The sequence below is a fragment of the Panulirus ornatus genome, chromosome 10 (assembly GCF_036320965.1).
Source record: "Panulirus ornatus isolate Po-2019 chromosome 10, ASM3632096v1, whole genome shotgun sequence".
NCBI classification, from domain to species: Eukaryota; Metazoa; Arthropoda; class Malacostraca; order Decapoda; family Palinuridae; genus Panulirus; species Panulirus ornatus.
The window spans coordinates 21,876,340-22,020,518 of NC_092233.1; the positions used below are offsets into that span (position 1 = coordinate 21,876,340).

The 144,179-nt window shown below is 42.5% G+C and overlaps 5 protein-coding genes across 5 annotated transcripts; 1 reads left to right on the forward strand and 4 right to left on the reverse strand.

Annotated features, from left to right (window-relative positions):
* Positions 1-36,037: 36,037 nt before the first annotated feature.
* Positions 36,038-44,402, reverse strand: LOC139750821 (thiol S-methyltransferase TMT1A-like). Its single transcript, XM_071665589.1, has 5 exons — positions 43,994-44,402; positions 40,340-40,500; positions 39,977-40,111; positions 39,535-39,653; positions 36,038-38,752 (listed from the first exon to the last, which is right to left on the reverse strand). Exons 1-5 carry the CDS (start codon positions 44,197-44,199, stop codon positions 38,492-38,494), a joined length of 882 nt encoding a protein of 293 aa, XP_071521690.1. The 5' UTR covers positions 44,200-44,402; the 3' UTR covers positions 36,038-38,491.
* Positions 44,403-49,164: 4,762 nt separating this feature from the next.
* On the forward strand, positions 49,165-73,095 carry LOC139750618 (thiol S-methyltransferase TMT1A-like). Its single transcript, XM_071665292.1, has 3 exons — positions 49,165-49,235; positions 71,964-72,045; positions 72,835-73,095. The coding sequence occupies exons 1-3, from the start codon at positions 49,165-49,167 to the stop codon at positions 73,093-73,095; spliced, it is 414 nt and encodes a 137-aa protein (XP_071521393.1).
* An 8,140-nt stretch (positions 73,096-81,235) lies between these two features.
* LOC139750663 (GILT-like protein 1) lies at positions 81,236-93,879 on the reverse strand. Its single transcript, XM_071665340.1, has 5 exons — positions 93,740-93,879; positions 85,282-85,425; positions 83,601-83,771; positions 83,128-83,274; positions 81,236-81,898 (listed from the first exon to the last, which is right to left on the reverse strand). The coding sequence occupies exons 1-5, from the start codon at positions 93,809-93,811 to the stop codon at positions 81,806-81,808; spliced, it is 627 nt and encodes a 208-aa protein (XP_071521441.1). The 5' UTR covers positions 93,812-93,879; the 3' UTR covers positions 81,236-81,805.
* Positions 93,880-100,226: 6,347 nt separating this feature from the next.
* On the reverse strand, positions 100,227-113,525 carry LOC139750822 (gamma-interferon-inducible lysosomal thiol reductase-like). The gene is made up of 5 exons (XM_071665590.1): positions 113,418-113,525; positions 107,189-107,335; positions 106,166-106,336; positions 102,779-102,925; positions 100,227-100,758 (listed from the first exon to the last, which is right to left on the reverse strand). The coding sequence occupies exons 1-5, from the start codon at positions 113,499-113,501 to the stop codon at positions 100,615-100,617; spliced, it is 693 nt and encodes a 230-aa protein (XP_071521691.1). The 5' UTR covers positions 113,502-113,525; the 3' UTR covers positions 100,227-100,614.
* An 11,234-nt stretch (positions 113,526-124,759) lies between these two features.
* On the reverse strand, positions 124,760-143,778 carry LOC139750823 (TBC1 domain family member 19). The gene is made up of 14 exons (XM_071665591.1): positions 143,446-143,778; positions 139,602-139,799; positions 138,001-138,139; positions 136,875-136,962; positions 136,544-136,604; positions 134,925-135,045; positions 134,160-134,272; positions 133,638-133,712; positions 133,317-133,379; positions 130,749-130,911; positions 130,388-130,497; positions 130,058-130,149; positions 129,529-129,715; positions 124,760-125,591 (listed from the first exon to the last, which is right to left on the reverse strand). The coding sequence occupies exons 1-14, from the start codon at positions 143,647-143,649 to the stop codon at positions 125,502-125,504; spliced, it is 1,704 nt and encodes a 567-aa protein (XP_071521692.1). The 5' UTR covers positions 143,650-143,778; the 3' UTR covers positions 124,760-125,501.
* Positions 143,779-144,179: the final 401 nt, after the last annotated feature.

Consider the following 144,179-nt stretch of genomic DNA (forward strand, 5'->3'; position numbering starts at 1 on the left):
AACTGAGTTTTCGAAAAGGCACGTTACGGTATCTCATGATCACCCACGATCAAAACATATACAAAAAGGATAAATATTCCCGATCATGGCACATTCTCGAGCTCATATAGCTTTCGAAAAAATACTTTTCAAAATTGATTAACATAGCTTAAACTCTGAAGCTTCTTTAGAAATGATGAATTTTCTTATTAAAGTAGGCTTCGCGAGGGACACGAATCCCGATGAAAAATTTTGAAGGCTCCAGCAGGTCATGGAGTTACGTATGAATAAGAATATAAGTTACAACAGTGTCATTACCAGAATTGTGTTCCTTCAATACCTCAGTTGGTAGAACGGTGGACTGTAGGCGGTGCAATTCAGAAATCTATAGGCTGCTGGTGCGATCCAGCTCGTAGGACTTTTTTTTTTTTTCTAACTCATTCACATCAAGATCTGAATGATTTCCAAGTTTATGTCGTAACTTTAGATTTATAATCTCAATCAATCTTATTGAAAGTTATTTGTTGGGCTAAGGATAGTTTTCAATGTAATGCATGTGTACTCAAGGTGTGGAAAATTCAACTATTTTAAACAATCCCACGCTTTCGACATGTGAGACTCAGATAATTTTCTATGAAATATTTGCTCGCTTAAAATAGTGACTCAGGATTAAAGACCGATGGAGTCTTACAACGAAACAGCGGAAACAAATGTCATGTAGTTTATAGGAGAGTGGCACAACGTGCACGACCACTTTTTATGTAAATGGGTTTATATACCATTCCAAAATACTTAGCTAAGTTTTACTAGGTAGTTAACCTTTAAGAAGTTCCAGAAATACTACTTGTTTAATAAAAGGGGGGCACTAATCCGGTGCCGTTGTTATAACCATACCCCGATAAACCATTTCCCGAGCCTGCGGGAAACGTCGTTTCAATAATATTTCTGTACAACTTGTAAATTAAAGAAATCGTTCGAAACATTAGTTGCTGTTGACACTAAATTATGATCATCGTACTGGAAAAAATATAGGGTAATAAAATGACCTGATATAGAGCCTAATATACTGAAAGTTGTCGAAACCAAGATATTTGTGACAATAGATGTCTCGTTGTGAATTCTGGGTCGCAGCCAGGTGGATCATGGAAGTTGAACTGCAGTTCGCCATAACAGGTAAGTAGCTACGGCAACATATATAAGTATAAATACTTAGAAAAAGAAAGATTTATTAATGTTTTGACATAAGTATGCAATATGATCAGAATATGGATGTACTAATCTAGCTCTAAGGCTAGATTTGTACGATTTCATTCGTAATAATGCATATAAACATGGGCAAACGTTTTGCTTTGAATGAGGCGAAATACATCTTTTTTCAACAGGATTGTTAACATACTAAATGATTGCCTATGTACAGGTGATGAAAGCCACACCATAGATACAATTACTAATAGACGAGTAATCGCTTCAAGTGAATGACTATTTGTGCTTCCTAAATTACATGCAAAGTTTACATCTCTTTAGTGTCGTTTCTCCCTTCTTCCACTATAACAAAGAACCCCAAAAGGGTCTAGTGATCTGTTGCTGCCTCACTTACTTTGTAAAATCAATGACTGCTTTTGACAAGATATGTAAGTGACAGGCCGGCAGGACAAGCATCCCATTAAGTGTCAGCTAAATTATCGAGTACGAGTGTATTATCTTCCTTGGGTAATATTTTCTTTAGTTCTAAGACTATCAGTTTCTTTAGATCTAAGATTAAAGGTTTGTATCTGCATTGCTTCGATGGAACAGTCTATATATATAGCTTCTGAGAACTGAATCTGAAAACTTCTTTGGAAAAAGCGTCCATTGATTTAGTTATTGTTGGGTTTTTATTAGAATACACCAAAAAATAGCAGTCATTCATTTGGAAGTTGTGCTGATATATTCACTGTTTATTTCTGCATTAGCAGTTATATAAAGTAACTGAGGGCGACTGTAACAAGAAAAATCAGGAAACAATGTAATTTCAAGAAGTGTTTTTCATTAAATGGTATTTTCTCCCACTTCAAGATTTATAATGAGAAACTTTGTACTCCCTATCTCAGTTTTAATTAATGGACCATGACTTTTCTTGAAAAATATAGACCATGATAACCATAGTGTGCACATATATCATTAGACTGCTAAGACTGCCAAGTTATTGAGAGGCTTGGCCTGTACAAGTGTATATTATAGGCTTTGCTTTTTAAAAGTACCAAGCATAGATATTTCTATGACCAAAATTAGTTTTAGGATATTTTTTTGTTAATGGTACTAGGTGTATGATAGGCTTTGTTTGAAGTATTTTCTTTGTAATTTTGCAAAGTGAAGTTATATTTTTCTCTCCCTGCCATGGGTAACAGTTTTAGGATATTTTTTGTTTGTTTTCAGCTAATATATTTTGTATGCTTTACTAAGCGAACTATTGTAAGGTAAAAAAAAAAAAAAATTCTTAGACCTGCTTAATTGAATAAATAAATTTTCTAGCCTTTGCTGAAAGTACCAGAGATTTGTCTGAACAAAGATCAAGTTTCAGCATTTAAAGAAAAATAATTCTTCCTGACTTTTTTGAACACTGTGATTTGTCTTCTGAATAAGAACCTCCTTGAATCTAGCTTTGGTTAAAGAAATATGATTGTTAACACATTTTACTGTATGTACATTTATAATAGAACCTGGAAGGAAAAGAAAAATCACTAAATTAAGACCTTTATACTGCATTTAAGAAATACTGAACTTCCAAAGATATACAGAAAGACTGTGGAAGGGTACTTGGTGCAAGTAGATGTTAACTGTAGATAATTTAAAGGCATTTCAGAGCAATGTACTATTGCTTGACAAAGGATGTGCTCTTAATCATTGTTGCTTTGTCTTCGTACAGAATTGATTACAGACATGAAAGAGAAGCACTAACAAGTTTCTTTAAAACTGTATCAACTTACTACGCGTCGCAAATAATGGAAGGAAATATGTGTTCATTATTAAAAATCTTACCATTACATTTGGTATAGGTGCTTTGATCTGTCCCAAAGATTTTTGTGTAGGGCAGTGTTGTAAACCTTCATTCTATCATTCACCATTTTTCAGTCTATTCCTGGAGTTGATGAATCATGATTTCAGTTTATCATTTTGTATAGATGCAATATTTGATAAAGTACTATAGAAAATAAATATTTTGTTTGAATTTTTTGGATTGTAACTACAGTACCAAATACTGGTCTATGCTCTAAATTGCTACAAAACTTTTTTAAACTTCAGATGTACACTTTTTCTAATGTTTTAGGTTAACATTTATAACCTGTCTGACTATTTGTCATTATGCATGTTGTGTCTCAGATGCACAAGCTAAGATCTATTTATTCCAAGGTATATTACAAAACATCATACAATTGTAGATAAAGTAGCTTTAAGAAATAAGGAAGTACTGTATTGCATCATCACCCTTCTCATCATAAAAAAAAGTCAAAGGTCTGTAGACAGAGGCAATATACAGTGTATTGGTGAGAAAACATATATTCAGCTTATACTTGGAAAAGTTACACAAGATGTCTTTATTAATACTATGTGGCAACGTTCATAGAAGCAGGAGTATAAGCACTATCATCAAAAAAGTCAAAAATAGAATACCCTTATTTTTCTTCTTTCAGCCAGTTTAGCTTAACTGTACAGGCTATCAGTGCACTGACCACTGAAAAATAAATAATTGGATAACAAAATGAATGAAAAATAGAGGATATACAGATGGCTTTTTGCATAGCTTCATGACTCCCAAAAGAAATGATAACCCATACTTGGACCGATGGGCTGATAAGAGCAATAACTTCGAGTTTGTCTTTTCAAATTTTTGGCCAATTCATGTGCATAGCATGGAATATGCTTGAAGTATACCTTATTGGAACGAGAGACCCTACAGAATGGCAGGTGTAGTTGCTACAGAGGTTACAATGAAATTTTCATTGCCATGACTTATCTGCAAAATAAAGCATCATAGGCAACAGCGCTGCGAAAGAGAATATAAGAAATAGTAAATCCATGAATCTTGCCTTTAAATGAACACTAGGAGTTGACCGCTAATGATTCAGGCGAAAAGGAAGTGAGCAAGAAGGAATAAGTGGTAGTTAGGTTAAAAGAGACATTGGCTGAACAGAGACGTTGTAGAGATTACATTCCAGAGAGAGGCTGTTCCAGTAATTAACCTTTTTCATTTAATTGTATTTTCAACTGGACTCTCTCTCTCTCTCTCTCTCTCTCTCTCTCTCTCTCTCTCTCTCTCTCTCTCTCTCTCTCTCTCTGTCAATATCTAATTCTCTCATTTTTTTCAAGTAGAAAATTTGGGTTTCTCCTTAATGATAGACCACTTCTTTAGATATGAAATGTTATTTTTTTTCTCCATATCACCAACACTTTCATTTATCACTTTTGTTCACTCAGTCTTCACTAGCAATTAGAGCTTAAGCTTGCTGCCTTACTTGATTCTGGAACTATTTCTTTACTTCATCCAGGCTGCTGACTGATGCTGCTAGACCAAGATGTCTGACAACTGCAGCTGTTGCTCCGCCTGGTGATACTTAGTCCGGTTATCACACATCAATGTAGCTGGGTCAGGTTACATGGCATCTTCAGCATCGTCATTCCCTCCTTTACACTCATCCCAGAACTTTGAATCGTTCCCAGCCATTTTGGTACTGGCTCCTGGTAAGTACTACCCCTTCCAGATATTATGGCAGCATGGCTTCCACTACAGACACCTTTTGTTAACGATATTCTTGCCCACTTTAGGATGTGTTTTTACTCTTAATGTATAATGGCGGATTCACACGGACATTTTTTTTTTTTTTTTCTGGCTGGTACTCGTTTCTGGTGAATCACTATCGACGGAGCAGCAACAAATTCGGTCACAGTAGAAGTCGACAGAACCGCTCACCTGTTGGTTTGCCGCTTTATCAAAACAAAGCAAGCAGTGTGGCTCTAAACGTAGATATTAAGGAGGCAGTTGGTATTCCTGGTATTTTTGCTTAATGAAGCGAAAAAAGAATTAAAACGTGGAGTGGTTCGCTTGGAAAAATTGGCTTGCAAAGTTATTGATGAACTCTTTACCTTCTCATGTCTTTCCCAATAACTATGACGTGGCACATTTCAAGAGACAGGTTTTTCACTTCCTCCAAATTTTATAAGTGCTTTTCCTTTTCTTTTTCTGTTTCATAATTATCTCCATATTTTGATCAAGGTCCGGCCTTGATGTGGGCTTTTTCCATGACTGGAGCCTTCATAAAAACAAAAAAAAATCAAGTAATGTGTCGGTAATACATCTCATGGAAACTCCTAGCATCCTTCAGTTACTTATTATGATTTGTGTTGCTTTTTTCTTCAAACTTCGCAAGAATGGAAGACAAACAGAAGAAATACAGTCTCGTTGAAAATGGGTAGTCACCGGCGATGGATTTTGCACGTATGATCGTCCAACTGTCTAGCCAGCCTTAACTAGGCTTTCTTAGGGTCGCCCACGAGCTGCCCCAACCATAACTAGGCAACCTCGGTAGCCTAACTAACCCCAGCTAGACTTACCTATGGTGCTGCTGAAGGTTTCCAGAAATGATGTCTGGACAAAGATGATCATAAATAAAACATTGCTCCTCTCTCTGCCTTGTGTTGAGGATGTCAGGGTCAAAGCCACCCCATCATACATATATTGTGTGGGTGTGTTTGAATGACATGTGTATGCATTATTATTGGGACGAATGATGTTGCGTTTAGTATGAGGTAAGGGACACAGACCAACCCACACAATACTTTTATCTTACTCGTTATGAGATGTGACGTAAGGAAACAAAAGCAAACCATTACCATTATCTTTCTTATTGTTGGGAGTCACGGACGAAATTCTACATCATGGCCGGGGCTTCAGTGAACTAGAGAGAGGGGTCAGTGAACTAGAGAGAGGGGTCAGTGAAAGAAAAAAAAAAAAAGACAAAGGAAATTATTTAGAATTTTTGGCAACTCAAGGGTGGCCTACTGATATTTCTTACCTTACACCGCTAAGCTTCTTTACCTTCTCTTTACCTAACAGTTACGATCTGCCCATTTTTAACGGGGAGGTTGTTCGCTTCCGTAAAAGCTTACTGTTTCTTTCCCTCTCTTTATTTTCCTGTGTTTTAATCCTTCATGTACCTTATTGTGTGCAATTGTAGTTTACTTGCAACTATCATTATGCAGTATTTTGTATAATTTTCGTGTTTTCTCGCCTTGTATTCTCTCTCTCTCTCTCTCTCTCTCTCTCTCTCTCTCTCTCTCTCTCTCTCTCTCTCTCTCTCTCTCTCCATGTGTTTCTTCTTGTCCTCTTATATGTGTATATCATTTTCTCTCAACTCTCCTCAGCCTCTGACACACTGTGCAAGGCGAGTCACGTGAGTGTCCGCCCAAACTTTTGTGTGTGCAACATATTCTCCAGCAGCGGCCGCATGATGCGCTCCTTTCAGTGGGCTATCGCTCCGCTTGATCAGCCTATTCAGCGTATTGCCTCACTTTCTCTTCTCTCCAGCACCTCACCTGCGCGACATTTTCACAACTCTATAGAAAATCGAGATAGGGAATACTCGCAAAAAAAGACCCTTCATCACATTATAGCGACTGCTTATATGCCAATCATCACCTCACCAGTCCCATACTAACATCAGGAGGCTACAGCGAACGCTAAGATGAAGTTCTGGTAACCTGCAGAGCCGCGGTGTTGAAACCAGAAATGAAGATACAATAATGTACTGAAATTAGGGCGGAAGACCTGTGGACAACACAAGACTAACGGCGGCGAGTGCGTACCCAACAAAGCGCTGCGGGATATGAGGGGAGCATCAGCTAATCTCCCGGTAAATGGATTAGCTGGCGCCCACAAAGAACTCCATCTTGTGTGAAGGGGATTCAGGTCTATCAAGGAGAGGATCTTGTCAGCTGGACAAACCTCAGGAGGGCCGCGCGTGCCCACTGCCGGGTTCTGAGATCTATTGATTTGCTTATGATGCTTGGAGGAGGATAACCTTGTAAAGACTATATTCATTTTGATTCTCTTCGTCCGGTACGTGTGTACAGTGAACATAAACTCCTCTGATGCTGTTGAAACAAGATTTAGATTTTCTCATTTTTTGTTACTTATAATCGAAATATTAACTTGAATATCGGCGAGCGATGTCATGAAACGATGAAAATGTAACAGTCAAGGATATCTTAGATTTACATTCAGCGACAAATATACGAACTGTACAGATGGAGACTCCATAAGTCTCAGAGGAAGAGAATTTAACTCATTCAGTCTCGAAGGGGATAAGGTGTGCAGATAACAGCAGTACATATCTTAACCTCCTCAGCTCGATGGTGCGACCTCGGCTCCTAAGGCTCGGATCATATCCAAGGTGTCGTACCGACACGTGCTCAAAGAGGTTATCAGTCGTTCATATGTGACGTATGCCTCTCTTGTTAGGTAGAGCAGTGGGACGAATGTCTACTATTCTGATCATCTAAGGGTTACGACCAGACAGTAGACAGTGCTTGGCCTAGGCAGATTGGTGTTGTACTGCGGGAACCAAGTGTGATGTTGGGATTCAAATCACTTTGTTAAGTACTGGCACCTGATGAGGTGGATTGCCTCCACGAAACATGTGCCACATGTATAGAAAAACAACATTTTGAGTAAAATTGTATGAACTACTGAAGTGCGGTTTCACCTTCATATATATGAAGGATGTGTGGAGCAGGCGTTTGCTTTGAAGAATATATGTGAGAAATACTGAGAAAAACAGATGGATCTGTATGTAGCATTTATGGATCTGGAGAGGGCATTTGATAGAGTTGATAGAGATGCTTTGTGGAAGGTATTAAAAGTATATGGTGTGAGAAGTAAGTTGCTAGAAGCAGTGAAAAGTTTTTACCAAGGATGTCAGGCATGTGTACGAGTAGGAAGAGGGGAAAGTGACTGGTTCCCACTGAATGTCGGTTTGCGGCATGGGTGCGTGATGTCTCCATGGTCGTTTAATTTGTTTATGGATAGGGGTGGTTAGGGAGGTGAATGCAAAAGTTTTGGAGAGCGGGGAAAGTATGCAGTCTGTTGTGGATGAGAGGGCTTGGGAATTGAGTCAGTTGTTCGCTGATGATACAGCGCTGGTGGCTGATTCGGGTGAGAGACCCAGAAGTTGGTGACTGAGTTTGGTAAAGTGTGTGAAAGAAGAAAGCTGAGAGTAAATGTGAATAAAAGCGAGGTTTTTAGGTTCAGTAGGACTGAGGGTCAAGTCAACTGGGAGGTACGTTTGAATGGAGGAAGTGAAGTGTTTTAGATATCTGGGAGCGGATTTGGCAGCAGATGGAACCATGGAAGTGGAAGTGAGTCACAGGGTGGGGGAGGGAGTGAAAGTTCTGGAAGCGTTGAAGAATGTGTGGAAGGCGGAAACGTTATCTCGGAAAGCAAAAATTGGTATGTTTGAAGGAATAGTGGTTCCAACAGTGTTATATGGTTGCGAGGCGTGGGCTATAGATAGGGTTGTGCGGGGGAGGGTGGATGTGTTGGAAATGAGATGTTTGAGGATATTATGTGGTGTGAGTTGGTTTGATCGAGTAAGAAATGAAAGGGTAAGAGAGATCTGTGGTGATAAAAAGTGTGGTTGAGAGAGCAGAAGAGTGTGTATTGAAATGGTTTGGTCACATGGAGAGAATGAGTGAGGAAAAATTGACAAAGAGGATGTATGTGTCAGAGGTGGAGAGAACGAGGAGAAGTGCGAGACCAGATTGGAGGTGGAAGGATAGAGTGAAAACATGCAGGAGGGTGAAAGGTTTGCAAGGAATAGAGTGAATTGGAACGATGTTGTATACCGGGGCCGACGTGCTGTCAATGAATTGAAGCAGGGCATGTGAAGTGTCTGGGGTAAACCATGGAAAGTTTTGTGGGGCCTGGATGTGGAAAGGGAGCTGTGGTTTCAGTGCATTATACATGACAGCTGGAGACTGAGTGTGGACGAATGTGGCCTTTGTTGTCTTTTCCTAGCGCTAACTCGTGCGCATGCGGGGGGTGAGGGGTGTCATTTCATGTGAGACTGGGTGGCGACGGGAATGAATAAAGGCAGCAAGTATGAATTATGTACATGTGTGTATATGTGTCTGTGTATGTGTATGTATACGTTGAAATGTATAGGTATGTATATGTGCGTGTATGGACGTGTATGTATATGCATGTGTATGTGGGCCATTCTTTCGTCTGTTTCCTTGCGCTACCTCGCCAACGCGGGAGACAGCGACAAAGTATAATAAATAAATGAATATATATATACATATATATATATATATATATATATATATATATATATATATATATATATATATATATATCAGTGATGCTTAAACTATGACACTAATTACTTGAGAATTTACGTAAAACGAATCTTTTGCAGAAGAGCCTTTGAGACAAAACCGTTTCTAGAACATGAGACACATTAGAGAGCTATGCCAGTCTTTTTCAGGAAGAGCCATGAGATGTGATTGCTTCCAGGACTAAGATTTAAGGTCTTGGGAATCTTTTATAGATCAAACTCAGTGTTCGTAACCGGTTCCGGCTCTTAATGTTATGGTACAAGAGGACTGTCATGGATACTACAGTGAATAAGGTTGTGGAAAGAGTGGAACGGCGAGGTGGAGTTAAGAAAAAGAGATAACATAAGTCGATCATAAATTCCTGAATAACAAGGAAAAGAATATTGTACACGAGTAAATGGAAAACTTGAAGAACGGTGGAGAAGGATGAATTAAATCGTAAGAAAGAAGTTGTTTTCCAGGAAAATGAACAGACGCAGACAAGATGTGTGAATGTGTTGAGAGCAAGGCCTCCCTAGACAGTTCTAGGTAACAACGTACTTTGAAGCACGGTATTAAAGCAGCAGAGAGAATATTGTGAGTAAATGATTGTGGACGGTGATGCGTGAGAAACGAATATTAGTGTTGCTCTAGTATTAGAGAGACAGGTGCGTGTAGATCAAATCACAACCCTATATTTGGAGTCCAGTGTCTTTAACTCAAAGTATCGTATCTAGTAGACAGGTCAAGGGTTAGGAGGTTGTATGGGGAATTCTTATTACATGTGTAGTCAGAACAAAATATGAGAGAAAAAGTAACACAGTGCGTAAGTCCGTGTATCATACAGAGTCAACATGCGTATTTCCACTGTGGTGCCCATATGAAAATATCACATCGCAGTAGGTACGGCAAGAAGAAGCGGTGAAAAGATTAGCAACAGTCCTTGGAAAGGTGTAGAGTTAGTGGTAAAAAATACAAGAGTAAAAATAGAAGAAGCTTGTATTTCTCGTTTCTGCATGAGCATCGGTAGGGGTAGAGAGTGTTGGGGGTGGAAGGGCAAGGAAGCTAACAGTTGTAACCCCTGGTTGGTCGATTGTTTGGGCTTTAGGTCATTAAACCGCCAGTCATTAAGGCCGTCAAAGTCAAGCTACATCCACCAACTGAAATATCCTTAACACCCTCTTCATTTGTTAAGGGTAATTTTAAGATCACTCATAGGCCCATTATGTGATCACCGTTTGTGTGTTATGTGGAGATATTTAAACAGGTGCTGCCTCCTCTCAATCGTGTATATTAATCCCTTGTCTTTATATATATATATATATATATATATATATATATATATATATATATATATATATATATATATATTTATTTATTTATTTATTTATTTATCTATTTTGCTTTGTCGCTGTGTCCCGCGTTAGCGAGGTAGCGCAAGGAAACAGACGAAAGCGTGGCCCATCCCACCCGCATACACATGTATATACATACACGTCCACACACGCAAATATACATACCTATACATCTCAACGTATACATATATATATATATATATATATATATATATATATATATATATATATATATATATATATATATATATATACATTTTTTTTTTTTTTTATACCTCGTCGCTGTCTCCCGCGTTTGCGAGGTAGCGCAAGGAAACAGACGAAAGAAATGGCCCAACCCCCCCCCATACACATGTACATACATACGTCCACACACGCAAATATACATACCTACACAGCTTTCCATGGTTTACCCCGGACGCTTCACATGCCTTGATTCAATCCACTGACAGCACGTCAACCCCTGTATACCACATCGCTCCAATTCACTCTATTCCTTGCCCTCCTTTCACCCTCCTGCATGTTCAGGCCCCGATCACACAAAATCCTTTTCACTCCATCTTTCCACCTCCAATTTGGTCTCCCTCTTCTCCTTGTTCCCTCCACCTCCGACACATATATCCTCTTGGTCAATCTTTCCTTACTCATTCTCTCCATGTGCCCAAACCACTTCAAAACACCCTCTTCTGCTCTCTCAACCACGCTCTTTTTATTTCCACACATCTCTCTTACCCTTACGTTACTTACTCGATCAAACCACCTCACACCACACATTGTCCTCAAACATCTCATTTCCAGCACATCCATCCTCCTGCGCACAACTCTATCCATAGCCCACGCCTCGCAACCATACAACATTGTTGGAACCACTATTCCTTCAAACATACCCATTTTTGCTTTCCGGGATAATGTTCTCGACTTCCACACATTTTTCAAGGCTCCCAAAATTTTTGCCACCTCCCCCACCCTATGATCCACTTCCGCTTCCATGGTTCCATCCGCTGACAGATCCACTCCCAGATATCTAAAACACTTCACTTCCTCCAGTTTTTCTCCATTCAAACTCACCTCCCAATTGACTTGACCCTCAACCCTACTGTACCTAATAACCTTGCTCTTATTCACATTTACTCTTAACTTTCTTCTTCCACACACTTTACCAAACTCCGTCACCAGCTTCTGCAGTTTCTCACATGAATCCGCCACCAGCGCTGTATCATCAGCGAACAACAACTGACTCACTTCCCAAGCTCTCTCATCCCCAACAGACTTCATACTTGCCCCTCTTTCCAAGACTCTTGCATTTACCTCCCTAACAACCCCATCCATAAACAAATTAAACAACCATGGAGACATCACACACCCCTGCCGCAAACCTACATTCACTGAGAACCAATCACTTTTATCTCTTCCTACACGTACACATGCCTTACATCCTCGATAAAAACTTTTCACTGCTTCTAACAACTTGCCTCCCACACCATATATTCTTAATACCTTCCACAGAGCATCTCTATCAACTCTATCATATGCCTTCTCCAGATCCATAAATGCTACATACAAATCCATTTGCTTTTCTAAGTATTTCTCACATACATTCTTCAAAGCAAACACCTGATCCACACATCCTCTATGTATATATATATATATATATATATATACACACACACACAGACATATACGTATATACACATATACATAATTCATACTGTCTGCCTTTATTCATTCCCATCGCCATCCAGCCACACATGAAATAACCCTCTCCCCCCGCATGTGCGCGAGGTAGCTCTAGGAAAAGACAACAAAGGCCACATTCGTTCACACCCAGTCTCTAGCTGTCATGTATAATGCACTGAAACCACAGCTCCCTTTCCACATCCAGGCCCCACAGAACTTTCCATGGTTTACCCCAGACGCTTCACATGCCCTGCGTCAATCCATTGACAGCACGTCGACCCCGGTATACCACATCGTTCCAATTCACTATACTCCTTGCACTCCTTTCACCCTCCTGCATGTTCAGGCACCGATCACTCAAAATCTTTTTCACTCCATCTTTCCACCTTCAATTTGGTCTCCCACTTCTCCTCGTTCCCGCCACCTCTGACACATATATCCTCTTGGTCAATCTTTCCTCACTCATTCTCTCCATGTGACCAAACCATTTCAAAACACCCTCTTCTGCTCTCTCTCAACCACACTCATTTTATTACAACACATCTCTCTTACCCTACTATTACTTACTCGATCAAACCACCTCACACCACATATTGTCCTCAGACATCTCATTTCCAGCACATCCACCTTCTCCGCACAACTCTATCTATAGCCCACGCCTCGCAACTATATATCATTGTTGGAACCACTATTCCTTCAAACATACCCATTTTAGCTTTCCGAGATAATGTTGTCGACTTCCAGACATTTTTCAACGCTCCCAGAACTTTCGCCCCTCCCCCACCCTGTGATTCACTTCCGCTTCTATGGTTCCATCCTCTGCCAAATCCACTCCCAGATATCTAAAACACTTCACTTCCTCCAGTTTTTCTCCATTCAAACTTACCTCATAATTGGCTCGTCCCTCAACCCTACTGTATCTAATAGCCTTGCTCTTATTCACATTTACTCTCGGCTTTCTTCTTTCACACACTTTACCAAACTCAGTCACCAGCTTCTGCAGTTTCTCACCCGAATCAGCCACCAGCGCTGTATCATCAGCGAACAACAACTGACTCACTTCCCAAGCTCTCTCATCCACAATATATATATATATATATATATATATATATATATATATATATATATATATATATATATATATATATATATGAAATGTTTGAGGACAGTGTGTGGTGTGAGGTTGTTTGTTTGAGTTATTGATGAAAGGGCAAGAGAGAGGTGTGGTGATAAAATGAGTGTGGTTGAAAGAGCTGAAGAGGGTCTGCTGAAATGGTTTGGATGTTTAGAGAGAATGAGTGAGAAATAGGTTGACAAAGAGGATATATGTGTCAGAAGTGGAGGGAACAGGGAGAGCGAGGAGACAAAATTGGAGATGGAAGGCTAGAGTGAAAAAGATTTTGAGCGATTGGGTCCTGAACATGCAAAGGCGTGCACGTGATAGAGAGCATTGGAACGATAAGGTATACTTGGGTCGACGTGTTGTCAATGGACTGAGCCAGGGTATGTAAAGAGTTCGGATTGGATCATGGAAAGGTCTGTAGGGCCTGGTTGTGGGTAGGGAGCTGTAGTTTCGGTGCATCACGCATGACAGCTAGAGAATGAATGTGAGCGGATGCGGCCTTTCTTCGTATGTTCTTATCGCCGCTTCGCTATTGCGTGAATCCGCCATCAAGTACTCATTAATCGACCAGTTTCGAAGCGAGGATGAACACCTGGGTTGATTTTGGGCCGACAGCCGAGCCTAGGATTCGAACTCTTGCAGGCCTAAGAAATAGTCTCCTTATTTTATTCATTCGGAATATATTCGTATTTGAAGATTTAAATCAAACGCATATTGCTTATCACAATCACTTGTCAGTATTGATAAGATTCGGCAGATTCGTTCTTAGGCTTCTCGTCTGTTCCTCGCTTTTTGAAATGTATCTCGCAGACATCCATGAACGTGTGGATCTGAAACCTCAGTTCTCTAGAATAAGAAAAAAACTAGAGCAGTAAAGATGAGCGGCTCACATACATGGTTGGAATCAGGAAAATTGAACTCGGGAATGACATGTGGTGCGAGGGAACCGTGTGAAAGGCACGCCGTCAGGTTAGAGACAGTCTACCCTCAAGAATAACGTAGAAAACATGAAGGCTCTCCCTAACCGTTCAGGATACACTTCGAAAATTTCAGGAGTATCCACAGAGCGTCAGTTGTCAAGATGAAAACCCCACAAAATGTGACGGAGGTGTAGAAATTAGCAGGCATGGCAAATTATCTTGCTAGATTTTTTCCTAAATTATCTTTTGTAACGCACCCTATCCGTCAACTAGCTAAGGAAGATGAATAACAATGGGGAAGTGTACAGGAGGAAACTTTTGACGGGGTCTAACAGGTGGTGACATACTCTCTAGTGTTAGCTTCTATGACCAGAACAAACCCCCTGTTAATCAATGTGACCCTAGTCAGACAGGTTTAGGCTCTACGTTGATGCACTGACTCTGCAGAGACTAGAGAAATATATATGTCAGCGGTTGTATTTGCATTGACAAAGCTTCATCAGTATACATTTGGGAGACTGACCAAATTAATAAGCGACCACAAAGCTCTTCAGTCAGTCATGAAAAAAAATCTTGACGAGGCACCAAAGCGACTGCGAGGAATGTTGGTCCGAGCTCACCAGTAGGATATGATTGGAATATAAACCGGGTGGGGACAAGCACATTGCATGTTTCTTTTCAAGGACACACCAGAGAATGGGGGAGGACAAATGTTTGAAAATATAATCATGGTATCGTACCTACCCATCTGACCAGAACGTATGGAGAAGATGATAAAGGCAACAGCTAATGATGAGACACTGAATTTGCCCTTGGAAACCATAATCTGTGGATAGCCTAAAACCAAAGATACTCCCTCCCATCCATCTACTGCCTGTTTATGTTCAAGAGACAAGTTCTTTGTACAAAATGGCTTGATGACAATCAAAGGAGTTACGAGAGTCATGTTTCATGAGTTGTGTGCTGAGATCGAGAAGACATTACACTCGACTCGGGTGTAGAAGGTTGTCTGAAGAGTGCAGGGGAACGTGTATGCTGGCCAAGTATTATGCTGACTTCAAAGAACAAAGTGCCTACTGTCAACTATGCAACCGATTCAACAGTGTCCAACATAAGGAGACCCTAATGTCACAGGAGACAGCAGACTGACCATGGAAGAGAGTAGATGCTGTTTTGTTTGAGCTGAGGCATCAGAAGATTTTACTGACTGTGGACTATCTTAGCAACTTTTTGATAGTCGATGTGTTGGAATCGACAAACATCAGCGCATTCATCAAAAAACTTGAAGCTCACTTTGCGAGATATGGGATTCCATCTATGCTTATCACTGACAGAGGACCACAATATGTCGGTGAAGACTTCTGGGCCTCTTCAGAGAAGTAAGCCTTTCAGCGTAAGATAAACAGTCCTGGTTACCCGCAGTCGAATGGAATAGCTGAATCAGCTGTCAAAATTGATCAGGAAGTTGTGACCGGTGGAAACGATCCATATATGGCCATATTGGAATACTAGAAACACCCCTACACAGAATATGGATACGAGTCCAGCTCAACGGAACCTTAAAAGACAGGAACATTTATTATCAGTGTCATCTAAGCTCCTAAAACCACATGGGATGGATGTCTCACTTGAAAAAGAGAAGATTCAAGAATTTGAGTGCATAGTACTACATTGAGCTAAAGATTGTGACCTATCAGAAGACAGAACGGAACAAGGATCCACCCAAGTGCTCTCAGAGACAAGATCTGGCTGGAAAGAACAGTGAAGAAGTTTTATGTTTTGTTGAATGGTTGGTAAGGTTATTTAATGTATGTATGACTCATGGTGAGGTGCCTGAGGATTGGCGAAATGCTTGCATAGTGCCATTGTTCAAAGGCAAAGGGGATAAGAGTGAGTGCTCAAATTACAGAGGTATAAGTTTGTTGAGTATTCCTGGTAAATTACATGGGAGGGTATTGATTGAGAGGGTGAAGGCATGTACAGAGCATCAGACTGGGGAAGAGCAGTGTGGTTTCAGAAGTGGTAGAGGATGTGTGGATCAGGTATTTGCTTTGAAGAATGTATGTGAGAAATACTTAGAAAAGCAAATGGATTTGCATGTAGCATTTATGGATCTGGAGAAGGCATATGATAGAGTTGATAGAGATGCTCTGTGGAAGGTATTAAGAATAAATATATGGTGTGGAGGCAAGTTGTTAGAAGCGGTGAAAAGTTTTTATCGAGGATGTAATGCATGTGTACGTGTAGGAAGAGAGGAGAGTGATTGGTTCTCAGTGATGTAGGTTTGCGGCAGGGGTGTGTGATGTCTCCATGGTTGTTTAATTTGTTTATGGATGTGGTTGTTAGGGAGGTGAATGCAAGAGTTTTCGAGAGAGGGGCAAGTATGCAGTCTGTTGTGGATGAAAGAGCTTGGGAAGTGAGTCCGTTGTTGTTCGCTGATGATACAGTGCTGGTGGCTGATTCATGTGAGAAATTGCAGAAGCTGGTGCATGAGTTTGGTAAAGTGTGTGAAAGAAGAAAGTTGAGAGTAAATGTGAATAAGAGCAAGGTTATTAGGTACAGTAGGGTTGAGGGACAAGTCAACTGGGAAGTAAGTTTGAATGGAGAAAAACTGGAGGAAGTGAAGTGCTTTAGATACCTGGGAGTGGATCTGGCAGCGGATGGAAGCATGGAAGCGGAAGTGAATCATAGGGTGGGGGAGGGGGCGAAAGTTCTGGGAGCGTTGAAGAATGTGTGGAAGTCGAGAACATTATCTCGGAAAGCAAAAATGGGTATGTTTGAAGGAGTAGTGGTTCCAACAATGTTATATGGTTGCGAGGCGTGGGCTGTGGATAGAGTTGTGCGGAGGAGGATGGATGTGCTGGAAATGAGATGTTTGAGGACAATATGTGGTGTGAGGTGGTTTGATCGAGTAAGTAATAATAGGGTTAAGAGAGATGTGTGGCAATAGAAAGAGTGTGGTTGAGAGAGCAGAAGAGGGTGTTTTGAAATGGTTTGGTCACATGGAGAGAATGAGTGAGGAAAGATTGACCAAGAGGATATATGTGTCAGAGGTGGAGGGAACGAGGAGAAGTGGGAGACCAAATTGGAGGTGGAAAGATGGAGTGAAAAAGATTTTGAGTGATTGGGGCCTGAACATGCAGGAGGGTGAAAGGCGTGCAAGGAATAGAGTGAATTGGAACGATGTTGTATACCGGGGTCGACGTGCTGTCAATGGATTGAATCAGGGCATGTGAAGCGTCTGGGGTAAAGCACGGAACGTTCTGTTGGGCCTGGATGTGGAAAGGGAGCTGTGGTTTCAGTGCATTATTACATGACAGCTAGAGACTAAGTGTGAACGAATGTGGCCTTTGTTGTCTTTTGCTAGCGCTACCCAGCGCACATGAGGGGGGAGGGGGTTGTTATTCCATGTGTGGCGGGGTGGCGATGGGAATGAATAAAGGCACACTATGAATTATGTACATGTGTATATATGTATATATATATATATATATATATATATATATATATATATATATATATATATATATATATATATATATATATATATATATATATGTATGTATACGTTGAGATGTATAGGTATCCATATGTGCGTGTGTGGACGTGTTTGTATATACATGTGTATGTGGGTGGGTTGGGCCATTCTTTCGTCTGTTTCCTTGCGCTGCCTTGCTAACGCGAGAGACAGCGAGAAAGCAATTAACAGTATAATGTATATATATATATATATATATATATATATATATATATATATATATATATATATATATATATATATAATACCCTAGCCTGAGCCAGGTACCCATATTATCGGCTGGGTTGACAATGGACCAACTGCCGTAACCGGGATTCGAACCTGTTCGCTCGACCCTGGGCTGCCCGTAAATGCGAAGGAATTTTTTAAGTGAAAAACCTATCTTTTAAAGTGTGCACGGTGGTAATTATTGTGAAAGACATGAGAGGGAAGAGACTTCCAGAGCTTCAAAGTGTAGGGACTGAAGCAGTTATCAAAACTGTCCCACCTTTGAAATGCCAACGGCCACATAGTAATCATTGTGACGCAGCAGCTTGCCGAGTATTGCGGGATCTAGGTGTGGTAGGGGTACACATGCAGCCAGCTCTCGGGAGCAGAAACCAAAGTGATACATATAAGAAGAAGGAAAGTGAACCAGCATTGCGGTGAAGGGTAAGCCCTAAACTTAAGCATTGACATTATTACATTTTTTGAAAGATCCCATCATTATTTGCTCTGTAATTGTACGCACTGGGTGTCTGTCTGCCGCACGAGACATGAGACACTTTCTGTGATCACTTCAGGTGTAGAAACTTTTCGTTGTGTTATTTTCTAATTTGATTTTTTATTTTTTTTTTTTAATTTTTTCTAGATGGGGTTAAAAAGTGCTCTTAATACCTGCAGTTTTTGGTATTTTTCTTAAGGCAATAGATTTCCTTATCAACCTTAGTATGAAGCCTATTGATCATTCTGAATGCGAATCTGGGGTTGAAATATTGTTTGTGGGGCCAGTAGATCCGGTGATTAAGCTTTGGATTGATGATATGTTTGCTTGCTTCGTTTTTATTGGATATATATTGGCCAGAAAAATCAATCAGATATTTTACGTGATGTTTTCCCTTATAGAAGCTTTTCATTATAATTTAATTTTGAATTAAGATTTTTTTCACTAAAAAATACCTATATATAAATATATATTGGAAAGGATCACAATTTTGCGCGTGATCAAGATATTCCTATGAGTCCACGGGGAAAATGAAACACGAAAAGTTCCCAAGTGCACTTTCGTGTAATAATCATATCATCAGGGGAGACACAAGAGAGAAATATAACAGTCAGTTGATATACATCGAAGAGACGAAGCTAGGACAATCACATGTTTACCAAAAGGCGTCCTAGCTACGTCTTTTCGATGTATATCGACTGACTATTATATTTCTCTCTTGTGTCTCCCATGATGATGTGATTATTATACGAAAGTGCACTTAGGAACTTTTCGTGTTTCATTTTCCCCGTGGACTCATAGGAATATATATATATATATATATATATATATATATATATATATATATATATATATATATATATATATATATATATATATATATTTTTTTTTTTTTTTTTTTTTTTTTGCTTTGTCGCTGTCTCCCGCGTTTGCGAGGTAGCGCAAGGAAACAGACGAAAGAAATGGCCCCCATATACATGTATATACATACGTCCACACACGCAAATACATACCTACACAGCTTTCCATGGTTTACCCCAGACGCTTCACATGCCCTGATTCAATCCACTGACAGCACGTCAACCCCGGTATACCACATCGATCCAATTCACTCTATTCCTTGCCCTCCTTTCACCCTCCTGCATGTTCAGGCCCCGATCACACAAAATCTTTTTCACTCCATCTTTCCACCTCCAATTTGGTCTCCCACTTCTCCTCGTTCCCTCCACCTTCGACACATATATCCTCTTGGTCAATTTTTCCTCACTCATTCTCTCCATGTGCCCAAACCATTTCAAAACACCCTCTTCTGCTCTCTCAACCACGCTCTTTTTATTTCCACACATCTCTCTTACCCTTACGATACTTACTAGATCAAACCACCTCACACCACACATTGTCCTCAAACATCTCATTTCCAGCACATACATCCTCCTGCGCACAACTCTATCCATAGCCCACGCCTCGCAACCATACAACATTGTTGGAACGACTATTCCTTCAAACATACCCATTTTTGCTTTCCGAGATAATGTTCTCGACTTCCACACATTCTTCAAGGCTCCCACGATTTTCGCCCCCTCCCCCACCCTATGATCCACTTCCGCTTCCATGGTTCCATCCGCTGCCAGATCCACTCCCAGATATCTAAAGCACTTTACTTCCTCCAGTTTTTCTCCATTCAAACTTACCTCCCAATTAACTTGACCCTCAACCCTACTGTACCTAATTACCTTGCTCTTATTCATATTTACTCTTAACTTTCTTCTTTCACACACTTTACCAAACTCATGCACCAGCTTCTGCAGTTTCTCACATGAATCAGCCACCAGCACTGTATCATCAGCGAACAACAACTGACTCACTTCCCAAGCTCTCTCATCCCCAACAGACTTCATACTTGCCCCTCTTTCCAAAACTCTTGCATTTACCTCCCTAACAACACCATCCATAAACAAATTAAACAACCATGGAGACATCACACACCCCTGCCGCAAACCTACATTCACTGAGAACCAATCACTTTCCTCTCTTCCTACACGTACACATGCCTTACATCCTCGATAAAAACTTTTCACTGCTTCTAACAACTTGCCTCCCACACCATATATTCTTAATACCTTCCACAGAGCATCTCTATCAACTCTATCATATGCCCTCTCCAGATCCATAAATGCTACATACAAATCCATTTGCTTTTCTAAGTATTTCTCACATACATTCTTCAGAGCAAACACCTGATCCACACATCCTCTACCACTTCTGAAACCACACTGCTCTTCCCCAATCTGATGCTCTGTACATGCCTTCACCCTCTCAATCAATACCCTCCCATATAATTTACCAGGAATACTCAACAAACTTATACCTCTGTAATTTGAGCACTCACTCTTATCCCCTTTGCCTTTGTACAATGGCACTATGCACGCATTCCGCCAATCCTCAGGCACCTCACCATGAGTCATACATACATTAAATAACCTTACCAACCAGTCAATAATACAGTCACCTCCTTTTTTAATAAATTCCACTGCACTACCATCCAAACCTGCTGCCTTGCCGGCTTTCATCTTCCGCAAAGCTTTTACTACCTCTTCTCTGTTTACCAAATCATTTTCCCTAACCCTCTGACTTTGCACACCACCTCGACCAAAACACCCTATATCTGCCACTCTATCATCAAACACATTCAACAAACCTTCAAAATACTCACTCCATCTCCTTCTCACATCACCACTACTTGTTATCACCTCCCCATTTGCGCCCTTCACTGAAGTTCCCATTTGCTCCTTTGTCTTACGCACTTTATTTACCTCCTTCCAGAACATCTTTTTATTCTCCCTAAAATCTAATGATACTCTCTCACCCCAACTCTCATTTGCCCTCTTTTTCACCTCTTGCACCTTTCTCTTGACCTCCTGTCTCTTTCTTTTATACATCTCCCACTCAATTGCTTTTTTTCCATGCAAAAATCGTCCAAATGCCTCTCTCTTCTCTTTCACTAATAATCGTACTTCTTCATCCCACCACTCACTACCCTTTCTAATCAACCCACCTCTCACTCTTCTCATGCCACAAGCATCTTTTGCGCAATCCATCACTGCTTCCCTAAATACATCCCATTCCTCCCCCACTCCCCTTACTTCCATTGTTCTCACCTTTTTCCATTCTGTACTCAGTCTCTCCTGGTACTTCTTCACACAAGTCTCCTTCCCAAGCTCACTTACTCTCACCACCCTCTTCACCCCAACATTCACTCTTCTTTTCTGAAAACCCATACAAATCTTCACCTAAGCCTCCACAAGATAATGATCAGACATCCCTCCAGTTGCACCTCTCAGCACATTAACATCCAAAAGTCTCTCTTTCGCGCGCCTGTCAATTAACACGTAATCCAATAACGCTCTCTGGCCATCTCTCCTACTTACATACGTACACTTATGTATATATATATACATATATATATATATATATATATATATATATATATATATATTTATAATTCATTCATTATACCTGATCGCCGTTTCCTGCGTTAGCGAGGTAGATCCATTAACAGTCGAAGAAAGGCCACATCCGCTCACACTCATATATATATATATATATATATATATATATATATATATATATATGTATATATATATATATATATATATATATATATATATATATATATATATATATATATATATATATATATATATATATAATCATACAAACCTCCAACAGCCAGGATCGAACCCGGGGCCCCTGTGCCACAGGCGGGAATGCTACCGTTAGGCTATGGGCCTGGCTAATAGGAAATAACTATATGAATACAATGTACTCGAATACCATTCGTCTCACGTTGGTGAGCAACGGGGTCTACACCGGTTATTTCCCAACAGGCGCACGTAGCCAGCAATAGCATTTTACCGAACCTAACTGTGCAACGCGGAGGTATATGAATACGAATAAAGTGCATATGAACGCGCACCTTCATAGAACAAACAAACCTCCAACAGCCAGGATCGAACACGGGACCCCTGTGCCACAGGCGGGAATGCTACTGCTAGGTTATGGACCTCGCTAATAGGAAATAACTATTAGAATACTGTGTACTCGAATACTCTTCGTCTCACGTTGGTGAGCAACGGGATCTACACCGGATAAGTGTTTTGAAAGCGGGATTGGATTTAGCAGCGGATGGAACCATGGAAACAGAAGTGAGTTACAGGGTGGGGGAGGGAGCGAACGTTCTGGGAACGTTGAAGAATGTGTGGGAGGCGAGAACGTTATCTCGGAGAGCAAAAATGGGTATGTTTGAAGGAATAATGGTACCAACAATGTTATATGGTTGCGCGGCTTGGACTATAGATAGGGTTGTACGGTGGAGGGTGGATGTGTTGGATATGAAATGTTTGAAGACAATATGTGTTGTGAGGTGGTTTGATGGAGTAAGTAATGAAAGGGTAAGAGAGATGTTTGGTAATAAAGAGAGTGTGGTTTAGAGAGCAGAAGATGGTGTGTTGAAATTGTTTGGACACATGGAGAGAATGAGTGAGGAAAGATCGACCAAGAGGATGTATGTGTCAGAGCTGGAGGGAACAAGAACCAATCACTTTCCTCTCTTCCTACACGTACATATGCCTTACATCCTCGATGAAAACTTTTCACTGCTTCTAAAAACTTGCCTCCCACACCATACATTCTTAATACCTTCTACACAGCATCTCAATCAACTCTATCATATGCCTTCTCCAGATCCATAAATGCTACATACAAATCCATTTGCTTTTCTAAGTATTTCTCACATACATTCTTCAAAGCAAACACCTGATCCACACATCCTTTACCACTTCTGATAAAACACTGCTCTTCCCCAATCTGATGCTCTGTGCATGCCTTCACCCTCTCAGTCAATACCCTCCCATATAATTTCCCAGGAATACTTAACAAACTTATACCTTTGTAATTTGAACACTTACTTTCATCCCCTTTGCCTTTGTACAATGGCACTATGCAAGCATTCCGCCAATCCTCAGGCACCTCACCATGAGTCATACATACATTAAATAACCTTACCAACCAGTCAACAATACAGTCACCGCCTTTTTTTAATAAAGTCCACTGCAATACCATCCAAACCTGCTGCTTTGCTGACTTTCATCTGCCGCAAAGCTTTTACTACCTCTTCTCTGTTTACCAAATTATTCTCCCTAACCCTCTCACTTTGCACACCACCTTGACCAAAACATCCTATATCTGCCACTCTATCATCAAACACATTCAACAAACCTTCAAAATACTCACTCCATCTCCTTCTCATATCACCACTACTTGTCATCACCTCCCCATTTACACCCTTCAATTAAGTTCCCATTTGTTCCCTTGTCTTACTCACTTTATTTACCTTCTTCCAAAACATCTTTTTATTCTCCCTAAAATTCAGTGATACTCTCTCACCCCAATTCTCATTTGCCCTCTTTTTCACTTCTTGCACCTTTCTCTTGACCTCCTGTCTCTTTCTTTTATACATCTCACACTCATTTGCATTATTTCCCTGCAAAAATCGTCCAAATGCCTCTCTCTTCTCTTTCACTAATAATCGTACTTCTTCATCCCACCACTCACTACCCTCTCTAATCTGCCCACCTCCAACGCTTCTCATGCCACAAGCATCTTTTGTGCTCTATTGATAGAGTTGTGCGGAGGAGGGTGGATGTGCTGGAAATGAGATGTTTGATCGAGTAAGTAATGAAAGGCTAAGAGAGATGTATGGTAATAAAAAGAGTGTGGTTGAAAGAGAGAATGAGTGAGGAAAGATTGACAAAGAGGATATATTTGTCAGAGGTGGAGGGAACGAGAAGTGGGAGACGAAATTGGAAGTGGAAAGATGGAGTGAAAAAGATTTTGAGTGATCGGGGCCTGAACATGCGGGAGGGTGAAAGGCGTGCAAGGAATAGAGTGAATTGGAACAAAGTGGTATACCGGGGTCGACGTACTTTCAGTGGATTGAACCAGGGCATGTGACGCGTCTGGGGTAAGTCATGGAAAGTTCTGTGGGGTCTGGATGTGTAAAGGAAGCTGTGGTTTCGGTGCATTGTACATGACATCTAGAGACTGAGTGTGAACGAATGGGGCCTTTGTTGTCTTTTCCTAGCGCTACCTCGCACATATGAGGGGGGAGGGGGATGGTATTCCATGTGTGGCGAGGTGGCGATGGGAATGAATAAAGGCAGAGTGTGAATTGTGTGCATGGGTATATATGTATGTGTCTGTGTGTGTGTATATATGTGTACATTGAGATGTATAGGGATGTATATTTGCGTGTGTAGACGTGTATGTATATACATGTGTATGGGGGTGGGTTGGGCCATTTCTTTCGTCTGTTTCCTTGCGCTACCTCGCAAACACGGGAGACAGCGACAAAGCAAAATAATAATAAAATACATATATATATATGTGGTTTGAATGGAGAAAAACTGGAGGAAGTGAAGTGTTTTAGATATCTGGGAGTGGATCTGTCAGCGGATGGAACCATGGAAGCGGAAGTGGATCATAGGGTGGGGGAGGGGGCGAAAATTTTGGGAGCCTTGAAAAATGTGTGGAAGTCGAGAACATTATCCCGGAAAGCAAAAATGGGTATGTTTGAAGGAATAGTGGTTCCAACAATGTTGTATGGTTGCGAGGCGTGGGCTATGGATAGAGTTGTGCGCAGGAGGATGGATGTGCTGGAAATGAGATGCTTGAGGACAATGTGTGGTGTGAGGTGGTTTGATCGAGTAAGTAACGTAAGGGTAAGAGAGATGTGTGGAAATAAAAAGAGCGTGGTTGAGAGAGCAGAAGAGGGTGTTTTGAAATGGTTTGGGCACATGGAGAGAATGAGTGAGGAAAGATTGACCAAGAGGATATATGTGTCGGAGGTGGAGGGAACGAGGAGAAGAGGGAGACCAAATTGGAGGTGGAAAGATGGAGTGAAAAGGATTTTGTGTGATCGGGGCCTGAACATGCAGGAGGGTGAAAGGAGGGCAAGAAATAGAGCGAATTGGAGTGATGTGGTATACAGGGGTTGACGTGCTGTCAGTGGATTGAACCAAGGCATGTGAAGCGTCCGGGGTAAACCATGGAAAGCTGTGTAGGTATGTATATTTGCGTGTGTGGACGTGTGTATGTACATGTGTATGGGGGGGGGGGGGGTTGGGCCATTTCTTTCGTCTGTTTCCTTGCGCTACCTCGCAGACGCGGGAGACAGCGACAAAGTATAAAAAAAAAAAAAATATATATATATATATATATATATATATATATATATATATATATATATATATATATATATATGTGTGTGTGTGTGTGTGTGTGTGTGTGTGTGTGTGTATGTATGTATATGTTTGTGTGTGGGCGTTTATGTACATACATGTGTATGCGAGTAGGTTGGGCCAGTCCTCGTCTATTTCCTTGCGCTACCTTGCGCGTGTGCGGGGGGGAGGGGGTTGTTATTTCATGAGTGGCGGGGACGTGATGGGAGTGAATATAGGCAGCTAGTATGAATTATGTTCTTGTATATATATGTATATGTATGTGTATGTACATATACGTATACGTTGAAATGTATAAGTATGTATATGTGCGTGTGTGGACGTGTATGTATATACATGTGTATGTGGGTAGCTTGGGCCATTCTTTCGTCTGTTTCCATGTGCTACGTCGTTAACGCGGGAGACAGCGACAAAGTATAGTGTATATATATATATATATATATATATATATATATATATATATATATATATATATATATATGTGTGTGTATATATATATATATATATATATATATATATATATATATATATATATATATATATATATATATATATATACACTAGATAGATACACTGGATAGAATTGTGCGCAGGAGGATGGATGTGCTGGAAATGAGATGTTTGAGGACAATGTGTGGTGTGAGGTGGTTTGATCGAGTAAGTAACGTAAGGGTAAGAGAGATGTGTGGAAATAAAAAGAGTGTGGTTGAGAGAGCAGAGGAGGGTGTTTTGAAATGGTTTGGGCACATGGAGAGAATGAGTGAGGAAAGATTGGCCAAGAGGATATATGTGTCGGAGGTGGAGGGAACGAGGAGAAGTGGGAGACCAAATTGGAGGTGGAAAGATGGAGTGAAAAAGATTTTGTGTGATCGGGGCCTGAACATGCAGGAGGGTGAAAGGAGGGCAAGGAATAGAGTGAAATGGATCGATGTGATATACCGGGGTTGACGTGCTGTCAGTGGATTAAAACAGGGCATGTGAAGCGTCTGGGGTAAACCATGGAAAGCTGTGTAGGTATGTATATTTGCGTGTGTGGACGTATGTATATACATGTGTATGGGGGTGGGTTGGGCCATTTCTTTCGTCTGTTTCCTTGCGCTACCTCGCAAACGCGGGAGACAGCGACAAAGCAAAATATATATATATATATATATATATATATATATATATATATATATATATTTTTTTTTTTTTTCTTTTCTTTTTACTTATTTATCATACTTTGTCGCTGTCTCCTGCGTTAGCGAGGTAGCGCAAGGAAACCGACAAAAGAATGGCCCAACCCATCCACGTCACATGTAGTATATATATACACGTCCAAGCACGCACATATACATCCCTATACATCTCAACGTATACATATATATACACACACAGACATATACATATATACACATGTACATAATTCATATTGTCTGCCTTTATTCATTCCATTACCACCCCGCCCCACATGAATAATGTATAATGCACCTAACCCACAGCTCTCTTTCCACATCCAGGCCCCACAGAACTTTCCATGGTTTACCCCAGACGCTTCACATGCCCTGGTTCAATCCATTGACAGCACGTCGACCCTGGTATACCACAACGTTCCAATTCACTCTATTCCTTGCATGCCTTTCACCCTCCTGCATGTTCAGGCCCTGATCGCTCAAAATCTTTTTCACTCCATCTTTCCACCTCCAATTTGGTCTCGCACTTCTCCTCATTCCCCCCCCCCCCCTCTCTGACACATATATCCACTTTGTCAATCTTTCCTCACTCATTCTCTTTATGTGACAAAACCATTTCAAAACACCCTCTTCTGGTCTCTCAACCACACTCTTTTTATTACCACACTTGTCTCTTACCCTTTCATTACTTACTCGATCAAACCAGCTCCCTTCACATATTGTCCTCACACATCTCATTTCCAATACATCCTTCTCCGCACAACCCTATCTAGAGCCAACGCCTCGCAACCATATAACATTGTTGGAACCACTATTCCTTCAAACATACCCATTTTTGATTTCCGAGATAATGTTCTCGCCTTCCACACATTTTGCAACGCTTCCCCAACTTTCGCCTCCTCCCCACCCTGTGACTCACTTCCGCTTCCATGGTTCCATCCGTTGCCAAATCCACTCCCAGGTATCTAAAACACTTCACATCCTCCAATTTTTCTCCATTCAAACTTACCTCCCAATTGACTTGTCGCTCCACCTTACTTTACCTAATAACCTTGCTCTTATTTACATTTACTCTCAGGTTTCTTCTTTCACACACTTTACCAAACTCAGTCACTAGTTTCTGCAGTTTCTGAACCGAATCAGCCACCAGCGCTGTATCATCAGCAAACAACAACTGACCCACTTCACAAGCTCTCTCATCCACAACAGACTGCATACTTGCCCCTCTCTCCAAAACTTGCATTCGCCTCCTAACAACCCCACCCATAAACAAATCAAACAACCATGGAGACATCACGCACCCCTGCCGCAAACTTACATTCTCTGAGAACCAATCACTTTCCTCTCTTCCCACTCGCACACATGCCTTACATCTTCGATTAAAACTTTTCACTGCTTCTAACAGCTTGCCTCCCACACCATATATTCTTCCACAGAGCATCTCTATCAAATCTTTCATATGTCTTCTCCAGATCCATAAATGCTACATACAAATCCATTTGCTTTTTTGATTATTTCTCGCATACATTCTTCAAAGCAAACACCTGATCCACACATCCTCTACCACTTCTGAAACCACACTGCTCTTCCCCAGTCTTATGCTCTGTACATGCATTCACCCTCTCGATCAATACCCTCCTATATAATTTCCCAGGAATACTCAACAACCTTATACTTCTGTAAGTTGAGCACTCACCTTTATCCTCTTTGCCTTTGTACAGTGGCACTATGCAAGCATTCCGCCAATCATCAGGCACCTCACCATGAGTCATACATACATTAGATATCCTTACCATCCTGTTAACGACACAGTCACCACCCTTTTTTAATGAATTCCACTGGAATACCATCCAAACCCGCTGCCTTGCCAGTTTTCATCTTCCGCAAAGCTTTTACTACCTTTTCTCTGTTTACCAAATCATTCTCCCCATCCTTCTCACTTCGCACACCAGCTCGTCCAAAACACCCTATATCTGCCACTCTGTCATCTAACATATTTAACAAACCCTCAAAATACTCACTCCATCTCCTTCTCACATCACCACTACTTGTCTTGCAAGGACGTTAGATTTGTTATGTTTCACAACAGGATAACACTATCTGAAAGTTATGGGATTGAATGAAAGACCAGCATTATTCTACTTATAATGAAAAGAAATTGAAGTTGTACAAAAATAAGCACATAAATCCGGCATGAATCATTCACGTTAAAACTGAACATGAGTTTAACACTGAACATGAGTTAACATTAAACATGAGTTAACATTGAACATGAGTTTACATTAAACATGAGTTAACATTGAACGTGAATTAACATTCCAGGTAATATTTCAAACCAGGAGATCTCTTTCCTTTATGTCTTCGATAACATTAAACCTAGTTAGACTCAATTATAACAAGTTATAATTCTATGGAAAAGACAACAAAGGCCCCATTCGTTCACACTCAGTCTCTAGCTGTCATGTAATAATGCACTGAAACCAAAGCTCCCTTTCCACATCTGGGCCCCACAGAACTTTCCATGGTTTACCCCAGACGCTTCACATGCCCTGGTTCAATCCATTGACAGCACGTCGACCCCGGTATACCATATCGTTCCACTTCACTCTATTTCCTTGCACGCCTTTCATCCTCCTGCATGTTCAGGCCCGATCACTCAAAATCTTTTTCACTCCATCTTTCCACCTCCAGTTTGGTCTCCCACTTCACCTCGTTCCCTCCAACTCTGACACATATATCCTCTTGGTCAATCTTTCCTCCGTCATTCTCTCTATGTGACCAAACCATTTCAAAACACCCTCTTCTGCTCTCTCAACCACACTCTTTTTATTACCACACATCTCTCTTACCCTATTATTACTTACTCGATCAAACCACCTCACACCACATATTGTCCTCAAACATCTCATTTCCAGCACATCCACCCTCCTCCGCACAACTCTATCCATAGCCCACGTCTCGCAACCATACAACATTGTTGAAACTACTATTCAAACATACCCATTTTTGCTTTCCGAGATAATGTTCTCGATTTCCACACATTCTTCAAGGCTCCCAGGATTTTCGCCCCCTCCCCCACCCTATGATTCACTTCCGCTTCCATGGTTCCATCCGCTGCCAGATCCACTCCCAGATATCTAAAACTCCTCACTTCCTCCAGTTCTCTCCATTCAAACTTAACTCCCACTTGACTTGTCCCTCAACCCTACTGTACCTAATAACCTTGCTCTTATTCACATTTACTCTTAACTTTCTTCTTTCACACACTTTACCAAACTCAGTCACCAGCTTCTACTGTTTCTCACATGAATCATCCACCAGAGCTGTATCATCAGCGAACAACAACTGACTCACTTCCCAAGCTCTCTCATCCACAACAGACTTCATACTTGCCCCTCTTTCCAAAACTATTGCATTCACTTCCCTAACAACCCCATCCATAAATTAAACAACCATAGAGACATCACACACCCCTGCCGCAAACCTACATTCACTGAGAACCAATCACTTTCCTCTCTTCCTACACGTACACATGCCTTTCATCCTCGATAAAAACTTTTCACTGCTTCTAACAACTTGCCTCCCACACCATATATTCTTAATGCCTTCCACAGAGCATCTATATCAACTTTATCATATGCCTTCTCCAGATCCATAAATGCTACATACAAATCCATTAGCTTTTCTAAGAGTTTCTCACATACATTCTTCAAAGCAGACACCTGATCCACACATCCTCTACCACTTCTGAAACCACACTGCTCTTCCCCAATCTGATGCTCTGTACATGCCTTCACCCTCTCAATCAGTACCCTCCCATATAATTTACCAGGAATACTCACCGTACTTATACCTCTGTAATTTGAGCACTCACTTTTATCCCCTTTGCCTTTGTACAATGGCACCATGCAAGCATTCCGCCAATCCTCAGGCACCTCACCATGAGTCATACATACATTAAATAACCTTACCAACCAGTAAACAATATAGTCACCCCCTTTTTTTTTTTTTATAAATTCCACTGCAATACCATCCAAACCCGCTGCCATGCCGGCTTTCATCCTCCGCAAAGCTTTTACTACCTCTTCTCTGTTTAACAAATTATTTTCCCTAACCCTCTCACTTTGCACACCACCTCGACCAAAACACCCTATATCTGCCACTCTATCATCAAACACATTCAACAAACCTTCAAAGCACTCACTCCATCTCCTTCTCACATCACCACTACTTGTTATCACCTCCCCATTAGCCCCCTTCACTGAAGTTCCCATTTGCTCCCTTGTCTTACGCACTTTATTTGCCTTCTTCCAAAGCGCCTTTTTATTCTCTCTAAAATTTAATGATACTCTCTCACCCCAACTCTCATTTGCCCTCTTTTTCACCTCTTGCACCTTTCTCTTGACATCCTGCCTCTTTCTTTTATACATCTCCCACTTATTTGCATTTTTCCCTGCAAAAATTGTCCAAATGCCTCTCTCTTCTCTTTCACTAATAATCTTACTTCTTCATCCCACCATTCACTACCCTTTCTAATCTTCTAACCTCCCACGCTTCTCATGCCACAAGCATCTTTTGCGCAAGCCATCACTGCTTCCCTAAATACATCCCATTCCACCCCCACTCCCCTTACATCCTTTGTTCTCACCTTTTTCCATTCTGTAGTCAGTCTCTCCTGGTACTTCCTCACACAAGTCTCCTTCCCAAGCTCACTTACTCTCACCACTCTCTTCACCCCAACATTCTCTCTTCCTTTCTGAAAACCTCTACAAATCTTCATCTTCACCTCCACAATATAATGATCAGACATCCCTCCACTTGCACCTCTCAGTACATTAACATCCAAAAGTCTCTCTTTCGCGCGCCTATCAATTAACACGTAATCCAATAATGCTCTCTGGTCCATCACTCCTACTTACATACGTATACTTATGTATATCTCTCTTTTTAAACCAGGTATTCCCAATCACCAGTCCTTTTTCAGCACATAAATCTACAAGCTCTTCACCATTTCCATTTATGATACTGAACACCCCATGTATACCAATTATTCCCTTAACTGCCACATTACTCATCTTTGCATTCAAATCACCCATCACTATAACCCGGTTTCGTGCATCAAAACCACTAACACGCTCATTCAGCTGCTCCCAAAACACTTGCCTCTCATGATCTTTCTTCTCATGCCCAGGTGCATATGCATCAATAATCACCCTTCTCTCTCCATCCACTTTCAGTTTTACCCATATCAATGTAGAGTTTACTTTCTTCCACTCTATCACATACTCCCACCACTCCTGTTTCAGGAGTAGTGCTACTCCTTCCCTTGCTCTTCTCCTCTCACTAACCCTTGACTTTACTCCCAAGACATTCCCAAACCACTCTTCCCCTTTACCCTTGAGCTTCGTTTCACTGAGGGCCAAAACATCCAGGTTATATATATATATATATATATATATATATATATATATATATATATATATATATATATATATATATATACCTCCAATATATATACATATATATATATATATATATATATATATATATATATATATATATATATATATTTATTTCTTTTTTTTTTTGATTTGTCGCTGTCTCCCGCGTTTGCGAGGTAGCGCAAGGAAACAGACGAAAGAAATGGCCCAACCCACCCCCATACACATGTATATACATACGTCCACACACGCAAATATACATACCTACACAGCTTTCCATGGTTTACCCCAGACGCTTCACATGCCCTGATTCAATCCACTGACAGCACGTCAACCCCGGTATACCACATCGGTCCAATTCACTCTATTCCTTGCCCTCCTTTCACCCTCCTGCATGTTCAGGCCCCGATCACACAAAATCCTTTTCACTCCATCTTTCCACCTCCAATTTGGTCTCCCACTTCTCCTCGTTCCCTCCACCTCCGACACATATATCCTCTTGGTCAATCTTTCCTCACTCATTCTCTCCATGTGCCCAAACCATTTCAAAACACCCTCTTCTGCTCTCTCAACCACGCTCTTTTTATTTCCACACATTTCTCTTACCCTTACGTTACTCACTCGATCAAACCACCTCACACCACACATTGTCCTCAAACATCTCATTTCCAGCACATCCATCCTCCTGCGCACAACTCTATCCATAGCCCACGCCTCGCACCATACAACATTGTTGGAACCACTATTCCTTCAAACATACCCATTTTTGCTTTCCGAGATAATGTTCTCGACTTCCACACATTCTTCAAGGCTCCCAGGATTTTCGCCCCCTCCCCCACCCTATGATCCACTTCCGCTTCCATGGTTCCATCCGCTGCCAGATCCACTCCCAGATATCTAAAACACTTTACTTCCTCCAGTTTTTCTCCATTCAAACTTACCTCCCAATTGACTTGACCCTCAACCCTACTAGTAACCTAATAACCTTGCGCTTATTCACATTTACTCTTAACTTTCTTCTTTCACACACTTTACCAAACTCAGTCACCAGCTTCTGCAGTTTCTCACATGAATCAGCCACCAGCGCTGTATCATCAGCGAACAACAACTGACTCACTTCCTAAGCTCTCTCATCCACAACAGACTTCATACTTGCCCCTCTTTCCAAAACTCTTGCATTTACCTCCCTAACAACCCCATCCATAAACAAATTAAACAACCGTGGAGACATCACACACCCCTGCTGCAAACCTACATTCACTGGTTGAGAGAGTAGAAGAGGGTGTTTTGAAATGGTTTGGGCACATGGAGAGAATGAGTGAGGAAAGATTGACCAAGAGGATATATGTGTCGGAGGTGGAGGGAACGAGGAGAAGAGGGAGACCAAATTGGAGGTGGAAAGATGGAGTGAAAAAGATTTTGTGTGATCGGGGCCTGAACATGCAGGAGGGTGAAAGGAGGGCAAGGAATAGAGTGAATTGGAGCGATGTGGTATACCGGGGTTGATGTGCTGTCAGTGGATTGAATCAAGGCATGTTAAGCGTCTGGGGTAAACCATGGAAAGCTGTGTAGGTATGTATGGACGTATGTATATACATGTGTATGGGGGTGGGTTGGGCCATTTCTTTCGTCTGTTTCCTTGCGCTACCTCGCAAACGCGGGAGACAGCGACAAAGCAAAAAAAAAAAAAAAATATATATATATATATATATATATATATATATATATATAGATATATATATATATATATATATATATATATATATATATACATACAAATCCATTTGCTTTTCTAAGTATTTCTCACATACATTCTTCAAAGCAAATACCTGATCCACACATCCTCTACCACTTCTGAAACCACACTGCTCTTCCCCAATCTGATGCTCTGTACATGCCTTCACCCTCTCAATCAATACCCTCCCATATAATTTACCAGGAATACTCAACAAACTTATACCTCTGTAATTTGAGCATATATATATATATATATATATATATATATATATATATATATATATATATATATATATATATATATATATGTATATATATATATATATATATATATATATATATATATATATATATATATATATATATATATATATATATATATACTTGCCTCTCATGATCTTTCTTCTCATGCCCAGGTGCATAGGCACCAATAATCACCCATCTCTCTCCATCCACTTTCAGTTTTACACATATCAATCTAGAGTTTACTTTCTTACACTTTATCACATACTCCCACCACTCCTGTTTCAGTAGTAGTGCTACTCCTTCCCTTGCCCTTGTCCTCTCACCAACCCCTGACTTTACTCACCCAACATTCCTAAACCACTCTTCCCCTCTACCCTTGAACTTCGTTTCACCCAGAGCCAAAACATCCAGGTTCCTCTTCTCAAATATACTACCTATCTCTCCTTTTTTCTCATCTTGGTTACATCCTTACACATTTAGTCACCCCAATATGAGCCTTCGAGGAGGATTAGCACTCGCGGCGTGACTCCTTCTTTTGTTCCCCCTTTTATATAGTTAAAATACAAGGAGAGGAGGGTTTTAATTCCCCGGCTTCCGTCCCGTCGAATGAGTCCACGGGGAAAATGAAACACAATACGTTCCCAAGTGCACTTTCATGTGGTAATCACATCATCAGGGGAGATACAAGAAAGAGATATAAGTCAGCTGATATACAAGGAAGAGACGTACCTCGGACGCCATTTGGTAAACACGTGATTTTCCAAGACATTGGAGTCCTAGCTACGTTTCATCGTTGTAAGTTTGCTTCAAAAAATTCCATGTAAAAATTACTTAGTACATGTGAAAGAGGGTTACCATTGCCATACCAATTTTTGTGCACAATATTCTCCATTGATTTGAAGTACACAGTCTTTTATACATATTTCATCAGTTCAGTGAAAACAGACTTTGGAACAGGTAAATGAATTTCATCGAAAACATCAAATAAATATTATAAAACGTCATCAACTGGAACTTTTGTGAAGAGTGAGGAAACGTGTGTGTGTGTGTGTGTGTGGTGTAGCGTATGAAGAGCGACTAATCTTCAAAGTCAAAAGGTTAAGAAACACACATCGACTGTAATCACTTTTTTACTGATATTTAGAAAAAAGGTAAGACAAAAAGCGACACAAAGTACGATGCTAACTTCCTTTTGTTGTGTGTGTGTGTATTAATGCGTGTGAGTGCACGTTGGAGATCCGTGTGTATTTGTACGTTCTTGTGTGTGTGTGTGTGTGTCTCAATTTCATGTATCTCTGATAAGGTTTTGTCGGTAGGCGGGGATATCACGTCTTCCTTCACAGAAGTTACACAACTCCTTAACTTCTCCAAACGTATTCAAATCTGCCCACCACGGTCGCTGGGCCCGACCTTTTATAGGTTGCCAGTTTATCGACCTCATCCAGGATAGAGCCGTGATAATATTAAGTATTGACTTGTTTTATGTGTACAAGAGAGAGAGAGAGAGAGAGAGAGAGAGAGAGAGAGAGAGAGAGAGAGAGAGAGAGAGAGAGAGAGAGAGAGAGAGGCCGTTTGTGGGACGAGTCCCACTGAACGCACGCAGATGGACCGGCTTAATAAGTGACTGTCACCAACCGTTCCACGGGGCAGCAACTGCCTGCTGCGAGTGTGCTTGTGGGTCTGCCTGTTTATGTACATGCATGCTCAGGTGTGTGTGTGTCCATGTACGTCCCTTGCGTACAAGAGTAATGGTATACGTATGCATGTCTACTGTACATATCAACGACTAGACCTGCTAGTTATTACATTGTATGAACTACGATAGGAACACCAATACAGTATAGCATTATAGGGAAAAATGTTGGATAGACCATCCATATAAGTTCACATCTTATGTATTCAGATGTTATACTACCAGACCCGGTTGCTGCTTTTAATTTTTCATTTCTTTTGTTTATAGATGACGCAAAGGAAGTGATATGCTCTCGGGGATAGGAATTAAATCTTTTTTTTAAAATAGCGGCATCATATCTAGGAGACTGGCCTTCATATAACAGAGGCCTGTGCTGGGAGAACGCTAGGGGAATCTCAGAGCAAGAAGGAGATGCCATGATGCCTGACAGCATATCTCTCGGCTCATTAACCCCAAGGACGTGTTTGTGCCTGACCTTGGGGGAGGGGATCAAAGGAGCAAGCAGACTTTGTTAGTTGTGTGATGAGACACACGCACCGTGCTTTCAAGACAACAATGCAAAACACAAGTTCAGACTAAATTAAGAATGTGCATAAAAGAATACATACTTCCCTACATTTCCAATGATCATCCTGACACTTATTATTCATACTTCCTTACATCCTGACACTTATAATTCATACTTCCTTACATCCTGACACTCATAATTCATACTTCCTTACATCCTGACACTCATAATTCATACTTCCTTATATCCTGACACTCATAATTCATACTTCCTTACATCCTGACACTCATAATTCATACTTCCTTACATCCTGACACTCATAATTCATACTTCCTTACGTCCTGACACTTATAATTCATACATCCTGACACTCATAATTCATACTTCCTTACATCCTGACACTCATAATTCATACTTCCTTATATCCTGACACTCATAATTCATACTTCCTTATATCCTGACACTCATAATTCATACTTCCTTACATCCTGACACTCATAATTCATACTTCCTTATATCCTGACACTCATAATTCATACTTCCTTATATCCTGACACTCATAATTCATACTTCCTTACGTCCTGACACTTATAATTCATACATCCTGACACTCATAATTCATACTTCCTTACATCCTGACACTCATAATTCATACATCGTGACACTCATAATTCATACTTCCTTACATCCTGACACTCATAATTCATACTTCCTTACATCCTGACACTCATAATTCATACTTCCTTACATCCTGACACTCATAATTCATACATCCTGACACTCATAATTCATACATCCTGACACTCATAATACATACTTGGAATGTAAAGCCTTATTTTCCCCCAAGGACGAGGGGTGTTGATAAATGATAGCTCCATGTGGCCTGCTACCGTTCCTGTTTCTGGGGGAAGAAAACTTATATCACGTGTATTATACCTGTATCACTCTGGTCTCTGAAAATGATTTCTGCAACAGTTGTGGGTGTTCATATAGGCCAAAATATGTATTGCACTCGAGGACAAGGCAAAAGGAATTAAGACTACGAGGAGAACCTATGACGGTAACACTTGCGTTATGAGTATAGACTTACAATCTACGATTTTAGTCAACTGTAACTACTGTTTTTGATGACCATATGATCTCAAACGATGCTGTAGCCACGAACTGTACACGATGTTTTTATCTCTGGTACAAAATGATTGGGCACATATCTGTTTTCTGGCTGGACACTTGAGGCTGTGTGTAACGCAGACACAAAAACGCCACTACCACTGTGGGTGTGTGTGTTCTTCCACTTGTCCCTTGAACGCATTTGTAACATGTCAGCAGAACAAAGAATGTTAACGTCTCATATACTTCTGCACTTGGTGTTGTGTCGTGTTACTGATCTCATGTGTTTCGTGTATCGTAATGTGTTCCTAGATTCATCGGGCTTTCCACACAAGAAAATTGTTTCTAGTGTTTTGTGTCTTTGCAGATCTCTAAGTCTGAGATGTAAACAGTGTTGTTCATACAGTGCATTCATCAGATAACGTATCTCATTACTTAAGGAGCACCTACTCTCTTGTTTGGTTTATCTGTTTATGATTAAGTGTAATTCTTTAGCTTTTTAGTTGACTGCTTTTTGTGTGCCCCAAAATATTGTTTCTTGTTTATAATTTACTTGAGAAATTCTTGTGATCTTTGTCTAGTTATACTTGTCACCACTTCATGTCATTCAGGGAAAAGTAACTGATCGTGGCTGATCACGCTACTTCACAGCAATGCCCTGTACGCAAGGACTATCTACATCAAATATGATACTCGATACTGGCGCGTGGTATTTTTGGGCGTCGACTGAGGAGAAGCCGGTCCGCTCGATGTGAGCTAGTGTGTCGCGGCTCAGGTGGCAGCCATTGAAGATGAAATACCAAACACAAACCCGGTCTAAGACGTTCTGTATCTTCTTCCGGAGTCCATGTTTCACGAGGTCGAACTCGGCGATGTGTTCCAAAAAGTAAAACTTGCCACCCTGCAACCACAGAGGAGGAATGCTAAGTCATGCTCACTCACAGGACTTTCATCACTAGGTGGCTCGTCTCTCTCATCCTACAATCTTATGGGAGTCCCAGGCCAGTATTCTAACTCATATGAAAACCAATATTCATACATACGACAAGTAGAAATTCCCGGTGTTGAACGTACAGTACATTGGTGACTCACTGAGAACAATATTTAGTTTCATGGATTAAAAACTGAAATAAAGTTTTCAGCGGTTAACACATTTGATGAAAAATGATTTTCCTTCTCACTCTACACTGGCACTATGAACATTGTTAAGTGAGCTAGAGACACATCTGGATGTTATTATCATATTTACAAAACCTTAACAGTATTTCATAAGCTAACACAGCGATAAGCATGAGGTCAGATCCAAATTTGATGGGTTACAGAACTGAAAATAAAGATATTTCTCAGTTTTGTAAGAAGCCTCAAACTGTCAGATAAAACTGATACTACAGGAACGTTAGAGTCTGAACTGAACCTGAGTTTCAGTGGTGTAACTTCATCAAAAACTGCTTTGAATACTGGACCAGACTGAAAATGTACTGAAATTTTCTCTGAAGTCAAATATCCAATTAAGTGCGTTTGAAGGAAATGGAGACATAAACAAACAGAAAGAGGCAAAGAGCGACAGAGAGCGAGCAAGACAGGAGAACAAGAGAGATCAACAAGATGGAGCAAGCATGATGATGTTTATTGAAAAACAAAATGCTGGAGGATCTTCAGAACAGCGTGGACGGAGATACTAACGGGCGCCAGGACTCGAAGTACTTCGCGGAGGACGGGATCAATGTTGGGTACGCTGCATAGGACGTAGGTAATCACCACCGCGTCCACACTGTTGTCCGGTATCATGTCCATCTTATCTCCTGGACATCACACCCAACACGACGCAGTTACCCATCATACGGTTTATATGTGAAAGAGAAAACGGAGTGAGGCGATAACTCGTGGATTGTCCTGGAGATAGAAATTACTATATTTAATAGAATCCAGTGAGAAGTCATCACCTAATTGGTTAGATTATCTGGGGTCTGACTTTGCTAAATTACACAGTACATTGAAGTGTGGTAAGTTATGAAGGTATAATGCAATAGCTCGTTAGGGTAAAACACAAAAATGAATACACACACACACACACACACACACACACACACACACACACACACACAAGATATCTCTTTTACCTTACCTGTAGTAAGTATCATGTCTTCAGAATTTATATTAGGGAACCTCTTCCTGTTCGCGTCGTAGTAATGCTTGAAATAAGGATTTGGGTCAACTGCCAACAGCCGAGTGCCTTTCGGGTAGTAAGGGAGGTTGGCACCTGACAAGGAACATCAGCAGTCACACAGGTGAGAGGCATAAAGTAAAGGTTTTCAATAGTTGGTTAGAAATAAGTTATTAAACCTGTAGTGATGAGAGAATTTCTAACGTCATAGTTACAACTGCACTAGAAGATCCTAGTAAAACGTACCGTTTATAAACATTAAAATATCAGTGTCGACTTTGATAAAAGCAACTCAGAATGATTGTTTTAGTGGTGCCTACTTACCTGTTCCTACACCGATCTCGAGGACCTTGATGGCTTTCTTTTTGCGCAGATTAGGATCATGGGAAACTATGGATTCGAGGCCGGCGAAAAGGTCCTCCTTCCACTTCTCCAATTTCACAAAATTAATCTCAATGCACATCTTTACTAAGTGCGAGTACCATCTGCAGGTAACGGAGAACGAGGGGGTGTCAGTATATGGTGGTAACATCTGCTGAAAAGGACGATTCACTTAAACTGAGTTGAACGTTACTTGCATCACTGATGATAGTTACTTGTATTGGAAATATGAAATAATGATCGTTTTCTTCACTGGTAACAGAAATAACAGAAGGAGCCAGGTGAGGAGTGCTCATCCTCCCTGAAGGCTTAGATTTGGATGTCTGAATGTGTGTGGATGTAAACAAGATGAGAAGAGAAGAGAGATAGGCAGGATGTTTGAGGAATGAAACCTGGATGTCCTGACTGTGAGTGAAACGAAGCTCTGGGATAAAGAGGAAGAATGGTATGGAAATGTCATAGGAGTAAAGTCAGGGGTTGTTGAGAGAACAATAGCTAAGGAAGGAGTAGCACTACTGAAGCAGGAGCTGTCAGAGTGTGTGATAGTGTCAGGAAGTAAATTCTAGACTGACGTTGGTAAATGGATGGCGAGGGATGGGTAATCATTGGCACTTATGCACCTGGCCATGAGAAAAACGATCATGAGAGGCAAATGTTTTGGGAGCAGCTGTGTGATTGCGTCTGCAGTTTTGGTGCATGAGACCAGGTACTAGTGATGGGTGATTTGAATGCAAAGGTAAGTAATGTGGCTGTTGTGGTTATAATGGTTTGCATGGGGTATTGTTATGAAAGGAAATGGTGAAGGGCTTGTGGCATTGTGTGCAGGAAAAAGACTGATGATTGGGAATACCTTGTTTAAAAAGAGATATACAGAAGAATATCAGATGAGGCGTTAATTGATATGAGTGTGAAAGAGAGATTTTTGGGTGGAAATGTGCTGAGAGGGGCAGCTGGTGGGATGTCTGATCACAATTGCGTGGAGGCGAAGGTGAAGATTTGTTGAGGTTTTCGAAAAAGAGGAAACAATGTCGGGGAAAAGAGAGTGGTGAGAGTAAGTGAGCTTGGAAAGGAGACTTTTGTAAAGAAATACCAGTAGAACTTGAGTGTTGAACAGGTGAACGCAAATGAAGTGAGGGGAGTGGATGAGGAATGGGAAGTATATAAGGTAACATCGATGGCATGTGCAAGAGATGTATGTGGCATGCGAAAGGTGGGAGATGGGCAGTTAAGAAAAGGTAGTTAGTGGTGGGATGAAGTAAAGTTGCTAGTGAAAGAGAAAAGAGAGGCGTTTGAAAGGTAAATAAAGGGAAAGAGTGCAAATGTTTGGGAGATGTATTAGAGAAAGCAGCAGGATGTCAAGAGGAGGGTACAGGGGTTGAAAAAGGACAAATGAGAGTTGGGGTGAGAGAATATCATTAAACTTTTGGGTGAATAAAAGATGTTTTAGAAAGAGATAGATGATATGGGAAAGACAAGAAAACAAATAGGAACATCGGTGAAGGGGGCAAAAGAAGTGATAACAGGTAGTGATGGAGTAAGGAGGAGAGTGAGTATTTTGAAGGATTGTTAAAATGTGTTTGATAATAGTGGCAGATGTATGGTGTTTTGGTCGAGGTGGTATGCCAAGTGAGAGGGTCAGGAAGAGTGGTTTAGTGAAGACAGAGGAGGTGGCGAAAGCCTTGCGGAAGATGAAATGCGGCAACGCTTTGGGAATGGATGGTGTTGCAGTTGAATTTATTAACAAAGGGAGAGACTGTGAGATTGATTAGTTAGTAAGGATATTCACTGTATATGTGGATCGTGGTGAGATGTCTGAGGATTGGCAAAATGCATGTATAGTGCCACTGTATAGACAACGGTGAGTGTTCAAACTTCAGAAGTATACGTTTGTTTAGTATATCTGGTTAAGTTGTATGGGAGGATATTGATTAAGATTGTGAGGCATGTACAGAGCATCAGATTGGGGAGGAGCAGTGTGGTGTCAGAAGTGGTAGAGGATGAGTGGATCAGGTGTTTGCTTTGAAGAATGTGTGTGAGAAATACTTAGAAAAAAGATGCATTTGTAAGTGGCATTTATGGATCTAAAGAAGGCATGATAGGAATGCTTTGTAGGAGGTATGAAGAATATATGGTGTGGGATGTAAGCTGTTAGAAGCAGTGAGAAATATTTATCAAGGGTGTAAGTCGTGTGTACGAGTAGGAGGAGAGTGAAAGGTTCCCAGTGAAGGTTTATCAGCGGCAGGGTTGTGTGATGTCACTATGGTTGTTTAATATGTTTATGGATGTGGTGGTGAGTTAGGTAAGAGTCTTGGAGAGAGGGAAGAGTATGCAGTCTGTTGGGGATGAGAGGGCCTGGGAAGTGGGTCAGTTGTTGTTCGCCGATGATACAGCATTGGTGGCTGATTCGAGTGAGAAATTGCAGAAGTTAGTGACCTAGTTTAGAAGAGTGTGTGAGAGGAGAAAGTTGCGAGTAAATGTGAATAAGATCAAGGTTGTTTGTATCAACAGGGTTGAGGGACAAGGTAGATGGGATGTATGTTTGATTGGAGAAAAATTGGAGGAACTGAAGTGTTTTAATTATCTTGGAGTGAACTTGTCAGCGAATGGAACCATGGAAGTGGAAGTGAATCATAGGTTGGGGAGGGCAGAAGGTTCTGGGAACGATGAAAATTGTATGGAAAGAAAGTTATCTCGTAGAGCGAAAATGGATATGTTTGAAGGTATAGTAGTTCCAACAATATATTATGGTTGCGAGGATGAGATATAGATAGGGTTGTGCGGAGGAGGGTGGATGTGTTGGAAATGAAATGTTTGAGGGCAATATGTGGTGTGAGGTTGTTTGATCGAGTAAGTAATGAAAGGGTAAGAGAGATGTGTGGGAATAAAAAGCTAAAAGATATAGTACGGACGTGGGGAAAATTTTTTTCTATAGGTGCCTTGAGTACTAGAATAAGTTACCGTCAGACGAAGTGAATGCTAAGACTATAGATACCTTCAAGAGTAGTTTAGACAATTGTTCTATAAACTCAGTTATACTCTCAGAAAAACGTCAGAAATAAACTGTATAAACGACAGCGGGAACACTAGAAGGCCAACGTGCAACAGGAGGGAGTCGGTGATAGCTTAAAAGAAATATTTTGCTGTGTGGAATTACATTTTCTTGTTAAACATTTTTTTTTTCCAGACAAACCAGTCGTAGGTCAATCAGGCTTCCTCTTGTCTGTCTTTCTTGTTTAAACTCGTAGGTTAATGTAGAAGCCTCGCCATCATATCCAAGAGTTGCACCTTCGCGCTCAAAGCCCGTATCACCAAGCTCAAGGTTTGTACCGATGATGTGTTCACGGGTCGTACCTTCATACTCAAGGGCCGCACTGTCGTGTACGTATGGCACGACCAGCCACATCAGGGAGGTCCCTCTGACACAGAACGCACAGTGATATCTCCTCATGACTCTAGCTGTGTTGTGTTTTCTTCTTTATATCCCCCACTTGTTTTGTAATTTCTACGCAAACTCCATCTGTGTTATGGTATCTCATGAATGCGTGAGTTGTGGTGTCTTCCAAACAACTCTCCCTCTGCTGTAGGGTTTACCCTTACCTTGGTCGTGTTTTTACGAAAATCATACGCAGGACCCAGAAGATCGCCACCAGGCATACGAAAGTCTGAAGATTGGCATAGATCCACAGCGACGAGGAGGTAGCTCCCTCAAGCGCGTCACCATGGCCCTGGTCCTCTACTTCAACCATGTTCAGTCCATCTTTTTGATCATCCATGGTCATCCGACCCACGTTCTGTTCTGCCATACTTATACCCGGACTTCAGCAACGATATTGACAGGTGGCGCTGCGAGTGTTGAACTCCCTCCCGGAACAGTACAAATATATAATTATACAAGGCTGTAATCGAATCTAGGAGTTAATTATAGGACGTTTTTGTTCTTATATGTTTCAGAATCCACTGGAGAGAGAGAGACTTGGAAGTCGTTCGCCCGCGACCACCGCCAACACCACACTGAGCTTGAAGGAACTTTCTTATGTAAGGTGGTGTGCAGGATATTGACACGCTCTACTGCCTGAACGTGTTCCCAGAACACAACACAGCCAACTACCCGTTCTTTTGCTTCCCTCTGGAAAGAAACTTTCTTTTCGTTACTCTCAGCATCAGTCAGCACTTTTCAACCTAAACGTGATGAAAATAGCCTTAGGCCTGATCCATAAGGGATAGGTAAAGCGTCAAAGACTTGTGGTGTGGAGGGTATATTTATGAAGTGTTCAGTGTAGGTGATTGAGTATTGTAGATATGAGTGTTGTGAAGAAGGACATTGATTTGACCCCATATGGATGTGAAAATTGCATTTGAAATTACCCGGAAGGGTGTAATGAAGATGGTCTTTTTAAGTGAACTTGAGTTTATTCATTGTGCGGTGAAGATGAGTTTAATGGCGTCTTCCTCTGTAGTTTTATTACAATGGAGTATTGCCGCAGACCTCTACATCTTCATGACCATAATTTATTATCCGAATCGAGAACACTATCATAGTAGGCCTTAAACTGGGTAGAGACGTTGAATACAACTAAAGACAACAATCCAAACCCTTTTTCCGTGCAGTACTTCCAAGGGGAAAAAAAAAATAGTCTTATATAAAAGGCAAGTTTTCTCTGGTCTGTGTGTATGGCACAGACCACCACGATCAAAGACCGGACAGGCCATCGCGGCCAATCACCGCAGTGGAGAGGAGAGAGGAGGGCCTTGCTGGGAATAAGGGTCTAAGGAGGGGAGGATCGTGCTGGGAGCGGATGGCCAGGTGAAAGGAGGGTAGTGTAAGGGGTGTGGGTCAGGGGACGGGAGGGTGGTAGAGGTAGGAGGTGGTAGTGCGAGGGGTGAGGGGACGTGGGCACATTCATTAAAGATCCTTACGTCCAACCCCTTCTTCAAGAATTATGCAGTTGTCAGCACTCTCGGGAAATATTCAGTCACATTAGAGCTGCCTTAGTCACCTCCTAAGCTACATCACATCTCACACCTGCTGACCAACTCTAATGTACCCACATACACATACCTAGCCCACCACTCAACTGATCTCATACTTACATAGTCAGGCACGTACACCACAGTCCTTACTCCCCTAGTTAGGTGAACCACAGCCCTTACTCACCAAGGGAGGTATACCACATACCTTACTCAAAAAGTCCACCTCATTACAGCTTGCGTACACATCCAGTCACCTCCCTTTAAAGCATCAGTGTTCACCCAAACAGCTCCTAACATTCCCCTTATCCATCACCATCTTCCATTACCTACTCAGCTGCACTTGAACTAGCAGCAGCAAGAGCTCTAAAACAGCAAGCAACGTTACCTTATTTTCCACTCCCTCAACAGACTATCCTACGGCGTTCAGCCCTGCGTCAGCAGTCCAGGTGTGAGGTAATTATCAGACCATTAAGATTAGAGCTATCATGAACACCTCAGGCACCACGGTATGACTTTGCCATCACTCACCTCACCGCTTACGCTACTTAGTTCACCAACGAAGTGTGGCGATTGCGAACCCGCAACCATAGAAACAACTAGCTGCCAAACAACCATGCAAACAGTGGAACATAACACCAATACCTCAACAACACGATCCATGGCTTCATCAGGATTGCACGCAGCTTCCTCGTAGCAAAGATCATAGTAACTTCAACATTCCTGCATGAGAGAGAAAGCCCAGCTTCTCAGAAACTGAAGTAAATCTGTCACACTATTACAGTACGCGGCGAGGACAGGATGTCCTACCCATTTTGAAGTCTTTATCTCTACTCCAGTCGGAGGCGAACTGATATTTAAGTTATTCGGTGGTTTGTCCACTACGAAATTCCTAGGCAGCGAACTGTAAGTTGACGGACTGTTCTCTGACCATCTTACATACACGGCTAGGCGTCACACTATCGCTGTCTAAATATCCGGCAACACACGATGAAATGTATAAAACTGAAATAAGAGTATAACGAAATAAGAATTTCGTTATACGACGTGTACAAATGTCGAGGATGGTTAGATTACGTATATAACATACATCAACACAACTCTTAGCGAAAACCTCCTATCATAACTGCTCGATAACTCGAAATTGATAATTTAGGAAAACACTTATTGAGTTTGAATAGAGAATATGAGTATTGTATCATTGTTGCAGTATTTCGGGGCATGATTTGATGTTAATGAATGAATCACGCAAGCAACATAAATTCATTGTTGAAATTTCACTATATATTTTGTCTGTGAATGTAAATGATTAATGAATATTCATTACAGTAACCTTTATTGTTCTACGTTATGTTAGATTTATGAAATAATGTTAGATATGAGTGGGAAATCGTGGATTGTGGGCCCCAGGCATAAAATGCAATACTTGTGCAACAGACTGCAGTTGGCTGGATTGCAAAAGGCGATCGATGCCTTTTTCTGTGCTCTTGGTGTGGAGGGAGCCGACAGATCAGGTCAGTGATTTTACTTCTGCATGGTTCCTCCAGTCCGACAAGGTATCTAAAAAGACAAAGTGGACCTCTGTCTATCCGAATATACTACCATCTGCTATATGCACCCGGTACCCCACGGTGAAGCACTTCCCATTCTGGAACCCCTAGACTCGTATTCCTCAGATACGAAGGACGAACAGGAAGATATAATGTCATGCATTCAACATGGAGGAATCATATAACATGACACATATTTTGAATGGCCTAACTACAAGAAATACCAATGGCAGCTATGTGGTTGTTTTGCAACTTGTTATATAGTGTTTGGCCTGCAGCAGGGCTACACGAAGTTTTGTTGTTTTCCGTGTGAATGGAAGAGCCGAGCATAGCGAGCCTGGGTTTCCGACAGTCGTTGAAACCAGGAACAAAGAACGTGCAGCACCTACCGCTGGTGAATCCAGCAACTTTTTTCCACCGTCTCACCAAATCAAACTGAGCCTCATAGAGAACTTCGATTAGGCTGGGGATAAAAGTGGGCCAGCGATTTTAAGTATCTCGGTGGGAAAGTCCCAAGGCTTAGGAAGGCGAAAATCAAGGAGGGTGTTTCCTTCGGTCCACAGACCCGAGAGCTGTTCAGAGACGAGCAGTTCGACTGCATCCCGAAGTGGTGATGAGGAACAGCTTTCTGGTTGATAACAACCAACTATCTAGGAAATGGTAGGCCTAACAACTACAAGAAACTTGTGAAAAACCTGTTGTCTTCCTATCAGAAATTAGGCTGCAATATTTCTTTAAAGGTACATTTTCTTCGCTACTGGATTTTTTTTCTGGTTGGCTGTGGCACAGTGAGCGATGACCACGGCGAACGTTTCCATCAAGACATTTCGGCGATAGAAAAAACGTGGAATTTTGCAAATGGAGTTCAGCGATTTTAGCAAGATTTGCTTTAGGATTTGTATACAAGCGCCTGACGAAGAGGGGTCGGGTTTGATAGAGGTTAGCCAGTGTTACCAACACAGTGTGTAATGTGTGTAAAACGTAATATAGCGGATATTTTTCTTGGAAACCGTAGCGAGTCGAGCGTTTTCATGATCAACTCGTGTTCAGCGTCCAAAAATCCATTACGGGAAAACAGATTTCACTTCCGAAACATGAAATAAGTCAGTATGTGTTGTTGAGTATGATCTAGGGCGCTTCAGTGACAGTGGGCCACACAACACTTCCTCCTCTGTATGATCAATATACCCTGGACGACCCTCCCTTCCGTTGCAGACCTCATCTCGCTGCATTTTTCTCCGCTACCCCGACCCTCATCCATGCATTGCCCTCCTAAGACCCCAAGACCCCCCAGCACACTCCAACCCTCCCCAAATTCCAACCCCATTCACCGCCCTCTCATCTTACCTTTCCAGTTCGATGACTGGCCGTGATGACCCATCTCGTCCTTGCCCGTGGTGGTCTGTGCCCCCAACACAGTCCACACAATACTTTCTTAGTCATCTTTAGTCCAGGAAGTACTGCCCGGAAAAGTGTTTGGATTATGCTCTTTAGTCTTATTCAACATTTCTACCCTCTTTAAAGCCCACACGTGTTCTCGATTCGGATATCTCATTTTGGTCATAGATAAACGGCGCGCGCCATGCTCCACTAAACTAAGACTATATAGAGGAAGACGCCGTCAAACCCATCTTCACTACACAACCGATAAACAGTAAGTTTTCTTAAACGGTCATCTTCACTACACTCTTGCGGGTAAGTTCATCAAATGCAGTCTTCACTATATCCATATGGAGTCATATTTATGTCTTTCATCACTGCATCTTGACCTTTAGGACTCCATCATCATTAAACCTTCCTAGATATATCCTTATCTCCATGCACGCTCCGCACTACAGGCCTTTGAAAGTTACTGTTGACCTAACCATTATGGGTCAGGCCCCAGGCCGTTTTCACCACGCTCGGTTGAAAAGTGATGATTGTTGCTAAGAGCCATAGAAGATAAAAAGAAAATTAATGTGCCTCTCTTCTTCGGAAATGGGCAGGATAAAAGGTAGCTGGCTAAGTGATATTCATTGTTGGCAACAGTATTATGGCTGCGATATGCGCAATCTCTCGGTCACGGTATCTATGGCCTCTAGCATGGTGGTGGTCGTGGGGAGAGGATCTCCTAGTGTCTGTTTCTTATCTTTACCGACCCATAAGCACACACAGAATGAATCACAACCTAACGTTATCACCCGTTTGTATTGACGAGGAGGAAGTGTCTAAACTGGCATAGATGACCAGTTCGAGGGACTCGTGAGCAACATGGATGATGAAGAGGACTTGGGCCAAAGCGGCGACGAGGATGAGGGACCTCTAACAATGTTCAGACCATCGTATACTTGGAGGCGATGTTCTGGGTCCTGAGGAAGTGTATATTTGGAATACGACCAAGATAAGCAACGCAGGATGTGGGTGACGCCACGGTCGAGTGCGTAGTCATGAGACACCACAGTGCAGGTGTTGTGCCCTGGAAAATCGCAGTGCAAGTGGAGGTTATCAGCAAGAACGCACAACACCGGTATAGACTCACGAGGGAGACACAACAGTGGGTACTGTGTCAAAGGAACTAACCCCTCCCTGACGTGGCTGGTCGTGCCATGTGTGCGGCGCTTCCAAACAAGTGTACATAAGGTGTGTTGGCTACTGCTGTTGTTGCATTATATAACACCACCTTAACAACATCTAGTGGTGGAGCTTTGCACTAGTGTATACCTTAGGCAAAGTAAACAGACCAACCTCTTTTGTTTAAACCAATGAACACAACCATGTGACCCTTATGCACGACGGTACGGCCCTTGAACATGACGGTACGGACCTTGATCACGACGGTAGGGGCGTTCAGTGCGACGGTACTACCCTTCACCACGAAAGTACTACCCTTCAGCGCAACGGACAACCCTTGAACACGATAGTACGACCCTTCAGCACGACGGTATGTTCCTTCAGCACGACGGCACGGACCTTGAGCACGACAATATGATCCTTCAGCACGACGGCACGGACCTTGAGCACGACAATATGATCCTTCAGCACGACGGTATGGACCTTGAACGCGACAATACGAACCTTGAACTCGGCGGTACGACCGTCAAGCACAACAGAACCGTCTTTGAGCACGACGGTGTAACAGCCGTAGGATACGATGGCTTGGCTTTCAAGACAACATCGTTAATCGGTGTTTTTCACTGTGTTGCCTATTTGGAAACTCTTTTTGCTGATGTCTCTCTACGCATGGAGTCTGTTAGATGTATACCAAATATTCTTTTCTCAAGAATTATATATATATATATATATATATATATATATATATATATATATATATATATATATATATGGTGTGGGAGGCAAGTTGTTAGAAGCAGTGAAAAGTTTTTATCGAGGATGTAAGGCATGTGTACGTGTAGGAAGAGAGGAAAGTGATTGGTTCTCAGTGAATGTAGGTTTGCGGCAGGGGTGTGTGATGTCTCCATGGTTGTTTAATTTGTTTATGGATGGGGTTGTTAGGGAGGTAACAGCACGTCAACCCCGGTATACCACATCGATCCAATTCACTCTATTCCTTGCCCTCCTTTCACCCTCCTGCATGCTCAGGCCCCGATCACACAAAATCTTTTTCACTCCATCTTTCCACCTCCAATTTGGTCTCCCACATCTCCTCGTTCCCTCCACCTCCGACACATATATCCTCTTGGTCAATCTTTCCTCACTCATTCTCTCCATGTGCCCAAACCATTTCAAAACACCATCTTCTGCTCTCTCAACCACACTCTTTTTATTTCCACACATCTCTCTTACCCTTACATTACTTACTCGATCAAACCACCTCACACCACATATTGTCCTCAAACATCTCATTTCCAGCACATCCACCTTCCTGCGCACAACTCTATCCATAGCCCACGCCTCGCAACCATACAACATTGTTGGAACCATTATTCCTTCAAACATAGCCATTTTTGCTTTCCGAGACAATGTTCTCGACTTCCACACATTCTTCAAGGCTCCCAGGATTTCCGCCCCCTCCCCCACCCTATGATTAACTTCCGCTTCCATGGTTCCATCCGCTGCCAGATCCACTCCCAGATATCTAAAACACTTTACCTCCTCCAGTTTTTCTCCATTCAAACTCACCTCCCAATTGACTTGACCCTCAACCCTACTGTACCTAATAACCTTGCTCTTATTCACATTTACTCTTAACTTTCTTCTTTCACACACTTTACCAAACTCCGTCACCAGCTTCTGCAGTTTCTCACATGAATCAGCCACCAGCGCTATATCATCAGCGAACAACAACTGACTCACTTCCCAAGCTCTCTCATCCACAACAGACTTCATACTTGCCCCTCTTTCCAAAACTCTTGCATTCACCTCCCTAACAACCCCATCCATAAACAAATTAAACAACCATGGAGACATCACACACCCCTGCCGCAAACCTACATTCACTGACAACCAATCACTTTCCTCTCTTCCTACACGTACACATGCCTTACATCCTCGATAAAAACTTTTCACTGCTTCTAACAACTTGCCTCCCACACCATATATTCTTAATTCCTTCCACAGAGCATCTCTATCAACTCTATCATATGCCTTCTCCAGATCCATAAATGCTACATACAAATCCATTAGCTTTTCTAAGTATTTCTCACATACATTCTTCAAAGCAAACACCTGATCCACACATCCTCTCCCACTTCTGAAACCACACTGCTCTTCCCCAATCTGATGCTCTGTACATGCCTTCACCCTCTCAATCAATACCCTCCCATATAATTTACCAGGAATACTCAACAAACTTATACCTCTGTAATTTGAGCACTCACTCTTATCCCCTTTGCCTTTGTACAATGGCACAATGCACGCATTCCGCCAATCCTCAGGCACCTCACCACGAGTCATACATACATTAAATAACCTTACCAACCAGTCAACAATACAGTCACCCCCTTTTTTTTTTTTTTTTATAAATTCCACTGCAATACCATCCAAACCTGCTGCCTTGCCGGCTTTCATCTTCCGTAAAGCTTTTACTACCTCTTCTCTGTTTACCAAATCATTTTCCCTAACCCTCTCACTTTGCACACCACCTCGACCAAAACACCCTATATCTGCCACTCTATCATCAAACACATTCAACAAACCTTCAAAATACTCACTCCATCTCTTTCTCACATCACCACTACTTGTTATCACCTCCCCATTTGCGCCCTTCACTGAAGTTCCCATTTGCTCTCTTGTCTTACGCACTTTATTTACCTCCTTCCAGAACATCTTTTTATCCTCCCTAATCTTTTAATGATTCTCACCCCAACTCTCATTTGCCCTCTTTTTCACCTCTTGCACCTTTCTCTTAACCTCCTGTCCCTTTCTTTTATACATCTCCCACTCAATTGCATTTTTTCCCTGCAAAAATCGTCCAAATGCCTCTCTCTTCTCTTTCACTAACAATCTTACTTCTTCATCCCATCACTCACTACCCTTTCTAATCAACCCACCTCCCACTCTTCTCATGCCACAAGCATCTTTTGCGCAATCCATCACTGATTCCCTAAATACATCCCATTCCTCCCCCACTCCCCTTACTTCCATTGTTCTCACCTTTTTCCATTCTGTACTCAGTCTCTCCTGGTACTTCCTCACACAAGTCTCCTTCCCAAGCTCACTTACTCTCACCACCCTCTTCACCCCAACATTCACTCTTCTTTTCTGAAAACCCATACACATCTTCACCTTAGCCTCCACAAGATAATGATCAGACATCCCTCCAGTTGCACCTCTCAGCACATTAACATCCAAAAGTCTCTCTTTCGCGCGCCTGTCAATTAACACGTAATCCAATAACGCTCTCTGGCCATCTCTCCTACTTACATACGTATACTTATGTATATCTCGCTTTTTAAACCAGGTATTCCCAATCACCAGTCCCTTTTCAGCACATAAATCTACAAGCTCTTCACCATTTCCATTTACAACACTGAACACCCAATGTATACCAATTATTCCCTCAACTGCCACATTACTCACCTTTGCATTCAAATCACCCATCACTATAACCCGGTCTCGTGCATCAAAACCACTAACACACTCATTCAGCTGCTCCCAAAACACTTGCTTCTCATGATCTTTCTTCTCATGCCCAGGTGCATATGCACCAATAGTCACCCATCTCTCTCCATCAACTTTCAGTTTTACCCATATTAATCGAGAATTTACTTTCTTACATTCTATCACATACTCCCACAACTCCTGTTTCAGGAGTAGTGCTACTCCTTCCCTTGCTCTTGTCCTCTCACTAACCCCTGACTTTACTCCCAAGACATTCCCAAACCACTCTTCCCCTTTACCCTTGAGCTTCGTTTCACTCAGAGCCAAAACATCCAGGTTCCTTTCCTCAAACATACTACCTATCTCTCCTTTTTTCACATCTTGGTTACATCCACACACATTTAGACACCCCAGTCTGAGCCTTCGAGGAGGGTGAGCACTCCCCGCGTGACTCCTTCTTCTGTTTCCCATTTTAGAAAGTTAAAAATACAAGGAGGGGAGGATTTCTGGCCCCCCGCTCCCGTCCCCTCTAGTCGCCTTCTACGACACGCGAGAAATGCGTGGGAAGTATTCTTTCACAACTATCCCCAGGGATATATATATATATATATATATATATATATATATATATATATATATATATATATATATATATATATATATATATATATATATATATATTTTTTTTTTTTTTTTTTTTTTTTTTTTTTTTTTTTTTTTGCTTTGTCGCTGTCTTCCGCGTTTGCGAGGTAGCGCAAGGAAACAGACGAAAGAAATGGCCCAACCCACCCCCATACACATGCATATACATACGTCCACACACGCAAATATACATACCTACACAGCTTTCCATGGTTTACCCCAGACGCTTCACATGCCCTGATTCAATCCACTGACAGCACGTCAACCCCGGTATACCACATCGCTCCAATTCACTCTATTCCTTGCGAACAACAACTGACTCACTTCCCAAGCTCTCTCATCCCCAACAGACTTCATACTTGCCCCTCGTTCCAAAACTCTTGCATTCACCTCCCTAACAACCCCATCCATAAACAAATTAAACAACCATGGAGACATCACACACCCCTGCCGCAAACCTACATTCACTGAGAACCAATCACTTTCCTCTATTCCTACACGTACACATGCCTTACATCCTCGATAAAAACTTTTCACTGCTTCTAACAACTTGCCTCCCACACCATATATTCTTAATACCTTCCACAGAGCATCTCTATCAACTCTATCATATGCCTTCTCCAGATCCATAAATGCTACATACAAATCCATTTATATATATATATATATATATATATATATATATATATATATATATATATATATATATATATATATATATATTTCCTTGTCGCAGTCTCCCGCGTTAACGAGGTAGCGCAAGGAAACAGACGAAAGAATGGCCCAACCCACCCACATACACATGTATATACATACACGTCCACACACGCAAATATACATACCTATACATCTCAATGTACGCATATATATACACATACAGACATATACATATATACACATGTACATAATTCATACTATCTGCCTTTATTTATTCCCACCGCCACCTCGCCACACATTGAATAACAGCCCCCTCCCCCCTCGTATGTGCAAGGTAGCGCTAGGAAAAGACAACAAAGGCCACATTCGTTCACACTCAGTCTCTAGCTGCCATGTAATAATGCACCGAAAGCACAGCTCCCTTTCCACATCCAGGCCCCACACAACTTTCCATGGTTTACCCCAGACGCTTCACATGCCCTGGTTCAATCCATTGACAACACGTCGACCCTGGTATACCACATCGCTCCAATTCACTCTATTCCTTGCACGCCTTTCACCCTTCTACATGTTCAGGCCCCGATCACTCGAAATCTTTTTCACTCCATCTTTCCACCTCCAATTTGGTCTCCCACTTCTCCTCGTTCCTTCCACCTCTGACACATATGTCCTCTTGGTCAATCTTTCCTCACTCATTCTCTCCATGTGACCAAACCATTTCAAAACACCCTCTTCTGCTCTCTCAACCACACTCTTTTTATTTCCACACATCTCTCTTACCCTTACATTACTTACTCGATCAAACAACCTCACACCACATATTGTCCTCAAACATCTCATTTTCAGCACATCCACCCTCCTGCGCACCACTCTATCCATAGCCCACGCCTCGCAACCATACAACATTGTTGGAACCACTATTCCTTCAAACATACCCATTTTTGCTTTCCGAGATAATGATCTCGATTTCCACACATTCTTCAAGGCTTCCAGAATTTTCGCCCCTCCCCCACCCTATGACTCACTTCCGCTTTCATGGTTCCATCCGCTGCCAAATCCACTCCCAGATATCTAAAACACTTCACTTCCTCCAGTTTTTCTCCATTCAAACTTACCTCCCAATTGACTTGACCCTCAACCCTACTGTACCTAATAACCTTGCTCTTATTCACATTTACTCTTAACTTTCTTCTTTCACACACTTTACCAAACTCAGTCATCAGCTTCTGCAGTTTCTCACATGAATCAGCCACCAGGGCTGTATCATCAGCGAAAAACAACTGACTCACTTCCCAAGCTCTCTCATCCACAACAGACTGCATACTTGCCCCTCTTTCCAAAACTCTTGCATTTACCTCCCTAACAACCCCATCCATAAACAAATCAAACAACCATATATATATATATATATATATATATATATATATATATATATGTGTGTGTGTGGTATACCGGGGTTGACGTGCTGTCAGTGGATTGAAGCAAGGCATGTGAAGCGTCTGGGGTAAACCAGGGAAAGCTGTGTAGGTATGTATATTTGCGTGTGTGGACGTATGTATATACATGTGTATGGGGGGGGTTGGGCCATTTCTTTCGTCTGTTTCCTTGCGCTACCTCGCAAACGCGGGAGACAGCGACAAAGTATAATAAAAATATATATATATATATATATATATATATATATATATATATATATATATATATATATATATATATATATATATACATAAAGTGTGTGAAAGAAGAAAGTTAAAAGTAAATGTGAATAAGAGCAAGGTTATTAGGTACAGTAGAGTTGAGGGTCAAGTCAATTGGGAGGTAAGTTTGAATGGAGAAAAACTGGAGGAAGTAAAGTGTTTTAGATATCTGGGAGTGGATCTGGCAGCGGATGGAACCATGGAAGCGGAAGTGATTCATAGGGTGGGGGAGGGGGCGAAAATCCTGGGAGCCTTGAAGAATGTGTGGAAGTCGGGAACATTATCTCGGAAAGCAAAAATGGCTATCTTTGAAGGAATAGTGGTTCCAACAATGTTGTATGGTTGTGAGGCGTGGGCTATGGATAGAGTTGTGCGCAGGAGGGTGGATGTGCTGGAAATGATATGTTTGAGGACAATGTGTGGTGTGAGGTGGTTTGATCGAGTAAGTAATGTAAGGGTAAGAGAGATGTGTGGAAATATAAAGAGCGTGGTTGAGAGAGCAGAAGAGGGTATTTTGAAATGGTTTGGGCACATGGAGAGAATGAGTGAGGAAAGATTGACCAAGAGGATATATGTGTCGAAGGTGGAGGGAACGAGGAGAAGTGGGAGACCAAATTGGAGGTGGAAAGATGGAGTGAAAAAGATTTTGTATGATCGGGGCCTGAACATGCAGGAGGGTGAAAGGAGGGCAAGGAATAGAGTAAATTGGATCGATGTGGTATACCGGGGTTGACGTGCTGTCAGTGGATTGAATCAGTGCATGTGAAGCGTCTGGGGTAGACCATGGAAAGTTGTGTAGGGGGCTAATGGGGAGGTGATAACAAGTAGTTGCGATGTGAGAAGGAGATGGAGTGAGTGTTTTGAAGGTTTGTTGAATGTGTTTGATGATAGTGGCAGATATAGGGTGTTTTGGTCGAGGTGGTGTGCAAAGTGAGAGGGTTAGGGAAAATGATTTGGTAAACAGAGAAGAGGTTGTAAAAGCGTTGCGGAAGATGAAAGCCGGCAAGGCAGCAGGTTTGGATGGTATTGCAGTGGAATTTATTAAAAAAGGCGGTGACTGTATTGTTGACTGGTTGGTAAGGTTATTTAATGTATGTATGACTCATGGTGAGGTGCCTGAGGTTTGGCGGAATGCTTGCAAAGTGCCAATGTACAAAGGCAAAGGGGATAAGAGTGAGTGCTCAAATTACAGAGGTATAAGTTTGTTGAGTATTCCTGGTAAATTATTTAGGAGGGTATTGATTAAGAGGGTAAAGGCATGTACAGAGCATCAGACTGGGGAAGAGCAGTGTGGTTTCAGAAGTGGTAGAGGATGTGTGGATCAGGTGTTTGCTTTGAAGAATGTATGTGAGAAATACTTAGAAAAGCAAATGGATTTGTGTGCAGCATTTATGGATCTGGAGAAGGCATATGATAGAGTTGATAGAGATGCTCTGTGGAAGGTACTAAGAATATATGGTGTGGGAGGCAAGTTGTTAGAAGCAGTGAAAAGTTTTTATCGAGGATGTATGGCATGTGTACGTCTAGGAAGAGAGGAAAGTGATTGGTCCTCAGTTAATGTAGGTTTGCGGCAGGGGTGTGTGATGTCTCCATGGATGTTTAATTTGTTTATGGATGGGGTTGTTAGGGAGGTGAATGCAAGAGTTTTGGATAGAGGGGCAAGTATGCAGTCTGTTGGGGATGAGAGAGCTTGGGAAGTGAGTCAGTTGTTGTTCGCTGATGATACAGCGCTGGTGGCTGATTCATGTTAGAAACTGCAGAAGCTGGTAACTGAGTTTGGGAATGAAAAGATGTTTTGGAAGGAGGTAAATAAAGAGCGTAAGACAAGGGAACAAATGGGAACATCGGTGAAGGGGGCTAATGGGGAGGTAATAACAAATAGTGGTGATGTGAAAAGGAGATGGAGTGAGTATTTTGAAGGTTTGTTGAATGTGTTAGATGATAGAGTAGCAGATGTGGGATGTTTTGGTCGGGGTGGTGTGCGAAGTGACAGGGTTAAGGAGAATGATTTGGTAAACAAAGAAGAAGTAATAAAAGCTTTGCGGAAGATGAAAGCCGGCAAGGCAGCAGGTTTGGATGGTATTGCAGTGGAATTTATTAAAAAAGGGGGTGACTATGTTGTTGACTGGTTGGTAAGGATATTTAATGTATGTATGACTCATGGTGAGGTGCCTGAGGATTGGCGGAATGCATGCATGGTGCCATTGTACAAAGGCAAAGGGATAAAGGTGAGTGCTCAAAATTACAGAGAAAATAAGTTTTTTGAGTATTCCTGGTAAATTTATGGGAGGGTATTGATTTGAGAGGGTGAAAGCATGTACAGAAATCAGATTGGGAAAGAGCAGTGTGGTTTCAAAAGTGGAAAGAGGATGTGGGATCAGGTGTTTGCTTTGGAGAAGTATTTGAGAAATACTTAGAAAAGCAAAAGGATTTGTATGTAGCATTATGGATTGGAAGGGCATTGATAGAGTTGATAGTATGTTTCTGTGGAAGGTATTACGAATATATGGTGAAGGAGGCAAGTTGCAGAATCTTTAAAAAAGTTTTTATCGAGGAATGTAAGGCATGGGGACTAGTGGGAAAGGATAGGAGAGTGATTGGTTCTCAGTGAATGTAGGTTTGCGGCAGGGGTGCGTGATGTCTCCTTTGGTTTTTTTATTTGTTTATGGATGGGGTTAGGGAGGTGAATGCAAGAGTTTTGGTGAAGGGGTAAGCATGCAGTCTGTTGCGGATGAGGGCTTGGGAAGTGAGTTAGTTGTTGTTCGCTGATGATACAGCGCTGGTGGCTGATTCATGTGAGAAACCTGCAGAAGCTGGTGACTGAGTTTTGATAAAGTGTGTGAAAGAAGAATGCTGAGAGTAAATGTGAATAAAGGCAGGTTATTAGGTACAGAGGGTTGAGGGACAAGTCAGCTGGGAGAAAAATGGAGGAAGTGAAGTATTTTTGATATCTGGGAGTGGATTTGGCAGCGGATTGGAGCCATGAAGCGGGAGTGAGTGAATCACAGGGTGGGGACGGAGCGGAAAGTTCTGGAAAAGCGTTGAAAAATGTGTGGAAGGCGATGACATTATCTCGGAAAGCAAATATGGAGTACGTTTGTAGTAACAATGGTTCAACAATGTTATTATGGTTTCGAGGCGTGGACTATTAGATAGAGTTGTGCGGAAAAGGGTGGATGTGTTGGAAATGAGATGTTTGAGGACAATAGTGTTGTGAGGTGGTTTGATCGAGTAAGTAAATGAAAGGTAAGAGAGATGTGTGAAATAAAAAGAGTGTGGTTGGAGAGAGCAGAAGAGGGGTAGTGTTTTTTTGAAATGGTTTGGTCACTTGGAAGAATGAGTGAAGAAGATTGCCCCAAAGAGGATATATGGTCAGGGGTGGAGGGAACAAAAAGGGGAAGTGGGAGACCAACTGGGGGTTTTGGAAGGATGGGAGGGGAAAAGATTTTGAGCGATCGGTGCCTGAACATGCAGGGGGGGGAAAGGTCGTGCAAGGAATAGTGTAAATTTGGGAAACCCAATGTGATGCACCGGGGTCACGTGCTGTCAATGGATTGACAAGGCATATGAGAAACGTTTGGGTAAACCATGGAAAGTTTTGTGGGGCCTGGATTTGGAAAGGGAGCTATGGTTTTGGTGCATTTTTACATGGCAGCTAGAGGCTGGGGTGTCAACAGATGGGGCTTTTGTTGTCTTTTCCTAGCGCTACCTCGCTCTTATTCACCCCAACTCTCAGTTTTCCCTCCTTCACACACCCCAAACCAAACTAAGTTCTCCGGGCCCCCCCAGTTTCTCTCCCGAACCGGGGACACCAGCGCTCCATCACCAGCGAACAAAAAACTGACTCACTTCCCAAGGCATTCTCATCCACAACAGACCGCAAAACCCCCCCCCCCCCAAAACCCCCGCATTTCCCCCCCCTGCAACCCCCACCCATAAACAACGAAACCATCCATGGAGACGCCACGAAACCCCGCCGTAAACCAACATTCACGAGAACCATTTCACCCTCCTCCCCCCCCAACACGCACACACACCCCACATCCCCGACAGCCCCCCCCCTCCACCGCTCCAACAACTCATCCCCCAACACCATAACTCTCAAACCCTCCAAAGGGCATCCCATAAACCCTGCCACACGCCCTCTCCAGCCCAAAATGCCACACACACATCCCCCCCCCCCCCACCCCCCCAAGCACCTCTCACACACATCTCTCAAAGAAAAACACCTGGTCATACACCCACCACCCCCCCTGAAACAAAAACCGCTCCTCCCCATTTCCGACGCCCCGGCCACGCCCCCCACCCTCAATCAACACCCCCCCCCTCCCACACACACACACACACACACACACACACAACTTCCCGGGAAACCACTCAACAAACCCCACGCCTCTGTGATTTGAGCACCTACCCCATCCCCCCGCCCCCGCAAAAACGGCACCACGCAAGATCCGCAGTCCTCTGGCACCCCACCACGAGTCACACCACCCCAAAACAACCTCACACAACCGGTCAACAACACATTTTTTCCCCCCCCCTAACAAACTCCACCCAAACCATCCAAACGGCTGCCCTGCAGGCTCCCATCCCCCGCAAAGTCCCACCACCTCCTCTCCATTCACCAATCATTTCCCCCCAACCCTCCCACCCTGCACACCACCTCGACCAAAACCCCAAATCCCCACCCAACCACCAAACAAAATCAACAAAACCCCAAAACACCCACTCCATCTCCCTCCCACACCCCCACCACCCGCCACCACTCCCCACCAGCCCCCTTCACTGATGTTCCCACTTACTCCCTAGTCCCACGCCACCCCACCCACCGCCCTCCAGAACACCTTCCCACCCTCCCCAAAAATCCAACGTTTACCCCCCCCCTTCCGACCCCGCACACTTCTCCCGACCTCCTGCCTCTTTCTTTTATACATCTCCCACTCATTTGCATTATTTCCCTGCAAAAATTCGTCCAAATGCCTCTCTCTTCTCTTTCACTAATAATCTTACTTCTTCATCCCCACTCCCCTACCTTTTCTAATCAGCCACCTCCCACCTTCTCATGCCACAAGCATCTTTTGCGCAATCAATCACTGATTCCCTAAATACATCCCATTCCTCCCCCACTCCCCTTACTTCCATTGTTCTCACCTTTTTCCATTCTGTACTCAGTCTCTCCTGGTACTTCCTCACACAAGTCTCCTTCCCAAGCTCACTTACTCTCACCACCCTCTTCACCCCAACATTCACTCTTCTTTTCTGAAAACCCATACACATCTTCACCTTAGCCTCCACAAGATAATGATCAGACATCCCTCCAGTTGCACCTCTCAGCACATTAACATCCAAAAGTCTCTCTTTCGCGCGCCTGTCAATTAACACGTAATCCAATAACGCTCTCTGGCCATCTCTCCTACTTACATACGTATACTTATGTATATCTCGCTTTTTAAACCAGGTATTCCCAATCACCAGTCCTTTTTCAGCACATAAATCTACAAGCTCTTCACCATTTCCATTTACAACACTGAACACCCAATGTATACCAATTATTCCCTCAACTGCCACATTACTCACCTTTGCATTCAAATCACCCATCACTATAACCCGGTCTAGTGCATCAAAACCACTAACACACTCATTCAGCTGCTCCCAAAACACTTGCCTCTCATGATCTTTCTTCTCATGCCCAGGTGCATATGCACCAATAGTCACCCATCTCTCTCCATCAACTTTCAGTTTTACCCATATTAATCGAGAATTTACTTTCTTACATTCTATCACATACTCCCACAACTCCTGTTTCAGGAGTAGTGCTACTCCTTCCCTTGCTCTTCTCCTCTCACTAACCCCTGACTTTACTCCCAAGACATTCCCAAACCACTCTTCCCCTTTACCCTTGAGCTTCGTTTCACTCAGAGCCAAAACATCCAGGTTCCTTTCCTCAAACATACTACCTATCTCTCCTTTTTTCACATCTTGGTTACATCCACACACATTTAGACACCCCAGTCTGAGCCTTCGAGGAGGGTGAGCACTCCCCGCGTGACTCCTTCTTCTGTTTCCCATTTTAGAAAGTTAAAAATACAAGGAGGGGAGTATTTCTGGCCCCCCTCTCCCGTCCCCTCTAGTCGCCTTCTACGACACGCGAGGAATGCGTGGGAAGTATTCTTTCACAACTATCCCCAGGGAGATATATATATATATATATATATATATATATATATATATATATATATATATATATATATATATATATATATATATATATATATATATATATGTTGCTTTGTCGCAGTCTCCCGCGTTAACGAGGTAGCGCAAGGAAACAGACGAAAGAATGGCCCAACCCACCCACATACACATGTATATACATACGCGTCCACACACGCAAATATACATACCTATACATCTCAATGTACGCATATATATACACATACAGACATATACATATATACACATGTACATAATTCATACTATCTGCCTTTATTTATTCCCACCGCCACCTCGCCACACATGGAATAACATCCCCCTCCCCCCTCATATGTGCAAGGTTGCGCTAGGAAAAGACAACAAAGGCCACATTCGTTCACACTCAGTCTCTAGCTGCCATGTAATAATGCACCGAAAGCACAGCTCCCTTTCCACATCCAGGCCCCACACAACTTTCCATGGTTTACTCCAGACGCTTCACATGCCCTGGTTCAATCCATTGACAACACGTCGACACTGGTATACCACATCGTTCCAATTCACTCTATTCCTTGCACGCCTTTCACCCTTCTACATGTTCAGGCCCCGATCACTCGAAATCTTTTTCACTCCATCTTTCCACCTCCAATTTGGTCTCCCACTTCTCCTCGTTCCTTCCACCTCTGACACATATGTCCTCTTGGTCAATCTTTCCTCACTCATTCTCTCCATGTGACCAAACCATTTCAAAACACCCTCTTCTGCTCTCTCAACCACACTCTTTTTATTTCCACACATCTCTCTTACCCTTACATTACTTACTCGATCAAACAACCTCACGCCACATATTGTCCTCAAACATCTCATTTCCAGCACATCCACCCTCCTGCGCACCACTCTATCCATAGCCCACGCCTCGCAACCATACAACATTGTTGGAACCACTATTCCTTCAAACATACCCATTTTTGCTTTCCGAGATAATGATCTCGATTTCCACACATTCTTCAAGGCTTCAAGAATTTTCGCCCCTCCCCCACCCTATGACTCACTTCCGCTTTCATGGTTCCATCCGCTGCCAAATCCACTTCCAGATATCTAAAACACTTCACTTCCTCCAGTTTTTCTCCATTCAAACTTACCTCCCAATTGACTTGACCCTCAACCCTACTGTACTTAATAACCTTGCTCTTATTCACATTTACTCTTAACTTTCTTCTTTCACACACTTTACCAAACTCAGTCATCAGCTTCTGCAGTTTCTCACATGAATCAGCCACCAGCGCTGTATCATCAGCGAAAAACAACTGACTCACTTCCCAAGCTCTCTCATCCACAACAGACTGTATACTTGCCCCTTTTTCCAAAACTCTTCCATTTACCTCCCTAACAACCCCATCCATAAACAAATCAAACAACCATATATATATATATATATATATATATATATATATATTTTTTTTTTTTTTTTTTCTTTTTCTTTTTTTTGCTTTGTCGCTGTCTCCCGCGTTTGCGAGGTAGCGCAAGGAAACAGACGAAAGAAATGGCCCAACCCACCCCCATACACATGTATATACATACGTCCACACACGCAAATATACATACCTACACAGCTTTCCATGGTTTACCCCAGACGCTTCACATGCCTTGATTCAATCCACTGACAGCACGTCAACCCCGGTATACCACATCGCTCCAATTCACTCTATTCCTTGCCCTCCTTTCACCCTCCTGCATGTTCAGGCCCCGATCACACAAAATCTTTTTCACTCCATCTTTCCACCTCCAATTTGGTCTCCCTCTTCTCCTCGTTCCCTCCACCTCCGACACATATATCCTCTTGGTCAATCTTTCCTCACTCATTCTCTCCATGTGACCAAACCATTTCAAAACACCCTCTTCTGCTCTCTCAACCACGCTCTTTTTATTTCCACACATCTCTCTTACCCTTACGTTACTTACTCGATCAAACCACCTCACACCACACATTGTCCTCAAACATCTCATTTCCAGCACATCCATCCTCCTGCGCACAACTCTATCCATAGTCCACGCCTCGCAACCATACAACATTGTTGGAACCACTATTCCTTCAAACATACCCATTTTTGCTTTCCGAGATAATGTTCTCGACTTCCACACATTCTTCAAGGCTCCCAGAATTTTCGCCCCCTCCCCCACCCTATGATCCACTTCCGCTTCCATGTTTCCATCCGCTGCCAGATCCACTCCCAGATATCTAAAACACTTCACTTCCTCCAGTTTTTCTCCATTCAAACTCACCTCCCAATTGACTTGACCCTCAACCCTACTGTACCTAATAACCTTGCTCTTATTCACATTTACTCTTAACTTCCTCCTTTACACACTTTACCAAACTCAGTCACCAGCTTCTGCAGTTTCTAACATGAATCAGCCACCAGCGCTGTATTATCAGCGAACAACAACTGACTCACTTCCCAAGCTCTCTCATCCCCAACAGACTTCATACTTGCCCCTCTTTCCAAAACTCTTGCATTCACCTCCATAACAACCCCATCCATAAACAAATTAAACAACCATGGAGACATCACACACCCCTGCCGCAAACCTACATTAACTGAGAACCAATCACTTTCCTCTCTTCCTAGACGTACACATGCCATACATCCTCGATAAAAACTTTTCACTGCTTCTAACAACTTGCCTCCCACACCATATATTCTTAGTACCTTCCACAGAGCATCTCTATCAACTCTATCATATGCCTTCTCCAGATCCATAAATGCTGCATACAAATCCATTTGCTTTTCTAAGTATTTCTCACACACATTCTTCAAAGCAAACACCTGATCCACACATCCTCTACCACTTCTGAAACCACACTTCTCTTCCCCAATCTGATGCTCTGTACATGCCTTCACCCTCTCAATCAATACCCTCCTATAAAATTTACCAGGAATACTCAACAAACTTATACCTTTGTAATTTGAGCACTCACTCTTATCCCCTTTGCCTTTGTACATTGGCACTAAGCAAGCATTCCGCCAATCCTCAGGCACCTCACCATGAGTCATACATACATTAAATAACCTTACCAACCAGTCAACAATACAGTCACTGCCTTTTTTGATAAATTCCACTGCAATACCATCCAAACCTGCTGCCTTGCCGGCTTTCATCTTCCGCAACGCTTTTACAACCCCTTCTCTGTTTACCAAATCATTTTCCCTAACCCTCGCACTTTGCACACCACCTCGACCAAAACACCCTATATCTGCCACTATCATCAAACACATTCAACAAACCTTCAAAACACTCACTCCATCTCCTTCTCACATCGCCACTACTTGTTATCACCTCCCCATTAGCCCCCTTCAATGAAGTTCCCATTTGCTCCCTTGTATTACGCACTTTATTTACCTCCTCCCAGAACATCTTTTTATTCTCCCTAAAATTTAATGATACTCTCTCACCCCAACTCTCATTTGCCCTCTTTTTTCACCTCTTACACCTTTCTCTTAACCTCCTGTCTCTTTCTTTTATACATCTCCCACTCAATTGCATTTTTTCCCTGCAAAAATCGTCCAAATGCCTCTCTCTTCTCTTTCACTAATAATCTTACTTATCAACCCACCTCCCACGGTTCTCATGCCACAAGCATCTTTTGCGCAAGCCATCACTGCTTCCCTAAATACATCGCATTCCTCCCCCACTCCCCTTACCTCCTTTGTTCTCACCTTTTTCCATTCTGTACTCAGTCTCTCCTGGTACTTCCTCACACAAATCTCCTTCCCAAGCTCACTTACTCTCACCACCCTCTTCACCCCAGCATTCTCTCTTCTTTTCTGAAAACCTCTACAAATCTTCACCTTCGCCTCCACAAGATAATGATCAGACATCCCTCCAGTCGCACCTCTCAGCACATTAACATCCAAAAGTCTCTCTTTCGCGCGCCTGTCAATTAACACGTAATCCAATAACGCTCTCTGGCTATCTCTCCTACTTACATACGTATACTTACGTATATCTCGCTTTTTAAACCAGGTATTCCCAATCACCAGTCCTTTTTCAGCACATACAATCTACAAGCTCTTCACCATTTCCATTTACAACACTGAACACCCCATGTATACCAATTATTCCCTCAACTGCCACATTACCTACCTTTGCCCGGTCTTTTGCATCAAAACCACTAACACACTCATTCAGCTGCTCCCAAAACACTTGCCTCTCATGATCTTTCTTCTCATGCCCTGTGCATATGCACCAATAATCACCCATCTCTCTCCATCAACTTTCAGTTTTACCCATATTAATCGAGAATTTACTTTCTTACATTCTATCACATACTCCCACAAATCCTTTTTCAGGAATAGTGCTACTCCTTCCCTTGCTCTTCTCCTCTCACTAACCCCTGACTTTACTCCCAAGACATTCCTAAACCACTCTTCCCCTTTACCCTTGAGCTTCGTTTCACTCAGAGCCAAAACATCCAGGTTCCTTTCCTGAAACATACTACCTATCTCTCCTTTTTTCACATCTTGGTTACATTCACACACATTTAGACACCCCAATCTGAGTCTACGAGGAGGATGAGCACTCCCCGCGTGACTCCTTCTTCTGTTTCCCATTTTAGAAAGTTGAAATACAAGGAGGGGAGGATTTCTGGCGCCCAGCTCCCGTCCACTTTAGTCGCCTTCTACGACACGTGAGGAATGCGTGGGAAGTATTCTTTCTCGTCTATCCCTAGGGATATATATATATATATATATATATATATATATATATATATATATATATATATATATATATATATATATATATATATATATATATACATAATGTGGCAGTTGAGGGAATAATTGCTGTGCATGGGGTGTTCAGTGCTGTAAATGGAAATGTTGAAGAGCTTGTAGATTTGTGTGCTGAAAAAGAACTGGTGATTGGGAATACCTGGTTTAAAAAGAGAGATATACATAAGTATACGTATGTAAGTAGGAGAGATGGCCAGAAATTGTTATTGGATTACGTGTTAATTGATGGGCGCGTGAAAGAAAGACTTTTAGTGTTAATGTGCTGAGAGGTGCAACTGGAGGGATGTCTGATCATTATCTTGTGGAGGTGAAGGTGAAGATTTGTAGAGGTTTTCAGAAAAGAAGAGAGAATGTTGGGGTGAAGAGAGTGGTGAGATTAAGTGAGCTTGGAAGGGAGACTTGTGTGAGGAAGTACCAGGAGAGACTGAGTGCAGAATGGGAAAAGGTGAGATAAAAGGACGTTCAGGGAGTGGAGGAGGAATGGGATGTATATAGGGAAGCAGTGATGGCTTGCGCAAAAGGTGCTTGTTGCATGAGAAGCTTGGGAGGTGGGCAGATTAGAAAGGGTAGTGAGTGGTGGGATGAAGAAGTAAGATTATTAGTGAAAGAGAAGAGAGGCATTTGGACGATTTTTACATGGAAATGATGCTAATAAGTGGGAGATGTATAAAAGAAAGAGACAGGGGGTCAAGATAAAGGTGCAAGAGGTGAAAAAGAGGGCAAATGAGAGTTAGGGTGAGAGAGTATCATTAAATTTTAGGGGGAATGAAAAGATGTTTTGGAAGGAGGTAAATAAAGAGCGTAAGACAAGGGAACAAATGGGAACATCGGGGAGGTAATAACAAATAGTGGTGATGTGAAAAGGAGATGGAGTGAGTATTTTGAAGGTTTGTTGAATGTGTTAGATGATAGAGTAGCAGATGTAGGGTGTTTTGGTCGGGGTGGTGTGCGAAGTGACAGGGTTAAGGAGAATGATTTGGTAAACAAAGAAGAAGTAATAAAAGCTTTGCGGAAGATGAAAGCCGGCAAGGCAGCAGGTTTGCATGGTATTGCAGTGGAATTTATTAAAAAAGGGGGTGACTATGTTGTTGACTGGTTGGTAAGGATATTTAATGTATGTATGACTCATGGTGAGGTGCCTGAGGATTGGCGGAATGCATGCATGGTGCCATTGTACAAAGGCAAAGGGGATAAAGGTGAGTGCTCAAATTACAGAGATATAAGTTTATTGAGTATTCCTGGTAAATTATATGGGAGGGTATTGATTGAGAGGGTGAAAGCATGTACAGAGAATCAGATTGGGAAAGAGCAGTGTGGTTTCAGAAGTGGTAGAGGATGTGTGGATCAGGTGTTTGCTTTGGAGAATGTATGTGAGAAATACTTAGAAAAGCAAATGGATTTGTATGTAGCATTTATGGATCTGGAGAAGGCATATGATAGAGTTGATAGATATGCTCTGTGGAAGGTATTACGAATATATGGTGAAGGAGGCAAGTTGCTAGAATCATTGAAAAGTTTTTATCGAGGATGTAAGGCATGTGTACTAGTAGGAAGAGAGGAGAGTGATTGGTTCTCAGTGAATGTAGGTTTGCGGCAGGGGTGCGTGATGTCTCCATGGTTGTTTAATTTGTTTATGGATGGGGTTAGGGAGGTGAATGCAAGAGTTTTGGAGAAAGGGGTAAGCATGCAGTCTGTTGCGGATGAGGGCTTGGGAAGTGAGTTAGTTGTTGTTCGCTGATGATACAGCGCTGGTGGCTGATTCATGTGAGAAACTGCAGAAGCTGGTGACTGAGTTTGATAAAGTGTGTGAAAGAAGAATGCTGAGAGTAAATGTGAATAAGAGCAAGGTTATTAGGTACAGTAGGGTTGAGGGACAAGTCAGCTGGGAGAAAAACTGGAGGAAGTGAAGTATTTTAGATATCTGGGAGTGGATTTGGCAGCGGATGGAGCCATGGAAGCGGAAGTGAATCACAGGGTGGGGGACGGAGCGAAAGTTCTGGAAGCGTTGAAAAATGTGTGGAAGGCGAGAACATTATCTCGGAAAGCAAATATGAGTACGTTTGTAGGAACAATGGTTCCAACAATGTTATATGGTTTCGAGGCGTGGACTATAGATAGAGTTGTGCGGAAGAGGGTGGATGTGTTGGAAATGAGATGTTTAAGGACAATATGTGTTGTGAGGTGGTTTGATCGAGTAAGTAATGAAAAGGTAAGAGAGATGTGTGGAAATAAAAAGAGTGTGGTTGAGAGAGCAGAAGAGGGTGTTTTGAAATGGTTTGGTCACTTGGAAAGAATGAGTGAAGAAAGATTGACCAAGAGGATATATGTGTCAGAGGTGGAGGGAACGAGGGGAAGTGGGAGACCAAATTGGAGGTGGAAGGATGGAGTGAAAAAGATTTTGAGCGATCGGGGCCTGAACATGCAGGAGGGTGAAAGGCGTGCAAGGAATAGTGTGAATTGGAACGATGTGATGCACCGGGGTCGACGTGCTGTCAATGGATTGAACTAAGGCATATGAAACGTTTAGGATAAACCATGGAAAGTTTTGTGGGGCCTGGATTTGGAAAGGGAGCTATGGTTTTGGTGCATTATACATGGCAGCTAGAGACTGAGTGTGAACAGATGTGGCTTTTGTTGTCTTTTCCTAGCGCTACCTCGCTCTTATTCACACCAACTCTCAGATTTCCTCCTTCACACACCCCACCAAACTCAGTCACCAGCCTCCCCAGTTTCTCTCCCGAACCAGACACCAGCGCTCCATCACCAGCGAACAACAACTGACTCACTTCCCAAGCATTCTCATCCACAACAGACCGCACACCCCCCCCCCCCCCTCCAAAATCCCCGCACTCACCCCCTTGACAACCCCACCCACAAACAAACCAAACATCCATGGAGACGCCACGCACCCCCGCCGTAAACCAACATTCACCGAGAACCAGTCACCCTCCTCTCCCCCCAACACGCACACACACCCCACATCCCCGACAGCCCCCCCCCCCTCCACCGCTCCCAACAACTCATCTCCCACATCATACACTCTCAACACCCTCCACAGGGCATCCCCATCAACCCTGCCACACGCCCTCTCCAGATCCACAAATGACACACACACATATCCACCCCCCCCCCACCCCCCCAAGCACCTCTCACACACATCTCTCAAAGCAAACACCTGGTCCATACACCCTCCACCACCCCTGAAACCACACCGCTCCTCCCCAGTCCGACGCTCCGCACACGCCCCCACCCTCTCAATCAACACCCCCCCCCCCCCTCCACACACACACACACACACACACAACTTCCCAGGAACACTCAACAAACCCACACCTCTGTGATTTGAGCACCTACCCCCATCCCCCCGCCCCCGCACAACGGCACCACGCAAGCATTCCGCCAGTCCTCTGGCACCCCACCACGAGTCACACACACACCAAACAACCTCACCAACCAGTCAACAACACAGCTTCCCCCCCCCCCTAACAAACTCCACCGCAACACCATCCAAACCGGCTGCCCTGCAGGCTCCCATCCCCCGCAAAGTCCCCACCACCTCCTCTCCATTCACCAAATCACTTCCCCCAACCCTCCCACCCTGCACACCACCTCGACCAAAACACCCCAAATCCACCACCCAACCACCAAACACACCCAACAAAACCCCAAAACACCCACTCCATCTCCCTCCCACACCACCACCACCCGCCACCACTCCCCACCAGCCCCCTTCACTGATGTTCCCACTTACTCCCTAGTCCCACGCACCCCACCCACCGCCCTCCAGAACACCTTCCCACCCTCCCCAAAATCCAACGATACTCCCCCCCCCCTTCCGACACCCGCACACTTCTCCCGACCTCCTGCCTCTTTCTTTTATACATCTCCCACTCATTTGCATTATTTCCCTGCAAAAATTGTCCAAATTCCTCTCTCTTCTCTTTCACTAATAATCTTACTTCTTCATCCCCCCACTCACTACCTTTTCTAATCTGCCCACCTCCCACGCTTCTCATGCCACACGCATCTTTTGCAAAAGCCATCACTGCTTCCCTAAATACATCCCATTCTTCCTCCACTTCCCTTGCGTCCTTTGTTCTCACCTTTTTCCATTCTGTACTCAGTCTCTCTTGGTACTTCCTCACACAAATCTCCTTCCCAAGCTCACTTACTCTCACCACTCTCTTCACCCCAACATTCTCTCTTCTTTTCTGAAAACCTCTACATATCTTAACCTTCACCTCCACAAGATAATGATCAGACATCCCTCCAGTTGCACCTCTCAGCATATTGACATTCAAGAGTCTCTCTTTCGCGCGCCCATCAATTAACACGTGATCCAGTAAAGCTCTCTGGCCATCTCTCCTACTTACATACGTATACTTATGTATACTTATGTATATCTCTCTTTTTAAACCAGGTATTCCCAATCACCAGTCCTTTTTCAGCACATAAATCTACAAGCTCTTCACCTTTACCATTTACAACACTGAACACCCCATGTATACCAATCATTCCCTCAACTGTCAGATTACTCACCTTTGTATTCAAATCACCCATCACTATAACCCGGTCTCGTGCATCAAAATTACTAACACACTCACTCAGCTGCTCCCAAAACACTTGCCTCTAATGATCTTTCTTCTCATGCCCACGTACATATGCACCAATAATTACCCATCTCTCTCCATCAACTTTCAGTTTTGCCCATATCAATCTAGAGTTTACTTTCTTACACTCTATCACATACTCCCACAACTCCTGTTTCAGGAGCAATGCTACTCCTTCCCTTGCTCTTGTCCTCTCACTAACCCCTGCCTTTACTCCCAAGACATTCCTAAACCACTCTTCCCCTTTACCCTTGAGCTTCGTTTCACTCAGAGCCAAAACATCCAGGTTCCTTTCCTCAAACATACTACTATATTTTTCTCATCTTGGTTACATCTACACACATTTAGACACCCCAATCTGAGCCTTCGGGGAGGATGAGCACTCCCCGCGTGACTTCTTCTGTTTCCTCTTTTAGAAAGTTAGAATACACCTACGTCCTATTCAGCGTACCCAACATTGATCCCGTCCTCCGCGAAGTACTTCGAGTCCTGGCGCCCGTTAGTATCTCCGTCCACGCTGTTCTGAAGATCCTCCAGCATTTTGATTTTCAATAAACATCATCATGCTTGCTCCATCTTGTTGATCTCTCTTGTTCTCCTGTCTTGCTCGCTCTCTGTCGTTCTTTGCCTCTTTTTGTTTGTTTAAGTCTCCATTTCCTTCAAACGCACTTAATTGGATATTTGACTTCAGAAAAAATTTCAGAATTTTTCAGTCTGGTCCAGTATTCAAAGCAGTTTATATATATGGTTACACCACTGAAACTCAGGTTCAGTTCAGGCTCTGACGTTCCTGTAGTATCAATTTTATCTGACAGTTCGAGGTTTCTTGCAAAAATGAGAAATATCTTTATTTTTAGAAAAAAGCTCTGTAACCCTTCAAATTTGGACTTGACCTCAAGCTTATCTCTATGTTAGCTTTTGAAATACTATTAAGGTTTTGTAAATATGATAATAACATCCAGATGTGTCTCTAGCTCACTTAACAATGTTCACAGTGCCAGTGTAGAGTGAGAAGGAAAATTATTTTTCATCAAATGTGTTAACCGCTGAAAACTTTATTTCAGTTTTTAATCCATGAAAGTGAATATTGTTCTCAGTGAGTCACCAATGTACTGTACGTTCAACACTAGGAATTTCTACCTGTCGTATGTATGAATATTGGTTTTCATATGAGTTAGAATACTGGCCTGGGACTCCCATAAGATTGTAGGATGAGAGAGACGAGCCACCTAGTGATGAAAGTCCTGTGAGTGAGCATGACTTAGCATTCCTCCTCTGTGGTTGCAGGGTGGCAAGTTTTACTTTTTGGAACACATCGCCGAGTTCGACCTCGTGAAACACGGACTCCGGAAGAAGATACAGAACGTCTTAGACCGGGTTTGTGTTTGGTATTTCATCTTCAATGGCTGCCACCTGAGCCGCGACACACTAGCTCACATCGAGCGGACCGGCTTCTCCTCAGTCGACGCCCAAAAATACCACGCGCCAGTATCGAGTATCATATTTGATGTAGATAGTCCTTGCGTACAGGGCATTGCTGTGAAGTAGCGTGATCAGCCACGATCAGTTACTTTTCCCTGAATGACATGAAGTGGTGACAAGTATAACTAGACAAAGATCACAAGAATTTCTCAAGTAAATTATAAACAAGAAACAATATTTTGGGGCACACAAAAAGCAGTCAACTAAAAAGCTAAAGAATTACAGTTAATCATAAACAGATAAACCAAACAAGACAGTAGGTGCTCCTTAAGTAATGAGATACGTTATCTGATGAATGCACTGTATGAACAACACTGTTTACATCTCAGACTTAGAGATCTGCAAAGACACAAAACACTAGAAACAATTTTCTTGTGTGGAAAGCCTGATGAATTTAGGAACACATTATGATACACGAAACACACGAGATCAGTAACACGACACAACACTAAGTGCAGAACACATTATGATACACGAAACACATGAGATCAGTAACACGACACAACACTAAGTGCAGAACACATTATGATACACGAAACACATGAGATCAGTAACACGACACAACACCAAGCGCAGAAGTATATGAGACGTTAACATTCTTTGTTCTGCTGACATGTTACAAATGCGTTCAAGGGACGAGTGGAAGAACACACACACCCACAGTGGTAGTGACGGTTTTGTGTCTGCGTTACACACAGCCTCAAGTGTCCAGATAGAAAACAGATATGTGCCCAATCATTTTGTACAAGAGATAAAAACATCGTGTACAGTTCGTGGCTACAGCATCGTTTGAGATCATATGGTCATCAAAAACAGTAGTTACAGTTGACTAGAATCGTAGATTGGAAGTCTATACTCATAACGCAAGCGTTACCGTCATAGGTTCTCCTCGTAGTCTTAATTCCTTTTGCCTTGTCCTCGAGTGCAATACATATTTTGGCCTATATGAACACCCACAACTGTTGCAGAAATCATTTTCAGAGACCAGAGTGATACAGGTATAATACACGTGATATAAGTTTTCTTCCCCCAGAAACAGGAACGGTAGCAGGCCACATGGAACTATCATTTATCAACACCCCTCGTCCTTGGGGGAAAATAAGGCTTTACATTCCAAGTATGTATTATGAGTGTCAGGATCTATGAATTATGAGTGTCAGGATGTAAGGAAGTATGAATTATGAGTGTCAGGATGTATGAATTATAAGTGTCAGGACGTAAGGAAGTATGAATTATGAGTGTCAGGATGTAAGGAAGTATGAATTATGAGTGTCAGGATGTAAGGAAGTATGAATTATGAGTGTCAGGATGTATGAATTATGAGTGTCAGGATGTAAGGAAGTATGAATTATGAGTGTCAAGATGTATGAATTATGAGTGTCAGGATGTAAGGAAGTATGAATTATGAGTGTCAGGAAGTAAGGAAGTATGAATTATGAGTGTCAGATGTAAGGAAGTATGAATTATGAGTGTCAGGATGTATGAATTATGAGTGTCAGGATGTAAGGAAGTATGAATTATGAGTGTAAGGAAGTATGAATTATGAGTGTCAGGATGTAAGGAAGTATGAATTATGAGTGTCAGGATGTATGAATTATGAGTGTCAGGATGTAAGGAAGTATGAATTATGAGTGTCAGGATGTAAGGAAGTATGAATTATGAGTGTCAGGATGTAAGAAACAATGAATTATGAGTGTCAGGATGTAAGGAAGTATGAATTATGAGTGTCAGGATGTAAGGAAGTATGAATAATGAGTGTCAGGATGTAAGGAAGTATGAATAATAAGTGTCAGGATGATCATTGGAAATGTAGGGAAGTATGTATTCTTTTATGCACATTCTTAATTTAGTCTGAACTTGTGTTTTGCATCGTTGTCTTGAAAGCACTGTGCGTGTGTCTCATCACACAACTAACAAAGTCTGCTTGCTCCTTTGATCCCCTCCCCCAAGGTCAGGCACAAACACGTCCTTGCGGTTAATGATCCGAGAGATATGCTGTCAGGCATCATGGCATCTCCTTCTTGCTCTGAGATTCCCCTTTGCGTCCTCCGGGCACGGGGTCTCTTGTCGCATGACGGCAGTAGCGTCTCTGAAACATGGCGTCGCTATTTTCAAAAAAAGAAAAAAGAAGAAATGTGATTCCTTTCCCTGACGACATATCACTTACACTGCGTCATCTATAGATATATGGTTCAAAAATGAAAAGTAGCTACCCCGCGACGTGCAGGCCTGGCATTATTTTGATTTGGTCTCACCTTTAGGTAGAAGGCAGGTGATCTCCATCTGGCAAGATGTACACAAGATGTGAACTTCTCTGGGTGGCATATCGAATATTTTCCCTATAGTGCATTACTGCGTTAGTGTTTCTATCATAACTCGTACAGTGTGATAACTAACTAGCAGAATTGTACGTAATATGTACAGTACACACACATGTACACCATTCCTGTACCCGTGGGATTCACACGAACACACGCACTTGACCCGACGGATGGGTGTGTCCTTATTGTGGACCAGACCTGACTGCTGCTCGAACATGTATGTACACATACAGGATGACTCATATGGCAGGCCACCACTGACTGATCAGGGAGACACTACCGCCTGAGATGGCTACTGACGGCGACGCAGTGAGCCAGCAGAACAGTGGCTGCTGACGTGCCCCTCCTAGCCCAGGTTGTAGTCTTTTCCTATCTGCCTCACGCATACGCTCTCTACCGTGTACAAGTACACAAAACATGGACAGTATGGAACTTGCACGACTCTTTATTCTTAAATGAGGTCACCTAGAGGCCTACTGTACAGATAGGTGTCAAATTATTCAGATGGAGCCACATTAGTGAAGAACTCTCCCCTTAGTAATGTACAGATAGGTAATTACATACAGAAACACGAAAATGCTCATACACTGAAAACGCACAGACACCCGTACATACACGTACAAAGACCGCATTCATACAAGCATGTACGTGCATACACATTCAAAAACGAATACACGTATTAACTCAGGCACTTGAACACACGTGAAAGCACTCATTACCTTATAGGCTCATTTATATGAACACTTCTAACAAAGCACTCATACATACTCACATGAAGACGTACATAGTAATTACAAAACATTAACACATAAGAGCTGAAAAAAAAATTGTATGGGCAACTTTTGGTGTTCTCTTTTGTTGCAGTTTTTGTCGTTTTTTGAATGTTAATGAAAAGCATATATGGTTGATCAGAATATTTCTTCCTTTTGATTACGCGTTCTTGATTGGCTACGCAAGCATATCTCTATATACTGGCTGAAGTATTTGTCCTTTGGACACGCAGGGAATACGTGGGGAGAATTCTTTCTCCCCTATCCCCTGGGATAATATATATATATATATATATATATATATATATATATATATATATATATATATATATATATATATATATATATATATATATATGGAGAGAGAGAGAGAGAGAGAGAGAGAGAGAGAGAGAGAGAGAGAGAGAGAGAGAGAGAGAGAGAGAGAGAGAGAGAGAAGCAGCGCATAGGTAAGATACAGAGGTGGTCAGAAGGGATAGATAGGGTCGGCAGCATACGCATAAAGACAGTAAAGAAGTACACGAGGCAAGTCGTCACAGTAGACTAGGCCAGTTGCATAACATAATATGAGGTGGTCTGAGGCATCTGGTCGGGGGGGGGGGTGTGTGTGTGTGTGTGTGTGTGTGTGTGTGTGTGTGTGTGTCAGGGTTGCCTAGGCTGTTGGGATCCCCTGGCTACAGGACCACACTTGTCAAGTCACAACCTCATTTGTATTCTTTCGTTGTGGAGCTAATGTGTAGGTCTGGTGTTGCTTGTTGGTTTGGTAAGTCAACTCTCTCCTGAACTGTTATGTTGCCATGGTGACTAGTGCATGACTCCTGTGTTACTGTTGTGGGTAGTGCATGATTTCTATGTTACTGCTGTGGGTAGTGCATGACTCCTGTGATGCTGCTGTGGGTAGTACATGACTCCTGTGATACTGCTGTGGGCAGTGCATGAATACTGCGTTACTGATGTGGGTAGTGCATGAATACTGTGTTACTGATGTGGGTAGTGCCATTCAAGGCAAATCGCATGGTGCCGATTCCAATGGTACCGAATCCAACTGAACCCAATGACCACAGGCCTATTGCGATCTCTTGTACCGTCGTCCAACTGCTCCATAAGATCCTGAGCAGCGGCATCTCGAGCCTCGTCCAGATCGATGGAGCTCAAAAGGAATTCGTTCCCGTGGACGGGATGCCTTGAGAACCTCATGATCTTGGACGCAATTATCGGTCGTGCGCTGGCACACGCTCACGATGTGCACTTGGCATTCCTCGATATGGCCAAAGCATTCGATGGTGTTAATCATAGCACTATCGAGCGGGTCATGTCGCGGAAGGGCATTCCTGCCCTCATCAGGGCATATGTAATGTCGACGTGTGACCGAGCCTTCACCCACATTGAAAGCAACGGCGAGATGTCGAAGATAAGTGACTCGTAGGGTCAAACAGGGGTGACCTGCTATCACCAATCATTTTCAACCTTGTGATTGACGACGGAGTCGCAAGGGTTAAGGAATCTGGTGTGGGGATTGGATTTGGCGACCAGAAGGTTTCAGTACCGGCATTTGCGGACGATTTGGTTCTGGTCGAAAGATGCCGACCAGCCTGCAACAGGCAATGGACATAATGACAGAGACTCTTGCGCGGGGTGGACTTCGAGTAAACCCGGGAAAGTGCCGTTCCCTCAGCATGGAGATCGACGGCAAGCGCAAGACTTGGTACGTTAACAAAGGTAGGACGTTCCGAGTCTTGGGTAGCGCTATCGGCTCAATGAGCGCTGAGGACGATTATAAATACCTCGACGTTCTCGTCGGAGCAGGAAGAAGGCGCAAATCCAACAGTGCCCTGCTACAAGAAGGGCTCCGCAACATCACCAGAGCCCCTCTAAAACCTCAACAACGAATTGCGTTATTTATTGGACACTTAGTGCCAAAGCTCATGCATCGCTTGGTGCTGGGGGAAGTCTATAAGACGCAGCTAGCACGCATGAACAGACAAGTAAGAGTCGCGGTTCGCCGCTAGCTCCGTCTGGCCCATGACGTGCCCTGCGCTACTTCCTACTAGGCGGCAGGAGATGGTGGGCTTGGTATACCGGACTTTGTCCCGACCGTCCGGCTAAATAAACAAGCCAGGTTCGAGAAATTACTCACCTCAACTGACCCGATGATTCAGGCGGTTGTCCGGGAGCCTGCAGTGATGAGCAAGGTGCATCGCTGGGCTGGACCCGCGTGTATTGCTGGTCGGCAGGCGAGTCATAAGCTCGAACGCCATCGCGTATGGAGGGCTAATCTGACCAATGCCGTTGACGGTGCGGGTCTCATTCCATCTACTACCGTGCCTCAGGTCAGTAGATGGGTAAACAGTGGGAAACGCTTTCTCTCCGGGTCTGATTATGTGAAGGTCGTCCAGGTGAGGATTGGCGCCTTACCCACCCCCGACAGGGCTGTTAGATGCCGGCCCGAGATCAACGGCCTCTGTGACATCTGTCACAAGCCCGATACGCTTGGGCATATCGCTCAGGTATGCCAGTGTACCCATGGTGGGAGGGTAAAGAGGCATGACAACATCAGTGCCTATTAAGCTGGTCGGCTGAGGCAAAGGGGATACGAGGTGTCCTGTGAGCCTCGCATTCCGATTGAGGGGTCCTTTAGAAAGCCGGACATCGTAGCTTCTAAAGGCACAGAGGCTGTCATAATTGACACAAGTCTCTGGGGCTCATTTCGCGCTTTCAGCTGCACACCGACACAAGTGCATCTATTACGGCACCCAGGAAGTCCTTCAGGGCGTACGGGATTTCACAGTCAAAGGCACCGTGCATGTGACATCTGCCACATTGAACTGGCGAGGCGCATGGTTCCAAGAAAGTGCGAGTGCTCTCAGAGGGTTAGGGCTTACTTACCGGGACCTTGAGGTGTGCTCAGTAAAAGCCTAACCTGGACCCACTCCCTTCACAGGATGTGGTCCAAGAGCACAGGTTGACAATCGGGCCTGCCTTGTCTATCTGGTGTCGGCCGCCGGGCTGGAGAGTGTGTTTCCCCTTTGTGCGCTTATGGTGAGCGGGATTAGGCTGTTTTCCCGAAGCTACATGAGCAGGTACCAGTTCCTGAGGGCGGGTTGTCGTAGCGAGAAGTGGACGCCTTGGCAAGGTTCGTCTGCTACTCGTACGACAGGCCGCACTGGAAGGTGAGCGGTGCTGGGGGGGTCTTCTGTGTAAGTGAGTATATGTTCGAACCATCGTCTAACTGCCGCCTCTCTACTTACTTCTATCTATGCTATCAGCATTTTTATCTACCATCAACCTCTTAATGTGTCCAAACATTCGTTCCTTAAATCAACAACTTCCTTCACCATGAACACGTAGAGTGTAGGTCACTTACTGATTTCCCCCTAAAATCCGAAAAAGTATGCAGAGTAGTTAGCTTTTCCAGCACATCCCATCATTAATTGGAATCTATGAAGACAGTAGCGCATGACTCATGTGTTGCTATTGTGGGTAGCGCATGAATCCTGTGTTACTGCTGTAGGTAGCGCATGACTCCCGTGTGTTACTGTTGTGGGTGGCACATGACTCCTGTGTTACTGTTGTGGGTAGTGCATGACTCCTGTGTTACTGTTGTGGGTGGCACATGACTCCTGTGTTACTGTTGTGGGTAGTGCATGACTCCTATGTGTTACTGTTTGGAGTAGTGCATGACTCCAGTGTTACTGTTATGGGTAGCGCTTGTCAACTGTCTTACTGCTGTGGTTACTACATGACTTCTGTGTTACTGCTGTGGGTAGCGCATGACTCCTGTGTTACTACTGAAGGGTTCTTAATGTCTCTGGGAATATCAGAGTATATTGAGGCAGTTTCAAGATGTCTTGAGTCTGGTCTGAGTCCTCTGCACTACAGCAGTTTCCACCGTCCTGGTAATGTAAGTGTATCGTTGCGACAGTGTTGTTGAGGACGTTTCTGAGTCTTCTGAATATATATCCAAACGCGGTCATTGTAATGGCATGAATGATATTCTGGTATCTTAGAATTCTTTTTTTTTTTTTTTGAGCACTGTAGTTGAAGGTGTGCGACACTGAATTATCATCCGATGTTGTTGAAGTGTTTCCGAATGACATTAGCTTTGTCTTGTGGCATTCACGCACGTCATGTGCAAGTCACAGAGGTGGACACAGATAGATCGAGATTATCGTTTGCTTAGGCTGTGACTAAGAGAGATGTCTCAGGCCCAGAGGCGATGCTTTTAAATCCGGGCCCTTCAGTCACACCATCACAGTCAACCCATCACAATCAACCCATCACAGTCAACCCATCACAGTCAACCCATCCCCCCCAAGTACCCAATATTTCTTCCTGCCAAGTTATTTCTCGATTTATTATTCTCATTGTCAATTGAATCTCTATAGATAATGCTCTACCGCCTAGGCTTATAACAACGAGCCACAGCACCTAAGTTGTAGTATGCCTTCCCCTCGAATTAACGTGATCACGAGCAAGATCGTTAATCTGGCGAAGACATACTCACGCAAGATGTAGAATGATTCTTGATAAACAACCGAAGGAAATGAGATATGTGAACTTGTGGAGAGTTTAAAGACTTTTATGTTACCAAAATGTTAGTCTCATTGTTTCCTGTTTACTTCTTCAGATATAATATCCGATGGTAAGATTTAGACCTGCTGAACCTTGAAATTCACGGTAGAGATAGCTGGCGAAAAAAAAAAAAAAAAAAAAGAGTAGGGTAGATTAGATCTATGGCGACAGTGTTGTCAGTTAACTAATGCTGTTAGCACTATCTATCATTAGCTCACCACAGCGCTAATCACTGCCTGTCAGTGACGTGACAGCAACTGCACGAGAATACAATACAAATGTCGATCCAATCAAAAGTTCCATTTAGGTTACTTTGTGTATTTACTGATGCAACATTGTCTTGTCACCGGACAGGAGGTTTTCTTGGTGTCGTCTATGTGCAAAACCCTTGCCCTACCCCGAGCGCTTACGGGGCCCGGGCTTTGGTTTGTTGCTTCATTATACACCCGTCCATTTCACAGGGCCTGGACTCAGGTAGCACTGTGGCTGAATGTCTGTCTTGTAGATCGTGGTGCCTGAAGGAGGCTAATGAAAAATTACCCGTGGTAAGTCACCTTTTATTCTGAACTACAATTTACTGTGTTGGTCAGTGGGCAGCTGCTGATGTAAGGGGAAGAATATTGTGAACTGCCGCTTACCTGGGAAGGTCACCGTGGTAAACGTTAGCAGTGAAAATGAAGGTCACCGTCAGTCACATTTGTTGCCGTGATTGTGCCACAAGTTTGTGTTCTTCCGTTGTTTTTCTTGAGGTGTCAAGCAGTGTTTTTGCTGCTGCCGCTGCTATACTAGTACTGCTGATGTTGTCCTGTCGTGTTTCTAGTCTTAAGGAACGAGTCAGGTCTGGTATATATGTGAGAGTCAGGTTCGTAAGAGGCACCTTCTTCATCGTAGTCACATAGGTCTTAAGTGCTACAATTGTCTCCTTAATCAGAGAAATTTGTCCTGAGTAGTCTTATACCATTTCTAAATTACACTCTTTTCTTGCCTCCTTAACCCAGTCAGTGGGAGTCTTCTATGTACCGCTGTTCGCTTGTTTCCGGCAACAGAGGTCAGGTGTTGGTCAATCGTTCCATTAGTGTAGGCAGCAGAGGTAAGTGTAGTGAAGTTGTCACATCAGCAGAGGTCAGGCTTCTCTCCCTGGTAGGCATCGCACACCACCTTCTTCAGGTCCTTTTTAGCTGCATCCCATTGCTCCTCTGTGAACATCTGACGAAGACAGTGATGAATTACTTCACATTGGATGTCATGACCATGTAACTCCACTTTACATCAAAACTATATAAAGGATCATGATTGGTCTTACTGATTTCTTGTGATATAGGCAGCCATCATAGCTGCTGGGCTGTGTGAACAGTAATCGGTGTTTCAGAGTATGTATATAGCTCATCTCTATTTCGCCATCACTTTCCTGTACCTAACTGGAGAACACGCACACACTCACACACACACACACACACACACACACACACACACACACACACACACACACACACACATGACTCTTGCAACACGAGCATCCCTTTTATGTGTTTCCAGAAACGCTCAGGAACCTGGGTTATTAGGGAGCGTTGTTACAGTGATATGACAGTATTCATCTGCTCCCCGTCAGAAGGTCATTTTTAAGCCATGTGAGTGGACATGAATGGAAAGCACAGCAAGTACTGTTGCAACTACAGGACCCTGACTACTGCAACTGCAGGACCATGACTACTGGAATTCTAGGACTTTGACAACTGCAACCCTAGGACCTTGAGTATTGCCACTCCAGGACCTCGGATAAACTTACAAGAAAGGACACAAATTAAGACCTGTGTGAATGAGAACATTGAACAAACTTCGGGAACAAAGACGCAAGCGTTCCAGTTAGTACTGTCTGGAATGAATCTGTACTTAATTTAAACTTGTTCATTAGCATAGAAGGCGTTGGATTCGTTTCTAACAGATGAAAGCAACTGTCCTGTATCCTGAGGTACAAGACTTATGACAGTACAGTCAAAGGGTAACGACAAGTTCAACTGCACACACTCTGACAAGAACGAATCCTTGTTTTACTAGGTAGAGGCAACGGGTGGTGCTGGAAGAGACACACAAGCGTTCACCTTACCGTCACACCATCGCCAGCTGTTTGCCCCACCCATAGTCAATCAGTTCTCTCAACAAATAAGTACTCTTAATCAAGACTCTGCAAGCTCTGCCATAGTTATGCAGCAAAACTAATTTTGCCAATCCCTAGCTACACGTCCGTGAGTGGAATACGGACGAAGAGATTTTGATACCAGATTGATAGTTCTGTGGACTGCGCTACCAGAGTGGGTAGTTGACCTTTAAAATCATGACGACAGGTGGTGTACATTCTGATGAAATATACAATAGGTCCCCTAATGAGCCTCAAATTACTTGGACCTTTTTCTCACTCAAGACGATGAGCGACTCACGTCGTTGATGAGGATCCAGGGGACGTCAGTGAGGCTGGGGACGAGGGCGCCCTGAGCGACGCCCACCTCGTGTTGCAGTCGCCGACCCTCAGCTGAATTGTAGCAGGTCTGTATGTCCTGGAACTCCACGCCAGTTTCAATAGCGCACTGGAAACGTGGCAGAGGGCGAGGTTAGGTCATGAGCTGCTGGGTAAAATAGCACTATAATGTGTGAGGACACAAATGGCGACAATTAAATGTGGACACGACACCTAAAATATAAATCTTGCGTTGACTTAGGTATGTTTTGTCCCTTGAAGGGTGAAGGATTTTTGTGTAGCAACTGTTTAAATGCTCTCTTATTTCACGACGTGAAAAGTGAGCACAGTAATGAATCTTTGACCGTGTAACTGACTGATGGAGACAAATGTATTCACGTCAAAGCAATGTTTAGCACCGCAAATTTCAAAAACGTTTTGTGCAGAGCAGCGTACAGGTGGGCCGGCGGCGGTGCCCGTGAACTTCTTCATGACGCATCTGTTGAAGTCCATCAGCTGACACTCGTCCTCGATGTACTTCTTGGCGCAGGTGAGCATCACGTTGGCCAAACACTCCTCGGGGCCATGCTGACACGTCCAACTGTAGTCATCACCGTTGACGTATTCCTGAAAGAGTGATTTCGTTGTAACAAGCTTGGAATCCTTTCCACAGTGCAAGGATATCATCGACCGAAACCAGTTGAATATCTGCAGTAAACATCGTTATAACATACAATTCTACCACATAGATTTAATGAAGTTTTCGTAATCGTTATCTCATATAGATTAACCGCACTTGAAAAAAGAAAAGGGTGGTATGAAGTAAATATTTGTCGTCGAAAAAGACCCCCTTTTCGTGATTATTTAGTATTCTTTTCCGTGGCGCAATGGTTTACCTTGACCGCTTCATATTCCCTGGTGCAGCTCACCAACAGCACTTTGCCCCCATATATCACTTCAGTCCTATTATACTATCCCATACATAGCCTTTACCCTCCTGAAAGTTCAGGTTTCGATCCCATACACTGCCTCTTTTCGGTGTTCCCTTCCTCCGTCCTCTTCTGCCACGTTGATCATCTTAGTTAACATTCTTCTCTAATCCTCATCATGTGTTCGAGCCCTGTCAGCACATCCTGATCTCTTATCTCCATCAGACCCTGCCTACCACTACGCCTCTCTCTCGCACTGTCATTATCTATACGATCAGTTCGCCTCATCATATGTGATCCTCAGGCATATCACTTCAGGCATGTCCACACCCTCTTTTTGCGTTTGAGGCCTGACTCGCAAATCCTACAAAGAGGTCAGGATTGTCATACCTTCAGACATAACCAATCTTGATCAAAGAGACACTGACTTCTCCCTCAACACACTTCTTGATGCAACCAAGGACTCTCTCTCTCTCTCTCTCTCTCTCTCTCTCTCTCTCTCTCTCTCTCTCTCTCTCTCTCTCTCTCTCTCTCTCTCTCTCTATATATATATATATATATATATATATATATATATATATATATATGTATATATGATTCACTTCAGCCCCCGTGGTGTCATCCTCTGGAACGTTCGCTCCCAGGCACCCTAAAGCACTCCACTTCGTGGGTACTTCCCATTCAAAGTAGCGCGTAAACCATCGTGATCTCACCCCTCCTCCCTCCCTCCCTCCCTCCCCCGTCGTTCACACTTGCTCGGATATTTCTCCTTTCATGCCACCTCCCATTTTCATCACCAGCTTATGGATTATCATTTGTCCGGAACCTGCCAACAAAACAGTGTCTTTAGGAAAGACGCTGTGGGACATCTTTTCTCTACGTACACTATGAGCCACGCGATTCGTATCACAGTGCTAATATGAGTGAACCTCACAGACACATTATCTGAAGCCTTGATGGTAACTGAAGATGGCTTCATTACTAACGAAGTAAATCGAATGGAAAAAGAATCATTACATTGTTGTGTGTGTGTGTGTGTGTGTGTGTGTGTGTGTGTGTGTGTGTGTGTGTGTTACCAGCAAATAGTATCATGTATGTTTGTGTGTGTCATACAAATGAAGATAACAAACCTAAGAGCACTGAAGAACACTATTCCATACAGACGTACCTTACTCTTCCCGTAGGAGTTGAAGTCCATACAGACGTACCTTACTCTTCCCGTAGGAGTTGAAGTCCAGATCGATGATGTCGCTTAAGTTCGTCCACAGAGGGTAGAGCTGGCGGAGGAGGAAGGTACGGCTGTCGATACACAGGCTCTCCTGGTACACCGTCACCTTCACCTTGGCCGCGTCCTGCGGGGGGAGGGAAGGACCCGGTCAACACACAAGGTAAGAGTTCCATGACTGCATGTTTTCACGAAATATTATAATCATTGTTTCAGTATTCTTGTCGTTAATGGAAAAAGTTTCGTGTATTTCTTCGCTTCCTTGCGCCATTTTTGTTAGGTCCTCTCCTATAAAAGAGGAGTTGCTATGATAATCGAGAATCTTAAAAATATCTTATCTAATCTGCGAAAAGAGGATACTTATGACATGGCGGGAGTCTGAAGAAGAAGATTCTTCACTGCTTTTGTCCATGTGTTGTTTCAGTAACGCTTTAGGACGACAGTTTAAACAGCGAGTCGATTATCATTTTAGAAACTCGTTGTTACTATATTTTCATAATTCTAAAGGAAAATCTAGGAGAGTTTTATGACTATGGTTTATTAATAAGCCCCAAAGCCAAAGATTCTGGAAGAAACACTTTTTCTGTGCATGCTTATCCTTAGCGACGCATGCGCATTCCGGGAAATTCGGATCATTCGTGGGGAGGTAGACTGTCATGGTCCAGGCTGTTCGTTCAAAGTCTGCGATTTATTGTCAGTCACCGTTGATCGTCATCGGGTTTTGGCAATTATTTATGGATATGATTGTGTGAAACAGAAAGTGTAGGGTCTTAGGTGTTCTTTGAATATTAATGAGAATAATACTTCGTACAGATTTTGTGAGAGACATCCGGGTGTTAAATAAAGTTGACTGATTCGACTGTTGTATCCCCACATTTTCCTTAGACTTAAAAGCTCTTTTTATTTTCTCTCAGACTGTCAATTAATCGACTTATCCTACTGAAGAAAAGTTGCACTAGTTAGCGAGGTTCCTCCGTTCCTTTGGTCGGATGTTGGAAAAAAAGAAAAAATAGATTCGTTTTCCCGAGATGTAACGAGACTCATATTCAAATCAAGAATCCACTTCTCACAATTCAGAATATATACTGACAGGTATCTCGACAATCACAGCTAGTCTTCTTTAAGGTAAAGTCGAGTAATCTACAAACAGAATAGCAAAAGGTAGGTAGAAAATCACTCCTTTTTTTTTTTTCAACCGGTTTTTGCTGGTCTCTCGGTAACTGCCCTTTTATTTTTAAGCGCACAGTTAAATGTCATAAACATTTGCTCCACGGAATACCCGCAAGCTCACATCACCAGCAATGTATTAAGTTATAAGCACCACTTGCACCCCAGCGCGTTACTTGATGGCAGACGTACTATCTCGTCATGCGCATTACTATCCGTCAGACGCATTACCTCGTCATGCGCATTACTATCCGTCAGACGCATTACCTCGTCATGCGCATTACTATCCGTCAGACGCATTACCTCGTCATGCGCATTACTTGCCGTTAGTCACACTACCCCGTCAGCGTATCTCGTCATGCATGCTACTCGCAATTTCCCTATATGATTTATCGTCTCTTTTTCCGGGGGCTGGCCACGTTGCGTGTCATAGGGTGAGTAATGGTGTGTCGGGCGAGGTTATCCCTGCTCATCCCCACTCCCAGCACCTCCCGGGTTAACGTAGGTTACATTCTAATGAAGCACATTCACGACACACCTGGTCAAGCAGGTCTTTGCGCCAGCCGTCCTTACGCAAGTGTGGGATTGGGGTAGAGGGGAGAAATACATGTGCCTCCCTGATAAAGTGATTAGCGTTGTAACACAGCATATCGAGCGGGCCCGGGTTCCAGTCCCGGATACGACAGTCGGCTCACAATCTGCTCATCCTCATCTTTAAAGTTGGTCAGTGGGTAGATACCTGGCGTCAGTTAAGGTGTTGATATGTGGTTACATACATAATGTTAATACATGGTAGTGAAATTTTCCCCATAACACACAAATGCATTAAACACACTGATACACACGCACACACACACGCATATATATATATATATATATATATATATATATATATATATATATATATATATATATATATATATATATATTTTTTTTTTTTTTTTTTTTTTCTTTTTTTTTTTTTTTTTGCTGTGTCGCTGTCTCCCGCGTTTGCGAGGTAGCGCAGGGAAACAGACGAAAGAAATGGCCCAACCCACCCCCATACACATGTATATACATACGTCCACACACGCAAATATACATACCTACACAGATTTCCATGGTTTACCCCAGACGCTTCACATGCCTTGATTCAATCCACTGACAGCACGTCAACCCCGGTATACCACATCGCTCCAATTCACTCTATTCCTTGCCCTCCTTTCACCCTTTCACACAAAATCTTTTTCACTCCATCTTTCCACCTCCAATTTGGTCTGCCTCTTCTCCTCGTTCCCTCCACCTCCGACACATATATCCTCTTGGTCAATCTTTCCTCACTCATTCTCTCCATGTGCCCAAACCACTTCAAAACACCCTCTTCTGCTCTCTCAACCACGCTCTTTTTATTTCCACACATCTCTCTTACCCTTACATTACTCACTCGATCAAACCACCTCACACCACACATTGTCCTCAAACATCTCATTTCCAGCACATCCATCCTCCTGCGCACAACTCTATCCATAGCCCACGCCTCGCAACCATACAACATTGTTGGAACCACTATTCCTTCAAACATAGCCATTTTTGCTTTCCGAGATAATGTTCTCGACTTCCATACATTCTTCAAGGCCCCCAGAATTTTCGCCCCCTCCCCCACCCTATGATCCACTTCCGCTTCCATGGTTCCATCCGCTGCCAGATCCACTCCCAGATATCTAAAACACTTCACTTCCTCCAGTTTTTCTCCATTCAAACTCACCTCCCAATTGACTTGACCCTCAACCCTACTGTACCTAATAACCTTGCTCTTATTCACATTGACTCTTAACTTTCTTCTTCCACACACTTTACCAAACTCAGTCACCAGCTATATATATATATATATATATATATATATATATATATATATATATATATATATATATATATATATATATATATATATAAATTATATGGTAAATTATATGGGAGGGTATTGATTGAGAGGGTGAGGGCATGTACAGAGCATCAGATTGGGGAAGAGCAGTGTGGTTTCAGAAGTGGTAGAGGATGTGTGGATCAGGTGTTTGCTTTGAAGAATGTATGTGAGAAATACTTAGAAAAGCAAATGGATTTGTATGTAGCATTTATGGATCTGGAGAAGGCATATGATAGAGTTGAAAGAGATGCTGTGTGGAAGGTATTAAGAATATATGGTGTGGGAGGCAAGTTGTTAGAAGCAGTGAAAAGTTTTTATCGAGGGTGTAAGGCATGTGTACGTGTAGGAAGAGAGGAAAGTGATTGGTTCTCAGTGAATGTAGGTTTGCGGCAGGGATGTGTGATGTCTCCATGGTTGCTTAATTTGTTTATGGATGGGGTTGTTAGGGACGTGAATGCAAGTGTTTTGGAAAGAGGGGCAAGTATGCAGTCTATTGTGGATGAGAGAGCTTGGGAAGTGAGTCAGTTGTTGTTGGCTGATGATACAGCGCTGGTGGATGATTCATGTGAGAAACTGCAGAAGCAGGTGACTGAGTTTGGTAAAGTGTGTGAAAGAAGAAAGTTAAGAGTAAATGTGAATAAGAGCAAGGTTATTGGGTACAGTAGGGTTGAGGGTCAAGTCAATTGGGAGGTAAGTTTGAATGGAGAAAAACTGGAGGAAGTAAAGTGTTTTAGATATCTGGGAGTGGATCTGGCAGCGGATGGAACCATGGAAGCGGAAGTGAATCATAGGGTGGGGGAGGGGGCGAAAATCCTGGGAGCCTTGAAGAATGTGTGGAAGTCGAGAACATTATCTCGGAAAGCAAAAATGGCTATGTTTGAAGGAATAGTGGTTCCAACAATGTTGTATGGTTGCGAGGCGTGGGCTATGGATAGAGTTGTGCGCAGGAGGGTGGATGTGCTGGAAATGAGATGTTTGAGGACAATGTGTGGTGTGAGGTGGTTTGATCGAGTAAGTAATGTAAGGGTAAGAGAGATGTGTGGAAATAAAAAGAGCGTGGTTGAGAGAGCAGAAGAGGGTGTTTTGAAATGGTTTGGGCACATGGAGAGAATGAGTGAGGAAAGATTGACCAAGAGGATATATGTGTCGGAGGTGGAGGGAACGAAGAGAAGTGGGAGACCAAATTGGAGGTGGAAAGATGGAGTGAAAAAGATTTTGAGTGATCGGGGCCTGAACATGCAGGGGGGTGAAAGGCGGGCAAGGAATAGAGTGAATTGTATCGATTTGGTATACCGGGGTTGACGTGCTGTCAGTGGATTGAATCAGGGCATGTGAAGCGTCTGGGGTGAACCATGGAAAGTTGTGTGGGGCCTGGATGTGGAAAGGGAGCTGTGGTTTCGGGCATTATTGCATTAGAGCTAGAGGCTGTTTGAACGAATGGGGCCTTTGTTGTCTTTTCCTAGCGCTACCTCGCACACATGAGGGGGGAGGGGGATGGTATTCCGTGTGTGGCGAGGTGGCGATGAGAATGAATAAAGGCAGACAGTGTGAATTGTGTGCATGTGTATATATTTATGTGTCTGTGTGTGTATATATATGTGTACATTGAGATGTATAGGTATGTATATTTGCGTGTGTGGACGTGTATGTATATACATGTGTATGGTTGTGGGTTGGGCCATTTTCTTTGGTCTGTTTCCTTGCGCTACCTCGCAAACGCGGGAGACAGCGACAAAGCAAAATAAAATAAATAAATATATATATATATATATATATATATATACATATATATATATATATATATATATATATATATATATATATGTATATATATATATATATATATATATATATATATATATATATATATATATATATATATATATATATATATATATATATATATAAATATATTCATATATTCATTTATTTATATATTTATTATACTTTGTCGCTGTCTCCCGCGTTAGCGAGGTAGCACAAGGAAACAGACGAAAGAATGGCCCAACCCACCCACATACACATGTATATACATACACGTCCACGCACGCACGTATACATGCCTATACATCTCAACATCTACATATATATATATATATATATATATATATATATATATATATATATATATATATATATATATATATATATATATATATATATATATATATATATACACACTCACAGACATATACATATATACACATGTACATAATTCACACTGTCTGCCCTTATTAATTCCGTAACCACCCCGCCACATAATGATATATATATATATATATATATATATATATATATATATATATATATATATATATATATATATATATATATATATATAAAATGTCAGGGGTTACTGAGAGGACAAGAGCAAGGGAAGGAGTAGCACAACTCCTAAAACAGGAGTGGTGGGAGTATGTGATAAGGTGTAAGAAAGTAAACTCTAGATTGATTTAGGTGAAACTGAAAGTGGATGGAGAGAGATGGGTGATTATTGGTGCATATGCACCTGGGCATGAGAAGAAAGATTATGAGAGGCAAGTGTTTTGGGAGCAGCTGAGTGAGTGTGTTAGTAGTTTTGATGCACGAGACCGGGCTATAGTGATGTGTGATTTGAATGCAAAGGTGAGTAACGTGGCAGTTGAGGGAATAATTGGTGTTGATGGGGTGTTCGGTGTTGTAAATGGAAATGGTGAAGATCTTGTAGATTTATGTGCTGAAAGAGGACTGGCGATTGGGAATACCTGGTTTAAAAAGAGAGATATACATAAGTATACGTATGTAAGTAGGAGAGATGGCCAGAGAGCGTTACTGGATTACGTGTTAATTGATAGGCGCGCGAAAGAGAGACTTTTGGACGTTAATGTGCTGAGAGGTACAACTGGAGTGTGGTTGAGAGAGCAGAAGAGGGTGTTTTGAAATGGTTTGGTCACATGGAGAGAATGAGTGAGGAAAGATTGACAGAAAGGATATATGTGTCAGAGGTGGAGGAAACGAGGAGAGGTGGGCGACCAAATTGGAGGTGGAAAGATTGAGTGAAAAAGATTTTGAGTGATCGGGGCCTGAACATGCAGGAGAGTGTAAGGCGTGCAAGGAATAGAGTGAATTGGAACGATGTGGTATACCGGGGTCGACGTGCTGTCAATGGATTAAACCAGGGCATGTGAAGCGTTTGGGGTAAACCATGGAAAGTTCTGTAGGGCCTGGATGTGGAAAAGGAGCTGTGGTTTCGGTGCATTATACATGACAGCTAGAGACTGAGTGTGAACGAATGTAGCCTTTGTTGTCTTTTCCTAGCGCTACCTCGCGCACATTCGGGGGCAGGGGGGGGGGGGGGGAGTTATTTCATGTGTGGCGGGGTGGCGACGGGAATGAATAAGGGCAGACAGTATTTGAGATGTATAGGTATGTATATGTGCGTGTGTGGACTCGTATGTATATACATGTGTATGTGGGTGGGTTGGGCCATTCTTTCGTCTGTTTCCTTGCGCTACCTCGCTAACGCGGGGGACAGCGACAAAGTATAATAAATGAAATATATATATATATATATATATATATATATATATATATATATATATATATATATATATATATATATATATGATACCCTCCAACAGCAAGGATTCGAACCACTATCATTTCTGTGGGATCTGGGATCTGGCTGTTTGTGATGGTGGAAGATATCAGAAACTCACAGATTAGTGTGATAAAAGTTAGATGGTTTAAAGAGAATAACAGCATGTTGTCAGTTCGACTAAGTAGGCGCAAATAACGTAAGTCGTGGACTTGAAGCGAGATGTTTATTAAAGCTATTCTTTATCGTATCAATAGTCCTGCATTCATCCATTCTCGTTGGTAAATCCTTTCATATATTTAGTCTTATTGAAGTAAAAGTCCTTCTCCGCATTCGTGATAAAACGTTTGCTCACGAGTTTGTATCTTTTGATACAAATCATATGTATCAACTCTTAAGTTACTTGTTAGATCAAGATTATCAAAACCTTTGATAATTATGAATGCTCGTATCAGATCAGCTATTAACCTTCTCTTTTCTAAGATAGTGAGATTCAAGTCGACGAATATACCTTTAGGTCGGAAATGAATCTGACATCACTGAGACGCGACTGAATAAAAGAAAAAAAAAATAAGTTCTTGAACTTCGTTTGATAACATGCAGTGATTATAATCCATCCGGCTGAGATCTTGTGCTTGTTCGTGCTCCAGATGGAGGAAAATCCTCTCCCTCTTTTATATGTCTTGTTATTACAATCTCAAGTTTACATTATGTTCCAGACATAACCATTACGTAGCCGTAACAAACGGGACTCTCATAACACAGTCCCCAACCCACCATGATTTTAAAAAATGACAGCACTTCATGGATGAATTACTCTCAGTATTACTGCTTAAATCTTCACCATCACAGGTCAGGATTTGCTAGTCAGATGCTTATATGCTGCACAGTCAACAGATGGCGAGTCAGGGCGCATTATACTTCCTATACATTAACTGTTAAATCTGAGGGGCATGTCTGTGGTAAGGGAAGGAGAGATATAGGTCAAAGGTTTTTTCGTCCCAGGAACATCAGCCGCGGGGAACCTCTGGCAGCCTTCGGTCCGATGTTTAGCAAATTCCTCCCATGTTTTGTAAGCGAAGGATTCCGTCAGTCTGTGACATGCTAACAACATCGGGCAACCTAGCATCGTCAAGTCACTAGTAATCGTTGTTTGACTAGGCTATTTTCGCCGTCATTCTGATCGTCTAGGCTGTTTTTCCCTTCTTCTCAAATTTGGCGAACACATCGCACATGTGCTTCCTGATCAACTCGGCTATTTCCCCGTCATTCAAAAATTTGGCGAACACATCGCACATGTGCTCCCTGACGTACAGCAGGAAACATAGTGTCAAACTTGCTTACTTCGCCACGGTTCTCGAGACTTCGAGTTTGCTAGACTCTACGTGGAACACCCACAACACAACTGCAAAACGAAATGAATCTTGACCGGAGATGAAGGTGGTAAGATAACCATTGTTATAGAAGTGTACATACGAACTTACTTTTTCGTGTCTACTGACATACGTATGGATGATAAGAGTATTACTTTCCACGACGAAGGATAACAAGATTTTTTTTCTAAGATTATCGTAGTTTGACCAGAGGAGAAAGACTGCCGACAGTTTTGGGGAAATTAAGATTCGTAACACCAGCGCTGTAGGGTCTGTATAAGGCAGCGGTGTTCTTCCAAACACATTTTGAAAGTCCTTTTGGCGGTGTTCTTCCAAACACATTTTGAACGTCCTGTCTATCTGATCACGCACTGCATCATTATCTTTAAAAGATGAAATCGTTTTTCGATGACCGACTCACTGGATTGGCAGCGGTGAGAGTAAGCAGAAGCAGTAGAGGAAGGCAGCAGCGATGATGCAGCTGCGGTAACATCTGCTAGTCTCATCATGGTGGCGTGTGAAGACCTAGTGCTGGGGACTGACCAGCCTGCCATTACCACGTTTATATTACCCCTGTGACGTCACTAAGGGGGGGAGGAGCTATATCAGGGATATATGTGACTACATAATTAGAGAGAGAGAGAGAGAGAGAGAGAGAGAGAGAGAGAGAGAGAGAGAGAGAGAGAGAGAGAGAGAGAGAGACCCCACTTGTGTTTACTCATCCCGCCTCAGAACTACGTCCACACAAGCATCGTCTCGTCGCCCACGTCACGTCCTCGCCGATGTCATGCCCACACCCACATCACGCCCACACATCCGTCACGTTCTCATTCATGTCATGCCCACACTTACGTCAAGTCCACACCTGTGTCACGTCTTCACCCCCACGTCACATCCACACCCATGTAACATCAACACCTTACGTCATGTCTACGCTTATATTAGTTAAAGGCTTAGTCTTAATAACCAGTTTGTTGAATATCGTTTACAAGGGGAAGATTAGGTCGTTAACTTGGGGCAACATTCTTGCATGCAACCTGATATGTTTACGAAGGTCGGCCAACAATGAATGGTTTGCGTGCTGTGCGTTTTGACAGGCTCCTCTGAGCGTCTCTACACGTGTGTTTTGTATAAAGCATCCCTTGTGGAGCAGGCTCGTCCCCGTCTGTGAGGACGTCTTGTACAATTCTCAGTCATTCATTCCTCGAAGGCTCAGATTAGGGTGTCTAAATGTGTGTAAATGTAGCCAAGATGAGAAAAGAGGAGATAGGTAGTATGTTTGAAGAAAAGGAACCTGGATGTTTTGGTTCTGAGTGAAACGAAGCTCAGTGATAAAGGGGAAGAGTGGTTTGGGAATGCTCTGGGAGTAAAGTCAGGGGTTGGTGAGAGGACAAGATCAAAGGAAGGAGTAGCACTACTCCTGAAGCAGGTTGTGGGAGTGTGTGATAGAATGTAAGAGAGTAAAATCTTGATTGATATGGGTAACACTGAAATTGGATGGAGAGAGATGGGTGATTATTGGTACATATGCACCAGGGCATAAGAAGAAAGATCATGAGAGGCAAGTGTTTTAGGAGCAGCTGAGTGCGTGAGTTAGCAGCTTTGATGCACGAGACCGGGTTGTAGTGATGGGTGATTTGAATGCAAAGGTGCGTAATGTGGCAGTTGAGGGAACAATTGGTGTACATGGGGTGTTCAGTGTTGTAAATAGAAATGGTGAAAAGCTTGTAGATTTGTGTGTTAAAAAAGGACTGGTGATTGGGAATACCTGGTTTAAAAAGAGAGATGTATACATAAGTATACGTATGTAAGTAGGAGAGATGACCAGAGAGCGTTATTGGATTACGTGTGAATTGATAGGCGCGTGAAAGAGAGACTTTTGGATGTCCATGTGCTGAGAGGTGAACTGGGGGGATGTCTGATCATTATCTTGTGGAGGCGAAGGTGAAGATTTGGAGAGGTTTGTAGATAAGAAGAGAGAATGTTGGGGTGATGAGAGTGGTGAGAGTAAGTGAGCTTGGAAAGGGGACTTGTGTGAAGAAGTACCAGGAGAAATTTAGCGCAGAATTAAAAAAGGTGAGAGCAAATGACGTAAGGGGAGTGCGGTAGGAATGGAATGTATTTAGGGAAGCAATGATGGCTTCCGCAAAAGATGCTTGTGGCATGAGAAAGGTAGGAGGTAGGCAGATTAGAAAGGGTAGTGAGTGATGGGATGAGGAAGTAAGATTGTTAGTGAAAGAGAAGAGAGAGGCATTCGGACATTTTTTGCAGGGAAATAGTGCAAATGACAGGGAGATGTATAAAAGAAAGAGGCAAAAGGTCAAGAGAAAGGTGCAAGAGGTGAAAAAGAGGGCAAATGAGAGTTGGAGTGAGAGAGTATCATCAAAATTCAGGGAGAATAAAACGATGTTTTGGAAGGAGGTAAATAAAGTTCGTAAGACAAGAGAACAAATGGCAATATCGGTGGGTAGAGCTAATGGGAGGTAATAACAAGTAGTGGCAGTGTGAGAAGGAGATGGAATGAGTGTTTTGAAGGTTTGCTAAATGTATTTGATGATAGAGTGGCAGATATAGTGTATTTTGGTCGAGGTGGTGTGCGAAGTGAGAGGGTTAGGGAGAATGGTTTGGTAAACAGAGAAGAGGTAGTGAAAGCTTTGCGGAAGATGAGAGCCGGCAAGGTAGCGGGTTTGGATGGCATTGCTGTGAAATTTATTAAAAAGGGGGATTGTGTTGTTGACTGGTTGGTGAGGATATTCAGTGTATGTATGGTTCATGGTGAAGCGCCTGAGGATTGGCGGAATGCATGCAGTGCCACTGTACAAAGGCAAAGGGGATAATGGTGAGTGCTCAAATTACAGAGGTATAAGTTTGTTGAGTATTCCTGGGAAATTATATGGGAGGGCATTGATTGAGAGGGTAAAGGCATGTACAAAACATCAGATTGGGGAAGAGCAGTGTGGTTTCAAAAGTGGTAGAGGATGTGTGGATCAGGTGTTTGCTTTGAAGAATGTATGTGGGAAATTCTTAGAAAAAGCGATGGATCTGTATGTATTGTTTGTGGATCTAGAGAGGGCATCTGATAGAGTTGATAGAGATGCTCTGTGAAAGGTATGAAGAGTATATGGTGTGGGAGGTAAGTTGCTAGAAGCAGCAAAGTTTTTATCGAGTATGTAAGGCATGTGTACGAGTAGGAAGAGAGAAAAGTGATTGGTTCCCAGTGAATGTCGGTTTGCGGCAGGGGTGCGTGATGTCTCCATGGTTGTTTAATTTGCTTATGGATGGAGTTGTTAGGGAGGTGAATGCAAGAGTTTTAGAGAGATGGGCAAGTATGCAGCCTGTTGTGGATGAGAGAGCTTGGGAAGTGAGTCAGTTGTTGTTCGCTGACGATACAGCAGCGGTGGCTGATTCGGGTGGAACCATGGAAGCGGAAGTGAATCACAGGGTCGGGAAGGGGGCGAAGATTCTGGGCGCGTTGAACAATGTGTGGAAGGCTAGAACATTATCTCGGAAAGCAAAAATGGGTATGTTTGAAGGAATAGTGGTTCCAGCAATGTTATATGGTTGCGAGGCATGGGCTGTAGATAGGGCTGTGCGGAGGAGGGTGGATGTGTTGGAAATGAGATGTTTGAGGACAATATGTGGTGTGAGGTGGTTTGATCGAGTAAGTACTGAAAGGATAAGAGAGATGTGTGGTAATAAAAAGAGTGTAGTTGAGAGAGCAGAAGAGGGTGTATTGAAATGGTTTGGTCACATGGAGAGAATGAGTGAGGAAAGATTGACAAAGAGGATACATGTGTCAGAGGTGGAGGAAACGAGGAGAAGTGGGAGACCAGATTGGAGGTGGAAAGATGGAGTGAAAAAGATTTTGAGCGATCGGGGCTTGAACATACAAGAGGGTGAAAGACGTGCAAGGAATAGAGTGAATTGGAACGCTTTGGTTTACCGGGGTCAACGTGCTGTCAGTGGATTGAAGCAAGGCATGTGAAGCGTCTGGGGTAAACCATGGAAAGTTTTGCGGAGCCTGGATGTGGAAAGGTAGCTGTGGTTTCGGTGCATTACACATGACAGCTAGAGATTGTGTGAACGAATGTGGCCTTTGTTGTCTTTTCCTAGCGCTACGTCGCGCGCGTGCGGGAGAGGGGGTGCCATTTCATGTGTGGCGGGGTGGCGGCGTGAATGGATGAAGGCGGCATGTGTGAATATGTGCATGTATATATATGTATATGTCTCCGTTCAAGCTTACCTCCCAATTTACTTGTCCCTCAACTCTAATTGACCTAATAACCTTGCTCTTACTCACATTTACCCTCAGCTTTCTTCTTTCACACACTTTACCAAACTCAGTCACCAGATTCTGCAGTTTCTCACCTGAATCAGCCACCAGCGCTGTATCATCAGCGAACAACTACTTCCCAAGCCATCTCATCCACAATAGACTGCATACTTGCCCCTCTCTCCAAAACTCTTGCATTCACCTCCCTAACAACCCCATCCATAAACAAATTGAACAGTCATGGAGACATCACACACCCCTGCCGCAAACCGACATTCACTGGGAAGCAATCACTTTCCTTTCCTCCTACTCTTACACATGCCTTACATCCTCGAGAAAAACTTTTCACTGCTTCTAGCAAATTACCTCCCACACCATATACTCATAATACCTTACACAGAGCATCCCTATTAACTCTTATTATATGCCTTCTCCAGACCCATAAATACTACATACAAATCCATTTGCTTTTCTGAGTATTTCTCACATACATTCTTCAAAGCAAACACCTGATTCACACATCCTCTAGCACTTATGAAACCACACTGCTCCTCCCCTATCTGGTTCTCTGTATATATATATATATATATATATATATATATATATATATATATATATATATATATATATATATATATATATATATTGATAGATAAATCGATAGATAGATATATCCTGGCTTGAGCTAAGTATCCATTCTTTCAACTAACTCTTGGAATAATGGAATAGACTGGATAAAATGGCTGGATCTGATAAGTCTTATATGAGGACAGTGAAAGAAGCTACTTACTTCTGGGGTCGTTCCAGAACCGTGAAAGTTCTTCAGTGTAACGCTGATGTTCACAGAGGTATGAAGACCTAGTCGAGAAATCATCGCCCAGTTAGCTTGACGCCTTTGCTTGGTAAACTTATAGGAGCCATCATTAAGACACGAGTGAAATTTATTAAAAGAACAACTTCTCAACTGCTTGCTGCATGATTTTCGACTACATCGTTCATGCCTGAGTAGTCTGCTTGACAATCAACGTTAATGTATCCACTTAGATTATCAGAGAGCATTCAGTAAAGTTCCATATCGAAAGGATAAACATCAGAAGTTGGCACATGTTATAAGATGGGGTTTTTAGAAGTGCGATGGTTAGAAAATTGTATGACTGGTCAAGCCTCAAAATATTTGAGCATAACAAGTGGTGTGTCACACAGGTCAGTCTTGTGACCTGTTCTCTTGTATATGAATGACTCTGGTAATGAACTGAGGTGTGAGACATCAAAATTTCCAGACAAGACTCAAGTTGGGAAACATGGCTACAAAAGAAACTAAACGTTTACTACTGCAAGCTGACGTTGACAGACTTAGCTAAATGAATTTTAGTGTTGTAAGTTGCAAAGGTTTACACACGGATGTAAAACGGGAAGGCAAGATGCAGGATGAATTATGATGAACTACAACAGGTGACTTAGGAAAAAGACGAGTAAACAATGCGTAAACCAGTGTAGAAAGTGAACAGAATTCAAGGCTTCATAGGCAGGGCAGTTGCACTCAAGTCTAAGAAGCTAATCCTCCTCTTTGCACGTCATTGGTTCCGATCTTGAAAATAAGACAGACAGAATTGAGAGAGTACAAAGGCGAGCCACTAAGATGATTCCCTGAATGAAAAACAAATACCATGAAAGGACTTGAATTTACTTTGCATTAAATAAAATGTTTATTTATGATATGACAGAGATTTTGGAAATTATTTGAGATTTTGACCGTCTTAAGTCTGCTGTTGATGGCTAGATTTGTTTGATTTCACTCGTCGTAATGGATACATACTTGTCGGGAAGCGTTTTACTTGGAATAATGCAAAGTTCAGTTTCTTGAAGGGGATTGTAAATAAAAGTGATGATGTACCAATAAGAGTAATATACAACAACACAATAGATATATTTAAGAACAGTCTCGATAATTACCTCGCTTCAGGTCCAAGAATGGCATGATTTGTGCCCCCATAGTTACATTCATAATTTGCTGGTATTTCTTCGTAATTTGTGCGCCCATAGTTACATTAAGAATTTGTTGGTCGTTCTCCGTAAGTTATTTGTTGGCGTTGTGCGCCTACCACACTGGTGTCTGTTTCTGATCTTCTCCATTAACACCAACATTCTCGAAATAGTCCAAGTTGTCTGTTGTTTGCTTTCCTTTGCATCCCTAGTTTGATCACATTTGTACGTCAAGTCCATATGAACCATCACACGTAAAACACAATTCTTAATTTTTACGGCTCACGAATTAGACCTCATTTAGATCACGCTGTCCAAACCTAGTGACCAAAATTGATCAAAGACAAAGACAAAATAGAATGAAAGGAACAACACACTTATTCTTATACTTAGAAGAAATAATTTGAAGAGAGACACAGATCTGATAATTCTCTGCGACAAGATGTAAACTCCAAGGAGATCTGACGACGTTGTAAAAATACTAACAAATTTCGACAACAAAACTTATTCATGACAATTTCCTGACAGCACCCTGATATAACGGCAGGAAATTAGAACGGAGATGTTATACCAGTGTGCATTAAAGTATTGCAGTTCTAGATTTATAAAGTACAAACTACATCCGGGTCTTATCATGGAAGAAAACTGTCACTACCTTTGGAATATGGCTTGACAAAAACTTTATTGATATCATTTACATCCCGAGGTGTAGCTAAGTAATGAGGCACATTCATGGCTATTTATCTCTATCTGTTTGAAGGTTTGTGAGTACATTTATATCCGTCCATATCGCTGCTAAGCCTTTTGAAACATATGTGTGTATTACAGATACTTATGATAAACAGCTGGGTTTAGACACCTATGATTCATCACTAAGTAAACCATACCCATACTGGATGTATTGACCAGTACCTAACCCCAACACCTGTTTACATTCCAGATTAGTCACTTGTTTTCTTTAATTCTCTCTTTTACCGCTTGGGGCAGAAACACCCCAGACCAGAATCATGTCAAACATCTCATGCAGCCTATGGCTTGTGCTAGATCCCAGAGTCAAAGCGATGACGATACTGATAGACGAAGTCCTTGTTGTTGCAGAGGTCAGGCTTCTGGCCCTGGTATGCCTCGCACACCACTCCCCTCAGGTCCTCCTGCGCCGCACTCAGTTGCTCCTCCGAGAACACCTGCCGGTACAAAGGTACAGTCATGACTATATTCCACTCTATTCTGCTGAGATACTTGGAGATAATTACATATGTCAGACGCCAGGATCAGAGTTACAACCGACACCAGTAATTAGCCAGGGCCAGAGTTACATAGAGGCACAGACCCAAACGAGGAGGTTCTGGCCTTAACACAGAGTCCGATATGCTAAAGGATTTGTTCAGGAGCGCCTGCTTAGTGTTCTGTACTCCTGTGTAACTTACAACGTGTTCAATTTTAAGATAAAGGAAAAAAACGTCGGTCTGACGTCTCTCCGTGCTGTTCTCTGGTTCATCTTTGCCCGCGAGAGAATGAAATTGATGGATGGATAATAATCTTGAGAAACAGACGTTTTGTCGACCATCTTATACAACATGGACATTCTGCACGTCAAACCTAACTGACTTGTGACGCATCACGTATGGTGATGTGGACTGAGAGCTTCACCAGCCGCAGCACATGGTGCTTCCCCGACCGTCAGGGGGACCATTGTTATGACCAACCTGGTCTGCATCACCTACCGCTGGGTCCAACGTCAGGTGACCATCACATCTTCAGCCACGGGACAGCGTCTCTCGTTGCCTGACAAGAAGAGGGACGGACAACTTTTTTTTTTTTTCACCAGTGGTGAGCCTTCTAAGGTACCGTTCACCCTTCTTTACAAAAAAAAAAAAAAAAATACTGTAAACGCAAATGATCGTATATGAGTCAAGTGAACTCGAGTGTGATTCTGTGTTGCTTTGCTTCCAAGCTGCATGACATGGAAACGCTTTGCTCTCAGTGTATTGTCTAAGTTTAACTAGGTTCCCTCCGTAACAAATGCAGGTGGGCTGACCATGTTTTTTGGACACCTGTGTCGCGTTACGACACCTGTTCACACTCTCATGACCTCTCTGTTGGTGTGAGTCATGAGGGAGCAGTAACCGGTATACTGGTATTATTGACAGAAAACGAACCAGTAACAACTTCAGAAATCGTGACATAAATATGCTCAAGATTTACCGACCTAAACACGAGAGAAATTTCTAAGACGGAAACGAGTCTCTGACCTGTGGAGCAGCATCATTACATGTATGATGTTGTGCAGATTACAGGTGCCAGAGGCGGATTATATCATCATGCAACAGTGACATGTACTGATTGAAAAGGAGCTTTATTACACTGCAAATCACTGTCTATTGATAGCAGTCAGATACAAGATGTAGTAAATGTTCGATTTCTTGGTTGCATCATAAATGCAGATCCCATCACTGAGCCACATTACCATATCCAGTCAACATGTGGAATATATTATACCCATTACTGAGCGATAAGGTTAAGGTGGTTTTATCTAGAATAATTCTGAAGCCATTTTTATTCATGAAAATGAGACATAGATAAAGAAGAGAACAGAAAATAAAAGTAAAATAACAAGTAACAAAAATGAGAGTACGGGTGTAACGAGTGTACGGGTCGGGTACAACGAATAGAAAGAGAATCATAAATAGACTTGCTAAAGAATAGTTGAATATGACGTCATTCATGGCAGATATACATGGCCATCCGCGTTAGTATGACTCGAAGTATACATTACTGGATACCTGACCAACAGATGACCAGCTGCAGGGCCGAGAACTGATCAGGGAGGAACGATAAAACATCCGATAGTGAGAAATAGCAAGAAAGATGAGTAAGAGCTACTTAACGACCGTGAAAGATAGAAGAAGGCTGTCTGGAGACGCGACACATGGACGTCAGAGCCCACCAGGCGTAGAGTGAGAGGGGGGAGGTGTAAAGATCTCTGATCTGTGCATATATAGGAAAAAAACACCCATGCCAATGAGGTGGGGTGTGTTGTACACACAACAGAACACAAGCGGAGAGGCACGTAGCCAAAAGGGATCTCTGTGAGTTACACAACTAACTGACGGTGTAGATAGAGAGCAGAAATCACTTTATGATTTTTTTTTTTTAGTAGAATGAGTGGCAGTTGGCTGGAGAACCGAGTGGCCGTGTACTCACATCGTCGATGAGAATCCAAGGAACGTAGATGAGCTGTGGGTCTAGCGTGGCCTGCTTCAGCCCTACTTGGTGCTGCAGCTGCTGACCCTCTACCGTGTTGTAGCAGTTCTCGATGTTGGCGAAGTCCACCCCTGCCTCATGCGCGCACTGTGGGTGGATCACGGGATGAGATAGATCTTGCATGGTATACATACGTATTTGACATTTCCCGCTATACCAAGGTAGCGTAAAGAACAGATGACTGAGCCTTTGAGGGAAAAATCCACTCTGGGCCCGATTCTTTATTGAAAAGACAGCACACACACACACACACACACACACACACACACACACACACGCGCGCGCGCGCGCGCGCGTGCGAGGTACTGCTTGGAAAGGACAAACAAAGGCCACATTCGTTCACATTCAGTCTCTAGCTGTCATGTGTAATACACCGAAACCACAGCTCCCTTTCCACATCCAGGCCCCACAGAATTTTCCATGGTTTATCCCAGATGCTTCACATGCCCTGCTTCAATCAATTGGCAGCACGTCCACCCCGGTATATCACATCGTTCCAGTTCACTCTACTGTTCCCTGCACGCCTTTCACCCTCCTCTATGTTCAGGCCCCGACCGCTCAAAATCTTTTTCACTCCATCCTTCCACCTCCAATATGGTCTCCCACATCTAGTTCCCTCCACCTCTGACACATATATCATCTTTGTCGATCTTTCCTCACTTATTCTCTCCATGTGACCAAAACATTTCAATACACCCTCTTCTGCTCTCTCAACCACACTCTTTATTACCACACATCTCTCTTACCCTTTCATTCCTTACTCGATCAAACCACCTCACACCACATATTGTCTTCAAACATTTCATTTCCAACACATCCACCCTTCTCCGCACAACCTTATCTAAAGCCCATGCCTCGCAACCATATAACATAGTTGGAACCACTATTCCTTCAAACATACCCATTTTTGCTCTCCGAGATAACGTTCTCGCCTTCCACACATTCTTCAACGCTCCCAGAGCCTTCGCCCCCTCCCCCACCCTGTGACTCATTTCCGCTTCTGTGGTTCCATCCGCTGCCAAATCCACTCCCAGATACCTAAAACACTTCACTTCCTCCATTTTTCTCCATTCAAACTTGCCTCCAAATCATCTTGTCTCTCAACCCCACTGAATCTAATAACCTTGCTCTTATTCATATTTACTCTCAGCTTTCTTCTTTCACACACTTTACCAAACTCAGTCACCAACTTCTGCAGTCTCACCCGAATCAGCCACCAGTGCTGTATCATCAGCGAACTACTGACTCACTTCCCAAGCTCTTTCATCCACAACAGGCTGCATACTTGCCCCTTTCTCCAAAATTCTTGCATTTACATCCCTAACAACCCAATCCATAAACAAGTTGAACAACCATGGAGACATCACGCACCCCAGGCGCAAACCGACATTCACTGGGAACCAATCATTTTCCTCTCCCTACTCGTAGACATGCCTTGCATCCTTGATAAAAACTTTCACTGCTTCTAGCAACTTACATCCCACACCATATACTCTTAATACCCTCCACAAAGCATCTCTATTAATATCATATGCCTTCTCCAGATTCATAAATGCTGCATACAAATCCATCTGTTTTTCTATGTATTTTTCACTTACGTTCTTCAAAACAAACACTTGACCCACACATCCTTTACCTCTTTTGAAACCACACTGCTCTTCCCCAATCTGATACGGTGTATATGCCTTTACCCTCTCAATCAATACCCTCCCATATGATTTCCCAGGAATACTCAACAAACTTATACCTCTGTAATTTGAGCACTCACCTTTATCCCCTTTGCCTTTACACAATGGCACTATGCATGCATTCCGCCAATCCTCAGGCACTTCACCATGAACCATACACACATTGAATATCCTTACCAACCAGTCAACAACACAGTCATTTCCCATCAGGTGTTGCTCACCAACGTAAGACGAAGGGTATTCGAGTACATAGTACTCGAATAGTCATTTCCCTATTAGGGGCGATCATAGCCTAACGGTAGCGCTCCCGCTTGTTGCACAGGGGTCCTGGGTTCGATCTCAGCTGTTGGAGGTTTGTATGATGTATGTATATATTTTCTTTCTTTTAAACTATTCGCCATTTCCCGCGTTAGCGAGGTAGCGTTAAGAACAGAGGACTGGGCCTTTTTTGGAATATCCTCACCTGGCCCCCTCTGTTCCTTCTTTTGGAAAATGAAAAAAAAAAACGAGAGGGGAGGATTTCCAGCCCCCCGCTCCCTCCCCCTTTAGTCGCCTTCTACGACACGCAGGGAATACGTGGGAAGTATTCTTAATCCCCTATCCCCAGGGATATATATATATATATATATATATATATATATATATATATATATATGCTGCCTTCGTCCATTCTTGACGTCAACTCGCCACACACGAAATACCCCCCCCCCCCCCCCCCCCCCCCGCCAACGGCCATCGAGGCAGCGCCAGGAACAGACAAAAAAAAAGGCCACATTCGTTCACACTGTCTCTAGCTGTCTTTCCACATCCACACAGCAGTGTGTGTACTGTTTCGATCCTAGGCTGCACTTTGCGTCTGATTCTGCAAATTAAAAACAAATACTGTTACCGTGCAGAACAGTTCAGCGCTGTGCCCCTTTATAAACAGTTATCATGATTATCATGTTTGCTGCTTCTGGTTGTGCATGTAAATGATGAGGGAGTGGAAACCGGCGAAACTCCTGATTTTCATATACTGGATCACTTAAAAGTTTACGTTTGGACTTCATCATCTTCAGTAATTTTGGGCTGAATGACAGAAAAAAACCCAAATGACAAACTTTATCCACCACCTCGGTAGGGGAGGTTAATTTTCCTTCATAGTTGATTGTTTCTAACAATATCCACCATGACTGCATTACTCTTTACGCTGTCTCCATTTAAAGCCAACGACCAGGTAAAAAAAAAGAATTGATGTTATGTGCGTCGCGTTCTGACACAGTTCTCTGTGTCTCTCGACTACACACAACTGCAGTCAGAAGGTCTTGTACAGGAGTTTACACACTGCAAGAGAAAATAAAAACACGACCTTCGTCTTCCAACAAGTAAGGGATGTATTTCGCTTCAAAGTGAAGCTGTGAACTGGTACTTATTTTCCACGCGTCACATCATTTCACACCCGTCCCGACATCAGAATACGAGACGTTGGATAACTTTTTTCCCTTGAACATTGATGATGGCACATCAACTGTTGCTTTGGAGAGGAAGACGTCATTAATCTGAAGTGTTTAAACTCAATACTGAAAGCAATACTGAAAGTGAGAGAAGGAGCTTCGTACAAAGATTCACTTGCAATCATGCAACATCGACACAGACTCACCTGCTTCCCAGCGGCGGCGCCCACGAAGTTGGTCATGACGCAGTTAGTAAAGGCCATGAATTGCTCCTCGCTTGGGATGTATCCCTTGGCGCAGGTCAGCATCATGTTGCCCTCGCACTCATCTGGCCCGTGCTGACACTCGAAGGTGTAGCCTTCGCCTACTGAAGTATCCTGGGGGTGAAGGCCATGTTAGTATTGTCTTCTGTGTACTGCCCCTGTTGACATCCGAAGGTGTCGCATTCGCTCATGGCAGATTCCTGAGTTGTTTGACGTATCATATATCCTTAATGGCCTGTGTCGACGCTGTAGTATGTCAGGGTTGCCAGGGGTCTGTGTTATCTTTATGGTTTGGATAAAAGATGATTAGTGAAAGTTGTTTACTGTTTCAGGAGTAGTTTGTTGCTGACGTCTGAATGACAGTTGTTATGAGACAGAGCACAATTCTGTGTCGTCTTTATAGTCAAACAGTCGAAGCATTTGTGTCTCATACAACTTGGGTTTTCATCTTTTTCTGTGAATATGTTAGTACTATATATATGATATTGTGTCCTCTGTTGTATAGTATGTTTCAAATTCAAATTTCTCTGTGTCTGGTGGATTAAGAAGAATTTCCATTCTCCAAGATAGACGCTTTGCATTGAAGCATATGATAAAACCACTTATTTTGCTTTCCGAATGTATGACACAAGCTTATGAAGACCTGTAGCCATTTAAAAGTTTGAATAACCTTAAACAAATCGTTTTTTCCAAAAAAGAGAAATTCAGTTCAAGAGTTCTAAGTCCCTACCTGAAGACAGCCATCTGAAGAAAGTTAACTTCTTGAGGACGGCCCTTGAGCACAACACTGCAACCCTCTAGTATAATGGCTGACGTAAATAGCCAGGTCATGATACTCAACGGTCCCTCTCTCGTACTCAAGAGTCTTATTTATCATCGCGCTCCGTGGGTTAACCACGCCACAGTACCAGCGATGAACGGTAATATCATAGTAGTGCGATATACCCTCGCCCGCTGCCGACTCACCGACGACTTGCCGTAGGCGTTGACGTCGAGCACCATGATGTCCTTAAGGTCGATCCAGACGGGGTAGAGTTGGGTGGTGATGAACCTCTGGCTGTCAGGGCACAGGCTCTCGTAGTACACCGTCACCAGTACCGGCTCAGCTGCTTCCTAATAAAGACGCAGAGATCATCACGACCTACGAACTGAAGACTGATATTCAATGCAACATCCGTGATTTACATGAATGCTGTGTTCTAGGATCTTTACTATTTACTAGCCACACATTTCATGTGTGGCTAGGTGGTGATGGGAATGGACGAAGGCAGCAAGAATGAATATGTACATGTGTATATATGTATATGTCTGTGTATGTATATGTATATATACGTTGAAATGTATAGGCATGTATATGTGCGTTCACACTCAGTCTCTAGCTGTCATGCGCAATGCACTCTAACCACGGCTCCCTTTGCACATCCAGGCCCCACAGTAGTTTATCCCAGACGCTTCACATGCCCTGGTTCAGTCCACTGACAGCACGTCTACCCCGGTATACCACATCGTTTCAATTCACTCTATTCCTTGCACGCCTTTCGCCCTCCTCTATGTTCTGGCCCCGATTGCTCAAAATCTTTTTCACTCCATCCTTCTACCTCTAATTTGGTCTCCCACTTCTCCTCGTTCCCTTCACCTCTGACACATATATCCTCTTATTCAATCTTTCCTCACTCATTCATGCCTCGCAACTATATAACATTGTTGGAACCACTATTCCTTCAAACATACCCATTTTTGTTCTCCGAGATAATGTTCTCGCCTTCCATACATTCAACGCCCTCTCCCCACACCTTGTGACTCATTTCCGCTTCCATGGTTCCATCCGCTGCTAAATCAACTCCCAGATATCTAAAACACTTCACTTCCTCCAGTTTTTCTCCATTCAAACTTACCTCCCAATTGACTTGTCCATCAACCTTACTGAGCCTAATAACCTTGCTCTTATTCACATTTACTCTCTGCTTTCTTCTTTCACACACTTTACCGAACTCAGTCACCAGCTTCTGCAGTTTCTTACCCGAGTCAGTCACCAGCGATGTATCATCAGCGAACAACAACTGACTCACTTCCCAAGCCCTTTCATCCACAACACCTGGGGTAAACCATGGAAAGATTTGTGGGGCCTGGATGCGGAAAGGGAGCTGAGGTTTCGATGCATTACACATGACAGCTAGAGACTGAGTGTGAACGAATGTGGCCTTTGTTGTCTCTTCCTAGTGCTACCTCGCACGCGCGCGGGGGGGAAGGGGGTGCCATTTCATGTGTGGCGGGGTGGCGACGAAAATGGATGAAGGCAGTAAGTATGAATATATACATGTGTATATATGTATATGTCTCTATATGTATATGTATGTATACGTTGAAATGTATACGTATGTTTATGTGCGTGTGCGAGCATTTATGTATATACATACGTATGTGGGGGGGTTGGGCAATTCTCTCGTCTGCTTCCTTGCGCTGCCTCGCTAACACAGGAGACAGCGACAAAGTATAATGAATTATATACAATTATATATATATATATATATATATATATATATATATATATATATATATATATATATATATATATATTGGAAAGGATCACAATTGTGATTGTGATTGTTTACGAAATGGCGTCCTAGCTTCGTCTCTTCGATGTATATTAACTGACTGTTATATTTCTCTCTTGTGTCTCCCCTGATGATGTGATTATTACACGAAAGTGCACTTGGGAACTTTTCGTGTTTCATTTTCCCCGTGGACTCATAGGAATATATATATATATATATATATATATATATATATATATATATATATATATATATATATATATATATATATATATATATATATATATATATATATATATATTTATATATATATATATATATATATATATATATATATATATATATATATATATATATATATATATATATATATATCTTTTTTTTTTTGTCGCTGTCTCCCGCGTTTGCGAGGTAGCACAAGGAAACAGACGAAAGAAATGGCCCAACCCACCCCCATACACATGTATATACATACGTCCACACACGCAAATATACATACCTACACAGCTTTCCATGGTTTACCCCAGACGCTTCACATGCCCTGATTCAATCCACTGACAGCACGCCAACCCCGGCACACCACACCGATCCAATTCACTCCATTCCTCGCCCTCCCCCCACCCTCCTGCATGTTCAGGCCCCGATATATATATATATATATATATATATATATATATATATATATATATATATATATATATATATATATATATATATATATATCATCTCTGGGGATAGGCGAGAAAGAATACTTCCCACGTATTCCCTGCGTGTCGTAGCTACAGTAAAGTTACCCTGAAAGTCACACAATCAGCCGGAATGATAAAATTAATCCCTCAACGATGCAGACGAAGCTCCGCTATCACCGCCACCTGTCGTTGGTTCAGTAACAAAGCCTATGAGTCTCAGACGTTTTTAGACATGGTGGAAAAAACAGCTGGAGTCATGGTGGTTCACGTGGCTGAGGCTGCCGCTGCCGGCATGTCTGATGACTAGCTTTCCTGAGCCGTCCACAGTGTCTGGAAAAAATCTTTATCATAAAGTCGAGATATTTCTTGCTACGTTATCAGGGCATACACCATGAGTCATATTCCCTTCGTTTTCTGATTCTGTATTAAACTGTTGCTGTTTATTTCAGTAATGTATTGCCCACGGAACAAATATTTTTTTTGATATGCATTTTTTGCTTTATGTATTATTGATATTTGAGCGATGTTTATCTTTGATTTGCATATTCTGGAGAAACTTTTGAGAAGACTTGTAGGTGTAGATTAATAGAATTAATGCATGGAAATGTATATCTCTTACTCGTAATAGGAATACCATGAATTGCCTGTATCCTTTTGAATATCTTTTACTTACTTTCAAGATTCCTTTCGCACACACACACACACACACACACACACACACACACACACACACACAAAAGAGATGATTGCCCATAAGGATAACTAACAACCACACGGAGCCAACTACTATTATGGTCTTGAACAGCATTCAGTAGCCTTCCATGCACACTGTGTAGGGTCACATCCTCCTGTTTTGACTTGTGCCAGTACACAACGGCAAGTTTACTGTGCAACCCCAGGCTCATTATGTAAGCGGTAGTTCCAGAAGGATTACAGAGGTCACAAAGGGTGATTGTCACACCCCAGTGACCTGATATTCATGACATAGATTATTACAGAATTGGTTCATTACATAAGCAAACAGTCCTTCATATGGTAAGTTTTACCGACTAGATGCAGACGGTGGATACTTAGTATTTGAGGCGTCTTCTTCAGGTGTTGTGCCGTTTCATGCAGGGCGTATCTTTTTCAGATTCTAAGAGAAAATGTTCATTCCAGAGTTAGGATTTCTTGTTAAACTTTATCATATGCCTTTTCAGAATTCGACAACGCTGCGAATTCATTTGTTTATATTTACCTGATTGTTATCAGAACAGTTATACAATAATGCCACGGTATCTCTCGTGCGATTCGGCTTGTGATGTGTTATGATTAAGATGAAAACATTCTGATTGGAGTTTACCCGAAACACGTGACAGTTCTTAAAACAAGTTAGTGAGAGGTGCTTGTGGTCTGAGGATGTTCTCTGTCGTTTGAAGGTTTTAATCTTTTTTTTTTTCCGAGTGGTTGATGTAGTAGCTGGTTGAGGTTGACCTTCTTAATGACCCCGGTCGTTGATAGGCCCAAAGCTCAAACCAACCAACGAGCCAATCGCCTTGCGGAAATCCCCAAAGCCTATCATGGAATTATTTGCATTGCTGTGCCACCGTTAGAACAGTAAGTCTGCCGCTCACATACCTTTGTCGTAAAGGATCAAATGAAACTGATGACCGGCACAGAAGTACACAAAAGAAAATGGATTGATATTACAAAGTCTGTGTATTGAATTATCATCATTGTCATTGATATTATTATTTCTATTATCATCATTATCATCATTATTATTATTAGTAGTATTAGTAGTAGTAGTAGTATCATTATTATTATTGTTATTATCATTACTATTAGTATCATTATTATTATTATTATTTCATTACTATTATCATTATTATTTTCTTTCTTTCAAACTTCGCCATTTCCCACGTTAGCAAGGTAGAGTTAAGAACAGAGGACTGGGCCTCTGAGGGAATATCCTCACTTGGCCCCCCTCTCTGTTCCATCTTTTGGAAAATTAAAAAAAAAACAAGAGGGTAGGATTTCCAGCCCCTCGCTCCCTCCCCTTTTAGTCGCCTTCTACGACATGCAGGGAATAAGTGGGAAGTATTCTTTCTCTCCTATTCCCAGGGATAATTATTATTATCATTATTATCATTATTATTATTATTATTATTATTATTATCATTATTATTATTATTATTACCATTAGTATTAAAATCATTATCATTATCACTATTATAGGTATTATTATCATTATCGAAATTATTATTATTATTACTATTATTATTATCATTATTATTATTATTATTATTATTATTACTATTATTATTATTATTATTATCATCATTATTATTATTATCATAACTATCATTATTATATTATTATTATTTTCATTATTATTACTATCATTATTATTATCATTATTATTATTATTATCATCACTATATATTTATTTATTTATTTATTTTGCTTTGTCGCTGTCTCCCGCGTTAGCGAGGTAGCGCAAGGAAACAGAAGAAAGAATTGCCCAATCCGCCCACATACACATGTATATACATACACGTCCACACACGCACATATACATACCTATACATCTCAACGTATACATATATATACACACACAGAAATATACATATATACACATGCACATAATTCGTACAGTCTGCCTTTATTCATTCCCATCGCCACCCCGCCGCCACACATGAAATAACAACCCCCTCCCCCCAAATGTGCGCGAGGTAGCGCTAGGAAAAGACAGCTAAGGCCACTTTCGTTCACATTCAGTCTCTAGCTGTCATGCAGTAATGCACCGAAACCACACCTCCCTTTCCACATCCAGGCCCCACAAAACTTTCCATAGTTTACCCCAGACGCTTCACATGCCCTGGTTCAATCCATTGACAGCACGTCGATCCCGGTATACCACATCGTTCCAATTCACTCTATTCCTTGCACGCCTTTCACCCTCCTGCATGTTCAGACCCCGATCATTCAAAATCTTTTTCACTCCATCTTTCCGCCTCCAATTTGGTCTCCCACTTCTCCTTGTTCCCTCCACCTCTGACACATATATCCTCTTGGTCAATCTTTCCTCACTCATTCTCTCCATGTGACCAAACCATTTCAAAACACCCTCTTCTGCTCTCTCAACCACACTCTTTTTATTACTACACATCTCTCTTACCCTATTATTGCTTACTCGATCAAACCACCTCACACCACATATTGTCCTCAAACATCTCATTTCCAGCACATCCACCCTCCTGCGCACAACTCTATCCATAGCCCACGCCTCGCAACCATATAACATTGTTGGAACCACTATTCCTTTAAACATACCCATTTTTGCTTTCCGAGATAATGTTCTCGACTTCCACACATTCTTCAACGCTCCCAGAACTTTCGCCCCCTCCCCCACCCTATGATTCACTTCCGCTTCCATGGTTCCATCCGCTGCCATATCCACTTCTTTCACACACTTTACCAAACTCAGTCTCCAGCTTCTGCAGTTTCTCACACGAATCAGCCACCAGCGCTGTATCATCAGCGAACAACAACTGGCTAACTTCCCAAGCTTTCTCATCCACAACAGACTGCATATTTGCCCCTCTTTCCAAAACTCTTGCATTCGCCTCCTTAACAACCCCATCCATAAACAAATTAAACAACCATGGAGACATCACACACCCCAGCCGCAAATCTGCATTCACTGAGTCACTCTCCTCTCTTCCTATTATTATTAGTATTATTATTATCATTATTATTATTATTATTATTATTATTATTATTATTATTATTATTATTATTATTATTACGACCGGAATTAGTGTAGTATTCGTGTTAGAGAATCCGATGTCCTTTTACCAGTATTCATTTGATAGTAGTTTGAACACGTGTACGTTGCTGATTGAGGGTGAGGGGGAGGTGCTCAGGTCTGGGTGTAGGTTGATGTTGGTCAGGGTGGTTGGTACTCACGGCCGAGTAGGGTAGGAAGGCCACCAACGTGAGCAAGAGATGCAGCAGCGTAGCGGCGGTGGTGGTGGAGGTCGGTGAGGCCATTGTGACGGTGAGGAACACTGTGGCTCTTTACTCAGGCTTCCCACCAGTTTATAGTCACACACACACACACACACACACACACACACACACACACACACACACACACACACACGCACACACACACACACTCATTAACATGCATACATAATTGACATACGTGTATATACATATGTATTCACATGCAGTGCTGTGCACATAAACACATGCACCCAGCCTCAAACATAGATGCTCACAGTTATATGCCACCAATCAGTGTTAAGAGTATCGCTGGGTATGTTTATGATGATGCCATCTTTAGTATATACAGTATATACAGTATATATATATATATATATATATATATATATATATATATATATATATATATATATATATATATATCGGTTTTAGATAAACTCATTTGCGGATTTCATACCTGATGGTTAGGTATGGATTTTCCCGATGTGCTCTGGCCAAACGAAAATTTATCTACACGGGAAACAACAGGTGGCGTTTATAACGTATGTAAGAAGCCTACTTGAGATGCGACAGTCATTATCTAACGACAGGTCTACAGGTACTATGAAGGAAATATAGACGCTATGGTAACACCTCTCTTACCATCCACTGGTTAAAAACATGTTAAAGTGTGGAAGTCACGCGTAAGCCGGCCATGACGAGAGCCGTAACCCTGCACTGGTGTCCCATGACATATATTAAGACCGGATCCCAAATTGGCCATAGGAGACGAGGTAGCAGATACTTTTCATAAAGGAAAATCGAGTCCGTCCCTGTTAGATAGCACATATGTACGAGATAGGTTTCAGAGACGCGATATCCGAGAAGGATGAAGAAATATGACGGAGACTGGAAAAGCTTCTGGTAAAGCGTTCAAGTTTCAGTTGCTTAATGAGTGTATGTTGTGCCCTGTGGCACTCATCGACCCCAGTCTCTCCCGTCTGCCTGCTCTGTCTGTTTCTAGATAAGCGAGTGGCATCTGCCTCTTGCGTCTTTTCTTCTTTTTATTATCAACAGGGGGAGTTGGGGCAGAGAGCTCCAGCCGAAGTCACTGAATAGGCCTCCAAAGGCAAAATCCCTTGTCGTGCTAGATGTGGGACAGCTTTTACAATCAAACTCGTATCTTGAGGATGACAAATCAGCCGTCGTACTCCCACACACTCACTACTCAGTACTCTTCGGCGGACTCACTACTTCCTCCCTATTGAATTCACCCACACACCCACCCAGCCACACACACCTGTTAGTCTTATACCCTCTCATCATCCCAAAATCATCTTTCATCATTTCTGCTCCACCCCTGCACACCCCCTATTTTTTCTCATCCCCATAAACTCTTCATCAGAAACGTCGAACCTCTACACTTCCTTCACCGCCTCACGCTAGCTTTCCTTTCTCTCTTGGAAATATAGTCATTATCTCAGCTGGCTCATTTGCTCGCTCCGTCCTCAATCTGCAGGAAAAAAAAACATGAATATTCAAGAAGAAAAACATGAGTGTTATGTAGAATTATGACGTAAACTGATTTTGAAATCAGATTCCACTGGAATGTTTTTTTTTTGACTGTGTTCATATACCGGGTATCAGATTATACCAAAGTTTACATCAGCTTGGCAAAAAAGACTCCAGCAGGGATCGCCATTACGTGATGTTTGTCCTCAGCGAGGTGCAAGATCTCGCGGTGGCCTGACCGTCCGCCTCATAGTTTGTTGGTGTGAGAAGATACAGAGGGTCTGTCAAGCTAATGGGAATGTGAGTGAACGACGCTGTTCTCTGAATGGTTTGATATCTATAGGCTGGAAAAGCTGTGGGCACATACGTTACCATCCCTGAGTTGATTAAACTGAAGTTAAGCTGACCATTTATAAACCCTAACACCAAACGAGTCATTAAGTGAATCTCTGGTCTGAACTTCAGTTGCTCACGTGTCATGCAAGATCATCCAGCGGATTGGCGTGATTACCTGAGACTTAAGACATTTGCAGATGATCTGGCCTCAGGAGCTCATTGACACCCATCGCAAACTAGATAACCTTATAAGTTTGATGTTTATCCTTAGAAGCCTACTGGAGCATATGTGGTAGAACATACTTCATATTTTGCCGAGTGTAGACATATTAATAATATATATATATATATATATATATATATATATATATATATATCTTCATAGAACATACAAACCTCCAACAGCCAGGATCGAACCTGGGACCCCTGTGCAAGAGGCAGGCATGCTAACCGCTAGGCTATGGGACTGTATAATAGGAAACAACTATTCGAAATACTGAGTACTCGAATACCCTTCGTCTCACAATGGTGAGCAACGGGGTCTATACTTGGTTGTTTCCGAGCAGACGCACATAGCCAGCTGATAGCGTTTTACCGAACCTTAACTGTACAACGCGGAGGTATATGAATACGAATAAAGTGCATATGAACGCGCACCTTCATAGAACATACAAACCTCCAACAGCCAGGATCGAACCTGGGACCCCTGTGCAAGAGGCATTGTATATATATATATATATATATATATATATATATATATATATATATATATATATACACATGAAGCATTGTTATGAGTAAACTCGCTGGAAAAATAAACACAGAAACACCAAGATTTCCACTGTATTTCAAGCTATTTTTAAGGATACAGAATCCATTTGATGAGAGATTATATACAAAACTAAACTTCACCACATTTGACGAAACAAGGAACAGTTGATCTGAGAAGCATGAAAAAGTTTTTGCTCCCGAGAGCTGGCTGCTTGTGTACCCCCACCACTAGCCAGACCAAGCAGTACTCGGTAAAATTCTGCATCACACGACTACTGTGTGGCCATCAGCAACTCAAGGGTGGGCGTTTTGATATCTGCTTCTTTCCCTACATGTCGAGGCTTTGGAACGCTGTACCTTCTCCTGTCTTACCCGATAACTATGACCTGGCACGTTTTTATAAGACATGTTTTCACTTTCTCCAAAATTCTTGAATACTTTCCCTTGATTTTTTTTTTCCTCGTTTCGTAATTCTATCTATATTTCATTTGAGGCTCACTCTTGATGTGGACTTTCGTCCATGATTGAAGCCGTAAAAAAAAAAAAAAAAAAAAAAAACACACCGCTCGCGCGCGCGCGCACGCACACACACACACACACACACACACACACACACACACACACACACACACATGCCATTACCTTCCCTCCATCCACAGAAGCAAATGTCATCAATTCGAGGCTGACTCTTACGTCCTATGTAGCAGATAAAGGATGCATTTGAATGGTTACTTAGCCATTGTGTTCTCAATATAGTTACCCAATAAGCCGTCAAACACTTTTAAGTATAATCAATATGATAAAGGAATATCATTTTGCAGCACATCAACTGTTCCATGTCATGTTTGACAGTTTATAGCCTGTAACAAAAGTATGGTGTTTGCTATAGGTGACGGAGTGCGTAGTGTTTTTTTTTATAGGGTGACGGAGCGCGTCAGTCAGAAGGGATGGCATCAGCCGAGCATCATAGATGCACCAGTATGTTGTAGACGGGAATGTAGTGCCTGTAGTGTGGCGGTGGTTTGGTTTGGATAAAGTAACAGTGAGATATTGCATCTTGTCCGTTGCTTATAACTTAGAAATATAACTTGTGGTCCTTGTTGGTTTTTGGCAATACCTAGAGCATGAAAACGTTTGACGCGGCATTTTAAGAAACGTGATTTACATAAGCTCATCTGATGATTTTGATGATATGCGGGGTGCACTGAGATTACGTATTTGTATCACGTGAGGCAGATTCAGTAAACTGGTAAAAATGTGTATGAATAACAAAGTGTCGGCCAACCAGATAATGGACACTGTGTCATTTTCCTTTTTTATTTGATGTTGAAGGCTCCAGTCACGGACAGAAGTCCACATCAAGGCTGGGTCTTGATTGAAATAAAGAGAGAATTATGAAACGGAAAAAGAAAAGACAAGGGAAAGTATGTACGAAAGTACCCGGTCATAGTTATTGGGACAGACGTGAGAAGGTAGAGAGTTCTAAAGCTTCGACGTGTAGGGGAAGAAGCAGATATGAAAACGACCCCCCCTTGAGTTGCTGATGGCCACACAATAATCATACAACGCAGAAGCTAGCCGAGTATTGCGTGGTCTAGGTAGTTATGGGAGTACATAAGCAGCCAGCTCTCGGGAGCAAAAACTAAAGTAATACCTATAAAAGAGGGAAAGTGAAACGACATTGCGGCGTAAAAGCAGTGCTCCAGACCAGGACGAATCAATCCCTTATGTAAACGGAGCAACTGTTCAGGACACCCAGTTTCTTACAGGCAGACTTAGCTATTTCCGTTAATGTGAAGTTTCCAACAAAAAGTGGATGTTACATTGATACCAAGTATGTTAATTGAATCAAGAGATGGAATTACAGAACTGTGACTTAAGGATAGACGAGAGATGTAAGTTTTTGATAGAGATGGATAAAAACTGGGTCTTGGAGGCATTAAACTTAACACGGTTACTATATAACCTCATCAGTAATGTTAACTTGATACATTGCATATTCAAAACGTTTTCATTCCGCTGTTTCATGCTAGGATTATCAGAGGCGGGCCCGACACATCATGCTTCATTTTCCTCTACCTTCACGCAATGTTTTCCTTTCTTCCTTCCTTGCCCATACAGAAATTCCACCCATGGTGATTCCATCCCTGGCAGTTATATCATTATCAAGTAATGGGTATATTCATTAACATTAGTTTAACAAAAACTACTTTCATATAAGAATTTTTATTAAGTCCAACTTGGGTCAAGGTAACATCGATACCAGAATCAATGTATCAAAAGCGTCAATGGGTGAATGTCGTGGTCTCATAGCCTCCGCCCGCGTTTGGCTTCGAACTCAACGAGTTGATTCTCTCAGGTTCACATGCCACGGAGAGGAAGGAGTGACATCCAATGTTTTCATAATCGAAATCGGAGTTAATACCACATATAGTGAGACATTGCGGATACTAGCAACGACCTCGACATGAGAAGCAAAACTTCGGACAATGAAAGCTTGGAAATAACTTCAAATGAAAGCTTCGAAGTAGCGGGTTCACACCCCACAGAAAGAGCATTGACGAAGTTGACTGTCCCGGTTGGAATAGAAGGCGGCTGTACCTAAGGGTGGAAGAAAGGATGTAAAGGTACCAGAGGTTGGCCTTGAGAACCAACAAAGGCCACCTTTCAAGGCCAAAGTTACTACACGCATTTCATCCTGTGCAACAGTGGCTACGCAAGCTAGCAATAATAATAATGATTATAATAATGATTAATGATGATAATTATAATAATAATGATAATAATAATAGAATAATAATGATGATAAAAAAGGGGGTGACTGTATTGTTGACTGGTTGGTAAGGTTTTTTAATGTATGTATGACTCATGGTGAGGTGCCTGAGGATTGGCGGAATGCGTGCATAGTGCCATTGTACAAAGGCAAAGGGGATAAGAGTGAGTGCTCAAATTACAGAGGTATAAGTTTGTTGAGTATTCCTGGTAAATTATATGGGAGGGTATTGATTGAGAGGGTGAAGGCATGTACAGAGCATCAGATTGGGGAAGAGCAGTGTGGTTTCAGAAGTGGTAGAGGATGTGTGGATCAGGTGTTTGCTTTGAAGAATGTATGTGAGAAATACTTAGAAAAGCAAATGGATTTGTATGTAGCATTTATGGATCTGGAGAAGGCATATGATAGAGTTGATAGAGATGCTCTGTGGAAGGTATTAAGAATATATGGTGTGGGAGGAAAGTTGTTAGAAGCAGTGAAAAGTTTTTATCGAGGATGTAAGGCATGTGTACGTGTAGGAAGAGAGGAAAGTGATTGGTTCTCAGTGAATGTAGGTTTGCGGCAGGGGTGTGTGATGTCTCCATGGTTGTTTAATTTGTTTATGGATGGGGTTGTTAGGGAGGTAAATGCAAGAGTTTTGGAAAGAGGGGCAAGTATGAAGTCTGTTGGGGATGAGAGAGCTTGGGAAGTGAGTCAGTTGTTGTTCGCTGATGATACAGCGCTGGTGGCTGATTCATGTGAGAAACTGCAGAAGCTGGTGACTGAGTTTGGTAAAGTGTGTGGAAGAAGAAAGTTAAGAGTAAATGTGAATATGAGCAAGGTTATTAGGTACAGTAGGGTTGAGGGTCAAGTCAATTGGGAGGTGAGTTTGAATGGAGAAAAACTGGAGGAAGTGAAGTGTTTTAGATATCTGGGAGTGGATCTGTCAGCGGATGGAACCATGGAAGCGGAAGTGGATCATAGGGTGGGGGAGGGGGCGAAAATTCTGGGGGCCTTGAAGAATGTGTGGAAGTCGAGAACATTATCTCGGAAAGCAAAAATGGGTATGTTTGAAGGAGTAGTGGTTCCAACAATGTTGTATGGTTGCGAGGCGTGGGCTATGGATAGAGTTGTGCGCAGGAGGATGGATGTGCTGGAAATGAGATGTTTGAGGACAATGTGTGGTGTGAGGTGGTTTGATCGAGTGAGTAACGTAAGGGTAAGAGAGATGTGTGGAAATAAAAAGAGCGTGGTTGAGAGAGCAGAAGAGGGTGTTTTGAAGTGGTTTGGGCACATGGAGAGGATGAGTGAGGAAAGATTGACCAAGAGGATATATGTGTCGGAGGTGGAGGGAACAAGGAGAAGAGGGAGACCAAATTGGAGGTGGAAAGATGGAGTGAAAAAGATTTTGTGTGATCGGGGCCTGAACATGCAGGAGGGTGAAAGGAGGGCAAGGAATAGAGTGAATTGGAGCGATGTGGTATACCGGGATGGACGTGCTGTCAGTGGATTGAATCAAGGCATGTGAAGCGTCTGGGGTAAGCTATGGAAAGCTGTGTAGGTATGTATATTTGCGTGTGTGGACGTATGTATATACATGTGTATGGGGGGGGTTGGGCCATTTCTTTCGTCTGTTTCCTTGCGCTACCTCGCAAACGCGCGAGACAGCGACAAAGTATAATAAAATAAAATATAAATAATAATAATAATAATAATAATAATAATAATGATAATAATGATAACAATAATGATAATAATGATTATGATAAAATAAGAAGAAGAAGAGACTCGGTAAGACGAACATAGTTTCCGTGCTTGTAGCGTTATGAGGATTCTACGTTGAAGAATAGTGTTGATTTGAAATTAAAGACTAACAAAAAGCTCAAGAGCAACATATAAGTTTTACAGAGTCCCTGTATGTAGCTTCCTCACTATTATTAGCTAATTAACCTTTTTTTTCAGTTTGCAGTTTAGAATATAATCATAATCAATTTAAGTATCATAATCGGTATGAATTGTTATATTTTATAGCCGTAATATTTTCGTCAGTTTTCAATAATTATACATAAAACTCATTTTGCGTATGTTGGCTTGATGGCAGCAGAAAATTATCATATTTTTCAGCAGAAATATAGATACAGGACGTAACAAAGTTTGGACTCGAAGGCAGAATTTACTATTCATCTTTAGTTCATAAAATTTTCAAATTACGTTGGGCATTGGTATATGCAAACCATGAATATTCCGTACTCATTGGTATTCCAGTTCATGACATGCAGTGTGAACGTTTGTTGAACTGAAAGTATGAAAGTGAATCCCGGACTCGATACATCGTACAAAAGTGTCATACAACGTGTTAAAGATAACGGCTGCTACAGTATTCGGGATTACCACATGCTTCAATGTTAAGTGTAAGTTACGTGTGTAATGAAATGCAACTCTCATCAGACTAGGCTAGCGAGTCACATACTATTAACCTGTTTCCGGGACTTTTACCCTGGTTCCGGGATCTGTATATCTCTGTAATGCATTCATTAGCGTCATACCCTGTGTCCCTTCATAAGGATCTTTATCCTGCAGGTGTTGCAGTGATGATCCACGCCTTTGTCACCACCGAACTAAACAGTCATGTGAGGGGATTGAATTCAGAATAACGATACGAGATTCGATTTGCTTCCTACAGCCTTGTCACTCATTGATTGGATATTCATTTGATTATACATAAATATACTCCTCGAGAAAAAGCAGATTCTATGACTATTTTCATAGCTAATCTTTAACCAGTTATCAGTTATCCACTTCAAGATATCTGGCGATAATAGACGCTATCATACACCACTGGGAACTAGATACGAGGATCGCATCAGTTGCTACCTTCCTCTTCTTCATAAGCCTAGCCATGGTTACATCGTACACAGCAAGCGTCGGGAACTGGAACACTTGACATATTTCATAGCCACCGTGGGTTATTAGCATTACAGTGACACATGCATATGTTCCTATAGGACAGCGCATCAATAATCACGGCAAAACTAATTAAGCTACTCTTGATGGCATCAGAAATTAAGGAAGCGTTTCACACGCAATTAATTCACTTATATACAAACATCATTCATATATTACCTTTTGGAAAGTAACATCCTTTGAACAGTCAGAGAGATTTTCATTCAAGTCTAATTGGGACGTTTTTGACGACACCCTGAGTGGAACAAAATGCTGAAAATTGACAAGGTTTGTTTGGGAAGTTTACTATTGTTCATCTCGGTGACAGTCATATATACAACACTGAATTTCTGTAATCTAAACCAGAATCTGTCTCGCTCTTTTTCTCTTTAGATTCCTCTCTTGTCCTTTCCCTCTTTGTGCCTCTGCAGGTAGTAGGCAGCCAACGAATAGAAGGTTACTATCGCTTGGGTATTGGCAGACACAGAGCGAGCATTTTAGTGGCCGTCAAGTTCCCCTCCCTCATCCAGTTTGCAGTCTTTTATTTCTGCCTCACATACTCGAAAGTTGAGTGTATTCAGTCCAGAGAGACACATTCTCTCCATCTGGCACACAACGCTCGACAGCTTGCAACTCGCACGACTCTATTCTTAGAATAAACCCTAAATTTTCCTGTGGTGATCGCTATGCGCTGGCCTGCTTTATGGCAAACTCCCGCTGCTATAAAGTACTCTTCCCCCTTTCTGCTTATCCCTTCTGTCCCTTACCGTATGTCTCTCTCTCTCTCTCTCTCTCTCTCTCTCTCTCTCTCTCTCTCTCTCTCTCTCTCTCTCTCTCTCTCTCTCTCTCTCTCTCTTCCTTCGTTGTTTCTGTTGTCTGTGAAACGTTATCTATTTTTCCGCTCTTTTGTCTCATTCTAGTCGTCTTTCCATCTGTCTCTGTTAAGATTGTGATTGTGCTGTCTCCATTCTATTCCCTCCGACAATAACGCTACAGAGGAAAAGAAGATTTGATCATAAGCGATCATATTCAGAGGGTGAATGCCATTTGTATTCATTAAAGTATCAAGACTATCGTTAACGTGATTAATGAAACTTATACTGACAGTAATCATACTGACGCAGAATCAACTCGGACATTAATACCCAGACAGCAACTGGTGCAGTTATTTTCAAGTCAGTGAATACCAACTCTTAAATTCTCCATGAAAAACAGAGAATTTTGTTAGCCAGGAAACTACAGGCAGCCGACCATGAACATCTCGATAGAGTGGATGCGAACCAGCAGTACGATGAGTGATTGATCATCTTAAAAAACCGGCCTGTTGTTGGAAGTATTAAGTAAAAAAGTCATGCTGACTACGTGACTGCTTGGGGGCGTAATGGTGTTATCTTGCTGCGTATCAGTGTGGTCCTGTCGGCTGCCTGCCCATTTCTTTAGTGCATGATCCTCCCTCTGTCTCATGATATATTTTTTCCTATATAATTCTTCTGTGGGACTTACTAGATGGGTAAAGGAAATAGAGGTTGGGGGAGCTGGTGGGTACGGAGCTATTTCTCAAAATGGACTTACAGTTCTCATGCTTCCATAGGGGTGTTGAATAGACTAATGAAACACAGTTCTTCATATGTACTTTAATTCCATCTCTGGTAATAAGAGCTGTTGAAAGACGGTAAATGTCATAATGTTCTTAAAAAAAAAAATCATACAAAAGTCCCTGGCATGCAGTTCCACGTTGATTTTATGAACAGTTATACGAACACCTGGAACTCACTTCGTAACATCGATCTTTAATGTGTGTACATAATCATTTTTGTAAAGTAAATGTTAAGTCGTCTGGAACAATTAAAGAGGCTCACATACGAGCATTACAGGTTGAATAACTAGCAATGACAGTCTTTATTTCTTATCATTTCAAGAACAAAGTACTAAATGTGATACAATAAATATCATAAGAACAGTAGATATTACAGTAATGTTCTTCATGTTTGTACTGGACGTAGTTTAATGGGAGATTCATGTAATGATTTGACCTACAGAAACGTTGTGAGACTTATTTGCGTATTTCCTTTGTAATTTCGAAATGTCACTTATCAAATACATTTGATAAAAGACAAAATGTACCTCATATATATATATATATATATATATATATATATATATATATATATATATATATATATATATATATATATATATATATATTATTTTTAATTTTTTATTTTGCTTTGTCGCTGTCTCCCGCGATAGCGAGGCAGCGCAAGGAAACAGACGAAAGAATGGCCCAACCCGCCCACATACACATGTATATACATACACGTCCACACACGCAAATATACATACCTATACATCTCAATGTACACATATATATACACACACAGACATATACATATATACACATGTACATAATTCATACTGTCTGCCTTTATTTGTTCCCATCGCCACCTCGCCTCACATGGAATAACAACCCCCTCCCCCCTCATGTGTGCGAGATAGCGCTAGGAAAAGACACCAAAGGCCCCATTCGTTCACATTCAGTCTCTAGCTGTCATGTAATAATGCACCGAAACCACAGCTCCCTTTCCACATCCAGGCCCCACACAACTTTCCATGGTTTACCCCAGACGCTTCACATGCCCTGGTTCAATCCATTGACAGCACGTCGACCCCGGTATACCACATCGTTCCAATTCACTCTATTCCTTGCACGCCTTTCACCCTCCTGCATGTTCAGGCCCCCATCACTCAAAATCTTTTTCACTCCATCTTTCCACCTCCAATTTGGTCTCCCACTTCTCCTCGTTCCCTCCACCTCTGACACATATATCCTCTTGGTCAATCTTTCAGTTGATATACATCGAAGAGACGAAGCTAGGACGCCATTTGGTAAACATTTGATTGTCCAAAACTAGAATATATATATATATATATATATATATATATATATATATATATATATATATATATATATATATATATATATATATATATATATATTGATGTGAAATTGAGTGGAATATCATCCACCACATAGAAATATCCTAGCATAAATCAGGTACTCGTTCATCGATGGGGAGAGGATGAACAGCTAGGTTGGCTACGGGCCGACTACCCAGCCCAGGATTCTAACGCGGGTGGGCCCGTGCGTAATTCATAGTCAGCAACGCTAACCACTACAACACGGAAGCTCTTAAATGCTTAGTTGTTTGAATATATACCATCTTGATTTCTTATAATTAAGTCTTTCCTGCATGTAAATGTTTTCAGTACTAGCAGGTGCGTTATATGTATTAAGCTTGGATTTACACTACTATGAGAATTGGCACTTAGGTAATCATAACGAACAACACGATCATTTATAAACAACACGTATAATCTTATCGAATATCTGTATCTAAAACAAGGGCGAGAAAGTGACTGCTTGTGGATGGGTGAGCTGGGAGTTATTCCTAGGGGTAAAGTGATTAGATGCCAAAAATCTACAAGTGGTTCTCACAAAATTGTTTTGTGCAGTGTGACGTGAGCTGAGGAGTAGTTACGTGTTGGGTAGCTTGGTGAGCTGTAGGGATGAGGGTTGGTAAAGTGAGGAGCGGTAGAGTTACAGAGTGACGTGAGTGAAAAAGAGTGAGTTTGAGAGTGATGTGATGATTGGTAGAGTGAGTGGGGGTGATGTACTGGTGTTATGAAGGAGTGGTGTCGTGGGGGAGCTTGTGATGAGGAGCCCAAGGTGAGTATGGCCAGGGAGTAGCTCACGTCTCCCTGTCACGGCTTCTGTCGGAGGAGAGGGCCAGCTTGAGCAGCGGGATGACCCGGATGGCGGTGATGTCCGCCAGCACCGCCTGCAGGGGAGATATTGCGTTAGTGGAGGGAAAAGGCCCTTTGTCTGCCTTTAGCCCAGTGTGACGTTATAAAAACTAAGAAACATGACATCCATACCTTATGGACACGACTTAAACAAAAGATAAGAAATATTCTCCAACAATATCTGTATATTGTATGACAGGTACTGGGTACATGAATGACTAAGAGTTACACATTTCTGTTATACTCCATGCTACTCAAAATGATGAGTTATCTATTCATGTAAAGTTATAGTAACAACTATGCAGTAGTGCGGTTAAGGTATGCAACAACTTCGATTCTCATCTGATGGAAAAACTGCAATATCATGAATGATAATGTTCTTGTACAATAGTCGAAGACACAAAAGCAAATCAAAGAAATTGATACGGAATATGATGGCTTTACCTCACCTTACTAACGGTTTTGTTCATTATGTGCGCACATAAGACTTTCGAAACCATCGTAAATTACAAATAAGGTAAGGTAAGGTTCTAGACCGAGCTGTTGGGATAGAAAATCTCGGAAACCGTCGTACGTTATACGTAATGTCCCAGTTATGGGGTGGTGTGAAGAGAAATCTGTTAGTTATGGGGTGTAGTGTGTGTGTGTGTGTGTGTGTGTGTGTGTGTTTTGGGGGGAAGGGGGTACTCTGCGTTGGTGTTGTCCCACGGCACAAGGTGTGGAGTAAGAACAGACTCCTGCTAGGTAGTTGAGTACCATGTATATAGACTCTGCTGCCAAGGAAAGGGAGGGCTCCGGTGGTGGAGTAATGGCCCCACCCACGACCCCTGCAAATTTGAGGTATACTCCTGTGAGTACACTTTTTTGTGTGACTCTGCTGCCAGCGAGAGATAGGGCTCAGGTGGTAGTGCGTTGGCCAATAACACCGTCCCGTCCCTTACCCTTGAGCCAACCTCCTAAGGAGTAGGCTATTGACAGCAGCCGCCCAGTCTCCGTGCCAGGATTGCTGGTCTTACTTTATGTCTCATCAAAGCGGGACTACTTGGCTGAGCATGCCATCTTACAACCACAGCACACTTACTCAAACTTGCTTATTTTCTTCACATACGTTCTCTTGCCATCTCCTGTCTGCACAATCACATTCAAATGTCATCATGATAAGAGTCCAACAAAGCTATCGCCCCTAGTCTACAGCATCATGAGGAGATGCTAAGAATCTTCAGGTTCCCACCTGACTCTACTGCCAACGAGAGGGAAGGCACACACAGTAGTAGTACCGGCCCCCTTGTGCGGCCTTTCCCTCTCTGATAGACCCAACTTTTTCTCTGTTTACTGTACCAACACTCGTGTTATCTCTAGTAACCTGTCTCCTGTTGAACACCATCTGTCTAGTACCTCTCCTGATATCCTACTTCTCTCTCTTAGACCTAATTGTCTACTGATGATCTCACTAGCGCCTTTTTCATATCGAACTATAGCCCTCACTCACGATTCCTGTTCATAAGTGGTGTCTGTGCATATTCCAACAGCACACGTGTTGTACGTCTCTAGGACTTTGAGTCTCCATACTGTTGATGTTATCTGGCTCAATGTTTGTCTTTATACTACTACACTTTTCCTCTGTTTCGCCTATTACTCTCCCACTTCTACAAATTTTATATCCTCCTTCGACCATCTAAACTCCTGCCATGAGACTGTGGCATCCTCTCATCCGTAAGCCGAGATCCTCTACCTCAGGGATTTCAACATTCACCACACGGACTATCTTGATTCCTCCCATACATATGGTGGGGAGATTGCTGAATCGCCCCCACGGACCTCGGGTTATTCGTGCGTCTCGTAAACCAGCAAGCAGACTTCACCCCGAGCATGGTAACACTGGCAGACACCCTCCGCTGCCTTCTCAGCCCCAAGAATGATCTCGTGTGGACCCCCAACCATCATGCATCATTCGAGAAAGTGAAACAAGCCCAGGCCTCGACTCTAGTTCTCACCCAGTTCGATCCTGCCATTCCTACAGTTCTGCAGAGAGACGCCTCGCTTTTGAAAGGTGTGGATTACGCCCTTATGCAGCGCCACTGTGACAAGTGGAGGCTAGTGCAGTGTGGCTTTAGGTTTCTATACGACTCGGAGACGAGATATACCAGTGTAGAGTTAGAATTCGTGGCTGCTGCCTGGGTCATGAGAAAGTGCCGCCTGTATCTGTTGGGTCTACCACAAGTCGATCTCCTCATCGATCACAAGCCGCTGGTGCCCATTTTGGACGCTGTGGTGAACCCGCATCTCCCGCGTCTGACGGAGAAAACGATGTAGTTTTCCTTCACGACAGTGTGGCCTAAGAGGAAAGAGTATGCAATCCTCGACGCGCTCTCTCTCGTGCATCTGTGCATGACCCGACACTGCAGACCTCGAGGCAGAGGCGGATGTCACCTTTCGTAGCTGCATCATGGCCAGAGCAGCGGAAGTGTCGTCGCAGCCCCTCGATCACCTCCCTGACCCCATCATCCAGGAGATACGTACAGCCGCTGCCCAGGGCGACACCTCCACGACGCCATTATCGCAGGTTTTCCCACGGACAGGAAAAGAGCACCAGCAGCACTACGAGACAGCCTGGCTACTGACGAAAGTCTCGTTATCCACGGCGCGCCGCCCGGCTCATCTTCCCCACCACACTCCCGCCTTCACGACTCTCATCGAGGCATAGACCACAAAGCGCCGCGCCCGGCAGACGGTGTGGTGGCCTTGGCATTGCGAGTGACATCGTGAACACCGTGCAGGCACGTGACGCGTGCTAGACCCTCCAACCAACCCAAGTTGAGCCGTTGATGTGTGACCTGCCCCATCCCAAAGGACGTCTCTGCTGACCTGTTCTCCCACGCAGGAAAGGAATTTCTGCTGTGCTCCGATCGTCTGTCCGGATGACCTCACTTTGGTGAGCACGGAAAGGACGCCACATCACGAAGCACCATCAAGCTTCTCCGCAGCTTCATCGTTAATGTGGGCGTACCCGTCCGTCTCCGCACGGACGGTGGACCTCAATTCTCCAGCTCTGAATTCCGTGGCTTTCTCAAGCGTTGCGGCGTGACAACACGAATCATCACCGCATTACCCGCAAGCCAACGATCATGCTAAGGCCTTCGTGAGCTACCTCATCATCGAGACCACCAGTAATTGTTGACTATATGATGAAAACTTCGACCAAGGACAGATGGAGATACGCAACACCGCCGCACAGACGGCCGGTCACCCACTCAGATCCTCCTCGGTCACTCGCTGCGTACAGCCATGCCAGCACACCGCTGCTCCTTGGCTCCCGTGTGGCACGACGCAGCGGACGAGGGTGATCCATGACCTCTCACACTAAAGCAGGAGACGGAGGAGTATTATAAAAGCGCCGCCCGTCCCCTGCCCCCTCTCAAGCTTGGTGAACCTGTCTGCAACCAAGATCCCGTCACGAAAAGGTGGGACACAGCATGGGCAATCAATCGCAGGCATCGGTCGTCACCAGAACGTCAAGCTCCCCAGTGGTAGAGTATGTTGGAGAAACCGCCGTTTCATGAAGCCACATCACATTCCCCTCACCACCACTCCCGCGATCTTGCCAGTCAGCAGTATCTCCCAAACTCGCCCGCCTCCTGCTCACACGCCAGCGACGAAGGGACGACAACAGCCCAGCCCGCGTGGGAGTCGAGCATAAAAGGTCGTCGTCGTCGTCAAGGGTATAGTTATTTGAAATTCCATACTTATTCTAGAAAAAAAGGCCTCACTGATACGATGTTGTTAAGGTTGTTGAAGTACATTCTTCTCTATTAAAGCAACTGTTTGTCTTTGCAACATTTAGTTTCTTTTCTTTCTCGTCTCGTGGCACCTGTCTAATTCTAAGTGGAAGTTATACGTAGCGACCTCGGTGTCGACGCACAGTAATGTGTCACAGTTATGGACGAAACTTAGCAAACAATTGTGACGGAATACCTCCGCTGCCTGCTGGGAGGTGACGTCCATGAGGTTTTCCCGCCGAAAGCTGACGATGGCGAGGGCGAGGACTGGCAGCACCTCCACGGACTCCCAGGCCAACACCACGTCCCACAGGTGGAACAGCTGGTCTGGGATCAGGTACCCGCTGAACCCACGCACGATCCACTTAAACACGATGGGCAGCCTGTGGGCGGGAGAGGAGTGAGCATGTGTCGTTAACAAAGCGATATATCATCTCATGGTTGATGAATATGGCGGAAATGACGCTGCATAAAAGAAAGATACATCAAACATGGATTTCGTTTCTCTGAAGCCGGTTTTCCCCCTTAGACTTCATAAATCTTTCCCCCGTCTCAATGATTTTAGGTCATAAAATGTCAGTTAATAAGGATATGTCAGTTTTGGAGAGTATGTGACAGCCTAGGAAAGGTACAGACTCTACGCATTGTGTAACTTCAAAATAAATGCAACTCTAAACCTGAGCATGTTCTTGGGTCAGAACGTTTACAAACATGACCGAACTCACAGTTGTATTCCCATAGCGGCACAGTGTTGCCAGAGGCGCGTCTCACAGCTCTGCATCAGCAACTCGAACTGTAGGGCCAGAGCGGGCGCGCCCTGTGCACGGAGAAGCAAGCACCCTCACGCAACAAGACTAAGGTGAATACTAAACAGATATGGAAAACTTCTAAGCATCTGTAAACATTATATAACGACAACATTTGCATTATAGTTTAACACCTGACACTAGATATATAAGTAATCTATCAGTGGAGTGTCATGAAAAATGTCAAGATTTTTGGTGACGAAAGAAGATCGAGTAATCTTGGCGGAAGCCCCGAGGGCGCTGCCTTACCTGCGGATGACTAGTGACGATGTGAAGACGGTACCAGTAGCGGCAGTACATCTCCCGGAAGGTGAAGTACAGGTGAACCGGGTCCTCGTACAGGCAGCTGAGCGGTGCAGCTGGAGAACAAGCGCGACCAGTAAGGACATAGGTTGTGAGGGAGGACACAGAGATGGTTAAAGGGGATAAGGGGTTTAGTGAGGGATGAGGCGATTGATACGCTGTGTGTGAGGACATGAGTTCATAGTTACGATATCATACCTTAGGGTCGAAACGCAATTCTCAAGGGATCTAACTGTCTCAAATAATCATATAGGAAAATGCGATCTTGATTTGATTAAGATATTCTTAGCAGGTTTGGTGAACCTACCGTACATGGTGAAGCCGTGGAAGGGGATGACGCCGCAGGGAGGATAAGCCACCAAGGAGTCAGGCGAAGGGGTGTTGCCCCGGGCAGCCGCCAGGGGAGGTGCGGCACTGCTGTGTTCGAAATGGTTCAGCACCTCCGTGTCACGGAAGAAGCACAGTAGTACCTGTAACGCGGGTGCAGCCATGACTTAAATGCCTACAGCAACAACAGTGATGGATACACAGTTATATTTTGTGATTACTATTTCTGTTACGCGGTAGATTATTTTACACTCGTGTTCCGTCGTCTCTTAACTTTGTTTTTTATTTATATATCACGTCTTTACTCCTACGTATATGTGTATATACGCGCACAAAACCTTAATTCAAGCCAGGTGGACCGAGTGAGTATGTGGGCGCCCTTTTAACGTCTGCACTATGAAAATTTTAATGTATGTGTAGTAATATCCAGAGTGTTTGTACAATAGCAAATGTGAGGCATAACGCCACTTGCGCAGTGCATGCAGTACAATGTACAGGATGTACGACATTGCAGTAACACTAATCATATGCAGACAAATGCACCTGTAAGATATTCGCAACAATATCCGTAATTATAATGCGTACGTGAAAACATTACAAGTGTAAGAACACCTGTGAGGTCGACAAAGTGACATCTGTACTTGTCTGCAACAACTTGCGATAAATGTATAACACTGTCCATGATAGTCCTACAACAGAGATAGACCAAGTCACCACATAACACGGTTTCTGTTTGTGTTGTTCTATCTCAAGCGAGGTAAGTTATTGTATACTAAGGATATTTTTCGTTTTGTTTTTGTCCTGTTTAAAATTCATGTCTTTCTATGTTACTAGAATCGGGTGATTACATCAATACAGTTGAATTACTAACATTTACTAGTTACGATATATCACACATAACTAACAACAGTAAAACCATGGGTATCTGCAGGAAGGGGCGTGAGACGTTCCTCTCCCCCGCGTTACATTTCTCAATGAAATTTTTATATTTCTGGTAATTTTTCTTAGTACTGTAGATATTCCTTTGCGTTTAAACATAAATAATCTTTATTTTTAATTATGTTGATTTACACTGCAAAGGCTGAACTCCTGCGTGCACTTTTTACCCCCTCCCCCCTAGAAAAAAAAAAAAAAAAATATATATATATATATATATATATATATATATATATATATATATATACACCATTAATGATAACAATAATAATAATAATAATATAATATTATTGTTGAGAGAGCAGAAGAGGGTGTTTTGAAATGGTTTGGTCACATGGAGAGAATGAGTGAGGAAAGATTGACCGAGAGGATATATGTGTCGGAAGTGGAGGGAACGAGAAGTGGGAGAACAAATTGGAGGTGGAAAGATGGAGTGAAAAAGATTTTGAGTGATCGGGGCCTGAACATGCAGGAGGGTGAAAGGCGTGCAAGGAATAGAGTGAATTGGAACGATGTGGTATACCGGGGTCGACGTGCTGTCAATGGATTGAACCAGGGCATGTGAAGCGTCTGGGGTAAACATGAAAAGTTCTGTGGGGCCTGGATGTGGAAAGGGAGCTGTGGTTTTGTTGCATTATTACATGACAGCTACAGACTGTGTGAACGAATGTGGCCTTTGTGTCTTTTCCTAGCGCTACCTCGCGCACATGCGGGGGGAGAGGGTTGTTATTTCATGTGTGGCGGGGTGGCGATGGGAATGAATAAAGGCAGACAGTATGAATCATGTACATGTGTATATATATGTATATGTCTGTGTGTGTATATATATGAATAGGTTGAGATGTATAGGTATGAATATGTGCGTCTGTGGACGTGTATGTGGGTGGGTTGGGCCTTTCTTTCGTCTGTTTCCTTGCGCTACCTCGCTAACGCGGGAGACAGCGACAAAGTAAAATAAATGAATAAATAAATAATATTAATGAAGAAATTTGGGTCGCCATGAGTAAAGCTGGTAAACAAACTAAAGCCGGAGCCGCAGAGTGAGATTATCCCATACATTGGTGGTGGTGGTGAGCAGCCTCGCCAGCATATCAGCACGGGTTCTTTACCGCGGGGGAAGAAATTTTCTACCATGGGGCGAAATATTGGTAAGTCATGGGGAAAGTAGAAAAGGTTCTGTATATTGTACATATAACTGATTTTGCTTTCAGTTTCTAAATGCTAAAGTTTGACGAGATAATACTGATAGAAGCGATCACATATATTCATTCAGAAGTTATACACGTTCTGAGGTGCGTAGACGGGGAGAAATAATGGTTTGGCAATGAGGAAAGTAGGCAACGAGGAAGGAAAGATAAAGAATCGCCGAGCACTACAATCCTCTCCCGATACAGAACTCCAGCTAGTGTACAGGACCGAGAACTACATACGGAACATTATCTTCCTTAGAAGCAGAGGGCAAGGGAGTATATACTACATATTGCACAAGTATGTCCCATGCGAAAATAAAGCTTTTCGATAACTATTTCATTGCTTAGCCTTGGATCTGAGCGAAGATTCCTTGAAGCAAGGGCACTGATATGAAAACTAAGGAATTGTATGAATGTCTTACCTGGAAGAGGATATCCTCAAACACGAAGTACTGGTCGTCGTTGGAGGCTGTCAGCTGTATGTCCTGCAAAGCATACGTGAGATGAACACGGGTTATGACTGGCTGGTGTTGACCATTTCTTCTGTTATTGCTAAATTCCCTGAAAACCCAAAATCTACCTGAGAACAAATTAGATTCAGTCATGTAGGAATAGCCTCTTTCCTCATGCTTGAAAAAATAACTTTTTGACACATGATACCTGTGGTGAAAATCATCAGATATCAAAACTGATGTGGTAAGATGTTATCGGAGAGCCAACGTCATAGACGTCGTCTGCCTTACCTTCATGATGAGCTTGTCGACCAGAAGGTCATGCTGGTACACGCCTTGCACCAGCTCCTCGTAGTACTTGCAATGCTGGGGATAACAGTACTCGCTTTAAAAAGAATTCTTTGTGCATTTTTCAATACGTTTCCTACAAAGAATGCTATGAATACATCATTCGATACAGTTAAATGATTTACAACTTAACACGGTTACTAGAAATGTGCTTCACATCTGCGTTAAGAATGTGTTGACTTTTGGTGCTCATTATCCAAACTATCTTATTGTTCTCTATATACAGAGCAGCAGACCTGCTACATAGAGATAAGACGATGTCCTGACATTCATCATCATAATAATAATAATGATGATAATAATAATAATGATAATAATAATAATGATAATAATAATAATAATAATAATAATGATAAAGAACGATTACATAAATAATGGTAGATCATATAAAAATGTTTATAAACGTAGAAGAAAAAAACTAATAATCAGACTCAACACGTAGGTAATAAACTCAGGGCTCCTGACCTTCTCTGTGACTTCGAGGCCGAGGACCTGGTGCCAGAGTGAACCCCGGAGGCTGGTGGGGCATCCGGTCTTGCACAGCTCCCGACTCAGAGGCCCGTGGTTCCTCTCCACCACTAACATACGCACCGGGAACAGGGAAGATACCTGGTCAAGTAACTCGTGGGTGCAGGGGTGGATCAGTTGACATGAATACTTGTACAGAGAAACTGTCTGACAGATAATATGTGTAACTTGACCACCCACCTTCCCTTTACACACAACGGCAGTGGTGGATACATTACTTGTTTACTGAGCTGGGAGTCAGTCTACTAAATACATCCTTATTTGGATTTAAAACAGACAATTCATATGGAAGATTGAGAATACTTTGCTATAATGCATACCAAATGTAATATACTATTATCATGTGAATGAAATGTATATGACAAAAAAAAAAAAAAAATGGAATGTTCCCTACAGCAACAAGTTATTTTAGCATTTTACCAAACCGAAGAGGACACGTAACCCCTCACCATTAACCTGAATTTGCCGGTGATTAGGCTGGCTTTATGCAGACTGTATATGCTTTAGGCTAATACACAGTATTATATTTCTCGAAATTCAAAGAACTAACTGATCATGAAGTAAAAAAGTTCCATGAGGGTAATGACTGCGGGAAACATAATTATGTACAAAAAGTCCCCCTTTAAAACAATAGTTCGCTTAAACGGATAAAGTGATATATACACGTGCGGCTGTGACCTACTAAGAGAAGATCAAACTCACCTTTCTGTCCGAGGATGAGTCTTTCCTCAGCCAGGGTCAGGTTAGGCTTGTATTCTCCCGGCACCGACTCGTCCAGTCCAGTGTGTTTACAGCAGCAAGCCAGTTCTCCGTATTGCTCTACCTGCATCACCAGTTTCATTTACTTATTTTTTATTCTTATTTTTTGCACCACCACTTAGTGTTCTTAGCAATTACATCTCCATCACCACTCAAATGTTCTTTGTGTATGCCATTTGCATCATAAGTGTTCACACCTGTATACCGTTCAAACCCTCTTTAGTTTCACTTTACCAACCATACCACTTGATCAACTGCACCACCGCCAACATTTCATAGTGTCCAGCTCCCCATACAGTTCCACCGACAAGCAACAGTTATTATATCTCTAGCCGTACCTCTGAAGTCCCCATTATCTACGACACAGAACTAACGAAAATAACTGGATGTTACGAAGCAGGTTATATGCATGTACCGGAACCAGCATACACACTTAGAAATCAGTGGTACATGTATTACTTTGTGTAAAACAATATGCATATTCATTTCCATACACTAGCCTCTTTAATAAGAAATTCTTAAGAATAATCATCGGTCTATAGGAAATCGAAGACGTCAAATATTCAAGCATCTCTTTCATACCTTGGCTAACCCAAGTACTGCAAATGTGAGTATTGTTGTCAATATACCTCCATTCGGGTTGAGACTGACACTCATAACGCCGCGAACTACTGGATGAAATGGATTGGAAAGTCCCCGTTTTTACTACGTAGATTCAATATGTTACTGTACTCTATTGCAATCTTACATAAGTTTTAGGTTCAAACGTTCATGAATCGTAGTTGCGTGTGTGTATTGGTCAACTCTCACCCTCTTTCAGTTTGCAATCTTAATGGGTACTCTCTATCCTGCCTGAGTCTTTCCTGATTTATAAAGTCAGCCAAAGTCTTTCATGCACTTTGGCTAATTTGCTTCTTGATAAAACTTCCTCATTAGGACTTTCGATTCATTTCTGTCTGTTTATATATCTGATGCCAGTTCCAGTTGGAACAACCCCTAAAGGGGTGGCCACGGCAACAAAGTCTCCATAACTAAGGAACTAGTGTTGCTTTGTAGCCTTTAGTGCCTCACCCTTAACAAGCTACTGGCAGAGGGCAACTCTAGCGAAGTTGCAGAGGCTTTTACCTAATGTTGCTAATGACTACTTCTATCTAATACTCCTACCTACGACTTCTACCTAATGTTTCTGCCTAAATGTTCCTACTTGCTGCTTCTATCTACTGCTCCTACCATTTTGCCAAAAGGCAGGGCAAGTGCATGGTGCTCACCGCAGGAAAATCTAGAGTTACGAAGAATGAGCTGCGTGAATTAAGTGTTGTCAGGTGTTACATATGACAAGGAGAGATTGTATGTTTGTGGACAGAATGCCAGTAGTCCACCTGTTAATAAGGCAGAAAGAAAAGAGAGCTACCTAGGTCAGAGAGGTGTAACTTGACCACCACTAAAGTGCTAGCAAGGCTCACTAAGCAAACGTCACAAACCCTCACGAAATACAATTAACCAACAAACCCTTAATTCACTCATCATGCCCCTGACTCTCTCATACAGTCCTATTAACATACCAAGCCCTTGATATCGTTGACCTTGAAGGGCAGCTGGATGCTTCCCCAGAGGTTCTCCTCACTGTGGAGAAGAGCGGCAGTATCAGTACATACATGTCATGGTGTACATCAAACGTCATTACAGACAGCATTGTTTATGTTATGGATGGGATATCAGTTATAGGGTCATGAAATGACAAAAGATTGTGATTTTTGTAGGTTTTATCCGATTTTCAGTGTTGAAAGCAGCAAACTGACCATTGCATACAAATTATTGAAAAGTACATTGCGTGTCTGAATTTTCGTGTTTTACTCTCTCACGTTCATCCCAGTATGACCTTCTGTTACTTACGTGGTTTCGTCATAGTTGGGGTTGCGGAGGTTGGCAAGAACCTCCAGAAAATCCTTGGGAGCGTACACAGGTCGGATCATCGACAGATCTCCGTGGAGGAAGAAAATGTATAATGTTAGCGTCGCTCAAATTCACCGTCTAAGCAAATTATAACACTCATAAAATGATAGCGTCATTCTGAAACACTGTATTGGATCTGTGATTGTGACACTACGAATCTTCACACATCCTCCCTCACTAAATGGCAAAGACTACTGGTCAGATTTTTTATTGTACATTACCCCCGTGACTTCAAAGGATATAATATGAAATGGAGATTATGCTAGAATCAATATTAATAGTTATCACATACAGTAATAGTGTTTAATTTGGTCTGAATAGAAAAAGAATTACAGTCTTCCAAAATTCAAAATTAACTGAAGCATTGACTAGGGAAATGCGTGGACCAGAGTTGTGGGGGTCGACAGTAAGGTAAAGGTTAGGGGTCAATACTGAGGTAGGGGTGAGGGGTGGACAGTAAGCGAGAGGGAAGAGGGTAGGTTGCAAGGATGAACGGGTCGAAAGTTTGGCAAACGTGAGGAATCGACAGTAAAGTAGAGATAAAGGGTCGACAGTATCAATAAAATAAGGATGAGGGGTCGACTGTAAATTAAGGATGAGGGGTCGACGGTAAATTAAGGATGAGGGGTCGACTGTAAATTAAGGATGAGGGGTCGAGAGTAAAGTATGGGTGTGCAGTGGACAGCAAGGTAAGGGGTCCACGCTAAACTAGTGGGGAGAGGTAGACAGTATGGTACAGAGGTATATATCAGTCTTCATATTAGAGAGCAATTTGAAATTTGAGATTTCTCGGTTGTGAATTACTGTTCTGTGAGTGTGAAGCAACTTTCCAGACTATTCACGTGTCTCTTGACGTACAATATCTACATCCAAAAGTAATGTATGTAGTACCTTCCCTGTATTATGAATTTGAGATTAATCAGTTATCATCCTTTATTCCCTGTTATCCTTTGTTCCACAGCCACCTAAAGTGCAACACTCCCCTCCACACGTAACATGTACCTCCCTTCCCTGCGCGTCATCATCCCCTTCCCCGCGTAGTATGTCTCCCTCCCGTGATCCTCACCGGACTCGTCAGTGGAGAGGTTCGCCCACCGGTCAGCGAAGTCCTCCCTCTCTTGCTTGGTCCTCCGCCGGGCCAGAGGAACGTTCAGCTCGGCAGCCATGCTGTTGACGCACTTCACCAGTCGTCGCTCCCACGAACTCTGTCAGCAGATACGCATTTATATATCTCCCTACGGTCTGCCCCTACGAACTCTCCCAACATAAATATAGAAATCCCGTCAACACTGTTAGCGTACACCCAGTGAACATATTAAGAGATGGGGCCCATGTATTTCAAAATGAACGCTTCGACTCCTTTTGTCTGGGTAGGGGTTGGTATGCTTAAGCATTTAGTAACTTTCGAGAGCTTGCTCTCGTGAAGTCTGTAAACATACCTTATTATCATTTAATAGCAGCGTTTTTCCTCAGATTCTGACAACAAACACACAGAAGCACATTAATGTGAACATTGCAGGAGTACTCGTGTTGCCAGAAGAAATCAAGAATTCTGATAAAACACTGAAGGACATTCTAGAGGTTACCTCCACGGACTGTAAATTTAGTGCAACTTTATTTGTCTCGAGAGGTCGGGAGCACAAGCTAAACTAACATGCCTTCAGTGATCTATCCATGGAACCGCTCCCAGATTATCTGCTTGCATAAACACGTTGTAATATCCACCTTCACCAAGAAGTATGTTTCGTGAAAGACTTGTCAGAATTTAGAAAGATGAGTTACGGGGAAAGGCTATACAAGCCTTAAAGTTGCACACCCTAGAAGAGAGAAGAGTGAGGGGTGACCTGATTACAATCTCTAGGTTTTCAAGACCGATCGACGACGTGGACAGTGAACAGTTCTTGTAGAGATTTAGACACAGAACAACCAGAGGACACAACATGACGGTAAGCAAGAGACGTTACAAAAGATGTAAAGACGTACTTTTATTGTCTATGAGTGGCGGGTGAATGGGATAGAATGACTGAGGGTTTGGTTAATGCAGACACCATACTTAAATTCAAGTCGTATGATAGTGAAGAATATCCATGAGATGTGGCCTCACGAGTGTAATAGTCCCCCCCCCTTCCCCCTACAGTATAAATAGGTATTTACAAATTGGTAATTACAGACGTAGCCATAACATTCACCATAACATTGTGTTTCACCATGAGAGACGCATTTGTTTCACTAAGTAGCGTGCATATATCAACACCACGTAATTTGAACCTTTATCACCATGTGACATGCATTCTCATCCTGGTTAACTTGTATTTGTTTCTGTCTTTTCACTTGTTCTGCAGTCCAAATTATTTTCTCTTTCACATCACCGCACAGTCTTTCATTCATATACGAAAACGTGAAAACGTCTCTAGAGAAAATATGAAAAATCTTTCGCTTTAATTATTACCTGCCTCTTGAAATAAAGTTTCTAAGAAGTACTTAATTCAAATGATTAAAATTGTAGAAATGCTTCAAATGAATTTTGCAAAAAATTCTTGGAATCGTTAGGCATGTTAATGTATTTCAGTGATATATTTCACAAAGTTAACCCCAGAACAATCCATATCTCCTCAGATTTCAAGAAAATTGAATATTTAGTTTGAAGACGTGTAACGAGAGAATTACCTGAGCCTTTCTGACGTAAGCAAGAGGTTCCTTGAGGACGTGCCTGGGAGTGTCGGGGTTGGCCAGGAGGGTGGGTTGCACATGCATCAGGTGGTAGAGGGCGTTCCGGAGCCGGGTGTCCAGTGAGGTGCCTTGGATCCACTCATAACACTCGGTACCAAACCGTTCTTTGCTAAAGTTCTGCGTTGCCATCGTCGTCTGCAGTGTGGAGAATACTGAGGTAATTACAGGTTCATTCGTGAACAAAATTTCTGTATTTACGATTTTGGGTAATACATTACTTTCATCCTACACCCTTCTGCTGTTCATAAATGCTACATACAAATCCATTTGCTTTTCTAAGTATTTCTCACATACATTCTTCAAACACCTGATCTACACATCCTCTACCACTTCTGAAACAACTATGCTCTTCCCAAATCTGATATATATATATATATATATATATATATATATATATATATATATATATATATATATATATATATTCATTATTATCATTATCATTTTGCTTTGTCGCTGTCTCCCGCGTTAGCGAGGTAGCGCAAGGAAACAGACGAGAGAATGGCCCAACCCACCCACATACACATGTATATACATACACGTCAACACTCGCAAATATACATACCTACACATCTCAATGTAATATATATACCCACACAGACATATACATATATACCCATGTACATAATTCATACTGTCTGCCTTTATTCATTCCCATAGCCACCCCGCCACACATGGAATAACACACCCTCCCCCCTCATGTGTGCGGGGTAGCGCTAGGAAAAGACAACAAAGGCCCCATTCGTTCACACTCAGTCTCCAGCTGTCATGTAATAATGCACTGAAACCACAGCTCCCTTTCCACATCCAGGCCCCTAAGAACTTACCCTGGTTTACCTCAGACGCTTCATATGCCCTGGTTCAATCCATTGACAGCACGTCGACCCCGATATACCACATCGTTCCAATTCACTCTATTCCTTGCACGCCTTTCACCCTCCTGCATGTTCAGGCCCCGATCACTCAAAATCTTTTTCACTCCATCTTTTCACCTCCAATTTGGTCTCCCACTTCTCCTCGTTCCCTCCACCTCTGACACATATATCCTCTTGGTCAATCTTTCCTCATTCATTCTCTCCATGTGACCAAACCATTTCAAAACACCCTCTTCTGCTCTCTCAACCACACTCTTTTTATTACCACACATCTCTCTTTTCCTATTATTACTCACTCGATCAAACCACCTCAAACCACATATTGTCCTGAAACATCTCATTTCCAGCACATCCACCCTCCTCCGCACAACTCTATCCATAGCCCACGCCTCGCAACCATACAACATTGTTGGAACCACTATTCCTTCAAATATACCCATTTTTGCTTTCCGCGATAATGTTCTCGACTTCCATACATTCTTCAAGGCTCCCAGAATTTTCGCCCCCTCCCCCACCCTATGATTCACTTCCGCTTCCATGGTTCCATCTGCTGCCAAATCCACTCCCAGATATCTAAAACACTTCAATTCCTCCAGTTTTTCTCCATTCAAACTTACCTCCCAGTTGACTTGTCCCTCAACCCTACTGTACCTAATAACCTTACTCTTATTCACATTTACTCTCAACTTTCTTCTTTCACACACTTTACCAAACTCAGTCACCAGCTTCTGCAGTTTCTCACATGAATCAGCCACCAGTGCTGTATCATCAGCGAACAACTGACTCACTTACCAAGCTCTCTCATCCACAACAGACTGCATACTTGCCCCTCTTTCCAAAACTCTTGCATTCACCTCCCTAACAACCCCATCCATAAACAAATTAAACAACCATGGAGAGATCACACACCCCTGCCGCAAACCTATATTCCGCAAAGCTTTTACTGCCTCTTCTCTGTTTACCAAATCATTTTCCCTAACCCTCTCACTTTGCACTCCACCTCGACCAAAACACCCTATATCTGCCACTCTATCATCAAACACATTCAACAAACCTTCAAAATACTCACTGCATCTCCTTCTCATATCACCACTACTTGTTATCACCTCCACATTAGCCCCCTTCACTGAAGTTCCCATTTGTTCCCTTGTCTTACGCACTTTATTTACCTCCTTCCAAAACATCTTTTTATTCTCCCTAAAATTTAATGATACTCTCTCACCCCAATTCTCATTTGCCGTTTTTTTCACCTCTTGCACCTTTCTCTTGACCTCCTGCCTCTTTCTTTTATACATCTCCCACTCATTTGCATTACTTCCCTGCAAACATCGTCCAAATGCCTCACTCTTCTCTTTCACTAATAATCTTACTTCTTCATCCCACCACTCACTACCCTTTCTAATCTGCCCACCTCCCACGCTTCTCATGCCACAAGCATCTTTTGCGCAAGCCATCACTGCTTCACTAAATACATTCCAATCCTCCCCCACTCCCCTTACGTCCTTTGTGTTCACCTTTTTCCATTCTGTATTCAGTCTCTCCTGGTACTTCCTCACACAAGTCTCCTTCCCAAGCTCACTTACTCTCACCACTCTCTTCACCCCAACATTCTTCTTTTCTGAAAACCTCTACAAATCTTCACCTTCGCCTCCACAAGATAATGATCAGACATCCCTCCAGTCGCACCTCTCAGCACATTAACATCCAAAAGTCTCTTTCGCGCGCCTATCAATTAACACGTAATCCAATAACGCTCTCTGGCCATCTCCTACTTACATACGTATACTTATGTATATCTCTTTTTAAACCAGGTATTCCCAATCACCAGTCCTTTTTCAGCACATAAATCTACAAGCTCTTCACCATTTCCATATATATATATATATATATATATATATATATATATATATATATATATATATATATTTTTTTTTTTGTCGCTGTCTCCCGCGTTTGCGAGGTAGCGCAAGGAAACAGACGAAAGAAATGGCCCAACCCACCCCCATACACATGCCTTGATTCAATCCACTGACAGCACGTCAACCCCGGTATACCACATCGCTCCAATTCACTCTCTTCTTTGCCCTCCTTTCACCCTCCTGGATGTTCAGGCCCCGATCACACAAAATCTTTTTCACTCCATCTTTCCACCTCCAATTTGGTCTCCCTCTTCTCCTCGTTCCCTCCACCTCCGACACATATATCCTCTTGGTCAATCTTTCCTCACTCATTCTCTCCATGTGACCAAACCATTTCAAAACACCCTCTTCTGCTCTCTCAACCACGCTCTTTTTATTTCCACACATCTCTCTTACCCTTACGTTACTTACTCGATCAAACCACCTCACACCACACATTGTCCTCAAACATCTCATTTCCAGCACATCCATCCTCCTGCGCACAACTCTATCCATAGTCCACGCCTCGCAACCATACAACATTGTTGGAACCACTATTCCTTCAAACATACCCATTTTTGCTTTCCGAGATAATGTTCTCGACTTCCACACACTTTTCAAGGCTCCCAGAATTTTTGCCCCCTCCCCCACCCTATGATCCACTTCCGCTTCCATGGTTCCATCCGCTGCCAGATCCACTCCCAGATATCTAAAACACTTCACTTCCTCCAGTTTTTCTCCATTCAAACTCACCTCCCAATTGAATTGACCCTCAACCCTACTGTACCTATATATATATATATATATATATATATATATATATATATATATATATATATATATATATATATATATATAGAGAGAGAGAGAGAGAGAGAGAGAGAGAGAGAGAGAGAGAGAGAGAGAGAGAGAGAGAATGTGGTGGTTGCACTTGATATGGCCATAACTCTGTAAGACGCCGTTCACACACTGAGATAAGAATGAATTCTGCTGATGATTCACTCTTACCTGGACATCAGCAACGAAGTCCGAATAGAAGGGTGTGTTCTGAAGCTCCGATGCTAACCTGTTGACTATGGCAGTAATGTTGGTGCCGAGCTCGTGGCGCAGCATTATATCTGCAGATTTGCAAACAATAAATGAGGGATGATTAGCGTAATATCCTGTTGATAGAGGGAACAAGAGATTGGGGACATCATCATGAGCATACATGACATATCTGTTGAGGAAGAGACAAAGATACACCGAAAAAAAACATGGAATAATACCTTACACTTGTTCATCATTTGGGCTAACCAGACAAAGGAATGCATGATCTAACATCGGGTCTATGGAAGAGGGTACAGGAATATATCGTAGGTATAATGTAGTGAGCGACAGATACGATATAGCAACTTATCAGATGTTAGAATATCTCATCTGTAGACAGCAAAAGACTGGGTTATATGACAATATTTTGTATGTGGGTAAGAGACGGATTACGACAGTCAAACATATGGCTGTTTAGATATACAGAGGAACATACAAAATGCAGCAAAAACATATCTAACTCTCTGATCTCGAGGACAGGCAGGTGAAAACAATACTTTGTTTATGGGGAACAACAGGCCCCAGAAAAACAGATCATCCAGTTTTGAAAAACGGACAGGGCCACATACCAGTTTATTTCTTGTTGAATGCGAACAAGGAGGGAACCAGATACCTTGTTTTCGTGATGCATATACAAGTAATGTAGGCTTTCT

Excerpts from the sequence above, each read along its gene's own strand:
- LOC139750821 (XM_071665589.1), bottom strand. The coding sequence starts at position 44,199 with ATGGCAGAACAGAACGTGGGTCGGATGACCATGGATGATCAAAAAGAT. Across the intron at positions 40,501-43,993 it reads TTCGTAAAAACACGACCAAG|ATGGTACTCGCACTTAGTAA; the intron begins GTAAGGGTAAAC and ends CGTTACCTGCAG. Across the intron at positions 38,753-39,534 it reads TACTTCGAGTCCTGGCGCCC|GGTGGCAAGTTTTACTTTTT; the intron begins GTTAGTATCTCC and ends CTGTGGTTGCAG.
- LOC139750618 (XM_071665292.1), top strand. The coding sequence starts at position 49,165 with ATGGATGATGAAGAGGACTTGGGCCAAAGCGGCGACGAGGATGAGGGA. Across the intron at positions 49,236-71,963 it reads CTAACAATGTTCAGACCATC|AAAGTTAGAATACACCTACG; the intron begins GTATACTTGGAG and ends TTCCTCTTTTAG. Across the intron at positions 72,046-72,834 it reads TACTTCGAGTCCTGGCGCCC|GGTGGCAAGTTTTACTTTTT; the intron begins GTTAGTATCTCC and ends CTGTGGTTGCAG.
- LOC139750663 (XM_071665340.1), bottom strand. The coding sequence starts at position 93,811 with ATGTTACCGCAGCTGCATCATCGCTGCTGCCTTCCTCTACTGCTTCTG. Across the intron at positions 85,426-93,739 it reads CTCTCACCGCTGCCAATCCA|GACGCGGCCAAGGTGAAGGT; the intron begins GTGAGTCGGTCA and ends CTCCCCCCGCAG. Across the intron at positions 83,275-83,600 it reads GCACCGCCGCCGGCCCACCT|TGCGCTATTGAAACTGGCGT; the intron begins GTACGCTGCTCT and ends CCACGTTTCCAG.
- LOC139750822 (XM_071665590.1), bottom strand. The coding sequence starts at position 113,501 with ATGGCCTCACCGACCTCCACCACCACCGCCGCTACGCTGCTGCATCTC. Across the intron at positions 106,337-107,188 it reads ACGCCTACGGCAAGTCGTCG|GATACTTCAGTAGGCGAAGG; the intron begins GTGAGTCGGCAG and ends CTTCACCCCCAG. Across the intron at positions 102,926-106,165 it reads GCGCCGCCGCTGGGAAGCAG|TGCGCGCATGAGGCAGGGGT; the intron begins GTGAGTCTGTGT and ends ATCCACCCACAG.
- LOC139750823 (XM_071665591.1), bottom strand. The coding sequence starts at position 143,649 with ATGTATGCTCATGATGATGTCCCCAATCTCTTGTTCCCTCTATCAACA. Across the intron at positions 134,273-134,924 it reads ACTCATCCTCGGACAGAAAG|TGGTGGAGAGGAACCACGGG; the intron begins GTGAGTTTGATC and ends TGCGTATGTTAG. Across the intron at positions 129,716-130,057 it reads GCCGCTATGGGAATACAACT|GCTGCCCATCGTGTTTAAGT; the intron begins GTGAGTTCGGTC and ends TCCCGCCCACAG.